The sequence below is a fragment of the Homalodisca vitripennis genome, chromosome 5, assembly GCF_021130785.1.
Source record: "Homalodisca vitripennis isolate AUS2020 chromosome 5, UT_GWSS_2.1, whole genome shotgun sequence".
NCBI classification, from domain to species: domain Eukaryota; kingdom Metazoa; phylum Arthropoda; class Insecta; order Hemiptera; family Cicadellidae; genus Homalodisca; species Homalodisca vitripennis.
In genome coordinates, this window is record NC_060211.1 from 106,266,597 (window position 1) to 106,383,872 (window position 117,276).

At 33.3% G+C, this 117,276-nt stretch overlaps 2 protein-coding genes across 4 annotated transcripts; both read left to right on the top strand.

The window, feature by feature from the left end:
* Positions 1-4,548: 4,548 nt before the first annotated feature.
* Positions 4,549-21,271, top strand: LOC124362656. The gene is made up of 6 exons (XM_046817349.1): positions 4,549-4,682; positions 7,042-7,213; positions 12,830-13,071; positions 16,312-16,419; positions 19,044-19,171; positions 21,132-21,271. Exons 2-5 carry the CDS (start codon positions 7,082-7,084, stop codon positions 19,120-19,122), a joined length of 561 nt encoding a protein of 186 aa, XP_046673305.1. The 5' UTR covers positions 4,549-4,682; positions 7,042-7,081; the 3' UTR covers positions 19,123-19,171; positions 21,132-21,271.
* On the top strand, positions 21,140-108,491 carry LOC124362654 (kinetochore-associated protein 1). 3 transcript variants are annotated; one of them, XM_046817348.1, is made up of 34 exons: positions 21,140-21,285; positions 23,465-23,661; positions 30,185-30,338; positions 31,690-31,882; positions 35,947-36,057; positions 36,642-36,800; positions 36,879-37,096; positions 37,253-37,508; positions 39,673-39,813; positions 39,911-40,006; positions 41,942-42,136; positions 43,660-43,790; positions 50,176-50,383; positions 53,518-53,611; positions 56,710-56,860; positions 57,091-57,263; positions 58,920-59,087; positions 69,300-69,370; positions 71,271-71,387; positions 77,201-77,358; positions 77,525-77,682; positions 79,302-79,508; positions 81,393-81,541; positions 85,365-85,501; positions 86,892-87,022; positions 89,196-89,296; positions 90,777-91,037; positions 92,107-92,275; positions 98,137-98,332; positions 99,925-100,104; positions 103,450-103,675; positions 106,622-106,733; positions 107,817-107,947; positions 108,091-108,491. In XM_046817348.1, exons 2-34 carry the CDS (start codon positions 23,511-23,513, stop codon positions 108,187-108,189), a joined length of 5,202 nt encoding a protein of 1,733 aa, XP_046673304.1. In that variant the 5' UTR covers positions 21,140-21,285; positions 23,465-23,510; the 3' UTR covers positions 108,190-108,491. The 3 variants fall into 3 exon arrangements, with proteins under 3 accessions (XP_046673304.1, XP_046673303.1, XP_046673302.1); XM_046817347.1 differs by adding an exon at positions 98,479-98,578 and having other exon boundaries at positions 21,141-21,285; positions 98,137-98,232; positions 107,817-108,491; XM_046817346.1 differs by having other exon boundaries at positions 21,141-21,285; positions 107,817-108,491.
* Positions 108,492-117,276: the final 8,785 nt, after the last annotated feature.

A 117,276-nucleotide genomic window follows, 5' to 3' on the forward strand; every position in this document is an offset into this window, starting at 1 on the left:
AGAGGTGCAGCACGGATTTTTGAGTACACCAGAATGTCAATTGGATTTATAACAAAGCTTAATAAAGATACCTTTTGGAGAAGAAAGTGGGTTAGTTACAACAGGTAAGGGGGCGTTTGCGTCCTGTTGACAAGAAATGACAGACTGAGCTGAGGGTTGAGCGGCAAGAGAAACATATAATGTTTAGAATTGGCGGCGGGTAACCGCCATCGTGTGGTATTGCCCTGATGCTCACGTCTGCCATGGCTAGTGTCGAGTGTTTACCATACGTACATTGAACTGTCCCCGCCCAATCTAGCGCTAACCGCTCTTATCGCGGCCGAGGCCTCGGCTAGTCTATTAACCATTGCTCCTCACTCACGTCCCGGAACGACTTCTACGCACACTTGACGATCGTTCTCTAACTGACTGAGTCTGTACTGCCTATTCGTGGACAAAAACGATCGGCAGTACTAAAATTACCGATTGGTAAAACATGTTTTTGGGGTTATTTGTGTATAAAACTATTTAGAAATATATAACAACAGAATAACGTAATTTATAAATAATATTTTAATTAAAGTTCGTTCTTTCTGTGTCTATTTTTCAACACTAACGTATCTGCTGTTTCTTTGCGCGGACTTTTGCTCCTCGATAGTAAACAGCTCCTAGCTAATTTGTATTTTATCTGTACGTCATACTTTGGTAGTTGTAAATAAATATATTCTCTATAAATATACATACATACATTTTTACTTAAATGTAATATACTGTGGAAGCTCATTTTATAACTTACCATTTCTATGACTTAAAAAGGAAAAATGACAACATTTTAAATATATTCATTTCCTTGCATCTCTGCAAATTCCTTTGAAGTAACGTGGTATTCTTAGGCTTCCCCGTCCCTAACTAAAGATAAATTAATTAAGTAAAGTTCAGATGAAAGTATTTGTTGATTATACTGAACCGACATTGTGTACCGGCGAAATCATTGTCTAGTACCGAAAGTTCGTCCACCGCTATATCTCTGACCCACAATCAGTATTGTGGGTCCCACAATAGACTGCAGCTCTGGGTCTGCCCCACGGTAGCGCTGTGTTGATATTTATTTGTCATCTTTGTATTTCTGTATTGGATACATGTATTTTCTAAACACCACAGAAAGGAAGGTTATTAGGTATACTCTATGTTATGTCGACACATCGAAAGACACAGAGATAAAAACTAAGGAATTTAAAATGGTTTATAGCGATAAATCGTCACCGAATTTCTCGCATATCGCTAGCGTCGAAATGCTAGAGCACCGCAGCTTGGTGGCATTTCTTGCAAATACTGCTAATGACGATAAAACGTCATCGTTGCACTTTTCGTAAGGATTAAATACAATACTACAGTTGCCTATTTGGTTTGAAAATAGACTAGATAATCGGACATTTTCGACTGGGAATTTAAAAAAGAGGTTTTGAGTGGCCACCCTGTCTTGCTTATTTTGGCATAGTTCATTCAATGCCTTTTGAACCAAGCTCAAGAAAAACAGATATTTAAAACACCACTTATTTTGAGTGCATGAAATAAAAACTGTGCATACATTGTTTATAAGGAATTAAACAAAGATAGTTTTAAAATTACTCAATAGCCAAGTGAGCGCAGTCCCAAGGCTATTTAACTATTTGATTTCCATATAACTAAAATGGACGTCTTTTGAATCATATGTTCCTAAGACGGATTCATACCTTCTACCAAGTACAATTTATACATAATTCTTTCCTGAGATATATTTAGCCTATGTCTTTTTGAGAATAAGAAACAGTCTTTAAGTAACTCATGGTATAAAGTCAAAAGTCTTGGGGTAGAAAGACAATGCCTTATAGTCCGTTCATATCCCTCTGTAAGTATGGAATTAAACAAATGTATTGCTTATTGTAATAAAAATGTCAACCTATATGAATTAAATAAGATTTAAATATAATAAAAATCATATTACCCATGACATACCAAAAGGAAAGGGAAAGGCAGTAACTCTACTATCTCAAACAGTGAATTCCCATATCCCTCAAACCAGAAGAGAAAGCGGCTGAACCTGAACCTGAATATTAACCCACATACAGTAAAAAAAGCCCCAGTCCTCACTATACCGTGACTTGAAGATGACAATATTCTATCAACAGTCAAAACATCAGTGTTCATCGAAAGTAAGATAATAGTCACCCTTTCGGTACAGGATTAGATATAAATGATTTAATATATGTTAAAACCAAAATGATGACAAAAAGCCCCATAGTTAGGTGTGTACAATTCCTAATCGCAAATACACTAAAGGCTATATCAAATTTAGTTTTACGTTTATAGAGTAGGAGGTGAACAGGATCCTCGATAAAGCAGCACCATACGTTACCCCCACAGACCCTCAAGCAGCAAGCTCCTGACCCCGCCATGAAGTGTGCACGGTCCTCAATGCACCGGAGAGAGCGTTCCAAAGGCAACAAGCCTGAACCGTTAAGGACCTATTAAGAATTGTTGAATGATGAATTGAAGTTGGTAGTAATGTGCTCACCTTGTTAGTAGGTCGATCATTAATATCAGAGATAAAGGTGAAATGATCGGAGAGATAAACAGGATATTTGGTTTTGATAGTTAAATGTAGAATATATATATATATATATATATATATATATTATATATATATATATATATATATATATATATATATAGAATAAATAACAAAAAATTTACAATAATTTTCTTCTATTATTTAATAAATCCTAAGCATGCAAATAAGTGTAAAAGAAGTTTCAGTTAATACTGCACTCTTTGTTAGCAACGAATGTGGTGCTAGTTTTACTAAGAGAATCTGATAACAATAAACCCAATGATACTAGTTTGCCAATGTCACACATAGCGGTGGTCTGGCGCGGGCGCCACAGTATGCGTGCATTTGTACGACGTGAGTCACAGGGGTGTCTACTTGCTGTAAAAACGAACGTTACGGGAGTTTAATTTCCTAATAAAAATCAGAATTATCTTCTAGGGCATCTCTAAAAAGCTGCCAAAGCATGGCATCAATATTTAATGAAATACAATTTCTTTAACTTCAAGAATCTACTAATAGTTTATTAGTAATATTTTTATGTTGAGGCAACTTAAGGTTTCATCATTTTTAGGTTTTTGAGGCCCACGTGGGCCTTGACGGACAAATGCAGAGATGGTGTTTTCATCCAATATCTGTCACTTACCTCAGGTATCCTAAGGATTATTTAGAATTATATTGTATATATAGCTTGGCGGCTTCCTTTTAGAGGTTAATTGTATTAACGTCGCTGAAGCAGCGAGATACGACATGTTTAGAAATGAGCGTTTCTTCCAATGTTCATCACACTCCTTAGAGCCGCCAAGGAACTTTTCGCTCCTTATGTTCTGGTTGCATGTAACTATTCGGAGGACAACTTTTGTACATGTCGGATATGGGAGATAGGATGGATACCAAATATGGGGCTTGTTGTCGGTTTTTTTTAACTATCAAGAATATTAGGAAAAGATTCATTTTTATGTTTTGGTTCTGGATTACTTCAGGTTGTATTTCAATATCTGGGACAGTTTGAGGGCCTAGAAAGAAGAGATAGTGCTTTATTTTAATTTCTGTCACTTAACTCAGGTTTTCTTAGTAAAATTTCAATTTTAACACAGTCTTATTTGTTCAGAAAAGGGTTTGTTATGTGCTGAATCAGGAGAATAACATGGTTGTTAAAAAACCTTTCAGCCGGCTTTTGAGCTTTGACACAATGATAATACAGAAATTATGATTATAAAATTAACCATGAATAACCTTAGTGATGCTATGCGACATTCTAAGTAACAAATTAGGCATGAAGTGAAGAAATTACATAAGAAAACGTTTGGTGATTTTCTAACTTTGATATAGTTCTATATGAATGTGCGGGGAATAAGCTTTATTTATATTTACCTTTGTTAGTTGTAGATTTTATATGATTAATAGACATTTGACTATGAAATCCTAGTAATATGTTTTTGTGCATTAAAGAAACATACCTCCATTATATTATTAAATTGAAGTCAAAAGAAATGAAATTCTTACACATTGAACATGAATATAATTTTTAATAAATATTGAATACACGCTTACGAGGTAAATTGTAAATCTTGCACACCTGTATCATTGACAAGATTCATATAGCTATAATTAACCTATGCATCACTTGCATTATCTGCTTAAAAACAAATACAGTGTATTACTAGATTTGAAACTTTATTGGTGTTATGTGTTCACTTATCGTAGTATGGGAAGAATCAATGGACTCTAGTTATTTTTTATTATTAGTTAAATGTCCTAAAAAGTTTACTTTGAAGATGGTCATATAGAATTTTATTTAAAACTATTCTGAACAAACTATACATTTTACCTCAAGTAAAGTGAGATACCGGTGACACCGGTGTAGGGTTCCGAGATACGTGTTTTAAACTTTGTTGTGTGAGAGATGCCAAAATAAACAGCTGTGTAAAGCCATCTGTTGAAGGCGCGGCGTTTTGGCGGGAAACGTATAAGAAATTGCAGATGAATTGACTTAGCTTAGAACTAGGAACTAGTGGAAGTCTACTCTCATATCAGTACTTTTGATCAGTGTTCTGCTTACTGCTTTAAATTCATAATAGTTTCTGCTTCAGAGTGATGGTTTCAGATAGACAAGGTAAAAACTACTACTTTTATAATTATTAAATTTTTCTCAAATCAAATAATTGATTTGGCAATTAAGTATAATATGCATAGGCTAGTCACTAAGTGTTACATGTTCATGTTCAGATAAAAACATGCTCATGTAGATTTCAAATTAAAGTTTTATATTCAGTAAACCATAACTGATGTAGATTTGAATTCATTTAGGACAGGCTCACTGGAAATAATAATAATAAATTTCAATTAGAATTAACATAACTGTGAGTAGCCTAAGGCAATGTCATGTAGTAGAAAATGGCTTACATACTTATGTCTGCTTATAATTAATTTACAACTTATGAAGAGAATATCGTAAGAGCTGTAAATGGCTAAACTAGTCTAAGCAAGTAAATAAAAATAAAAAGTTCTAACATAATAGCTGAAATCCTTAAGAAAGTGCCATAGGTCCTGTCTTTCTAGGGTCAAAATTGGTAAATTAATGAATGACCCTTCACATGAAAATACCTCAGAGAGTGGCCAGCATGTAATCTAATGTAATTGAACTCAAAAAGTGCTATATCAATTTTATTTTAATTTTGTTAAACCTGATCACACTACTGGACGTGTGATTAGGCTATTCCTAAGATTACATTTTGTAACGTGTTTGTATTTATTGGAAGGAATAAATCATTATTCATTTTTCTCAAATAAAAACTTGAAAATGGCTGAATGTTTTGTGATTTGGTCTATCCTTCACTTTTTTAAGGTTTAGGTCTGGAGATTTTTTTTTCTGTTGCTCTTTTATTATTTGTATTAATTAAAATCAAATTTATATTTTTAACTTGTTTAATCAAATTGTAAATTTGCTATTATAAAACATGAACTATCCTAAAAAATGGGGAGACTTTAATAAGCGGCCTACACTCGTTATTCGATTGCTATTATCAAACAATTTGATATGTTATCCAACTTTGACGTATGTAAAAATCGTACATAATAAATGACTGTAACAAGAAGAATCTCGTACATTACAATTTTATATACACAAATTTTACAATAACATTACAAAACAACAGAACCAACTATGGTCTAGACTTAGACATCAAAGAAACATTACAATATTTATAACTTGCCCAGCTTGATATCGATAAGTAATCCCTTCAGTGAAATGGAGGAAAGAATTCTCCCCATGTGTTACCAGGAGTTAAATTCACATGTTGAAGCCACATAAACAAATCTCGTCACTTGTGAGAAATATTTTGCATATCTTTCTCATATTCATTGCCATTTTCAAAGTCTCAAAATATTAGTTACTTCTTCTTGTTTATTGTTTTACGTTAAAATAGCTAATAAGCTGAAATCATGTGATAAATTAAATAATTTGAAATATTGAATTATCGTTTGGATAAAAACAATCAAACCATTCGATAATAGCAATGGAATAACGAGTGTAGGCGCTTATTAAATTCTACTCAAAAAGATAATTAGCGTCTCGTTCTCATACATTTTCTAGTTTGTCATAGTATTAAAGCACAGGCTATATACTTTGATTGGGATTTTGTGACATTCCTTGAAGGTACATTTTTAGATTTACTGAGTCCTGGAAAATGGCTTTTATTTCTCTCATAATATTCTAGATGTTTGCACATGTGCTGAAGATGATCGTATAAAATCAACAAAAGCTTGCATTATGGTCATAGTCACTAAAAACAAGTTCTAAACTCACAACATTCATCTATAAAAAGTAAAATAACTTTTTGTATATATCAGAAATTAATTGGACTTTTCATCCTAGGAAAATTCTTCCTAGAAAAGCAAGAAACAAAAAATGTAATGAAAGAGAGTTTGAATTAGCCTATAAAAAGCATCATTTACTAAACCCCTTTCAGTTGCGATGAAATGGATAAGTTATCATTTTGAATAGGCTTAATGTGAAGTGTTATATAATTGTGATCACCAGGCACATTCAAAGCTAATTCACAGAAAGTTTCATATAAATTTGTAACTTTGCAGTTGAGAAAGGATAAATCATATAAATGTCATAAAATCTCGAATAAAATGAAAACTTATTGTATGGTGGACCTGATTGTCTTGGAGTGAATTCCAACATCCAAGTCATAATGTTATGTGAGGCAAGTAGCTTGCTTTTGGCTGTTTACCATACGTGGAACTGATGGCAAGGCACCCTGATTTAGGCACTTTTAGCACTTTGGTTTTTATTGTATGAATAATTTATGAGTATTAGTCATCACAAGTAATGTGTAAAGTTCTTGGGAGGACCAACTTTAGAGTAAGGGTGTTTTGCTTGACTAAAATATATATATATATATATATATATATATATATATATATATATAAAATAAGTTTTATTAACTACTTTAAATCTGTTTCAGTATTCAATTGAGTTGAAGCTTTACTTGTTCCTCGATCATAATGTGGAATAAAGTTAATGTTGGATTTAATGTTGAAGAAGAGACAGCTAACTTTGGTACAAGAGCTTGTGCTGTCAATGATGTAGCTGTATATGAAACAAACACATTAGCAGCAATCCATGCTGGCGATGAGGTACGTATATTTACATTGTCCATGAATTCATTGCAACTTGGATCTGTAGCTATTTTTTACATACAAATATTTTTTTTGTTTTAATTCTACAATTTTGTATTTGACTTTGTTTTGTCAATTTCCATAAGTTGTTAGTTATTCCAAGAAAGGAAAAGTCAAAAATGGTCATTAAGAATCTAAAAGGAAAAGTTTTATTACTTCTTTTTATTTGAAGCTTACTGTAGCTTCAAGAGGGGCATTATTTATTGAGCAACCTTACCTGGATGCCGAGATATCCCAAAAGATCTCTATGTCCTTAATTGGTATTAAGAGAATCCTTATTTCTTCTTTTTATCCTGTCTCGCTGCACCAGACGTAGAGGAAAATTTCCCTCTAGAAATTAATTACAGGGAAACAAGAAACAAAAATGTAATGAAAAAAAATTGCCACTGAACCCCCTTAAGTTAGCATTTTGAGTTGTATGCTTAATGTGGAGTGTTGTGTACATTTCACCTCTAGACACAAAAAGCTAATTCACAGATGCATAATAAGTTGCATACAAAGTCATTAGTTAACCCTAGAAGTGGCAGTTACAAAACCTTAATTACAGGCACTTTTTGATAATTTTGCACATCATAATTTAAAAATCTCTAGAATAGTAATCATCGAGTACTAGGTAAAGTATATAATATTATATATTTTATTGATCAGTAAATTACAAACAAAATTTCATGTTAATAGTTATTTAAAAACAAATTTAATTAGTATTTCTATTCCATTCAAAATGAAAATAGGTAAAAGCCCAAAATATTTTCAAAATAAAGCTTGTTATTTTTCAATTTATGCAAAATTTTCAAATAATAGGGTTTATTATCCAAAACAATATAAAGATCCTAATTTTTGCAAAAAACTAATTTAATATTTTCAAATTCAAATTCTTTCAAATTCAAATTTGTTTATTAAGAATAATGCTTATATTACAGGTTTCCGCAATTACAATACAGCATTAAATTATATAATTAATTAAATACAGAGAGAATACTATATGCACATAAGTATATAAATATGCATAATAACGTAGTATAAGTTAAAAAAATAATAGTAATAATAACAAGAACAATATAATAGACAAATAGTAAACAACAAACAACAGCTAAAGTTAAAATACTAAATAACATGACCGTTTTTATTGAAGAAGATGACAAAATACAAACTATCAAAATGGAAATATTTTATAGAACTTGATAATCAATTTATAAATGCAAAACTAAAAATACGGAGATTACCAATAAATACTAATCAATGCAATTTGAAACATTTTAGATAAATATTCTTAGAGAATTACCAAAAATATCAACATCTAGCGGCAAAGCATTGTGAAGACCAAAACAATGCCCCAATGCAATTGATTGGCGAGTTGGCAGCCCGGCTGGTACGAGAGTAGCGAGGAGAGAACAACAAACGGTTTTTGTGAATTGTGTCTAGGAACGTAGAACTGTAATTTTGATAACAGAGCTGAGTCGTCGATCGCGCCACCCACCAGCCTATACAGGCAGACCAACATAGCCACCCGCCGCCTTTTACCCAGGGAGTCAAGATTAAAATATTGACAGCAGTTCGAGATATAGAACTACTGTTGTGTAATGGCCAAATTCCTTGAAATATAAAAACCTTAGAAATTTCTTCTGGACGCTTTCTATTAAATCGGAGAGGTAAACAAACTGTGGATTCCAGATGACTGAGCCGAACTCTAACCTAGACCTTACTAAGGAGCAGTAAAGAAGTTTGATTACATTTGTATTTTTTTTAGGAAATTGCTAGATCTGCGGATGAAACCCAGTACTGAGATGAAGATTTACAGATAGAAATAACATGGTCTGAAAATGAGAATTTTTCGTTTAAACAAGATGCCAGGTCAACGCCTCCTATCGAGTAATTAAAAATAACATTGTTATTCTGAGATCTTTTTGAAAAACGCATAATAGAACATATTTTTTTATGTTGAATTTTAAATTAGTCCTACTCCATTCAAACAGATTCTCAAGATCATTTTTGCAGAATCTGACAATCAGAAATATCGCTTATACTTTTGAATATTTTCAAATCGTCTGCATAAAGTAAAAATTCACAATGTTTAGTTGAAGAAGTGATGTTGTTGATAAATATAATAAACAGAAGTGGACCTAAGTTGGAGCCTTGAGGAACTCCAGATCCCGGATGAAATTCAGAAGACAATGTACCTTCATAAGTAACATATTGAACTCTTTTGGACAGATAGGATGAAAACAACTTTATGTTTTAATGAAGAAGCACGCCGGGCTTGACCAGGGATGGCACCACACCTTGTCCCTAGCTGAAATCTGTTCAACTACATCGACTGACCTCCAGATCTAAAGTGTTCATGAACTGAACAAACTGAGCAAACTTGACTGTTTATCTGTGCGGCCCCCCTCTACCCTCCTCCCCGTCTAAACTCATAACAGCCGGTCTGCCATGTACTTGACTCAAATTATTTATTTCTCGCCTTTTTGAAAAAGAGTTTAGGATGTAACCTTAAATTGCTTTTCAACAATACTAATATTTTGAAGTAAACACTTGCTAATTCGGAACAACTTGTATAGGGAGGTACTCATCCGTAATTCCTTGTACTCTTCATAAATGCCAGGGATCTTACATTTTAAGCACGCCCGGCATTTACGTCTTGGCGCCACAATTTCTTATGCCTAATCAAACTGAACCAAAATACTGAAAACTTGTCTGTTATCTGTGCGGTCAAAACCAAGGAGGGTACTTAGAATTTCTTGCCAAAGAATTTATGAATGATTTTTAAACAGGTACACTTGTATTGACAAATGCCAGGGATCTTCTATATAAAACTGCCTATTCAACTATTGAATAAAAATAATTAACGGACAAATAAATCTATATCATAACACTACACATTTCCAATAAATTAGACCAATCAACATCTCTTAGATAATTATACAATATTTAAAAATCTGCTCTTTTCATAAGGTAGTACAATTTACCCAGGTAAGCAGAGTGGCAAACTGAAATTTGTTTCGCATCCTTATATATTTTCAGCGTTTGTATTATGTATTATTAATAATGCGTTGTATTATTCAATAAACTATTACATCTAATGAAGCGGCGAAACATCCTGAATAGTTTTATACATAATATAACCTATTTGAATTTAATGGCAAAAGTTTAATTAAGAAGGTTACTGCAAAAAGTAATAGTACTATTGTTACTGAAGAAATCTTTTAAAACGACTAGTATTAGTCTTTTGTAACTTCCAATGCTTTAACAACTTCCAGTTGAAAAAAGATCCAGCATCAAACTGGAACATGTAGGATATCATCACTTGTATTAAAAAAAAAAAAAACATTTCCAATGATTGCTGTCAGTGATGTTTCATTAACAGAAATCCCATCTCTGCCCTCTACCCGTTTCACCATATCGGACAGAACATGTGAGCTCCAATGCAGACTTCATTGGAAACCTTTATTCCTTGTACAGATTTTTAAACAATTAGAGTATCAAGGAGTGCACTTATGCATGAGAAACAGAGGTGCAGACCAGCAAAATTCTGTGCTGTCCGTGTGAAAATTACTAATAGAAATTTAATGACTAGGCATGGTGTAGTCTGAAGATGGTGGGCAAAAAAGTATTTCTTAATGAGCACTTCTGATATGTAAATAGCTTGTGTGGAGAAATATTTAGCATTTAGTTTACTTAATTTCTAAAATTATAGTTAATTTGTAATGTTAGATCTCAAAGGGAAAGAGCCTCAAAATTGTTTTTTTAGTCAGAGCCCAAGAATGTATATATAAAATTTGAAAGGTGTCCAAATCTTGCATTTTCTGTTTACATAATTTTATAACAATTCATTAACAGTTACAAGAGATAAGAAATTTATAATCTCAGAAGCTGTGTAAATTTGAGTGATCATTCACGAATTTGAGGGCTTTATGTTTGAAGATGTAATCTTCCTGCAAAAAGTACTAGAAGGGGTTGAATTATAATTAAATGTAAGTAATATAACAATTTGGAATTTACTACTTGAAGAACCATTTAAACCTTATCACGTTCAGTGTGTTTTTAAACAAGTTGCTTATGATTTTCTGTAACATGCTCATTTACGTAGTTGGTTTATTTGGAAATGTGCAACTCAAATTTCTTTAGTAATATTTTGTTGGCTGTGCATTAGCGAAACCTATCACTTGTGAGACTGAAAAAATTTCATTTTCGTCCCCACAATATCTCAACAACCAACTGACCTATAGACTTTAAATTTTTATAAAGCTCCATTTCTATGTAGAAACACCAAGTTCGATGATGATGCATGTTGCTCCATGGGATTTGGCTGAACATTAGCGAATATTTTCACATTAGGCAACAAGAAAATAGAATAAATAAATTTTGTAAACAGACTAACTACAGTTAGTCATGTGAAATTTTAACATAAGGTATTTTTATCCGTAAATTAAAGGAAAAAATAGGTAGTACAAAAGTCAATGTTAAAAGCGCATGACAGGATTTGATTTCAATGTACTCTTTTATTGTAGTCCCTTCCTAGCAGAGTTTATTATTTGAACACTGCTATGAAACCTAACTTAATGAACAAAATTGTTAATGTATTATGTGGCAAGATATCTCGAGAAAGATTTTACCCATAGACTTTAAATTTTGAACAAAATTTCATATATATATATATATATATATATATATATATATATATATATATAGACAAGAATAAGTCTACGATGGTGCTTGTCCAGCCATAAAATTTGGCTGAGCGTCATTTTTGTGTCAATTTATTTTCTGTATGATTGTCTGTCTATCTATTTGCATGACATCTTGAGAATGAAATGAGTTATAGATTTGAATTTCTGTATGCAAACTCATGAAAACTGTTGTGCAACATATGACGTAGTGTACTCCTACCTTGTTTTTTAATAAAACTAGATTCTCAAAATGGCCCTCTGATTTTCACAATATAGATAATTGATCTGCTATACCAATATCGTTTCTTTTGAAACGTATGGGTGGGTATTTGATATATTATATTTGAGATATATATTTATATTTGCTTTTTACCTCAATCTCTTGCACTTATCAACTGTTGTTCCAAATTTGTTTAAATATACCAGTGAACCGGCACAATGTTATAGGTAGCATTTATATTCTTTTACCACTATGTTTAAAATGAGTTGTAATTGATGGTGGTTTCCTTAAGAAATACTGGGGACCTAATTTTAAAAAAGGGGCAACGTTGTAGAAGTCACCAAAAAGTACCTTTTCACATCCTATTAAAAGATATTTGGCTTGGTGTTAATGATTAAAATTATATATTAGCGTTTTCACACTTTTGCCAAACCTGTATATTCAATACATTTATTATATTTTTATAAATAGCAATAACATAATTTAAGATGAAGATTGTGCAATAAAGTGCTTAGTTTGCTGTGAATATCATGAATATACTTTTTACGAATTGATCTTTATTGAAAATGTGTGCATATTATATTTTACAAACATATTCTACAATGTATTTAGTTCATACAGATAATATCAAGTACTCAACATTCCCTCATACGTAATAACAATAATGTTTTTTACTAATTTCTGCAGAAACCGACTCAGTTGCCTCAAGTGCAAGGTCAGTTCTTGCATCAAGTAGGACTTTGTGTGGCTGTCGATAGTTCGCTCACAATATTCACTGAAGCCTGCGATGCTGTTAAGTGTATCGTGACCCTCCAGTCACACGTGGAAGTGTTCGCTGTCACTCCTTGTGGTCACTTCGTCCTCGCCGGTGGCTCTGGTCAACTCAGCTGCTTTCACGTCCCCACTCAGGGCAGTGAGGTATTCACACGGTACGTAGCATTGAGATGTTGATAGACTAATACTACATGGTTTAGCTTTGAGTTTGTTAATCATTACTACTAACATGGACTTAATGTCTAAAGGCTTGTGTTTTGCAAATTTTCTTTTTCTTTTATCAATAGCATAGGACAATTTGTCAAATAAAACGAACTACACTTATTTTACTAATTATTTAAGTTTACTATTGATTTCAGAAATAACATAGTAATATTTTTTAAAGTAATAAGGAAGAAACTGTTTATTGTTGGTATAGTTACTCCCTCACAAATGGTCAGAAAAGGACAGCTAGCCATACTCCACCTTCTTTATTTAAATGAACCAAAACAGACCACGATGATGAACTATGCACTTGGAACTAGTTTGACTTACCGTTAAACATAGAACATTGTCCGATTTAAGTTAAAAACAATACATAAATTTAAAAATACTCTCTACAAACCTGTCTCTGAAAAATTTTAAAATCAGAAAAACAATATAATTTTAGGTACAAAAATAAAACCGTAAAGGGTTTATACACATAGGAGGTTGTTGACAAAAACAGAGCGATATTAATCTGCTGTAAAAATACAAACTGAGCTTTTTAACCATTTAGTACACCAAGCTATTGAACTATTAAGATATAACTTTAGTTTAATCTCACTTCTTTATTGTATCACACTTTGATTTAAAATAATTGTGTGACTTATAAGTATTTCACAATGTAAATATAATTAAAACAAGTGTATTTTACTTGACAGCTGTATTTAAGAATCAAAAATATATCTTATTATGCTGTTATGTTAACCCTGGAGTCGGGGCGCTCTAGTTTGTAACGTGAGTAGGGGCGCCGGGTCTGACAGACCCATTATTATATTATTGATTATTTAACACTAATAATGTAATAAAAAATTTTTGATTAATTTTTATATATTTAGTAGTTCCTATTAAAGATTTATAAGATAATAAATATATAAAATAAAACATTTTGTGATAATTATATACATTTAATAAACATGACTGAAATTTATGTAGTGGTATGAAAAATGTCCTCTAAAAATAAAAATGGTCATCTAGTATTAATAATTGAGAATGAAAAATGTACCTAATAGTATATTAAACAAATTCAAAATGTATTTTCTAAAGGACATTAAGTAATAAAATGGAATTTTGGGAAGAAAGTTTACTGTTGCACTGTAGCTTGACATCCAGAGCACGAATGTTCAGCGTGGCGAAGGCAAATAAACTTTCGGCAGTACATGCAACTATACTTAGTTTTGCTGTCGCTTTTACACAAATAACACCTTTTTCTAGTTCCTGGTGGGAAATCGTCTACTTTTTCGACTTGAGCTGAAGTCCCAGCAACCTCTTGCCATCTTTGACGAATCTCAGTAGGGAGATTTTTCTGCAGGGATCTTCGTTGAAGATGTTCAGATGATAGAGCCAGTGCAAGTTCCTTTAAATAAAATTTTTCGAATAGTTTTGTCTTGATTGTTATTAGCAATGTATATTATTTGAGAATTCACTCCAGCTACATTCAACAGAGAAAAGAGTATTACCATTGGCCATCTTCTTATATTTCGAGTAACATCATAGGTTGCACACAACTCATCTAGAGTATCTACTCCACCTTTGGTTGAGTTATAAAAAGTAACTATATCTGTAACTATTAGCGTCACCTGTTGTCACATCAATTGCATTATCATGATGCATACTCGTAGCTAAGAGTACATTTTTTTCTTTTTTTTTAGGTACAAAGGAAACAATCCCCAACACTACAGGTGTTTTTGCATTCTTAACGTAGGGTTTTACACCTGGTAGATGAATAACTATATTTGATTGCCTGGTCCTTACCGATCGTGCTGGAGGGCAGTGAATCCTCCACCGTGTTGTTCTGTCTTTTACGATGTAGCAGGGAAACCTTGGTTGTATCTGTTCATGTTGATGATCTTCTTCCATGTCCTCTTCTTGCTCAGTGTCTTTTTGTTCCATGAACTCCTCAACAATGTCCTCCTCATCATTTTCTGAGTTGTCAATAACTACATCTTCAACAGAGCTAGCGAAGCTTTCGTTCAGAATTTGTCTAATACGTTCTTGTTCATCTGCCATTTTAAAATTAAATCTCAAATAAAACTAATATAATATTAACAAAATAGTTTTTTTTTATTTAGACAAAAAAAATCAATGCTTTTGTCTTTATGAAACAAAAAATAAACAGTTTTTATAAAAATTCAACCAATTACAAATTGTGTTACACGAGTAGGGGCACCAAGTCTGACAGACCCGAACTGCAATTTTCTAAAAATAGGTAAGTGACTTCAATCCAACCACATGCGGGCGTTGACTAGTGACTAGGGTTAGACAGCTACACAGGACTTGGGCTTTGAAGGTCTTTTCTACCAACCTCAAAACAAAAAATATATCTTAGTCGGGTCTGTGAGACTAGGCGCCCGACTCCCGGGTTAAACAAACATTTGTTATAAAATTATAAAATATGTAAAGTATCTTTTAATCTTTTCAAAGCATAAAAATAAGTAAAATATACCACTAATAAATAAATGTAATGTGATAATATATAACAAATGTTATGTAACAAGAAATAATGTTGAATGAATAACAAAGATATATGGGAAGGGTAATTTATTAATAAGATGTCTAATGACCGGAAGGTTCTCAATAAAAGAAAGTTTACACTGTCTTAGAGTTGCATAAACTGAGACACACCATCTCACTAAGAAACTGTTGGGCACTTTTGTATTGTATTGCAGTGGACCAACGAGCTTGCTACCATTGTTTGATAGTGCAAAGAAGCTCAAATACTATTGACACCTTGACAGACTATCAAACAAATGTAATATTCTAATATTTAATAAATATTTTCTATGACATGGTATCAGCCTGTAGTTTCACACATTAGAAATTAAAAAAATTGAATGAAATAAAATCCTACAAAATTTTTATCTGATATTCCTTTCACATATTTATTGAACACGGTTTACAGATATAAACTCCTAGCTTTATATTGGCCTTTTATTTAATAAAATGTCAAATCATAAGCTATGTTAAATCTGTACTTTTGGTTATACAGCAGATTAAGTATATGGCACATCAGCAAATCTTTTGAAATATTTCAACAATTCTGCTATGTCTTTTATAATCTCTGTGTATATAAAATCTCTAGAGGTAAAGTTTGTCTATACCCAAATGTACCTGTGCTTGATGAACTATGTTGGTTATGTATGGTCTTGTTCCAGAACCATCAACTCAAATGATGTAATACCAAAATTTATTACTTTAGATGTTCTTGAAGAAAATAATCAACTCTACATAGTTTTGCTGTTGAGTAATGGTAAAATTTTCAGGTAAGTAATTAGTAGTTGAGAAATGATACAATGTATAGATTATAGGCTACTTAAATAAATAATACAGAGCAATGAATTTATACTTAGCTTTACTTTTAAGTCCTTGGTTTAAAAATCCTGTTACATTTGAAATAAATAGAAACAATAATGTAAGACACCTGCAGTTTGAATTATGCTCTCTAAAACTATTATTAAAAAATGAAACTGATATAGAAATAAAATAATAAAATATTGTAAAATGTACTCTAAAATCATGGGGAAATAATCATTAAGCATAATTTTGAAATCAGAAAAAGTAGTTAGTTGTTGATAAGATTCAGATTGAATTTTGCCACACAATGCTACTGCAGGTGAAACGACTCCTATTTTACTAGCTTGGGTTTATATTTACTGGTCTCTAGTGGTGGTTTACTTAATAATATTGTGTAGTTTTCTATCAAAAGTATATTGTTCTGTTATGTGACTGGTTATTATGAATTTATTTAATTATAGTTTTAACTAAAAACATGGTCATATACAATCGTTATATAATTAAAGTTATTTATATATATGTATATATTTCGGTTTTTAGCACCAAGAAGGAATGGACAGAAAACTTAAACACAGACTATCAGGCAGAGGTGCAAGCCTCTGAAAGATATGAACAGTTTAATGTCTGAAACTGCAGAAAACGAAACATAGCCATTTTATCCGATAGTCAAGCAGCAGTCAGATCACTGAACTCTCTTGTCATTAGCTCTGGTATAGTGTGGAAGTGTAAACAAACACTCAATATTATGGGATGGAGCAATACATTTTCCCTCCTCTGTGTGCTGTAACATGCAGGAGTTTTCTGGCAATGCAGAAGCTAACCAACTAGCCAGGAAAGGGGCTTCTATATAATTAATACGTTCATGAAGACATGTACCACATTGGATACACACAATCCTTAATAACTGTCGTTGTGTACCCAATCAGTACATTTGGCCATACCGGCCAAAAAAATCTGTACACAGTGGTGTACATTTCTTCATTGAGTTTTTATTGCTTACCTGTCTTGGTGGTTTGTTAAATGTGATCCTGCGCTTAAATAAGTACCTTAGACTATCGTGTACTCCGTCAGGCGCACAATTGCTCAATTTTTAAGGTAAATTAATTTTTTTGGTACCTCTTAGAGTACACGGAGAAATATTAAAAAACCATATTGAAATAAATTTTTTTGTGAAGAATTCTGAAGCCAACATTCATTTGTTGCAATGTTTAGACTTTTAATGTAAAAAAGCAATCGGGGTTTTTTTTTCCATTATTATTTAAAAATTTGACAGCAAATAGAAAAGTTTCAAAATAAGCCGTCATCGTGTGAACGTGTCAATAGGACTTGAATCAGGGTGAGGGTTGAGTACCACATTCTTTAAAAAGAAAGTTAGGGAAAAAAGATAAACAAAGAAGATGTCTCCGGCATCCGGTTTGCCAGGTTTCTCGGTTTCCTCCTGTGCCTGTTCTTCTTTAAAGTGGAGTTTTCAGCTTCATCTTCCAGGACGGCCTCCACTGGGGTGAGGTCCTGGTCGGATCTCTTTATCGGCTGGGCAGTGGATCGCTTTTCCGGATTGTCGGGGTTGGGCCTCTGGCCCATCCTGGTCACTGTTGTCTTTGCAACCTCTGTAGCTGGGGTTGTTGTCACCGCCTCAGTTAAAGCATTGACCCTTATCCCTTTCAGGCAGTTCATCCGCAGGTGGTTTTTGCCACAACGGATGCACTTTCACTCTGTCCTTTCACAGTTGCCAGAGCCGTGGTTAAAACCTTTGCACCTGCATCAGTGTGGGAGGTCGGCGAGCTTCTTGTAAGGTGCAATGGTGACCCTGACTTGGAGCAGACTTCCGACATTGTAAATGGCACTTGCTTAGCTCGTGTTCCCGGTCCCTCACGCTCACAGTCCCTGGTGAGCGTGACTAGCCAGCTCCTAGTTGGTCCCCTGGCAGCCCTCAGTCTTACGACTCGGTCGACGGCGAAGCCTTTGGGTGTAAGGACATCAGAAGCTCCAGTTCGTCAGTGTCCGGCAGGCCACTAATTACAATCTTGAGTGGCTTCTCTAGACCCAAGTTATAAGTGTGGAAGGGTAGCTTTTGCATACATATGTAGTGCTGAACTGCCCAGAAGTTGGTCCCAATGGTTACTCAACCGATAAACTGCGAAAAATTGTGAATATTCCATCCAATACCAACTCCTCCATCTTCTTGGCGTGGGTAGGACTGTCCAAAAACAGTGCTGGAATTCGGGGAGTGGATTTCAGATCAGGAGCCACAGGAGTAGATGTCGCTTGGTGACTTTCATAAAGGCCTTTTGTAGGGGCAGCAACCTTCTTCGGTACCGATCCAACAGTTGGAGAAATGGACCTCTTGTCTGTCTTCTCAGCACCTCCAAAAGCTCGCTGTCCCATTTTCTTGAAGATGTCGCTCATCTTGAGGTTCTTGCTGGTGAGATGTTTACTGCTTAAGAGCTGGAGGTCAAATCATTAATCAACATCTGTCCAACCATATGAACCATAAAGTTTAATAATTTTTACTATTTAGATAACATGGTTAATTTTCAATATTATTTTTCAATTATTGGCTGGAAAATAGTATAAATGTGAGTAATTTTTTCAGATCAACTCCAGTAGATTTCTCAAAACTAGAGGAATGTTTTTTCTCCAAGAAAAGTCTCTTCTGTGAAAGAATTAATTGAGCATATAAACTTTGAAGAAATACATCACATTAAAGGTTTGAAATCACAGGTAGGTAGATTCCTGGTATGGTAGATAAACAGCTTCCATGTGTCATTAATTAAATACAGCAAAAATGTTCAGGAGTAGCTGAACTTAATGTGACAGTTACCACTGGTATATGCTGGTTTCGTAAAATATAGCTTTAAAAATGTTTTTTTTGTATAATTAAACAGAAAATCTATATAGCTGCACAAAACCTTTGCATAACAAAATAGAATGTTGTTTACAAATGAGCAATATATCTCACTATATCTTTATTTAAAGTAGTGCTCTTACCTAAAATGTAGAAGAATTGATGAACATATATTTTATAAGAATTAATAAGTATTTTTATATATAGCAAATTTTAAAACATTTTAATCCTATTATTTATAAAAAATGTAAAAATTGTACGCCCATATTCTTGTGAATATGTAAATTTTATTCATTCAGACAATTAAAAATATCTAGATTTAAAGCAGTGTATAAGAAAAATATGAAATAAATGTATAGCAAATTATAATACTCACAAACATAGATAAAAAATTTATAAATACTTGGCTACTTGGTAGACATTTTTTTAAGTAGACATTATTTTAAACACACCTTGCTTTTCATTAGAAATTCTGTGTTATCCATTAGAAAACGAGTTAAGTTTAATGAGTAAACCATAAAGGTAAAGTTATATTAGATTGTTTTAAAGCTTAAAAAAGGAAAGATTTTTCTGGTGTTGACCTTTTCAGAATCTACGATATGGAAGTCATTGGCCTATATATGCTATTACTTGTTTTACAAAAAAATTTTACTTCGCCATAGGTTTTTTGTGTTAACCCTTTTAACCCTAGTAATCTGGGATGATAAATTCGGGAGCGCCCTATGTGCCACCTGCAATAATTCTGACAGCTGTGCGGGAAGCACCATGGTGCTAAACGGTTTTCACAGTAATGTTTCGTGATGAATAATCTCTCGCCTGAATACGAATGCGATCTAGCGGAATAAATAAGAAACACTTTCAAGTAGTTTTTGTTGTTCCCACTAAATCACAGTTGCTCTTTTATTTTAATTCTTTCAGACCCAATTGACGGTATTCAGATCATATGACGGTATTCAATCATTTGTTCCAAGTAATCAGATTCTATTTCTGTTTTTGTAGTGAATACAGGTTGTAACCTCAACGTTACCAGTTGCCCTGATTGTAAACGTTTTGTAGTGTTTGCCGTGAGTAAAGATGTTCCCCTGAGACTCACTGCTCGGTATTTTCCCGCCACCATCCCTGCTACAGATAAGAATGAGAAGCCAAGGAGAGTATACAACATTTGGAGATAGACCAATGGCACTGGTACACGACATGGATGTGCTGTGATCGTGACGTTCCACTTTGTTTTTTTCGCGCTTTTCATACCATCAAAGATTTCTGAGGAGACTTGTGTACTGTTACTAACTTATACCTAACCTTTACCTTAGTATGTTTATGAAAAAATACTTGGATATTTTATCTTATTCTTATATTTTGTAAATATAATCACTTTTGTGTATAATTATATTAATTTCTGTAAAATAAAAAACTTTAAAAAACGTTTAATTGAGTGTTTTTCATAACTCGTCGACTGCAGTAAACCCAAATAACCTAAAATATACAAAATTGAAAATAAAAAAAAAAAAACACTTTTTAGGGCACTCTTATTGAGAAAAAAACCCACCAGTCAAAGTTAAACGTATTTGAAAATAATTGGTTTTCCACTATTTCTATGTAAATAGTGCAGATTTCCAATATTATTTGAAAAGTGGAAAAATGTTAATAAATAACGGTGAAAACTAAGTTTTACTAAAACAAAACACAATATCTATTAATTAAAGGTGGATGAGGTGAGCAAAATAAAATTTCCATTTTTCCTGTCACTAATACTTTGTAGTTTAACACAAAACACTTTTTAATACTAACTTATGTTCACCCTGTATACAAAATTAGTTCAAGCATAATACTTTTTAGGTGAAAACAGGACAAAGTTTCTTGAAAGAAAAGAAATCCATTGTTTTGGCAACATCACTCAATATCAGTATGGTAGATGACAAAGACCTAGCTCTCTGTGACCTTTTGGAGGACTGCAAAATTAAGAAAAATTTTGTGGAGTTGCGAATAACAGGTTTGTTTTTTAAATTTATTATTTGAATTAAATTTAGCTTTATGGATTACTTTTACTTCAAATTTATTAGACGTTTGTAGCTAATTAATGCAGTTAAAAGTAGTAAAACATATAATTAAATTGTTTATTTGTGAATGTCAATTTTACTTCATGCTTCATAATAGTTATTAGAGTTTGTGTTTTTGTGAACACTGTTGAGGTCACCATTATAAAGTTAAGTTATAAAGTCTGTATACAACCTTGAGTAACATAGGATGCTTATATGTATGTACAAAATGTTTCAGAGACTGGTTAACTATGAAATGAATTATTAATTAACTAGACCCATTACACCACAGACTGTACTCTTCTCTTGGTGTTCGATGTAACCTTAGCTGTTTTTAAGATCTTCAACCCATCACAATGAGAATATTTTCGTAATGTTTTGTCTTATCGTCTTCCTTATTTTATCGATGGTTAACCAATCGACAATATTATCTTCCATCATCTGATAATGTTGCTCATCATTAAACCACTATTTGATGCCTTCATTGGTTATTTAAGCGGCTGTCAGAGGTTGATTTGTAAGCTCGACCAGTTTAATAGCATCTGAGTCATTGTGATTTGATTCATTTAAAAAAATATTTGCTATGCCAAAGAGCTTTCTTCAAGACTTTCGAAACTGAATCTTTAAGAAATGTAAGAATCTCCTCTTATAATTTACTTTAAATGTTTCCAAAATTCCTTCATCAAATGGCTGAATCAGTGATGTCACATTTGATAGAAGGAATGATGCCTTTATTTCGCCGCTTATTAGTTCATGTCTGGATGTGATGAAGCATTGTTCAGTAATGAAAGGCTTTTCATAGTAAGATTCTTTTTCTTCAAAGTTGCTTCTACTACAAAAGCGAGACTTTTTTAAAATTACTGAGTAAACATATTTTGTCTGTACAGATGTTTTTCCGATTTGTGTATAGTAAAGTTGCTAATCCATTCACATTAACATTTAAAGGACCTTGGTCTTTTGTTATGCCGATAGTAGAGGTTTTAATTTGAATAATTCTGCAGTGTTGTAGAATGCCAGGATTGTAATTCTCTCCTTCCTTTCTCTTTAGCCTGGCGATGGTTGCTCCTCTCTTGATGTCATTGTTCTAGAAGGCAGCATTCTGGGGTTTAATCCAATTTTGCCACAATTTTAATACGCTAAGGTATTAAATCATTACAAAAACTCATCCAGTTTTGATTGATAGTTATTAATTTCACTGGAGTCTGAAAACAGTTATCCACCTGTTTTTTTACATTGTCTGATACCATATTTTGCTTTCAATCTATATATCCAGCCATCTGTTGCTGTAAAAGGTTCCTCAACATCTTTAAACTTTATGTGAAAATCAAAAGCCTTTGAAGCATTATTCCAGTAATTAACTGTGCAACCAAGATAACCTATACACAAATATTCCTCAAGTAAGTATCTGAAAACACAAAAAGGTGTTATTATTTTGTGATTGAATTTTACAGTTGGTACTAATGTATGTAGTTATACTGTTAATGCACTTTGTGCTGGTTTAAATGTGGAGTTGATGTTTTTTTACCAAAGCTAGTTTTGGCAAAAATCAAAGAAATAGTGCTTTTTATGTCAGTTCATATTCACCTTCAATGTTTTTCTTGCAAAGCTGCTACCACAATTACTCTCACTTTGAAGTACTCACTTCTCAATATCTCTTCTCTCTCTCTCTCTCTCCAGTTCCAGACCAGTCACTTCCTCCACACACAATTTAGCCACAATTGTCTTTATACTCTTTCCCTTTTTATACCCATAAATTAGATGTAATATTTGTCTATTTACTTTTTCAAATATATACTTAAGAGATGAATTTGCTAATCTCCTGTTTATTGTCAAATTATTATAAACGTATTATTATTTTAACTCTTAAACCTTTTCACCATCTATTATGTTCAACAGACTACTTTAACCACTGATACCAGTGAATTTATTTGATATAATGGTATTATTTGTTAAAGATATATGAGCAACATAAAATGAATTTTTGAAAATGAATGAAAAACAAGCACATTAAACACAAACAGTTAATAATCTGTAGATACTGTAATTTGTTAATTATTATAAAGTAGCTTTTAATATCATCTGATAAAATTTTGATGCATAACAATATTCTAATTATACATAAATCTGAAATAGTGTTCTATTTGCTGTCACTGAGGATGGACACATACTACACATCAGCATGCACACCATGGTTCCCCGTTATCTGTGGAAAAAGACACCAGTCAAAGACTTGGTGGTGCTGGAGGGCAGTTCTGTGCACGAATGTAACCTCCTGGCTTTGGTGGACAGTGAACACGAAGGTGTGGCTCTCATCTCGATGTCCAGGCCAGGTAACATCAGGCAATTTATTTAATATATATAGTTCAACAGAGGAGAGAACATATCCAGATGATTGTAGAGCAAGGTTCAGTAACATTTTGCAGGAAGAAATCATGAGAAACTTTAGTTCTTTCTGCATTAAGTTTTCATCTTTGTCTATTCATCTGGATCTTTGTACTAATGATGTTTCTTTCAAGTCACGCTGCTCTGTGTCACACTGTACTGTGTTAGCATTGTAACTCATTTTGTGTGTGTGTGTGTGTGTGTGTGTGTGTGTGTGTGTGTGTGTGTGTTTACTTGCCTTCCACATCTATTATTACAGTGTCTTCCACAATCAGAATTGGTTGATTTTGGAACATCTGTGTTTTGACTGATCTAATATTAGTAGATTTATTCAATGTGCACATTCATACTTAAAAAAATATTAAAAAATGTTTCCAAATGATTCAAATAAATATGGGAATAATAGCTTAAAGATTGAAAGGACTTTATCCTCTTAAGCCTCAGGCAGTGATCGTGTATGACAGGAGAACCGAATTTACTGTATTGTAAAGCCATCACCCAATTTGCCATACTCATCATCATCATCATCATCATCGTCAGACGTTTCCGTTCTCACGGGTCGTCGTACACAGCCTCCTCCACTTTAGTCTAAAATTTGCCATACTATTTAATTTAATCACTGTTATATTAGTATTGTAATAGACTTAAACATTGTTAACCATATTTTATTAAACTTATAATCATAAAGCTGTTCGGTTGTTGGAACATCTCTATCAGTTTAATTAATTAATTGCATTTATTGTTGAATATTTTCAAATGTACAAGTATAAAATGTTAATAAATTTAGATTTTGGGAAAGATTTTAACATTTTGTTGTGACAGATTAGTAACAGTGAGAAACAATGTTTAATAAGAATTATAGAATTATTAGCAGAGAGTAAAAATTATCAATATACTAATAAATAATATTTTATGATTATTAAAAAAAATATTAAAATTAATATGATATTTATACATTGATAAATTTAGCAATACACTTTGTTGAATATGTTTTACTAAATAATTTACTGCTACTAAATAAAGTATTGGTGTGAATTATAAAATAAGCTACATTAATTTTCAGATAATCAGGGTACATTTAAAACAAACACAATGAACATACTGATATATTTAACCAGTGTAATGTATTAGTTTGCAATCAACTTAAACACATGTATTAGAAAAGTAAATACAATATTTTCAAAGAAAATTTAAATCCACTGTTGAAATGTATTGTAAAATCCAAGATAGAACCCAACAGAATATATTCTTTGTGATATAGGATGACTCCCTTTCTTGTCAAGTGGTTTGAATGAAGATTATGATAGGAACTAGTAATGTTACAAACTGATTAGATGCATTATTAGCTAGTAAACTCTGGAGAGTATTACAGGTTTTCTCTATAACAGAGTATAAATATCAGATGTATCCTGTAAGCATTGTTGACTGGCTGTATAATATTACACAATATGTTCGAGTTTTTTAAACTTCATTGCGTTTAGAATTTGGTACAAAATATTTGTACCTTTGTATTTTGATTGATACAATACTATTAGGAATTATCTTGAAAATGATATAACAGAAATATTAATGTTTTACAGAGTTAACTATAGAAACATATGCACAATCCAATAGGTTTCTGCTCCACACAACGGAATAAGAAGACTCTGATACAGGTTATACACAGTACACACCGATGTCAACATGACTTTGCTGCTCTCACTATTTCTCGTGCTATGCATAAATGGTGGTTACTTTCTGCAAAAGTCTTGTATAATATAAATATTGTTCAGTAATAAAATTTTAAAAACTTTCTTATGATCTCAGGAACACTAAGTACCAAGTTTAAGTTACAGGATTCAGAATTTCAATCTCAACTTGATAAGTGTTATAATTTTAAGGTAACATCAGTTGATCGGTCTTTGTTCTTTAAAATTTCTAACCATGTAGGATGTATTCTCAATATACTACTAACAGTCTAGTGTTGTGTACTTATTATTATCCAATGTTATAGCCTCTGAACCTTTAGAATCATATCAGATTAGATTGCTTATTTTCTAGTTATGGCTGCTACTCTCAATACAGTACTGATAGTCTTTTGTGCATTCTCTCGTGTCTCTCAAAATGTTTCTTAAGAGTAGTCCACCAACAGTTTTCTTCTTATCTTATTGAAGATTACTGATGATATCCGATTGGCAATGGACAGGAGACTAGTGCCAATTTTGATGTTATTTGATTTCTCCAAGACCTTCGACTGCGTATACCACTCCCTCCTCCTTATCAAATTACAGTAGAACTCCGATTATCCGAACCCCTATTATCCGAATCCTCAATTATCCGAATCACGATTCGGTGAAATTATGTAAAATTTGAAAGTCGTCAAATAACAGTGACGGCGCCCGCCCGACGAAAAGTGCCATGACGTAGACAGGGGCAGGAGCCCGGCGCGCCAGGCGTACGTGCCGTTACCGTGGGTAACGTGACTCCCGCATGCTATATTTAGAACACCCCGCCCTTCCACCTGCACATCGACTGCAGTCTCGCCGCCGCCGGTCAGTGCGCTTGAGCCGTATGCCAGTTCCGTTCGCGTGTGTATTTAGCAGTCGAGTTGCGTTGTACCTTGAGAGTTGCGTTGATGGTGTGTAGTGTTGCATAGCCTGATATTATAAAATCATTAACGATGAGTGCAAAACGTAAACGAGTTGTACTTTCTCTCAGCGATAAAGTGGAAATTATTAATCAGTTAAATAAAGGCGTCGCAGGAAAGCAACTAGCAGAGCGGTTTGGCGTAGGGGCTGCGACTATATGTGACATTAAAACTAACAAAGCAAAAAATTTTAAGCTTCGTGAGTGCATTGGAAAGTGAAGATGGATGTTCATCTAGAAAAGTGATGAAGCACGCTAAAAGTGAACCTATTGAGAACGCTGTTTTTTACGTGGTTTCTTCAACAACGGTCAAGTGGGCAACCTATTTCCGGACAAATTTTATGTGAAAAAGCTCGAATGTTTAGCGAAAAAAATGGGTGTGACTGATTTTAAAAGGCAAGCCAGGGGGTGGCTTCGGAATTTTTAAATCTAGGCATGGCATTCGAGAATTAGACGTAGCGCGGGAGAAAAAACTTTCTGCCGACCGTGAAGCTGCCATTAAGTTTGTGGAAACATTTAAACAAGAGACTAAACACTATGATCCCGAAACTTGTTTACAATGCCGACGAATCCGGGTTAAACTGGAAGGCCCTACCGAGGAAGACTTTGGTATCCAAAAGAGAACAAAGTGCTCCAGGGCATAAAGTAAGCAAGGAACGAGTAACAATCCTTGTTTGTGCTAACTCTACAGGTACTCATCGGCTGCCTTTACTAATGATAGGTTTAAACCAAAAAAAGCCAAGAGCTTTTTAAAAATGTAAACCATTTACCAGTGGCTTACCAACCAAAAAAAGTGCATGGATGGCGAGTGATATATTTTTGGAATGGTACAGTAAATCTTTCATCCCTGAAGTAAAAAAATTTAAAAAAGAAACTGGAAAAACGGGGAAAGTGTTGCTCATCATTGACAATGCTCCAACTCATCCACCCATTGAATGTTATGATCGGGACGAGGGCCAATTTAAATGCCTCTTTTTGCCGCCTAATGTCACAAGTCTATTACAACCCATGGATCAGGGGGTTATTGAGTGTACAAAACGACACTACAGACGTCAACTGCTCCGTAAACTGCTCCTGGCTGAAGGAAAACAATGAAGAGAGAGTTTTGGATTCATACAAAAAAATTAACTTGAAAGACTGCTGTTACTTGATTGCGGATTCCCTGGAATATGGTTAAAAGCGTTACACTAAAACGAGCTTGGAACAGAATAAACGGTACATCAAACAAAAGAATTGCTGGAACTAGAAAAACAGAGGTTACAACAAAATAACAGATGAGCTAGCTGATGATGAAGAACTTGAACTGACTGTGGCAGAATTTGAAAACTTGCCAATAACATCGCAGGTTGTTCAGAAGTCGATGTTGAAGATATGGAAGAGTGGTTGCAATCTGATAACGCTGATCCTGGGTTTCAGATAATGACAGACAATGAAATAGCAGAAAGTGTAATGGACGAACAGCAAAGTGATATCATTGACAGTGATGAGAGCGGTGATGAAACTGAAGAGGAAAATGTGGCAACACACGGAGAGAAGCCTTCATTTGTTTTGAAAACGCCTTAAAGTGGATGGGAGCGGCAACCAGAATGTGAAGCTGTACAACTTCTTGCCGTCAAGCGCCTGCGGGACCTTGCTGCACGGAAACGAGCTACAACCTCAAGGCAACGTACTTTATTGGAAATGTTCAAGTGAAAAACTACACAGGACAAATATGTACTGTATGTAGCCTATTGCACATTTCATCACTTAATTTTTCATTTGTCATTTAGTTTATGTACTAGTACTTTTCGTTAATCTGTATTGCTGTACTGCATTTTTATTGCTCATGTTTATTACTGTACTCTATAGTATTAAAATAACAACGTTTTCAATGCACTTTTGTTTATTTAATGTAAAATACTCCTTTTTTGCATAATTTCCATGCTAAATCCAACTATCCGAATTTTTGCATATCCGAATCGGCCTGATCCCCAATTAATTCGGATAATCGGAGTTCTACTGTAAAGAAGTATGATTTTTTTGATGGTTATGTTAGTTGGGGTCGAGTCTTACCTTACTGGATGTCAGCAATATGTGAAGGAGGAGAATAAATTGTCTGACTGAAAACCTGTTACATGGTAGGTCCCACAAGGCTCTGTACTTGGGCCTACCTTATTCTCACTTTATATAAACAACATTACTTCAATTATAAAACATTCAAATTTTCATCTTTATGCCGACAATTTGCAAATATACGTTCATTGTTTATCAAACAAACTAGCTCCTTTTGTGTCACTACTCAACTTGGATATTGAGGCCATTAACTTTTGAGCAATACAACAAGGACTGAAACTAAATGAAAACAAAACACAAGCAATGATAGTTGGTAACTCTAGAATGAAAAACTGAATTAATCTTGATACTACACCGAAACTTAAACCTAACAGTTGTAAACAAAATTACCAAAACAAACTGACAAATCTTGGACTCATCATGAACAGAAATCTCAAATGGACTGACCAAGTTATGATAACTTGCAGAAGAGTCTTTGCTGGCATCCACGGTTTGAAACGGTTTGCCTTGTACATTAAGGTGATGCTCATTAAGACTCTTATACTACCACACTTTGACTACTGTGATGTCGTGATGAGTGACATGACCGTTCAGCAATCGGACAGACTTCAGCGTGCTCAGAACTACTGTATTAGATTTATTTTTAATCTCAGACGTCATGAGCACGTTACGCAATATTTTCAGCAATTGTCACTCATGAAACTTCATCAACTATGTAAATTCCACATTCTTTCTATTCTACATTTAATTATCAAAACCAAATATCCTGTCTATCTGTCCGATCATTTCAACTTTATCTCTGATATTAGTGAACGACCTACAAGAAGGAGAGCCACATTACTATCAATTCCAATTCATCATTCAACAATTGTTAATAAGTCCTTTACTGTTCAGGCTTGTAGCCTTTGGAACGCTCTCCCCGATGATATCAGATGTATTGAGGACCATGCTCGCTTCGGGGCAGGGGTTAGGGGTTTGCTGCTGGGGGGCCTGTGGGGGGGGACAGGTGGTGCTACTTGTTGCGGTCATGTGGTCAATCGGTGTGTTAATGTGATTGTGTGTGAATGTTTCTTGCATTTTGCTCTTCATTTTAAATTATCTTGTATTTATCATGAAATGTATAAAGTTTTTCTTTTGTATTTTAAGTATTCATTTAAATGTATAGATTTTTACTTTAAGATAATTTAATTTTGTATAGGTTAAGCATTTTTGTTTTTTCTATTTAAATAATAAGTTAATAATTTACCACAATTGTATTAAACTATTGTAAATTTTCTGTATTCAATATGAGGTTGAGTGGTAGAGAGGGCTTAATAGCCCTAACTCCACCTCTTTAGTAAAGGCATTTTTAATTTAATTTCATAGTGTAGGGTCTGGTTTAAAATGTTGTTTGGCATTAAGGCTAGGTGCCTAGGTACAATTCAATGTGACTAATGTAAATAAATTTGGTATACCATTCATGCCTTTGTGGTTTAAACATATTATGTTCTTTTGATTGATCTATCAATCTCCATTTAGGTCAGTACAATCAGTGAAAATAAGTATCCAAACAAGTTTTAAAAGTATTTAATATTATTACATGAAATTTTTATAGTGTTTTACAGATTTATTTATCTATAGTTGTTTATTCTAATCTTCAGTAGGTTCTATTATAGTTTAAAGAAGAAACTTGAATTTTTATGTTTTGTGTGGTTAGTGAGTTTTTTGTCAATATTATAATATTTTTAAGAATTTTAATGTGAGATCGAAACATTGATTGTATAAATTTATATTTATGTTGTGTTTGCATTTCAGATTTCAAAGTTAATTACACCCTTCCAGTTGGAGACATAAGTTTTTTAGTAAACCAGAAGGGATCAGAAGAAATTTTATTTTTGGAAGGTTTTGGAACTGATATAATTAACACCATAAGAGTTAAAGCTATTGTTGAAAGTCAACCGGATTTGAGGTATAATACAAAAACTATAAAATATATTTCAGGTGGCATGATTATATAGTTTTATTTTAACACAACTGTTACAAGCACAATTTAAACCTGCACTAGATCAACAAGACATAACCAGTTCTCACATAATATGTGAGAACTGGTTATGTTATATATTATATGGAGCAGTATCTTAGGACACAAAGGTCCGAGTCCGCTTGATTATTGGCAACTCACATTGCTTATTTGAATTCATTTACAACAAAAGTTCACTTAGTGTCTTTCTGCTAATAGGTCGTATTAGTTTATAACTACATCTAAGTATATAACAATTTGTGTTTTATTTCATGCTATTCATTCTTTACTTATCTAAAGCAGTGAACAAAAATCACACATATACAAATTGCAAATATAAATAAAATAACTAAATCTCACATTACGTCTTCTGTCCTCTATTGAATGCAAACCAAAGTTACCTGATCTGTGCAAAATCACTTTGGAAATGAAATCAATCAAGAGATCAAATAACCAGATTACTTACACAAGTACGAACCACCATACTTAGTGGTGACCAACATACTTTTTCTTAAATGATGTTTCTAGACTACAGATAATTTTCATATTTCAGATAACAAATGAATATTGTTAGCTGGGATTGTCATTGCCTATGTGACTCACTCTTTACACCAGTTATTTTTTTGTTAATAACAAAAGTAGTTTTGAATTTCCTTTATTTCTCATTTTTAGTTTTTTAAACTGTACAGGTCAAAGATTACCAATATAAACCTATTGAAGTAATTGTTTGACTTTGCCAGATTTTTAGGGATTTTCAGTGGGCACAAACAGCACATTTTTGTTCCTGTGCTTTTCTGAAAAGTAAATGTGCTAGTTGTTTATATTTTTAATTTTTAATAAAATTTACTTTATTTAGCATATTTTAAATTTTTACTTGAGTGAGTTTAATGAAATGCTATAACTGTCTTAAATGTGAAAAACGTGAACAAATTGTTATCATTCACTAAACGCTGGTTATAACTTTTCAATATGCAGTGGTAAGTAATTGTAATTATTATTGTATTATTCTTTTGATTTTGCTGAAAAAAGGTGTATATGTTATTACACTATGTTAATTTTGTACTGATTATTTACTTTCGACCTATGCTTGCAAAACTAAAAATACTTAGCACATGTGAATATAGTCAGCATTTGGAGGGTTAAACAAAAATAAAAGTGTTTTCTTTGTTTAAGTTATTACTCTTAATTGTACAGAACTGTGTACAAGCAAACGTGTAGTCCTAAAACTTCTGGTGCGTTAGACATCCAGTCAAAGTTTTTTACAAGTAATAAATTGTTCTAACTGAATTTTCTTTTACAGGCTTCAAAGAATTTTGAGAAGAGGTAAATTTGAAGAAGCTGAAAAATTTGCAAGAGCTTTCAGTTTAGATCTGGAAATAGTATACAAAGCACATGTTCAAAGACTTAGTCAAGATTTGAGTCCATGGAGTTCAACAATAGATAGCCAGAAGAATATATTTAGCAAAATTTTGGAAATTATAGAAAAAATTAAGGTAGCTTTCAAATTGTTTGGATCTCATGATATTATGTAATATAACTTTAACATTTGTGACTTGCAATGTTATACTATGATTATGATTGGTGTTAGAAGGGCAGGGAACCAGCTGATAAAGCTCACATAAATGTAACACTTTATGTGGCAATAATTTCATGTTAATGAACCTTGCTTGTGTTATGAACTAATTATCTTATTCTCTCACATTGAGGAAGCTATTAGTAATAGTAAAATATCAAAAATATCAGTGTCTACTGTCAGTTATTGTGTGTAATTTTACCAGTAGGTACTGCTTATACATGGTTCTTACTGTCCACTATCAGTTGTCAATTAATCATCTTAACACTTTTAGTCATGTATTTTTAATTCCTGACGTAAAATTTTTAATTAAAAAAAGATTATATTATTGTATGAATTTTAATATAAAAAGTATGTTCAAAAAGTAACGTGAATTTTCATTTTTTTTAAAAATATTTATTTATGTGTCTACATTAAATCTTCAAAATATTCCCAATTATACAAGGAAACACCAGAGAGTGCAGTTGAGGGAGGAGCCTATTTGGCCTGTGATCTTGGAGTAGCGTAGGAGGACTGTGCGACGTTACAAAACTTGTTGCTCGCTATAACCGTTAGCCATGCGAGTGCAGCATACTTAAATTTCTTAATCGTTATGCCCAAAAGAAATGTTTTATGTATTACAAAATTTCATTTTACAGTCATTTAAGAAATAGTACTATCTATAGCTTGTTTCCATGTTGAGATAAATGGGTTGAAAGGAATTATTGCATTATATTAGCCTTTTACGAAAGTCATGGAAGTAAAAACTGTAGCATAAATATAAATTTAGAAGAAACAAAAACATATAAACATTAATCTCCCGTTTTTAATACTTATAAAATACAAGAATCTTCAATATAATAAGCCATTACTTGTTTATATAGTAGAATCATGAATTCAATGAATATTCTACTTGATAAGAAAGCTATCAAATACATCTGAGATCTACGTTCTTTAAAAAAAAATGTAATTCAGTATCTAACGGCGGAATTTGTTGTCGTAACGATTTTGTTTGGTTTTCATTTATAAGCACTTGATAGCATCATTCATACCTGGCTGTGAACGGTCTTAACTTTGTTTTATGTAAAATTATTTTCACACCTGAGTGATTTAAATATTTAAACTGGCAACTGTTGAGAATATCATACAGCACAGTGTTTCTATAATATGAATGCACTTTCTTCAACAATTCAAAAGTAACTGTTTTATATAACATCCAATGAAGTTAAACACAGTTCAAAACAGGAGATGTCAGATGAGTGAAAATATGAAGGTAACGGTAGGAATACCTATAAACAGAAATTGTACCAGCCAGCAGTAGTGGTAGCACCAGACGGATGAGTCACACTGTTTCCAAGAAACAGCCCCCTTCCTCCCTCTCTCTGCCCGTCAGTGCCTACTGTCGCTGACTCAGAGGCGGTTTAAATGTCATGTTAATGAGTGTTTTTGCATATATTAAATGTACTGATTATTTTGTTTTAATATATTGTAATGCACTTGTAGACAAAATGGAGTCTAATAATGTTTGTTCAATTGCATAGCCATCCGGAAGTAAGAGCGGTAGTGGAAAAACGCTACATCATCAAAAAAGACGTATTATCTACAATGTTTATAACTTTGTTTAAAAATCTGTCTTTGGGCTTTGGGAAGTTTCCTTAGAAACTCTAATCAAATTGGTAAACTGTCCCCGGATACCAGGGGTGTAAGTGAATGAACTATTATAAGTAAAGAAGCTAAGGAGCCCAAAGAAGATACAACCTTCATCTTCTTTAACTGAAAGAATATGTAGAAACATTTTGATATTCAATTATTTAAAATGTAAATAAAAACTGAAGATGCCCTCTCTAGAGGACCATGACCGTCCTAAATAAAATAAATATTTTTTCTTGCTCAGCCAGAAGAAGTAGGTTTTGTGACAACTGAAATATTAATAACTTTTTCTCATGGAATGTACATGTAATCAATCAATATCTCAAAAACTAAATATTGTTAACTTGTTCTGTATTTTAATTTAATCAATCAATCTTTATTTGCCTTTTTACATATGACATGCATTGACAAAGTCAGTAATATTGTCTAGATGACATGGTCAGAAACAAGTAATAAAACCAAACTATTCAATTTTTAAGATATCATTACAATTTAAAATTACTCTTTGAATATTAATATCATAATGTAAGACAATAGGTTAACAAAGAGAGATTCTAAAATAATTTAACAACAAAAGATTTTATAAAAGTTTAACAGATATTAAATTACAAAATATTTTAACTGATTGTGCGTGAATTACTACAATACTAGCACAACAAATTCAAATCTTAGGATAACAGGTTACAATATAAGATTCTACAGATGAAATTTACAGTACTGAATAAAAATAAGACAGTTTCTAGATTAAAATTGAACAATTTACTGAAATCTCATTGTTGTTTACAAATATATGTTTTCCATTGTAGTATAACAGATTTAGCGAGCTGTGCAATGGATCCTTTATACATTATTAACAAACTAAAATTTAATATCCTTGTAATTAAAAAACTCTGATAGGGTATAGAAAGGATTGTTCAAAAGCCAATGGTACAGTTTGTTTTGAAATATTTCTGTGGGATACTTATCTGCCAAATGTTTTACTTTATTGAAGATTTTTTGAGAAATTATAATGTGACTATTTCGAGATTTGGCTAATCTAACATGATCTATGGCAATATTAGTTCTGTTTCTAGTATAGTAGTTGTGTATATTACTTCTTAGAGTGAGAGTTTGAAAATTTTTGAGTAAATAGGTAATTTTTGAGTAAATTACCTGTGTTGTTATTATTTACAATATACATTATTAATCGGTGTCATGGCTAAAGCTGCAATTATTGGGGCATTTGTGATTATGATAACTTTTGATAGACTTAACCCTTGCCGAGCGGCATATTAAGATAGAAAAACACTTTACCACGCATATTTTTTAAATTAAATTTTCTTTTTTGTTTTAACATTATAATTACATAACTGCATGGAAAAAGTATATAAAATGTTTTTTAATTAAATATTTACAAAAATTAATAATTAAAACTTGATATTTTTCAATCAATAATATGAATAAGTTACAATGCCTATGTTTTGTTAGTGAGTAAAATACTTGTATATTACCCATATTTATATGTTTAGAAATATTATTTGTCAGTATAACTCAAATATATTATCTTGAAATGGCTGTGGTGAACGTGTAGTGTAGAGTCCTTGGACTGGCGGGGGTCACGACACCAAGACGAAGCGAGGCATGGGAACGGCGCGGCACGACACATGTCCGATATTACTGTCACTAATTTCCTACATTAGAGTCTCTACCTTATTTATATATAGCTAAAAACACAACACATAAAACACAGCTGAAATAAACATAATGTAAATGTAAGGTTACTTCAGAATCACTGATCACGAATTATTTGTTTTGTTTACTTTACAATGATCGCATTGGAAAAGGCGGGAAAACAAATAACACACAGGTTTATTGATACGTGCTGCTACCTACTAAACAGAAAGGCGTACTAAGTGTACAGGGCTACATTGACAAGTGCTGCTACGTAGTAGGTAACGTTGAAAGTAACGTGTGGCGACAGTGTGGCAGCCAGATGGAAGGCGGCTGGCGCATATATACGGATGCCGCTCGGCAAGGGTTAAGGTATTTTATTATTGTCATCACTTCTAGTTTATATTTACATTATTTAATTATTTTTTATGACGCTATTCAATGTATAAAAGATGTATACTTAATGAATAAAGAGATTTTAATTCAGTTCAATTCAATTTGTTAATTACAAAGTGTTTTGGAAATGCTATAAGCATTCACGAACACTTTTCTTTTCTTTCTTTTTTTAGTTTATAAATAAAGGAGTTGTAAACTGTTTCATAGTTTGATTGGCTGCCATAATGAAAAAAATGTGATCCAAACTAATCAACAAACTTAGTTGAGATGTTAAAACTGTACATTTTGCAAATATTTGATTATGTCTAGGACCATCACTTTGTTGCTGAGATCTGTGTCACTGCCATACCTCCAAACTTCGACATGTTACATACTATGTTAATGTATGGAATGGAACGATTCTCTAAAGTTGAGGATAAGGTAAGTTTTATGTCTTTTTGTGTGATAGTTATTGTTTTGTCAATATGTTTAATAATAGTAAATTATTATTAATTTATCATATATCAAAATGGTAACAACATAAAATGTGAGGCATGGAAATAATTGTGAAGTATTCTCTATGTCAATTTGAGGAGGATTACGGTTGGAAATATGTGTGTAATGTTATTAACTCACATTCAAAAGATACAACTCTGTAGAAGGGAACTGACATCCACAGTCTGTTTCTTGTTGTTCATTATTTTAAAGAGAAGGTTACAACAGTCACGTGACTAGGAAAACTACAGAACCTTAATCGCTCTGAACATACTACAGTAGTTTGAGAAAGAATAGTAAAATGCTGAATCTCAATTTCTATTGACCACTTTACTTAAACATCATCAATGTCCCAAACCTCCAAAATACTATCTATTCTCTAAATTAATGAATTACACTATGCCATAAGCGAGTGCGAGTAATATGGCACTCCGAGTTACTGTTACTTTTAATTGAGAGTTACAATAAATATACTGACATAATATTCCTAATTAATTATATAACTTTCTCTAATTGTATGTGTGGTACAGTGTAAGGAAAACCTGAGTGAACTGCTGGCCAAAGTGAGCACCATCGCTCGCAGAATGGACACATGTATGTTAATTCATGGTTCAGCCACCACAGTCGACCATTGGATAGAATTCCCCAAACATGATCTCGTTATCAGCTGTCTTAATCATATCAATAGGGTGAGTAAAAAGTTTGAAATCTAAACATAAACTGAGTGATGGAGTGATTCAGTTGTTTATGATGATGGTATTTTTCAGGATGAGATCAAAGAATCGATTTTGATCTGGAGTCGACATTTAAGTGACATGAAACCTTTGTTTACAATGAAGAAAGCCGAAATGTTGATGAGTAGTATACCAAAATCAACTAAGCTACAAGACCTTCTTTTGTGGCTGCATCATTTTGTTCCTCCGATTTTGTCATTGTTTCCTAACATTCTCATCAACGTGGTAGATTGGGCAGCACAGAGAGTCAAGTGAGATTCAATTTTCTTTCTTGATTAAAATTCATAAAAAGTTTTGCATAATAATTTTAATTTTAATCTTTAGACTAATTAAGTATTTGTAGATATACACCTATTATGTATATAAGAAGAAGTTCATGTTTCATTCACATATATAATTTTTTTCAGAGACCTTGAAGCTTATGACTCTGAAGCTTGGCCGGATTCGGGTCTTAAGTTGGCGAAATGTTTGCTGAAAATCATTAATACACCATACACAGAGAAAAGTATTTTATTGCAATCTCAAAGAGTTGCCTTAAGGAACGAGAACTTGTCTCACCAGTCTCCCCAGAACCGTTTACTTCTTCTGATTGACACTTTGGAAGATATCAACATTCTCAAGAAAAGTTATGGAGTCAATCTTCTATACAATGAGTTTGTCCAAGTATGTTATCCAAATTTTCTCTGAAGTTTATTCAAAAAATGAATAAACAAACACCTAGTTTATTTAATCAAATTTAAATATAGTAATTTATATACAAAATATTTATTCTAAAATTTTGTAGATAATAAAAATATAGTCAAATAAGTCTTTGCAGTATGTATACATTTATAATTTATACTTAATTTTCATGTTTTACTATAATATTTTATTTATGCAGGGTGTTTAAAAAAGGGTGTCACAAACTTCTGTAGTTGATAGTACTTATCCATAAAGTAAAAATAATTTTCAGTCTGACGAAAAAGAGTTTTAAAATTCTTGTACAGTAACTATTTTTTCAATCATATACTTGTTTTCTTATGTAATACTAACATTGAAATGTGATCTTACAAGATGTGTTTAAAAATTGGTTGGAATGTTTCTAAAACTATTTTTCATAAGTTTTGGTCAAGACAGGATACTAAAACTTAAAGGTATATGAAATTATGGGACAGTGACCATATGGTTATCTAGTCACAGATGAGATGTACACTTAAAAATGCTGCATTCATAGTATCTTCACAATAAACAGTTCTAAACTGCAAATTGATTGATATATACAGGGTGTCCCAAAATTACAGGACCAAACTTCACCAAATTGTTCAGGAGGTCAAACTGAACGAAAAAATGTTATATAATGTATAGTCCTATCTTGCTTCGTTTACCTTAGATTGGCCATTTTGTTTTTTAACATACAATTAATTTTATTTTTAATACGGGTTTACCGATTTTGTTGAAACTTGGCATAAATATTATAAACATGAACATAAGTTGTAAAAAAAAATATTTTTTTAAAAATCTTATGTGTATTTTCAAAATGGCGGCCATTAAAAAGCAGTTGGTTTTCAAGTTATTTAAGTTTTAATATTTTAAATAATCGGTAAACCCGTATTAAAAATAAAATTAATTGTATGTAAAAAACAAAATGGCCAATCTAAGGTAAACAAAGCAAGATAGGACTATACATTATATAACATTTTTCGTTCAGTTTGACCTCCTGAACAATTTGGTGAAGTTTGGTCCTGTAATTTTGGGGCACCCTGTAAATATATTAAAAGTATCTGCATAGGATATTGAATTGAATCTTTATTTATACAGTTGAAAAATAAGTTTTTGTGTATGTCAATACAGATTAGTCGATAAATAAATTGATATAATAATAGTATATTATAATAATGTCAATGAGTAGCTTTGATGTATTCAGGACTTTATGCTGTTACTGGTTTATTTCTCTTTGTTGGATTTTTTATAATTTAATTGAGTATTTTATAACTTTCGGATCAATAGAGCTTGTGATAAATTTATTCCGTATGACATGAATAAATACGTCACATGATTTTCAAATATACTTTATAAAATAATGTACATTGTACTGAATATACAAGTGATTGATTTGCTAGTATAAAAACAGAAGCTAATTTGTATTGAAGATGTTTCACAACTGCTGTCATGTAACCGATCAGATATACACAGAGCTTTTGTAAAGTGTTTCGTACGCCCGATGGGGTACACGTTGCTTTGCATTTCCTTATTGCATATTTTATTGTTTGCCTGTTTTGGTTTGTTAAATGTGATCCCCTGCTTAAAGAAATACCTTAGACTATCATGTACCTTGATGGGTGCACGATTGCTTAAATTTTAAGATAAATTTATTTTTTAGGTACCCCTTAGCGTACACAGAAAACATTGAAAAAACATAGTGAAATAAATTTTTTGCTAAATTGTGAGCCCTACATACGTTTCTTGTCATATTTACAAGTTCAACTTAAAAAAAGATTATGGTTTTTTGCCATTATTATTGAAAAATTCCACAGCAAAAATGTTTGAAAATGAGCTGTCGTTGTGAACGTGTTACCTAGAAAACAGTTTTAAATTATAAATTTTGTAGTCTTTTTAATATCATGGCATTATTTCAATTCAGTGTATGTATACATATATATTTATTGAAGTCTGTTATAGTTCTGTATATAATTTATTTATCATATTGAATTTTATTTTATTTTAAGCTAGTGTTATTTAGTTGTGTCTATTTATTTGTGAATGTACATTGTGCAATAAAGATTACTTATGATTTATTAATTGAAATATTTTAGGATTATGTCACATAAACATTTTACCTTTTTTTCAGGAAGATCATAGCAGTTTTGTTGCTGTACTGTTTGAACGTTTACCTCTGGAGAACATTTCTTTGTTCATGGTTGAGTTTTTCCCTAGACTGATGATGGATCGTGAACTTGACCCTGACACACAGATACTGCAGTTCATTCAGGTTGTAATCTAGTCTAAATGAGTGCTAAGTACTTAAATAAGTTGTAAGTAATAATCAATAACCTGTTTAATTGTTGTGTGTTGTGTTTGCGCTCTAGGATATAGTAACACACTGTGAAGACTGGTGGTACTGGGAGGAAGCTCCGTGGGAGGCCATAGTTACAGCTTTGGTACCTCATATTAACAGTATCCAGGTACTATATATTTTACATTGTTTTGCAGTAGTAGAGATAAACACAATTATTTTATGTAGTGTTCAAATTTTCAAAATTTGAGTAACAATGATAAGGCTAACATAAAACTATCGGTTAGGTATTTGCAGATTTAAAATTGTAATATTGTAAACCAAAAGTACTGTTGAGAAGGTTTTGTTTGTTAGCATTAGCTTATTAACAGTTTATATTAGGAAATGACTACTTGATAAAGCAATTGTTCTCCTACCAAATAATTTCTCAGCCCAAAACATAAAAGCATAAAAATTTTGTAATGTTATCGGATTTTCCAAATATCTAATTGACATCTATATTTGGCATCGTCCACACTGTATACTGGTGATAACCAGCAGTAGGATTACTGATGAGTAAAAGTGATCCTTCTGATCAGTAACATTATTACAGAAAAGAACGAAACATAATAAAATCTACTAAATTTTGTTAACTAACTTCAATAAAAGGGTTATACTGTATAATTCAGCTTGTTTCTATACCTCTTTTATTTTGGTCTAGCAATTTTTCAGACATTACTGTGGAGAGTTTTTCACAAATATTTTTTAAATGAAAGAGGGCCAGCCACTTCCTGGTGGTCTTACTTTTGTAATGATTGGAATGTTATATGACCAGTATATCATTTTTTAAGTCACACATATAAATCCTTGTGGAAAATCTGGACTAAGTAAATTGAATAGATGCATTTTTTTTAAATTACTAGAGCAGCCGAGTCTTCTACACATAACGCAGCTGTGGTGGGAAGGTTGATTCAATGTGAATATTGAATTTAGCTCCAGTTCACCTTCCTCTTACGTGCAGCATCTGAAATCTGATGAAGTTTTTTTATTGACATTGTGGTTCAAGAACGACTCTAGAAAGCCTGTCTAACATGGAGTAACAATATATAATAAATCAAGGTTCACTGGTCTGACATACATACTCACATAAAATTGACATATTCTCAGACACAATTTTAATAGTAATATAGTAATTGGGGAACTATAAACGCCAAGTATGAACGTCTTCATTTGTATTCCTAACTACAGGATAACATTAGGCACTAAAAATTAAAAATAATACAAATTTTATCATAAAATTAAATGGATCAGGAACCTGTAAAAATTATACTAACAAAAGTCACAGAAGTATAAAATTATTTTTATTCTAACACAACCTAAGTTATTTAAAGATAATACCACACAGTTTTTGGGGACGGCATACAATTTTAACTATACTAAAACGTAATGACGTTAAAACAAAAAATATTATGTAGTTTAAGATATAACTCCATATTATACCTGTATAGAAGTTAAAAAATACAATTCACTGAGAACACAGATTTTGTATTTAACTCTGCCACTTCACTGGCAAGGCAGATTAAATACCTGTATATAATTAATACTTTCATAGGAGTATAGTCATAATGAAGAGTTAGTCACTTGTAGTTCAGACACACAAACACATTACAAATAAACATGTAATATAAATATTGTAATTTCTAATTAATGGTGAATACTGCAATCATAATATGGTGTAACTATTGATATTCAACTATTGCAATTCTTATTGTTCTGATGTTCTACTGGTGATAATAAACACTACTTCATGTGGGTGTTTAATTTGTTGCTTACTCAATTTTAAGTATTATAATAAGTGTAAGGTGTGTATAACAGATAACTTTAGGTTTAACTTTGTACACTATATTTTCTTATTATTTGCTATTATCGTAAAAAATTGTGTGGTTGGTTTTAAGTAACTTAGGGTTTACCAGAATAAAAATTGTTTCCTTTTAAAATCTTTGTTTTTGTTGCTGTTACTTTACAGGTTTTTGTACCCGGGTTGTTTCTATTTTAAAATATGTGTGTATTATTTTAAGTCACATTCCACAATAACAATATGTGTCAAGCAGTCATTGTTGTCTAGACAAAGCTAGATGCAATCTTACACGTGCTGAACTCTGCGCCGGTACCATGGACAGCGACAGTGGCCCAACTTGCAGAACAAGGAGTGCGACTGCCTCACTACAGGGCCAGTGAAGTATACAATGAGTGCAACAATGTGCCTAAGAAACTGATTATGAAGAAGTATGGAGTCCAGTTTGATAGAAAAAATGGGAGGGTAGGTGGAATTTGTTTTCTAACTTTTTAATCAGTTTACTCATTTTATTATTGACGCAATTGTCTGAAATATCGCATAGTCTGGATCTATCCCTGCTTCTGCAGACTTTTCTTGATAATGGAATTTTGCAGGTTAGGTTACTTAAGCTACAAATTTAAAAGCTGTCAAAATTTATAACATCAATTCATACTTTACTATTATAAGCTACGTTGACTTTAACACACTAAAAAACATCCAACACCAAACAATTGTTGCAAAAAGACTAAAATATATGGTAAAATGCTGCTTTAAATATAAACGATAATAATGAAAATGTATACATATTTATTACTTTAATATTTAGAAGACAGTGATCATTATAATATATGAAATGCAAAAAATATTACAAAAATTATATGTAAAAAAAATCAATAGAAAATATAATACTTTTTTATGTTAGAGAATTGAGTCTCTCGTATTATTTTAAAATATAAAAAATAACCATTTAAAAATTGGCAATCATATATTTTTTCAAGATATATATTCACAGCCCGTTATAAGAAGTAGTCACTTCTGTTGGTCAGTTCCGCGACTACCTTTCCAGTTTTTTAACTTGAAAGATTATATCTTAAACTGTTTTTTATTATATTTTCCACCATTGGTCAGGCACTAGTAACAGATGACAACGTAGCAGGAGCACAATTTGTGCTGAACTGAGAGGTTGGTTATCATGATAATTAATTAATTACCAGATTCAGTTCGTCCAAAATCTCCAGGGAAGCAACTCGAGCCTACGCACAGGCTTTTCCGCCCATGTAGGCTCATTTCCTAGGCCACTTTAAATTTGATGTGTATAATATTTTTATGTATAATGTTGTTATGTAAACATTCAACTAGTATAGTAACAAGACAATATAAATTTAATAGTAAATTTGCACACATGTAAATATTTTTTGGAAATAAAACTATGATTCAATTCAATTGTCATCTAAAACAGTTCTCAAAACTTGTGAAAATTAATTTTAAAGCAATTTAATTGTGAATAATTTGTTCCGTTTTGGTTTTTCACCCACTCTTTTTACCGAATCCATAATAGAAAACCTCCCATTTTGTGTTTTGTTGTGCTCATTTTTTCATCCTTCAGTGAAATGCCTAACTCTATCTTGCACCATTCTATCACCATTCACTTTCATTGTACATTTCTGTAATTTGACAATGGATCTTTGCTGCCTTAACATTCCTTGTGTAGTTTTGCATCTTGTTTTACAATCAAGTTATAGCAGCCACACCACGTGTCATAACAGGCTTCGCTGAGGTTGCATGCAAAATTTCTAATATAGCTCATTTTTATTTTCGAGATGCCCTACAGACAGATAGATATACAGACAATCTGCTGTAATCTAAGAACCTGGTTACTTTGTAAACTTATATTTTTGTTATTATTCATTTTCCATTGTTATCAATAGTATTTATTTAGTTGTTTCTTGTTCTTACTTTGTGTCAAATTATTTTTGATTTTAACAAGTAAACATGTCTTGTTTTAGCAATTGGTTCATCTCATATTAAAGAGAAACGAAAAACACATGCTGGAGGATATAAATGAAGTGGCTAAATGTGTGAAAGGAAATGTCACTGAAATCTATCTCATTGTCCTGATTCACTTAATTGAACATGGGTATGTTGTGAAAAGATAATTCTTTATTAGGGTAGGTTTGGTTACGGTTTTCATAGTTTCTTGATTCTGATTCTTAAAAATGTATTTACAATTAGTCTGTATTCCAGTTAATTGATTCTAATAAAATATAGGTTATATATGTTTATATATAGAATAATCATTTTAAATTACTTTAATTTAAATTGTTTTAAGTATATTTGAAAAATATATAAAGAACTTGCAGACTTGTACAAAAAACTTTTCAATGTATTCTAGAGGTAAAAATGAAGAGCTTCTGATAGCAGACCAGAGGATTGATAGCAAAATAGTAGAACTGAGTTTAGAACACAGCTTGTCAATTTGAAGTTTTCCAAGAGAGACGTTCATCCAATATTACACCAAGATGCTTGGTTGCTACAACCCTTTATATATCTGGAGGCTCGGTAATTTCATCTGTAAATGTAATCTGTAATCTGTCGGTAATGTAACCGACAAGCACAAGTCAGAAGGTTACATACACGTGCCTACTCACTCGCTAGTCTCGAGCGACACAAGTATTAGTACCTACGACCTACGATCAAGTTGAGCGTAGCTCAGTGGCAGCGTCGTGGACTGAAGTTCCGCCGGGCCGCTGATCGATTCACACTCCCGGCGTTATCTTTTTGTGTCCAAGAATATTATTTATTTCATTATAATAACAGTAGTTTCATTCATTTCTCACAGATAGTGCTGCTATTGCTAATCGTGATATTCAAGACTGGTCTTTCAATCTTGCCTGTATTTTAATTCTGCAATTCTTTTTCTATGTGACTTTTTTTAACTGTTTTATGTGACTTTTAAACTAGTTTTAGCATTTTAACTTATTCTATTTTATCCTTAGTTTTAATTATTTATTTATTTATTCATTTATTCACCAGTGCAAATTAATTATTAAGAGAATTTAACCAAACATTATTATTGTTGTAAAACAAAATGACTCTATCGATTGAACAGACGAAGAATGGCAAACCTCTACTCCTCTACAACAATTATAAATATAAAGAGAGTCATGTTTTGAAGAACGGGGACAGAGCTTGGCGATGTTTGGGGGGGAAGTGTGGAGCTAAGGTGAGGACCAACTCTGATGCTACGCAAGTGGTGACGTCCAGCGGCAAGCACCTAGGGTCCCACCCTGTCACCATGAGAACGCTCTCCTTCTCGCCTACTCCTACCCGGCCTGCCGCATCTCCCGCGACACTCGCTTGCGCATCGACCCCTGCTGCTTCGTTGGCACAGTCTGCCGTGACGCCCGCGTCGTTGAGCAAAACCGAACCTTCCACGCGTGCAGCCTGCGTGCCGACTCGGGTTGTCGCGATGACGCCTCCTGCCGTGTCACCCGCGACGTCTGTAGGCACCTCGACTCCACTCGGATCACTTGACGCTGCACAGTCCGTGCCAGCAACGGAGGCTGCCGACTTGGTTGCTGAAAACCAAATGCTTAAAGACCATCTACTGCAGCTCAATGATAAATATAAACGTGTATTGGACCACTCTATCGAGTCGGATACACGTCTAATGCAATACACAGATCAGGTTTTCGTGGCAAATACGTCGAGAGTGGATTCATACGTGCGCGCTTCCGCGGCGGACTGCGGCGTGCAGTGTGACCTGCCGGCCAACTGCAGGGACCAGTGGTGCACCGAAACCAAGGACCTCGTGGCTAGCCTCAAGATCACAATTGAGGTTCTTGAGGCGGAAATTCGATGTTTGAGGGGGAAGAAGATGGAGAAATGCGGGTGTGACAGAGGGCAGCCGCCCGAGTGGACAGTGGTAAACCACAGCCGAAAACACCTTCCAGTCAAAACGGAGAATTGGTATCAGGCTTTGGCTGGCTCACAACAGTCGAAACGTCAACTAAAACCCTCTGTCATACCCAACACTCCCAGTGGCGAGCAGAAGAAGGAAAAAACGACCAGAAGAAGAAAACCTAGAACTCCACTGCCTTTTTCTTCAATTCTCATCGAGGGCGACAGCCATACCCGTGACTTAGCTGATCTTGTGAGGCGAAAAATCACTCGGTTGACCAAAGTAAAGGGCGTGTGTAAGTCAGGGGGTAAACTGCTGGAGGCGGTAACCGACGACTCGCCTGCGCCCGGGAGCTGCTGCGTCATCATAGCAGGGACAAACGACGTCGCCTCTGGCCAGCAATACAACATCTACAAGCATCTCGAGCAGCGTATCACGAGAAAGCTGAGAACCGCCAGCGTTGTCGTCTCCACCCTGCCCCATAGACACGATCTGCCAGCCACTCACCTAATCCATCAAGAGACCGCTCTCATCAACAACTATATTGAAGAGCTGTGCGAGAGGCATCATGGGGCAGTGGTGATGGACTTCAATCGCGTCGGCAGAGGTGCTTTCACACAATACGGCATGCACCTGCGGTCTGGTAGTAAGCACCTGCTGGCGGAGCTGGTGGTGGATAGTCTGCGGAGGATGAACCCCTCTGTCCTCAGAGCGCCATCATCCCAACCGCCTGCAGCCAGCGCTGCTGGGACGCCGTCAACCGGACCTCAGAAGACTGCATCTGCGCCACCACTCTCCACCCACCCTGCCACCTTGACAGCCGCAGCCCAGCCCCACGTCTTGCCCTTCGACTCATTCGCGGAGGCGGTTAAAAGCGGCCTGCCAAACTCGTCTCCGGTGAAAAGTCCACAAAAAACTGTCCATCCTCAAGTCTTGTGCAAATAACATAAATTATTTATCAGAACTAGGGAATCACAAATCAATCAATCACAAAAATCAAATTCACAAAATTCAAAATTCAACCCTTGTTTTTTTCAGTTGTGCACCAGAATGCGCAGTCTGCCACAAATAAAATAGACGAGCTGACACTCATGGCAGAAGAGCTGCACCCCGACATATTCGTTGTTTCTGAGCATGGCTTCACGGCTGACACTGTCGCTATGTTCAGAATCAACAATTACGAATTGGCTAACTCTTTTCACCGAACAAATTTCAAAGGAGGTGGTGTGGCAATATTTGTCAATCCTCAATTGAATTTCCAGCCCTTCAGGGTGGATTATAGCTGTGATCTTAACTTTGAGGTGGCTGGAATAAAAATTGATCAAAATTCCGTTGGAAAAATTGTAGTAATTGGCTTATACAGATCCCCAAATGGGTGCAGCACAACCTTTTTTGAAAACCTTGAAATCCTCCTAAATTTGTTCAGTTCAAAATCATTGAAGTTCATTATCGTTGGTGACTTCAATATCGACGCGATGGATCGCACCAACCCCCTGACCCAGCGGTTTCGCGATATTCTTGCTTCTTTCGGTTTAAACTGGTCCGTGAACTCACCAACAAGAGTGACCGCCACATCGAGCACAGCCATCGACAACGTCATCACAAATGTTCCTGATGTTTCGGTCTCTGTGATGAACGCGGCCATCTCTGACCACTTCGCGCAGGAAGCCATTTTCACAAAATCCAAACAAAAATCTGAACCTCCCGCCATGAAAACAAAACGAGATTAAAAAGCTGCAAATGTAAATCTTTTCAAAAAATATCTCGAGAAAGAATCATGGTCTTTCTTGGATTCTTTTGACCGAGTAGAGGACGCCTTCAACGCGTTTCTTGGCAAAGTAATTTTCATTTTAAACATCACTTGCCCGTTCAAAAATTTCAAAGAGCGTATCAAAGAGGGCAAGAATACCTGGATTACCCAGGATATTCTTGAACTAAGAGAAAGGCTCATGTTTTACCATTCGATATATGTCAAGACTGAAAATGAAGAGTTCAAAAACTTTTTTCGCAATTACAAACAAAATTATCGAAAAGAAATAAAGAAAGCCAAGGCACGAGACGTCGAAGACCAATTACAACAATCAGAAAACTTTTCAAAAAGCGCGTGGAACATCATTAATAGCAGCAAAAATCAACCACAATTTTCCAAATTCTCGGTTCCGACACTAAAAACAATAAATGACACAATTGACGATCCCTTTAAAGTGGCAAGTGAATTTAACACATTTTTCTCGACCGTAGCTGAACCAGATAACTCGTTTATCTTGGACAGCTCTCGCGAAGAGCCATTGATGGGACCGGTCTCATCTATGGTTCTTTTTCCTGTAGGTGAGGCTGAGGTGGCCCGTATCGTGCAAGATCTGAGACCAAAAAAGTCTTGCGACATCAATGGAATGTCTGTATGGTTAATCAAAAGGTGCTTCAAGCACTTTTTGACACCAATCACAAAATTGATTAATCTCTCTTTTGCACAAGGCGTTTTCACCTCTGCATTGAAAACAGCCAAAGTCATTCCAATTTTCAAGAAAGACGATCTTGCATCTCAAGCAATTATCGTCCGATTTCCATCCTCCCTGTTTTCAGCAAAATTTTTGAAAAAGCATTTCTCAAACAATTCGAAAAATTTTTGAACCGTTACGAAATTCTTTGTCCCGAACAATTCGGGTTCAGGAAAAACAAATCGACAATCGATGCTGTAACGGATCTCATTCACAATGTTGTCGATGGCCTGGAAAGGAGAGAACATGTGCTAAGCATATTCCTCGACCTTTCCAAAGCTTTTGACTGTGTGCATCATGCAAAACTGATGCACCAGTTGTGGACAAGTGGTATTCGAGGTCTGCCGCACGACTGGCTCTCGTCTTATCTTCAGGATAGAGAGCAGTGCGTACAGATCGCGAATGCCATGTCAAGCAAAGTGAAAATGCCCTATGGTGTCCCTCAGGGATCAATATTAGGGCCAGTCCTTTTCATAATTTACGTCAATAGGTTGACGTCATCAATCCAGAATGGAAAGGTGATTCAATACGCTGACGACACGACTCTCTGCATCAGATCAAAATCAAAACACGATCTCGAAGTGAAGGCATTTATTGAGTTGAATTCATGCATCGAGCATTTCTCAAAACTCAATCTGAAAACAAACAGCTCGAAATCAAACGTCATGAATTTTTGCCTCCGGCAGCAACAAGACCAAGAACTACGGCCTGCAGTGATGGTGGACGATGTTCTTCTTGATGAAGCTGAATCCATTAAGTTCCTTGGAATGCACCTTGACCGAGGACTGACATGGGACGATCACATTGAAAAGGTTTGCTCCAAGGTTGCCTCGGGCATTTTTGTCCTGCGCAGTCTTGCAAAATTTTGTTCTTTGGATGTATTGAAAACGGCATATTTTGGCCTGATACATCCACATTTGACTTACGGCTTGAGACTGTGGGGCAGCTGTTCTAAGTACAAATTCGAAAGAGTATTTAGAACTCAAAAGAAAGCTGTCAGAATTCTTTCAAAATTGAACCCCAGAGAGTCGTGTAAAGATTCCTTTAGGGAGCTTGGATTGCTGACTTTACCCTGCCTCTATATTCTCTAAAATTTTGAAAATTAAGAGCAACGAGAAAAATCCCTGGTTCTGATTATTGCCTTTCATTAAATAATAATTTTAGTTGACAAATCATCAAATAACTGATGTATTTTTTGTACCATTACTGACGCTTGCAATGCAATTGTTGTAAATTGTTTTTATGCAATAAAGGAATATTATTATTATTATCTTTTAGCCTTCCTAATGCTAAAAGTTTTGTCTTCGAGGAGTTAAAAACAGATCATTGCCACAATACTGCTGTACCAGTCTAATACTAAAATGGCTACTCTGATTACAAAAAATTAAATATAATTAAAAACGTGCCCAAATAATACTGAAAAAGTTATCTAAGTTAATTTAATTTGATAATTTTAAACTTTTAAAAATTAGTTTTGAATACTTTGATTTAGAGAAGTAATTTTAATATTGGACAGAAATATTTTCTTTGTGTTTAAAACATTGAACATGTTAGATGTCGCAGCTTTTGATATCTTTTATTGCCATAAAAAATCCCTCCTGGGGATTTTAAGAGTTAACCCTTGCATTTTTACATTGAAGGTGGTTGAGAACTGAGCATTTAACAAAAACATTTTAGTTTTACACTTATTTTTGTTAATTTATCCACAATGTTATTCCTTACAAACATAGGTTTGTGCCAAAACCTTTGTCTTTACATTCCCTTTCTAAAAATGTGTCATAAAAGGGTAGTTAAAATTTAAATTTTTGAGTTTGAGGCATCCCTATTTTAGAGAACAATGTCCAAAATATTTTGATCTAAAACCTTCTACAGTTTCATCTTTATATCTGCAACCATTATACAATTTGCAGGGATAGATTTTATAATCACCTTGTGGTGACACACACACACACACACACACAAATTTGTATTTACAACCATTGTTTATAATTAATCAAGAATCATAGATTTCTAAGTTTGTATAAACACAAATCAAAGAGCTTCTAAAATAAGATATTTTGGACATGTACCCATAGTCATATTGTATTAGTAATGTTAAATGTGGAGTTTAAATTTTGTTTCAGGGAGGACAACAAGGTGTGGCAATTGTTAAAATCTGTCGATAAAGAATGCAAAGAACAATGTATATCTCGACTAATATTCCATATTAAGTATCTGATGGAACGTGGTGCATGGGACAAAATATCTCCTTACCTTGAATTTATGCCTGTGTTGGAAGATCCTAAGGAAAAACAGTTCTTTGCTGAGTTAAGGAATATGTACACACTGAAGGTTTGTCACCTTGTATTATTTACAGTTTTATCTAAGATAAATTCTCTGTCATTCTGTTATTTTATTAAATTATGAATGGAAAAATCATAATGCCTGCTTTCAAGTTGAGTTTCTTTTAAAATATTTGAGACTTTGGATGTGATACTACATCCTTATAAAATAAATCTACAAGTATCATTAAATGAGTGGTTCCACAATTTTATCTTACACATGAAATTTGTTATTTTATCTCTGTGCATAAGATTGTAAATGTTTATAAGTGCAGCGATTTGAGCCAATGTATGTTGAGTTCTATCAGTGGTCAGTATGTGAGAATTTTTACATTAGTGTCACAGTATTGAATCGTGTGTAATAGAGATTAGAGGACTGTAATAATTGTTTGTTTGTTATTATTTAGAAATAAACTTAACAATTATTCTGATTTTACTTCAGAATAATTAAACTTTGTGTCCCAACACAAAATAGGAAAGCTAATAAACGTTGACTTTTAAGTGAGAAAGAAGTATTGTAACATCTTAGAATCACTAAATAATATATAAAAAATACAATGTCAATGAAATAAAAAGAGGAAAACTGATTTTTATTAGCATTCTTATATTCACCTATGAGCTGTTACATGGTTAAGGTGGAATGGAGGTTTCGATTTTAGAATTTCCACAAGTGTGAGGATGAGTTAACGAAAGGATTAGGTGATCAGTTATAAAAGGCGGAATTATATGGGTGTTTCAAAAAGGACTTTACAACTTTGAAAATTCATATAAATTTTATTAAACAAGGTACAGAGCTGGTTTTGGTGTTATTTTAAAGGAGAAAAAGTTTTTTTACCTTAAACTAAAGATGTTCTATGTGGCTTCCGTTGGTTATTCTGCAGACATCCCATCGGTAGTCGATTTCTTCCCAGACTCGCTCTAGCATTTCAGGTGTAACTTGCTCAGCAGCAGCGTAAATTCTTGCTCTAACTTCAGGTAAAGTGGCCGGCAAAGGAGGTACGTACACCATATCTTTTATGAAACCCCAGAAGAAAAAAATCTAGCGGTGTCAGGTCTGGGAAACGGGGGGGGGGGGGGGCCATGCAATTGGCGCATCACGGCCAATCCATTGACCTGGGAAGCGGTCATTGAGAAAATCCCAGACGTCAGTCAGATAGTGTGATGGTGCGCCATCTTGCATAAAGAAAACATTTCGTTTTCGGTCATCCTCATCGATCTGTGGTACACTATCCCATTGATGATTCTCTCTTGGAAAAAAAAGGAGCCATACACTTTCCTCTTGCTCAACGCACAAAACAACGTTCACTTTATGGCTATCACAAACATGTTGTAATGTTTCATGTGGATTTTCGCTGCCCCAAATCCTACAGTTATGTGTGTTTACCTTGCCACTTAAGTGAAAAGTGGACTCATCAGAAAAGATTATGTTGTCCAAGAAATGTTCATCATCATCCACTCGATTTAACATATCCACACAGAAGTTCCTACGGGCAATCTTATCAGTGTCTTTAATTGCTTGTAAAAGCGAATATTGGTATGGTTTCAAGTACAAACGTTTTCTTAACATACGCCAAACCGTCGTATGTAGTACTTGCAGCTCATGAGATGCACGCCGGGTCGATTTCGTAGGGCTATTTACAAAACATTGTCTCACTTGCTCAACGACTTCGTCAGATGTGCTTGGATGACCTGAGGATTTTTTTATGTTTCACTGAGCACCCTGTTTCTACAAAACAACTATGCCACTCATAAATTGTAGGCCTACTAGGAGGATCTTTAGCGTACTTGGTACGGAAATTACACTGAACTGTTGTCGTAGACTTCGATTCTTCAAACCAAAAACACAACTATCACGCTCCGGTCCAGTGAAGGCAGCCATGTTTAACGTAACTGTCACTAGCGCTTGTGCGGCGCAATTAGGCACTAGCGGACTACGCGAGTCAAAACTTGAACTGTTTTTCTTTAAAACAACACCAAAACCAGCTCTGTACCTTGATTAATAAATTTTATATGAATTTTCAAAGTTGTAAAGTCCTTTTTGAAACACCCTGTACTGCTACTGCTAACTCAGACTAACCATGCTCATGTATTTTTAATATGGTAATCATTTCCATAAGCACTCACATTAGATAATAGTTCAAAATTTGGAATTTGAAATCAATCAGTTGACTTTATTTGTATAATATAAATATGGAGATAGATGTAAGGTACACTAAAACTAAATGGAATGTCAGGATATGGAGGATATTATAAATAAATTAAATATAAAGTTAGTTTTTAAATTATTCATTGTATAGGGTCATTGTTCTCCAGTTCATGAATTTTAAGTGCCAACAAGTTTTTTGGGTAGAGCCTCTGGTATAAGTACGTGTTCCTCCCCAATAAGTATGTGTTCCAGATAAATATAGCAGCCTTATTCCTATTGTATCATTGTATTCATAAATGGTTTGTTTACAGTTGGACCAGCAGAACAAGAATAACAATTCATTTGACATTAATTATTCACTGTTTGTGTTTCATAATATTAGTACTGGGCTGAATAGTAAAGTTAAATTTTCTGTAGCTTCTTTGCTTTCACTTGTAATTAATTTTGTACTTGTTAGGAAAAGTAGCTAGTACAGCAAATATTCTCAGAAAGAATATTGTTGCTATTCAAGAGCGCATTATAGTCTTGTTTACAATCATTGACTTATTGGCAACAATAGTTTGTTTCATTGGTTTGTTATTTAAACCTTTTTTTACAAATTTTTAATTAATTATATGTCCACTAAAAGGTGCTAAATCTAGAAATACATTTGGGTAAGTACCCAAAAAATAAAAAATAATTATAAATTAAAAAATAAAACTTCATTTTTTTAGGAGAAAAATTTAAAATATTACGATTTTTTTTAACAACTAACTTTTTGCAAAATAATACAGTATATTGTTTTGTACACACTTCTTAGTAACAACAAAAAAGAAATGTTTAAATTTGTACAACAATTGTTACCAAATTAAAATGAAACACTGTTATTTCTGATGAACAGAGAGCTTTTCTCTGAAACCATTTAAAATAAAGATGTACCATAGTTGAATAACCAATACTTAAAGGGTTTAAATAAGTATTTTTAAAAGTATATTTTTAAATGTATGTTTTTTTCTTAGACGGAGTTCGACATAACAACATCTTTAGGAAAAGTATTTGTATCTGGAGAGAGAGAAAAAATTTTAGAAAATCAAGCTGAGAAAATGGTCCAAGGTAAGTTTAGGATTATAACAGGTAATAGTCTATAAGCAGGGGCGTAGCCAGCAAGGAAGTTCAAGGGGTCCGGACCCCCCAAATTTTCAGTTTTTTCAATTACTTTTTTAGCAAACAATTATTATTATTTAAAAAAATCAGTATTACTGACGTATTGCTGAAAGATCGTGCTCAAAATTGAAACAGATAAAGAACTTATCCAAAAACAAAATGGTAAATGAGCGGTTTACTGCACTTGCCTTACTTTCTGCCCACTACTGGGAAATATCAGTTTTCTTGACCCCCAAAATTTTTTGCTGACTATGTGTTTGTCTGTAAGTAATTAATTATGTGTGAATTATATTTCTTTTAGTCTGTAAATTATGATTTGAAAATTGAACTTGTTCCTAAAGAGACAGTTTAGACCATATATTTTATAATTACTGGATGATCTCTACAATTCTATATTAATATTGTTAAATAAATCGTAGCAAATCATAGATAAACATTGGTTCATTCCTATAAAATGTGGAAAAATAATCAGAATTTATATTGGCGGAAATTTGTATTGGCAGAGTTGAATGACCTATGTGATTAAGACGTAAAAATTTGGTTTGTTTGATGGGAATGTTAACACATGGTGATCCGCCAGATAAGGCAATTCTTGCTGAGCCAGCCTTGGATTGGCCAACAGGATCGTGTGAGAGATGCGTTATGCAACAAGAGCTAGAGTAGTTAGTTAGGAAGGAACGATAGACTCCATGACCCAGCTCGCTCCATCGCCACATGTGGACTAAGTCAACCTGGGATGTTAACGGTCGTGAGTTAAGAAACTATCCTTTTATTACCCACTTCATTATTTAATGAAAATTTCAATAATGCGAGTCATTCTTTTTTTAAATATGGAATTATATCTGAATTTATATTTGAACTCAAATCTAAATTTGTATTTGAATTAATGTTAGAACTTAAATATATTAATTAAATTTCCAATTGAAGAAGTGATCAATTCATTTGTCCAGTGTTTAAACTTGAGTATAAAATCAGAACATTGATTATAAACATAATCTCAACAACTGTTCACTACAAATGGCACATCAACTAGTGGGCTAACCTGATCTATGACAATTGGCACATAAAACGTGGAGCTACAATAATTACCACACAACACGTGGAGCTACAATAGTTGGCACACAACACGTGGAGCTACAATAGTTGGCACACAACACGTGGAGCTACAATAGTTGGCACATAACACGTGGAGCTACAATAATTGCTGCACAACACGTGGAGCTACAATAGTTGGCACACAACACGTGGAGCTACAATAGTTGGCACACAACACGTGGAGCTACAATAGTTGGCACATAACACGTGGAGCTACAATAGTTGGCACACAACACGTGGAGCTACAATAGTTGGCACACAACACGTGGAGCTACAATAGTTGGCACATAACACGTGGAGCTACAATAATTGCTGCACAACACGTGGAGCTACAATAGTTGGCACATAACACGTGGAGTTACAATAATTGCCGCACAACACGTGGAGCTACAATAGTTGGCACATAACAAGTTGGGCTGCAATAATTGGCACACAACATGTGGGTTGCAATAGTTTACACACAAAAAGTGGGGCTGCAATAATTGGCGCACAACACGTGGGTTGCAATATTTGCCGCAAAACACGTGGAGCTACAATAATTGCCGCACAACACGTGGAGCTACAATAGTTGGCACACAACAAGTGGGGCTACAATATTTGGCACACAACAAACGGGGCTGCAATAATTGGTGTGGAAATTGCTCTACGACATCTATTATTTTTAGCTTCAACTTTTCCTTTCACCTTGCTAAATATTTGATTGATGAGAATTCACGATTCTTAGTAGACTTTAGTTTGATAGGATTAACTACCATCTTTACTTCTAAATACTAAGGAAGTATTATGTAAAAGAATTTAAGTAGTCTTTTGGAACATAACATCAGTGTTGAACAAAAGAAAAATTATTTTTCTGATTTGTGTGAAGGTTGTCCAAAAAGTAACAGGCATTTAGAATTAGCTCAGTGCACACCGGTAATTCATTTTGAGGTAAAAATAGATGCTGAGTGGTGGTCTATATCTTTCCTACTTTTCTGACTGTGTACTGACTACGTACAAAATACACTACAATTTTGAAAATCTCACTAATTGTGAAGAGTGTTCAGTGATTAAGTTTTTATTGACAAAACCTTCAAATCTATTGAATTCTATCACCAACTTTGTGAGGTTTGTGGGAATGGTATGAATGAAATCAAAATGAGGCATTGATGGGTTGATTTTAAAAATTACCTTAACAATGTTCATGATGATCACAGTGATCAGCCTAGCCTGTTACTGAAGACTTGTTGAAGAAAATTTATAAAACAAATTTGAAAATCACTGTTCCATGATCACTGAACTTTTAGAATATTTCATACAAATTTCATGAATTTTAGTTTATTAAATTGTAAAATAGCTTAGCTACCACAAATTTTGTACCAAATGGGTTAAAAAAATCCTTACAGAAGACCACAGAAAATCAAAGGCTTCCCCCCTCAATCGTCCTCCATACGGCCCAGGTCAAGTGCCAAGCGCCTACCACACTTTACCGCGATGAACCTGGCTCACAACACAGTGCTTCGGTACTGATGCAAAACTTCACACTAATGTTAAACAGTGAATAAGATCTCACATAGCAGCAAATTTAAATCGAAAAGCTTGTGTCTTGATATCCTAAGTGCCTCAATTTGAATAGGGGATTACTTTAAAAATTGCTTAAGAATGAAGCTTTCAAATTTATTTAATCAAAGTGTTTTCTTTTACTTTGTTAATTTTAGGTAGGTTTCGTAGGAATTTACCTTTTGCAATCACTCTCACGATGGAATATTTGGAAGACTTCTTTTTTTCTAATTATAGTCCTCAGAACGAAAAACCATCTTAATCCAAAAAATATACAGGGTATCTTTGACACAAGGGTGTCAAATACCATAGTTATATTTTTATATTTTTTTAAATTTTGCTTCACTGAAAATGTTAAAATATTATCATTTAAGTCTTGATTCTGTTTGTATTGATTTCATACTATTATTTTTCAGAGATCAAATCAGGTTCTCTTTCGGAACCTTTGGCTCGAAATAAAATCTGTAGACTGGCTTTCCTACTTCATATGACTGTTGAAGAAGGCATTATTGCACTATCGAGCCATTGTGTGAAACACAACTTACAACTTGCTTTGTCCTTTTTAAGGTGAGTTTATATACTACCTTGTGTTTACTAGTGTAAGTCTTGTGTTGAGCAAGATTAAACTGTTAAATGCTGAACTAAAGATTAGTCCAGTCAACTCGATAAAAAATGTTATAAAGACAAAAAGTTAAGTTCAATGAATTAAAATACATCATAATTATTATTGCAATAGGAAATTAAATATTTTATTTGCAATAACATTGTCTAGTTCATATCTGTTTGTTTGTCCCCAGTATCATTGAAGACCTGAAGATGAAACCACCACAGGTGTACACTAAAATATCTGCGTTAATAGGACAACTGATATCAGTGTACAAGCCTACAGAGAGTCCAAGCATGTTGATTGAATGTTTCTCCTACGTCACAAGCAAAGTTACCAGACAATATCGTACTTACTCTGAAAGTTGTGAGTAGTTTTAGAAATATATACTGCAATCAAAAATATTGTTTAGTAAAAATTCACAATTATTATTGAATAATTAACTATAAATCTGTAATAATTTATATAATTAACAGGATAGCTGTGGAATATTTCTCATCAAATTAAAATCTGCAGAACTAAACTCATTTAGTTACAATAAATAATTATAAAACTTACTTGAGGCATTTGTTGTAATCTTGTGATCTCCTAATAATCACTTAATCATTATTTTTACCTTTTATAGTTAACTATGCTTGAAAACTAGCCTTCAGCTCACATTTTGCTTCGCTCCTTGACTCAATGGCATGTTACCTAAGTTAAAGTTTTTCTAAATTCGAGATATATGTTTTCAAGAGAAGTAAGTTGATCAAAGAGTGAAGTTGGTCTGTAGAGCTTCATTAAGTTGCAAAGAAAATTTGCTGATGGTTGAAAGTACTTAAGCAGGTAACCTCTGTTCAAGAAATCTTGTATTTTGTACCTGGTGAATTAAACCTGAGACTGTGTATGTTCCTACCAAAACCAACTCAAAGATATTTCTTTAACAATAAGGTTTTGAAGAGCAGCTTAGTGAAATCACATAGTTTTAAAGTTATGTCTAATTTCAGAAATTTGATTTTGGATTAAATTCTTTAAAACTAAAAGAATGGCAACTTATTTTATTAAAATTTAGCTTTATAAAGTAAAAACGCTTAGCTTTAAAATAAAAATTTTTAAAATAGCCCATTTACTGAATGGAATCTGGAGCTTTACGTGCAGTGGTTATTTGGAAATGGTCCTTTGTATAATGATTCACGAGTGTGACAAATCCAAATACCACATTTTAATGAAATTAGACAATAAATAATAAACATTTTGAGAATTTTTAATAAATGGTTACAAACATCCAAGCATATTTAACCACTTAGGCTCGTTTTATAATTTCTGTTATAAGCAATGTGCATGCCAAACTGTTTGTATTTATGTTCACTTTTTTTGCATTTATTGCAGTTTGATCAATTAAAGTTTTGAAAGTTTTGAACATCTCAAAATATGCCAAAAATGCATTTGAGACGGTTCTTTTTGTATTACAATTGCTTACACCAACATATGTGCTAAATGTTTTATTGTTCTATACAAAGACCCTTGAACTGCTAATGTGGTTTATTGTCAATAGTTTGAGCTATTCTTAGTTGGCACATGAATGTCTTGTTCTTTAATAATCATTTGGTGAAGGGAGGAGTGAAAGACGCACTTCAGGAAATTTTGTATATGCCAGCACCTCCACCATCACTCCATTTTCCTCTTACTATGAATAGTTATACTTTTTCTCCCATTAATGACAATATATTCCTTAGCATGAGTCTGTAAAACCGTAACACTGGCTGTAACAAGTCAAGAGATTTGATATTATGTGCCAATTTAACAAAGTCTGCTGCTGGATGTGTCTATCGACTTGCATCATTGGTGGTAACAAGTCAACAGATTTGATGTTGCAGGTCAATTTGACAACATCTGCTGCTGGATGAGTCTGTTGAACCGTAACACTGGCTGTAACAAGTCAAGAGATTTGATATTATGTGCCAATTTAACAAAGTCTGCTGCTGGATGTGTCTATCGACTTGCATCATTGGTGGTAACAAGTCAACAGATTTGATGTTGCAGGTCAATTTGACAACATCTGCTGCTGGATGAGTCTGTTGAACCGTAGCATCGGCTGTAGCAAGGCTGCTATTAAGCCAGCATATGGCGACCCAGCTCCCACACCCACATCTGTTATTTTGGTCCATTCTTGTATCCAAAATATGATTTACTGCTTTTTCAAACCATTTGGTAAGATTTATCAACATTTTTCTTTAAAATGATCATTTAAATTGTCAAAGAATTTATGGTAGACATAACATTAAAGAAAGAAATAAAATGTAGGCATCTTAGTTGAATAGTTATAGCTTTTATACATTGAACAATAAAATCTTAGTAGTGGATGGATAATCTCGTATTTTCCATCATTCTACTCAAAGAGCAACTCCTCCCTGGACTCTGACTATTGGTACATCACAGATATACTCCACTGGTGCATTGCAGATATGTCTGTAATGGTAAGTCCAAAGATATAACTGAATTTATGCATAATAGGAATACAAATTCAAGTGGTATTTCACAAAGAAGTCATTGTACTGGTGCGTTACTTAAACTAAGGGAACCAAATTTGGTGCATAAGTTTTAATAAGCAAGAGAAAAGTTAAACAAAATAATTGTGTTATTTTCTTTAAAATTAAAAAAATAGTGTCAGTTGCAAGTTTTTATAGTTAACTTAAAAAACCAGAATAGTTATAAAAAATTTACTAGACACTAACTATTTGAGCAATTTTATTAAAATTCCAATGGTACTTGTTTCAACAAAATCCGTCAGTGCATAAGTGAACAAGATCACTTTAACTCTACAACTGGCAGTCGCCTGATTATCAGTTGATATTAATGTTTCTGTAGTGGCAGTCGCCTGAAAATCAGTCGATTTGACACGTGCCCGTTTGACATCTGTTATAATCAATACACGAACTAAACTGCAATGATTCATATACCACTGGAATCAGAAATAGTTGCTGATTTGATCAATGTATTTTGTTTTGTTTTGTATGCCATGATTTAAGTATGACATATTGAAAACGAGAGTTGTTTGTAAACAGTCGGCCATTGTTGTTGTATTGTTACCTGGTCGCGTTATTCTTGCCCATCTAAAACGTAAGTTTATTACATGAAATAAGTGTTTTTATGTAATAAGTGTGTTTATTTATGCGTATAAATTCTCGTAGATTGTGTTTTATCAGTTTATTTTGTGATGTTATGAAGAAATATATGTGAAAAAATATATTAGTGAGATTTTGTGTTCTAGGCTATGTGCAGTGTTATCATAGTTTTAGTTAGCTTTAGGATCATTTTCATATGCGATGATCATGATATAAAGCTTCTTTATTTATTTTTATAGGCTTACTTTTAATGTATTTTATGAATTTTTCGAGTAATAATTAAGGTTTTGATGAATTTTTGTAACACAGTCGTATCCATAGCAACGAATTTAGCCGTATTGTACTATCTTCAGATTAGAGTATTTCATAATTGTTTTAATTAAAAAAAGTGTAGTAAACTATACATTTTCTAAAACTATAAAAAATTTTCAACATTTTGGGTATTTTGGAAATATTTTTTTTCACACAATATGTCTTTTATAGGTGCACCCCCACCACTTTTACATACCTTTTTTATTTTTTGAAAACAAACTTAGTAAAAAAAAGTTATAAATTTCTTATATTTTTGGGTTTTTATTTCCATAAATAAAAAGTAAATTTTCTTGTGAAAACAGTGATATATAATACATATAGGTTTATAATCAAATTATATATAAAAAAAAAAAAATAAAAACCAATACTACTGCAAAACACCTCAAAATGGCCTGCCACTTGAGGAAATTTCAACTGCCAGCTCGAGGGTTAAAGGTGCGCTTGCACAAGCCTGCCTTTAGAGTGGTCATGCTTGCTTATGCATTGATGGATTTCGTTGAAACAAGTACCGTTGAAATTGCTATGAAATTGTTAAAGTTGGTGTCTAGTTAATTTTGTATGACTATACTGGTTTTTTGTTATTTAACTTTAAATATTTGCAACAGACACAGTTTTGTTAATTTTAAAGAAAATAGCGCAATTATTTTTCTTGACTTTCCTCTTTTCTATTTAAAACTATGTGCCAAATTTGGTTTCTTTATCCTAACTAGTTTTAGAGATAATAATTTGTTTATAAAAAAGTTCAAAATTGCGGCTAGCGGCTAAACGAGACATTTCTCGACTTATGTTTATATGACATTTTTTCTTTTAAATGATGAGTACTATTAGCCACAGAAGTTTGTGAACACACTTCAATATGACAGTATTGAACACACTTCAATGAATATATATATATATATATATATATATATATATATATATATGTATGTATAGTATTCATTATTTCAAGTAAAAAAATTCCTATAAATATAGGTTGAGATATGTATCATTTTGCCGCTAGTCACCATTTTGTATTTGTTATAAAAAAATTAATATCACTAGAACTATTTAAGGTAAGGAAACCAAATTTGGCACATACAGTAGGTTTGAATAAAAGAGAAAAAAAAACAAAAATAATTGTGTTATTTTCTTTAATATTAATAAAATGGCGTGTGTTGAAAATATTTTAAGTCAAATAACAAAAAAACCCTTATAGTTTTATGTACAAAAACACCAACTGTTTGACAAATTTCATTACAATTCTAACGATACTTGTTTCAACGAAACCCATTAGTGAATAAGCGAGCACGACCACTTTAAAGATATTAAAGATTTAAAGATACGTTTGCACAAGCTAGAAGAAACAAACAACTGATACCTATCAATAGTGGTGACATGTTTGGCGCTCCCAAACTATACATATATATATATATATATATATATATATATATATATATATATATATATAGGAAAAATAGACAGGATAATACCTGTACTTTCTCAAATTACTTTAACTATTGTTTGTTAATAAACTTTTTAATTAATAAAGTTTAAATCGGTTTTCGAGAAAATAACTTTATATCATTAAAATAATTTGATTTAATACCCAAATGCTTATAAAAAAACTTGTCTTGTAAAACTTTTCTCAAGAAAAGGTTTTCTTCTCTCAAATAAAATAAATTAAAAAACATTGACTTCTTGATTCACAATTAAAATCGAACTAAAAATTTAATGTTCTTATAAAATTATAATAAAATCATCATTTTAAATGTAATTCACAATAAAATGTATTTTTCTTATTATAAGTGAAGCTAAATAAAACTGAACTAAAAATTTGTTGGAAAATTCTTTGTACCACGTTTGTTACTTCCTGTTGTTATTTTTGGTACAGATCCAAAGTAAAAACTGTAATTTAAATATATTTCACCCTAGATATTTACTAAAATCTTGATATCGTGGTGAGTGAAAATTTTCTGACTCTTGCGTACTAAATTTCTATTGCAAGTAACCATTAACTAATATTAAAATTGAAAGCTTTGTATAGAAATAATACATTAATCCACAAAATCCCGTTCAGACAATAGAAAATATGCTTTATTAACAATATCATCAAGACATGTTACAGAGTCAAACAGGTTTTATAAGTGAATTCTATTATTAAATGAGAGGTCTAATTCAGATTCATCATTCCATGAGAAGAACCCATCGAATGTGTAGTATGCGTGGTCTTGCAGCCAATACAGTAGATTTCTCTTTATAGATCTTTGGTTGTCTTTCAGATGATCTGGTAGCTTATTAAGAGTTTCATTCCAGCATATGATGGTTTTTTTTCTCGAACAAGGCTGTTCTATGGTCTCGTAGAGTGTAATCCCCTGCTTTTCTAGTGTAATGGTAGTGTAGGTCTCTTTTGTTTTGAAGGATCCATAGGCGTAATTTGGGGGTGGCAAGGGGTGGCAGTTGCCACCCCAGAATTGTGGAGCCCGGTATTTTGCCACCCCAGAATTTTGAAGTAAATGTCTAAATAATTTACATATAACTTACTTAAAACTGGAAAAATACAAGTCTACCAATAGGGAACCTTTTAACTTTATCAATTCTCCATTAATTTTGCTTAGTTAGTTTTAGCACAGAAAGATAGCACGTCTTTTAAAAACTTGTAAATCATAAACTTAAAATGAAATATTGGTGTAGTAGAATTTACGAAATGAATAAGGAACATTAAATGCGTGAAGAGCGAGAATGAGCAATGTAGGCTGCTTCTCGTCTGCCGTCTGGAAACGGCAACTCTGTAATACACAGTTGGCCGAGGGAGATTTGGCAACAGGGCACCTGTTGTAGTATATTGTCTTTACAGCTAGAAGCAGACAACGTCTGTCGTGTCGCCTGCCTACTTTAACCTTACTCCTCAGTAGATGTATTCGATTAGTGCAGTTGCAGTACGATGTGAATTACATTTCAAGTGAACCGTCGTATGATTGCATGGACTAAGAGATGGTAAGTTTAGTTCAGTTATTTCTTATTTCGTAGGTTAAACTTAGGTGTTGGTCAGTTTCTGGAGTTTCCCCATCTTTGTTTACATCCAACTAGGCCTAATGCTGAAAAATAGAAAAAATCTTTTTACTGACTAGATTTCAATAAATGGCCCCCAAAAAACATAACCTCAACTTCTAACTTTATTAGTTCTGCCAGTTAGTTCTGCATTGTTACGGTTATGGTTTTAGTTGTTTAAACATTTTATAGGTGTAATTGGTTGGTATAGGAGAAGTTTTTGCATATATAAGGGAAAGTAGCTTGTTTTATAGTACGGTATGGAATACTAGGTTTATTTTTGTTTGTTTGGCCACCCTAAATGCTTTTAAACCGATGTCATATAACCTCACATTTAACGCAACACTACTTTAACCTATATATGTAAAAATAACAACGATACCATCCAATCACCTGAAATTAAGTAATTTCAGCTTATACCTCTAATTAGGTTATGTTACTGTCATTTTAATAACTCCCGCCTTCCTGTGTTTGACAGCTGTTTTTGCAATGCCGTGGCTGTCAGGCTTGCAGACGTTTGTGTCGAAGAGCCAATGACTAAAAAGGTCATACAAAATAATTAGTAAACATCCAGATCTTTTTATGGTCTTGCAATTATTTAAAATACATGTTTTACAATCAACTCGTAGAGTAAGGCACTAAATGAACTTTATATCTTTAGGCAAAAAAAGATTATGTGTAATAAAAATACCAGATTAATAGCAAATTTTAAACTAATTTCGAAACCTGGTAATGTAGGCAGACTTGGGTTTTCGTGTACGCCTACAGCTTCTTAAGTACAGTTTACAGTATGCAAATAAAAAGTATGACTGTTTTACTCATTGGCTGTTAGGGCTGTGTTTATTCCGATACAAATTTTACACAAAATTTCCCAAAATTACAAAACAAAACTTTGGTAGATAAATCAAAATAAAGTAAAAATGAAGAATAATGGGTTTTCTTAAAAACCACCGTTTTTGAGATATCTACCATTTTTGTTTTATTAAATTTTTATTTATATCTCGAGAATGTTTTGACCGATTTAACTCAAACTTGGCATGGTTTTTATCTAATACAATATCCATATTCAGAAGAATTACCAATTTAATTCAATCATTAGTTTTCAAAATGATTGCCATTTAAAATTTCTTAACCTAAATTGTATGAAAACCATAAACTTGAAGTCAAATGTCAGGGCATCTTTTTTGTTGCCCTTTCAATCCCCTATCAAATGGTACAATGTCAAAACAAAGAGATGAGAAATAGTGTCCACACACAATAGCGCCCCAAAATCAAAAAATTGTGCAAAGCCTATGCATGTTATATTAGACTTGTATTAATTTTAGGTTTAGGACTCTGTGTTCTAGTAGCATTTTGCCATTATTTAAATGTTCTTTTGCTATTCTTAATGGGGTTTTTTTCAGGCTCAGAAGAAACAAAAAAAGGGCAGAGTTCGTTGCTGTCCTACTTTAGCTCAGGCCCAGCAAACAAAAAGAAACGGTTAGAAGATGAACTACCAGAAGGAGTTGTTTTGGAACATGAACCAGAACCGGCTGTAGTAGACGTTTTAGATTCGTCATCGGCTCAGTTTAACAACCACAACTACAAATGAAGATACCACAACTACTCCTACAGATGAAGTGCAGAGTCCTAGCTGTTCCTCTAGTTTCATCTGACCAATTGACAATCACTGTAATTAATAAACGTGATCCTGCTCATGGCCCAGGTTTGGCTAAGGCGTTTTTTAGGGAAGGCTCATTCCAACCACGAGAATTAAATTTCCCTAAAACGGATGGTAGGAAAATTTAGGCCAGAGTGGTATAAACTGTATCCTTGGCTGGAATACAGTCCTCTAACTGACAAAGCGTTCTGTTTTGCCTGCCGTTCGTTTTACAGCCCAGAAGAAAAAAATGCAGAAAATGTATTTACACTCAGTGGGTTTTCCAAATGGAAGAAAAGAAAGCTGTAAAAGTATTTGAGAAATCATGAAAAGAGTAACTCGCATCGAAGTAGTAACACTAAACTCAGTTCTTTAAGAGAAGCCGACAAAAGTGGCACTGTTATTGAAAAAGTAAATCAAAAAGTATTCAGAAGAAGTACAAGAAAACAGATTGTACTTAGAGGCTTTGTGTGAATCCCTGATATTTTGTGGGAGACAATCTATTGCTCTAAGAGGTCATGACGAATCTACAGATTCAAAAAACAGAGGAAACTTTTTGGAGCTGATGAGGCTTCGTTCCAAAGATAATAGTTTAGTAAACAAATTCTTTGTAGAGCATCGCAAAAATTTTCAATATACTTCAGCGACTTTCCAGAATGAGCTTCTGTCCATAATTGGGGAACAAATTAAGTTGCACATTGCCAAAGAAGTTAAAGATGCAAATGTTTTTGCCATTATAGCTGATGAGACCCAAGACATAGCAAAGCACGAGCAAGTAGCTATTGTCTTGAGGACATGTTAATGATAAACTAGAAGTTCATGAGTCGTTTTGTGGGGTTTTACCGTGCTAGAAGAACTGATGGCGATACACTGGCAAATGTACTTAAGGACGTTTTTGATTTCACTGGACTTGAATATTAAACATCTGCCGTGCTCAGTGCTATGATGGGGCTTCGAACATGAGGGGTCCCTACAAAGGAGTGGCAGCTAGAATTATACAAGAAGCCCCCATGGCAATGTACATTCACTGCAATGCACATATATTGAACTTGTGCATTGTAAGCTGTTGCACAAGCGTGAATTCAATAAGAAACACCTTCTTTGTGCTTCAAAGTCTTTACAACTTCATTGAGAAATCAACTAAAAGACATGCTGTTTTGAAAACATTCAAAAAAGTGCAAAAAGCTTTAGTGGTGGAACAGCAACATTGAAGTCTTTGAGTGATACCAGATGGGCTTGCCGTGTCGAAGCAGTGCGTTCTTTGTTAGATAATTTTGATGCCACTCTTACACACTACGAGAGATTTCTGAAACAGACCCTGACAGTGGTGGACAAGCCAATGCTTTGTTTGAAAAATATGGAGGACTTCAACTTTGTATTTGACCTTCTATTACTCAGGAGAGTTCTAACACAATGTGACATACTGTCAAAGACCCTTCAGTCAAGCAGTGTGACCTATGAAGTTGTGAAATCTGTAAAAAACAGCACACTTGAAGTTTTGCAATCCTTCAGAACAGATGAGTTTTTCACCAAGTTGTTCAATCACTGCACAGAAATTGCTGACACGTGCGGGTTTAGAGCTGCCGAGTTGCCAAGAAAGGGCAAAATTCCCCTCAAAAATCGGGGGGTGGGAGTAAAGCTCCATTTGAATCTGTACAACAGTACTACAAAGTTTTCAATCCTCTGGCCAGTTATTGATATCCTAAGCGAGGAGATAGAGGCCAGGCTTCAAGAAAACAACCTAGATGTACTTAACCACTTAAGCAAAGTTCTAGGTGGAAGTGATATAGACACAGCCAGTGTACAGTATGTGTGTAAATACTATAGTTTTAGACTATGACATTCTTCTGTCTGAAACTAAACTGTTTTAACAGAACGGAGGAATCAAGAAGCAAAAGTATCCAAGAAAGAGCTGACGTTTTTGTACAAACATCTTTGAAAAGTGTGTTCCCTATGCTTTTTGAACTTTTTCGTTTGTACTATACAAATTCCAATGAACTCGGCATCGTGTGAGAGATCCTTTTCATGCTTACGGCGGTTAAAGACATATACTAGAAACTCTATTGGCCAGGAGAGGTTGTCTTCGTTAGCCCTTTTGGCTATTGAAAGGAGTGTAGAAAATAGACATTTCAAAAGTAATTGATGACTTCAATTCAAGCCAGAAGAGAAGGCTTCATTTTGTTTAAAACTAACTTGTGGATGCAGTCTGGTTACATAGAATAAAGTGAAATTTGTTTGATCATGTTTACTTGATTTTTCCTTTTATAAAAAACAAACGGGCTGGGCACACATAAATTAAAATTGGGCACACTTTTGAGTTGTGTGTGAACAATAATTACCTCACTTGTGGACCTTGTGGTTTAGTTAATAACTCAATTCATTAAAAATTATTGTTTTAGGCTAAGTTGTTAGCAGTAAAATTTTTGTAAAAAATAGCTTGAAAAAGCTTAAAATACTAACAAATTTAAAGCCAGTTTCTTACAATTTTCCGGGGGAGGGCCCCGGACCCCCCCCTCCACCTGGGGGGTATTCCATACCCCCCAGTAGATCTTGCCACCCCAGTTAAAAAGCTGAAATGACGCCCATGGGAGGATCCTTACTTATGCAGTAAAGTAAGGATGTTTCTAGGATGTAAATGGATGTTATTGTCAATATTTTCCAGTTTTTGAAAATGTGTCTGCAGCTCTCTCTAGGTCCTATTCCAGCCATTAACCTTATTGCTTTTTTCTGCATTACCAGAACTCTGTGATTGCCACCTGAAGAAGCACCCCAGACTGCTATTCCATAAAGGAGGTAGCTTTCGAATAATGCGTGATAGGCTATTCTTGTGGCTTCATGAGTACTAGTTGTCTTGGTTTTCTTTAATACAAACAATGCTGAGTTAAGCTTCAGGCAGAGACTATCTGAATGGTTTTTCCAGTACAAGTTCTTGTCAAGTGTTATGCCAAGATGTTTAATTTCATCAGCTGCTTGTATATTTGGTAGTTCGGTTACAAGCGACTTTTTACTGCCTAGAGTCATTTGTTCTGTTTTTTCTCGTTGAGAACGAGGTTGTTTTTCATTGTATATTCTTGAGCCATGTTAAAAGCTATGTATGTGTTAATTTCCAGTTGTTCAGTATGTCTATTTGCTGCAAGCAGAACTGTGTCATCTGCGTACATGATCATTTGACAATATTCCCTCAAGTGTTCTGGAAAGTCATTTATAAATAAAATAAACAAAACTGGTCCAAGGACCGAGCCTTGTGGAACTCCTCTTCTCGCTGGTAGGGGGTGAATTTGTACTGATTGTGTGAGTCTATTGGTTGTTTCCCTCAATTCCACTATTTGCTTTCGTCCTTTGAGATAGCTTTCAAACCAACTGAATGCTGTTAGTCAGATACCAACGTTTTGAATTTTAGTCAATATGAGTTTATGTTTAAGGCTATCGGGTGTTTTGAGGAATTCTTCTTTAAGGATAGACATATCTCTTGGATAGACATTTCTCCAGTATAAGTAATGATTTTTTCCTTTTTTGCTTAGCACAAGATCTTACTTTGGGGCATGTCCAGTCAAGTGCAAACTGGAGAGATGCGCTAAAGTGGAAATATGCTTGTCTACCTCATTTCAATTAATGACGGAGTCCCAAGTTTCCATAGCCAGTCTGTTCTTTAAGTTAAGGAGATCGTTATGTGTAAGCCTTCTTTGTGATATATGTGTTCGATATATGTTTCCTATGGTCTCTTTTGGCATGTCAAGTGTACAGCATTGTCCAGTGTGGTCTGATAGCCCAGTATTAGTCACTTCTACACTTATCATGTCTTGATCCAGATCTGAGCATGTCTGTTGAGGATATAGAGATTTTTCATTTTATTATTCAGACTTTAAGAAGAAATTAAGATGAAAATCACCAACTATTAATCCGCAAAAACACTCAAAAGACGCCGAGATACACACAGAGGAGGTTTTTATACCAACCCCTTCCCCTAACCAACTAACTCATCACCGATGCCTTTGATTGACCTTCGACTATCCAATCACAAGACCAGATAAATTAATTGTCAACTGAACAATCCCTGTTGTAATCACATTATCAAAGTCGACTTCAAGAAAAACCACTGTCTTACTCTACCATTCCTACATTCATTGATCCTTTCTTGTGAAATTAGATTATTTGTTTTACCTATATTTTGACAAAACTACTTAAATTCAAAAATATTTGTGTATATATTTTCTTCCATAAATATTTAGTAATTAAATTTTAATCAGGCTATGTAGCGAATGCTACATCCAGTTTATGTCAACTCACTTTTTCTGATGTTCTATTTTGGTATTTTCACAGAAAATGCAGTGTTACCAGTTGACAAATCTGCTAGTTCATTCCTTTCAAATACAAATGAAGTAGCTAATGAGGTAAATTGATTTCTTATTTTATATTATGATTCTGTGTGATACTACTTTTTTAAGTTGAATGTTGAATATATCTCCAGTTCACAACTGTGCATCTGATGAGCCAATGAGGCTGCCACTTCACCTATTTATTGGTGTCTTAGATGTCGAAACGATGTTAAGATTCGTTTTGAGCTTCTTCCTCTCCGACTTTCTTTGGGTCTCTTCAGACAAACATGACTCCAGATTCCAGGAGTAAAGTCTGAGACAGCGTCAGATACCATACGCTGCAACAAAAGGAAGGTGAACTGGAGCTAAATACAACATTCAAATTAAATCAACCCTTCCTACAATAAGTATGTTATGTGTAGAAAACTCGGTTTCTCCACTATCTTCTAGTTCATTATTGTACTAAAGGTCCACATAATTGTTTTTTTTTTGTTTTTTAGAAGTGGCTGCTCTAGCATTTGAGTTACCAGAATTTTATTCAGAAATAGAATCCTGGTTTTCAAAAGGTATATAATAGTCAGTTATATTCAGTAATATCTGTCTCGTCCCACAGCTCTTCCACAGTATTACCCTCACTTCAAAAGATTCTTACCAGTGGTTTGTGGTTGTTTTCTAAATCACTGTTTTATGTTTTTTCAGGCCCGAGACAGGACATACTCTAAAGAACAGTTAAGGTATCACTGGGAGTTTCTTCTTTGATTCAAATTAATTTGTGACAGTGGAAGTATTGTGAAAGTTATAGGATTTTTTAGATACTTGCCATTATTTAATGATACGTACAGGTTCTTAAAATCCATGATAACCAGTTACTGAAGATAATCCACCACTATAAATCACCTATCATGTTGCAATTATCTAATTACAATATTATAAGATGGATCCTGTCTAGATTTTTATTATTTATCATCTAAGAGAATTATAATGAAATTTCATATCAGAAAGTTAGGCTGTTGGAGATAGTAACCACCTTTCAGGATTTAACTACTTTCTATTATATCTCTTGTGCAATAAAGTTTGGTCTTTGGTTTCAGTTTATAATATTTTCAGTTAGAGGAAATAATGTGTCCTGAGAAAGATAAGCTAGTTAATCAATTTAATAAAGTTTATTTACTGGCTTAAATATATTTAAATACCTTTATAAATTTTAATAATAGCTTTTGTTTATTCAAGTACATTTTCATTATGTTCAATTTACTAATGCCCTGTTTAAAAAATTAATTTCTGCTGAAATTTAAATTAACTTTTTATTAAAATGACATAAATTATACTTTGCAATTACTCAGTTACAGAGTTTTATTACATTGTTTCACTGTACTACCATGTATTATATCATGTAGACGCCAGTACTAGTCTTGAAGACTATGTAAATAAAGAGATTTTGACTTTGACTTTATTAATTGCACTGGTAAACTAAAAGTCTACCAATATTTGGTTACTTAATTCAATATTACTCATGAAAATAACAGTTGCAATGTTATAATTTAATCAAATAGGATACACACAAATTATCAAATATACTTTATAATAAATACATTTATAGTGTTTTAGTTAGGAGATGTGAGTGAGACAAGATTGTAATGTTTATATAACAGACAGTTGTACTAGGACATTATCTAAGTATAACAGGTCTTTAGATATGAACCACATTTGGTTTGAGCCCTCATTACTGCTTTTACACCTATATTAAAATCCCCAAAACCTGTATTTGATTTATTGGGGCAAATTATTTCAATTTTTGTTTGTAACTAGCTTTGGTAATTACTTTTTTAGTTAAAAAAATGACTAAATAAATCTCTTTAATACAGCAGTGTATTGTTGTTATGCAATTGAATTGTAATAGTTATTTATTATTACATTCATTTTGTGTGTTATCTTTCTTTAATGTATATTGATTGGTGTTACCATAATGTTTCAGAACAGAGAGATAATGCTGGTATGGCAGAGATTGAGGGAAGAACAACAGGATCTCACTTGTATAAGGTTGATGATTGATCATTGCTGGTCCCAAAAAATAATTAACCCCGCTTTTATAGTAAGTGTGGGTTTCAAAATATTCTTTTAAAGTACTTATTATTATTATTTTAGGTTTTATACCTAACACACATTTTAGATACATAAATTAGAAATAGTGAAATATTAACATAGACAATAAAAAAATGTATACAATAGTTAGCCCATAGAGTGATGTTAAAAGTTTTTAGATATTAACACTTTTTACCGTATCATGAAATTACAATCACTTACAGTATCATCCGGTCTCACAGACCTGAGGGAGGTATTTTGCTGTTTTTGGGCTATTCTTGTTTTTTAGTTCAGATTTAAACACAAAATATATTTACAATAATTATTCCCTGTTGATAACAAAACTACAATTGATATTTTTAAAATTTTTATAATTGCAAAAAAATTATAAAATTTAATAATTTGGGGAATTTAGAATGGAAAATAATATTCTAGAATATTGGTATAGTATAAAGCTGTATTTACAAGTATCAGAAATACACATACATTTTTACCAAAGCAATTAAAACTTAAAAAAGGCATACAAAATACTTTGATTTAGTTCGTTATCAGACACTACGTAGTTTGGATCTTCATCCGAATCGTCAACAGGTTCATCGTCACTATCACCCCCTTCAACGTTATGTAGGAGTTGTAAAAGTCGTTCGTTAAATCTTCCATCGTTCACTCTTAAAATTTCCGAGTCACTTATCATTATAACAAGGTATAATAAAACATAAAAACTAATATATACAAACACGTAATAACTATATACACTTTAACCGTATCACCCGGTATGACAGACCGGTAGAATAGTTACAGTAACCGTATCGTCCAGTACAGTAGACCGTAGCGCTTACAAAATAACTCGACTGATTCAAGGTCAAACGCCCTAGACAAACTAAAACCAATCAAATACGGCTCAGGGGAGACCGGTTGACAGCTACTGAGCGTGGAGGGGGCAACCAAACACCAGTAGTGCCAATTTCAGAAACATGAAATTCCCCTCCGATCTCACAGACCGGTAATACGGTAAAAGTGTTAAAGTATAATCTAAGGGTTAAGTAGTTTGTAATTAAAAAAGTCAAGTCAGTTAAAAAGAAAAAGAAAGTAATATTAAATATATTATATTAACTAACTAGTAAAACATCTATTATTTAATATTGATAAAACAAGAGTCTGACACTAAGCTCTCATATTACCAGGGTTCATTAAGGTGTGATTGCATTTGTCACATTTTGCTAAACAACCAGAGAAAATGCGATGCATTTCTCGAAAAACTCCCAGAAAAGCTCTCGCCAAATTGTGACAAAAGTGTGAAAGAACAACTAACCGCAAGAAGTATATTGCATTTGGAAAATAAGTTTACAGTGTTAAAAATACTGTTTTTCAATGATACTATAAGATAAAATATTAGACACCACACCGTGCTGCCGACGCTGCAGTATTTGATTGATCTACACGGACATAAGTCTAAATAACAAAGTTAAAATAAAACCCTTTACATTGACTACCTGAGGCAGGGGACACTCAAATGAACAATAGGACACTGTCCCCACTCTTCTACCGTTGCGCGTTACTAAAAAAAAAACCAGTCAGAACTTGAAATTGAACCATACGTATGTGTCTGTTCTCAGTGATTTATAGAAGCATTAACTTTGTGAGTGAAAAGAAGAGTTCATTGTTTACCTGGTGTTAAACAGCAATAGATTCGAAGACTACATGTATGTGACATTTCAAATATAATATATTTCAACAAATATGTATTTTAAAATATGCAATATATGATCTGCAAATTAAGTCCAACACAAGAACAAAATTTCAAAGAAATTTATGTTTGGAAAGATATTTGTTTTGGTATTGGTGTAGATCCAGCAACTGTTTAAATTTATATGAAAACTTTTAAGACTTACTTAACAAGTTCTAAGTAAATCAGCTACGGAATATTGTGGGTGCACAAACTCACAGCACATCAAACTTCATACAAAAAAAATTTAAATTTGTGAAAAAGTACTTATGTATATATAACAATGTTTACTTGTACAGGTACTGTGGCAGGGTGTCCAGCAGCCTTGAAAATCGGGAAGAGCGGGAATTATGCTTGAATTTTACCTGCCTTGAATAGGGCGAGAATTATGCTTGTATTTTGTAGAAAATCGGGAATTTTGATTTTTTTTAATGCCGCTGCCGTTACTAATACAAGGCGCCCACTGCGACCATCCCGGCCTTTTTGTTGAAATACACGCAATCAAATGGACACCCGCCCACTGCGGGCGGCCCGGCCCGGCCTTTTTGTGAAGTCGAAATACGCGCAATCAAATGAACACCCGCCCACTGCGGCCGGCCTGGCCCGGCCTTTTTGTGTACCGAGGCTGGATAGGCCGGGCCGGGCCGGCCGCAGTGTAAGTAAAACTTCTTTAACTTTTTGAACACAAGGAAGTTCAATTATAAGTTATAGGTTATGAAAAAAACCTCATTTACTGTAGATTTTTCAACAACGAATTATAAAATGTTGTTAATAATGTATAAGGACATTAGTAATTTAAACAGAGGGCCTACTATCTTTGAGCATCTTCTAAAATAAAGGTATTTATTCTTTTAAGCAATTATTTTAAAATATCACAATGCTGTTATTAGGCCTTAAATATTTGAGAAATCTTTATTGTTACATGGAAAGTGAACACTATTTCGTGACTTGATTTTGGCTTGTAAAATTGTTAGTTACCGATAAAGAGCCAAAAGTAAACCGCGACTATAGCCTTGAATTTTATAATTTTGAGCCTTGAAAACCTTGAAATGTGCTTGAATTTTAGATTTGTTCATTACTGGACACCCTGTGTGGGTACCTCAGGAGTAAGGATAGTTGCTTGTAAATACCTGTTCAACATTATGAAAAAGAAAAAAGTAACTTAGAAGAAATACTATGTATTGTAAAAGATTATCTTTGCTCTTCGGATGACCTTACTGGAGAACAGTCTAATAAATACAAAAATAGTTTTGCACATTTATTAAAATTTAAAATGAAGCAAAGACAGATTAAAGTATACAAAATAGAAGGGGTATTAAAAAAAAAACAATATTGTTTGGCTGTATTGTACATTTGAAATTGTAATCACATCAGTTTATGGAATTCAATGGAAGGAGTAAAAGAAATAACAGAAAGGTCTGCTATAACTTAGAAGAGGTTGTCATGCTTCATGCAGCACAAGTTGAATTAAGTAAAATGGGAGAACGAAATGCTTCAAACGTACTCAGAAATATAACAAGCTCTATGACCTGTGCAACGAAGTACGAAAAAAGCTTATGGTACTTCTAAATGTGCAAATCTTTCGTGTCTAGCCCCCATAGAAACATTAAAAATGTTTATAGTTGCTGACTTAACTTGGGGCAGTATGAAATAATAAGAAAAATTAACAAGAACTTTTTTAGATGTTAGTTTATTTCAAGAAGCAAATAAAGTGTTATCTTCCCCCAGAAACAAGCACAATAACCAGCACTTGCGCCGAAATCCAACTGCAACAATCAGTTGATATTAACTTTATTATTGGTATTTTTGGAAGAGGTCTTATCACAAAAAAAGAGCAGGAGCGAAACATTTTAAACAAGTTTATATGTTAATGGGGTTGTGACGGATCACAGTAAGCACAATACAAGCAAAACCTTGATTTTTCCAAAGCTGCTTTGCACCTGTACGACTAGTTTGTGGCAAGGACACTGAAAAGGTGTTATGGAAAAATTCAACACTTTCATCCCTCTGATTCCGTTGCGTAATCCGATTTCAGTCCTTAAAGAGGCAAACGATATTACCAATGAAGAGGTCAATCTCGTAAATAATTCCTTTGATTCTCTAATCTCGACTGAGGTTGACATTGGTGGAAGTTTCTTTTTGTCAACTACACCAGTTCATTATGACAATGGTAGACGGAAAAGTCTTTCAACGCAGCTACTGGAACAACATCTACAAGTCATTGCATTTGTGGGGAAACTTGCAAAGAATTTAAAGAATTTCAAAATAAGCTACTGAGTTCGGCCTGTCTATTATACATACGAGAATAACATTTTTGAAAAGCATTCTGCATTTAGCGAATAAATTGACAATAAACAGTATTGGAAAAGAAAATCCTAAGAGGAAAAAGAAATTGAGAAGCAGAAAAATAGAAATATAGACAATGTTTTGCAATGAAACTGGCTTCTAAGTTGATAGTTTGTTTATATGCCTAAAACAATCTTTGGAATTACTAATGACAGTAATACAAACAGGAGATTCCTTGAAGATCCGAAATTAGCCTCAGACATTACAGGTGTAGACTACCAGTTAATATACAGACTTAAAGTAATTGTAGAAACAATATCAAGTGAATACATGATAAATATAGAAAAATACACTGAATAAAGTTATACATAAAACTATGCCCTTGGCACCCATGCACAAGGTACTCATCCACAAGTTGGACATAATAAAAAATTCTTTATTATTGATTGGTCAATTATCTGAAGAAACAGCAGTGGCACACAACAAACGTTTTAGGACGTACAGACAGGATTACACAAGAAAATTCTCCAGAGAATCGTGTAATAGGGATACTATGAACAGACTTCTCAGGGCTCAGATCCCTTACTTAGTGCCTTAAGAAAGGGAAAAAAATAAAAAATAATAAAAAGTTGTCTTCATTTCTGCCTGAAACGATATACACGCTTCTGTCAGCTGAACCAAACCCAGCAGTGGAAAGTAGGGATGAAATAAATTGAGTTAAAAAATTCCTTTGTTAAAATCATGTGTTGTAAACTGATTTTCTTTTTTATACGAAATTACTAGCTGTTTCCTGTGGCTTTGCATGCTTTTCGTAATCTTTGTCCGTGTATGAGCATTTCTGGTTCAAGTAAATTATATTGCCAACGCCGATTTAGAGATTGCCTTGATGTTACGATTAAGAAATCTGTCAAAAGTGTATTGTACACGTACATGTACTTTATTATAAAGTGGTCTAACATTCAAGCTTTAAGTTCGACCATACATTTATTTTAAAGACAAATATACATCATAACTTATCGCCTTCCAATAGTGTTTGGCTGTTTAATATACGTAACTGTCGCGTAATTGCAGCCAATAATGTGCAGGCGTTTTGAAAACTTTTATTTTTTGCAGTGTCACCTGGTGGTGAGTTATGTCAATGGGCATATCATATAAACCTTCTTCGTGGGAAAATACATATACGTTCAAATTTTCATAACGATTGGTCACATTGTTTACAATTCTATAAAGGACATATACACAAACATTCATTTATATATATATAGATAACAAACTGTCTGGTGGAAAGGGCTTGCCTACTCTTGGATCAAAAAGTATAGGTATCTGAGTTTAACAAGTAACAACGTTGCACATCAGATTTTTATGCAATGATATTAAAATTTAAAAAGATTTGTAAGGATTGCTGAGGAAATATTTCCAACTCTAAAGAATGAGTGCCGATTTGTCCTGTAACCATTCTCACCATAACCCTTATCAGGCATATTTGAGCTGCAAAAACTACTTTTACAATCCGGATCTGGTTTGTTGCTAATTAAATCTGGATAGCAGGAATTATACTGTACCTGTACTTGTCTGAAGCAAAAATCGTTTTCAGATGCCTGTGCAGTTTTGTATGCTTTGCCAACAAACAGCACTGGTCTGTGATCTTTAAACTACACCATTGATCTGATTAAAACAGAAAACAGCTATTGCTTTCTGCTCTAAAACTGTCTCTCTAGACACTCAGCACTAATCAAACATACTGTAAATATGTCTCGGTTAACACTATAGCTATAGTATCAGTAGTTACTAAGCTTTCTGTCTTGTTGCAGAAAAGTACACCAGTGGATAAATTTTTAACTCAGAGTATTAAGGAACTTCTAAAAAAGTTGTTCAGAATGCGCAATTTTGATCTTGAACTTGCTCTATCTCTTCTTCATTACTTCAGCAAGGATGAAGCCTTGGATTTTCTTGTTGAGGAATCACAGAGGTATGCTTTTAATAGATTAAATAGCAATGTAAATGTAGTATTATTCTTTAAGTAATTTTTATGTTATCGAGATGTAATAACTTTTAAAGTAGAATTTATTATTAGAACTTATTTTATGTAGAATTTTAAATTAAAAGTATGTTGAACTTGTACTCAATTGTTACAGTGTCGGCTACAACTACCAACGGCTCAGTGCTATTTCTCAACTTGCACTCACCTATTGCGAAGTAAATAAGATTGATAAACTCACAAAAAAATTCAAAAAACATCACATGTCTTGTAAATGGGCAAAAAAACTAAATGAACTTGGGCTGCCTTACAAAGGTAAGACTTGATTATTTTTAAGGCATTATACTGATAATGGGTGATCAATAAATACTGATGATGGATAAATTACCCATTTTCAATAATTTAGTAAAATGTTTTAAATTGAGTAAATTGAAAATGTCCTAAACTGAGTGTTGTAATTGAGGCTTGAACCCTTCAACTTCTGCTTGCTGGTCTTGACAAATTTTTAATTAAAATATTATTGAAAAACTAGAAGAAATTTTATGCAGATTTCACGTAACAACGTTTCAATATAGGTACTAATAAGGGACCTGTGACAGTTTGAAATTTTTAACTAAAATCAGTTTTTGAGTGCAGCGAGTGAACGAGGCAAAAAATTATCATACTTGAAACACACTGTACATTCTTTGTTTAAAGGTTATTTTTGACGCTGGAAGGATTGTGAAGGGAAACAGGATTTTTCCGGACATTTGCCATCGTTCAGTGAAAAAACAAGAAAACAGTAACACTATGTTTCGAGATCTGCAATCTGATCTCTTCTTCAGGTAAAGAAACTAACCTAATACATAATTACAAACTAAGTTAAAATAAACAAATCTTACTAAAGCGTTGTGGCACGCCTAAGTCAGGAATCACAACCTACATGTTGTTGTCAACTTCACTAACACTAAAGACATGTCACTTAATACATAATTATAAAATATCGCATAATCATTAAGCTCTACAAAATAATATTTTAATTTATTATTTCATTCTATTAAAGCTTCTTGAAACTTGCCAACCATAAAGAACAAAAACAACTGGTATCAACTGGAGTTGATTGTGGTTAGTTCTGTATTGTACTTGGATTCCTGTGATTACTATTCTGGTAGAATCCCAAAATATTTTAAGTATTCCATGATTTATCATTTTATTTTATATTACCACTCCCTAATTCTAACAAAACCATTTCCCTTAAACCCCGAACAAAAGAGAGTTTTGTAAAGAGACAGGCACTTTCAGTTTATCGGATTTTGAATTAAGTTAAACCGTTGGTTTTTTTATAGTAATACCTGACTAGCTAAAGTACAGGTATACAATGTTAAGAAGTGTGGAAGAGTTGTCTTTTTTAGTAGTAAGCGTTTTAAATTTGTTCTTTTTTACTTGTTAAAGTGGATTGAAATTTATGCAATAATAATTAACTATTTTTTTAGTAGTGTCTGTACTAACAAAAATAATAAGTTTTAAGAGTATTAGCATCAATAAATAGTTTAATAACAATCAACAAGTTCAAAAACTCCTTTTATTCAATAAATTCAATTCAACACCTCTTCATTGGTCACAAGTATAAAACATGAAATACGTCATACTTCTACTTAACTACAAATGTAAGTTATACAAGTGTAAGATTTTAATTAAAAATTTGTGTACAATAAAACGTTTATTAATTAATAATTATCAATACTTGTCATGTTTACACTCTTTTATCTCACATTCCCAATAGATCTGGCCATTCTGTCATATAAAGGAAAATATCAGTGTTTAGTCAATTAAAGGACTAAACTGGTAACCTCTTATTTTAATCCAGATACTTTTACACTTTTAAAATAGTGAGAAGGAATATATATGGACACATTGGTGACGACTTGCATTATATTCTTTTTCTTTTCTGACAGATGCATTTAAAGATACGGACAATGAACATAAGCAGTTGATTTCAAAACTAATATCATTACCTTCTATAACCATCCCTCTGCTGAAAGAGTTTTGTCTGGACATGTTCTTTGATCTACAAGAGTGCCTCATGATGTACTTGGAGTACCTGCTGTTGAACTGGCAGCCAGACATGCGTGTTACGGAGGTCCCTTCTTCAGGGGACAAAGGTAATCATGCATTGATTATACAAGGTTTGTACAAATGCTCGTTTTCAGTTTATTGAATCATTGTTTTTGTAGGAATTTAGATTTTTAAGGAATGATGGATAAAAAGTGTCTTAAATCCAAATATATTGATGCCTGCTTGCTAGGAACATTCTTATCAAACATTGTGGTTATTGGTCGTAATGTTGGACAGTAATCATGTGGCAAACAGTACAGACCGTTTAAAAATACATTAATTAAACCAGCAACAATTGCTTTCCATACCAAACATTGTGGTAATAGATACTTAATTTAGAAGTAATAATGTTATAAACAATATAAATAGAATTTTGTACTTATGGCATAACGTATTGTATTTAGTCCTTTCACAACATTTAGCTAGATACAATACCATAATGCTATAACCATTTTAAAATTTGGTGGCTCAACAAAGAGAAATTTTAACTTATTTTGTGTGAAGCTATTGTATATATAGGTGTAAATTATTTTTTATTTAAATAAGTGTATGTTTATCAGTGTCGTAAACAAGCAAATAGAACTTAAATGTTATTATGTTTATTGCTGGAAGCAGTAAGTACAAAAAAAGAGTAATATGAGCACCCAGATATAAATGTTGAAGATAGGCGATTTATAAAATAGACTTTAACTAAACAATTAATTTTATAAGTCATTTCCATGCAAAAGATTGTGGCAGATTATCATAATGGTCTGCACTAATTGTGACAAACAAAACAGATTATTTTCAAATAGATTTATCAATCCATCTACAAAGTCTGTCAGTACCAACAATTGCAATAGGGGATTGGCTCTTGTGTTCATGAAGAGCACCAATCATAGTAGCACTTATACTCTATATGGTTCATACAACAGTAATGTACTCTAGAAATAATAACACTACATTAAGATATTACAAATTAAGTAACATACTAAACTTGTGTGGCGACTTATTTTGCAATACAAATTTTGTATCCTACCTGCAAATACAATGAAATTGTATTTAGTGCAATGTTAAGAGTTATTTAAATCTGGGGGTTAATGGTGCACCTAGTGGTTTAGTTTCATACTTTCACAAAGACATATGTTGTTTTTAGTTTTATTCAATTTAAGAGAGGAAGTTACTAAAATATGTTTAATATCACTTAGTAACATTCTTTATAAAGAAATAAGAAAACTAGACATAATTGAAAAACCATTTGAACTTTTATTACAAGAACTTAAAAAAAGAAAGAAATAATATTTGAGATGGTCAATTTTGAACTTTTCCATACCATTCTGGTTGGAACTACAAGATATGAAGTGTGGCTATTAAATAATGAGACTGATACTGCTTTAGATCAAGGAGGCATGCGCCAACCACCATTAATCAACAGCTGTTTAGTGTGAACCTTTCTCTTTAGTATGCAGCTAGTCTCGCTTCTGTAAACACTTTGTTTAGTCATAGGTTATGTTCCCATTATTGTTGTTTTTGTTTTGCCGGATAAATGGTTAGTAAAATAGTAGAGCAACGAGATATTGTGAAATTTCGCTTAAACTTGTAAAAACTTCTACTGAAGGTTATAATTTACTTACAAAAGTGTATGGCAACGAATGTATATCGCAGGCACGTGTTTTTGAATGACTTAAGTGTTTCAAAGATGGCAGAGAATACGTTAAAGATGATTCGTGGCAAGGTCATATGTAAAAACAAATTTTTTACTATGTCAGTCTCGTTATTTAATAGCCACACCTCGTAGTTAGTTATTCTTAGTTATTAGTAGTACTGATAATCCAAATATTTCTAAAATACACATCAGTTATGCCTTTACCTAATACCTGTTAAAAATTGAGATATATGTTTTAAGACACAAATGTGTTATGTGAAACATTGTGATGTATTAATGGTTTCAGTTATGGTGGTTAAGAACTCAAAACAGGAGCTGTTACAACAGTGCAGGGCTGTCCTGCACCAGCTAGGGACCAAGGCTGTCAAGTCTGAACTAGGAGTGATGACGTGGAATGAATCAATACAGAATGGTCTCTGCAATTTTTGGAACAAGGTCAGTACTGTATTAGTTAATTATAGGTGTATTTTATACAAGTTAACAATGTTTTAATTCTTTTAGTTCAACTAAAGAGGGAATCACTTGAACAATGCAGTTCTAAGGAGAAATACAAGTAGAAAAACTGTTCACCTGAAATCAAATTAATAAATAATAGACAATAAATTGTGAATGTGGTAATAGGAATCTTGCTTATATACACAATTCTCAAACATTGCTAATTGAAAATGGTATAAAAATTGTGTAGTGATGAAAGAGATGTGTAAAAAAAAAACAGTCCAGAAGACTTGCTGTCTACGGATCTCTACAATCCACTTTTAAACACAACTACTTCTCCATGAGTATATGACCAGTTTATTCATCTTTATACTGCCAAAGAATCTTTCCAAGTTTATGAAATAAATAAATAAACTCTAAACGAACAACAATTTTTTATCAAAATATTCAAAACCTACCATGAAAAAAATCTTGTCATAATTTTTGTAATCAGAACACAACCAAACTAGAACACTTTAATCTTGGAATTATTTAAACATGATCCATTATGTTCATAGTACAATTACTGGAAGAGGAGTGGCAGGATTGTCTAAAGAGGGTGTGAAGGTGAAGGAAAGATCTGGATAAAGGACATTTTTCTAATTATTGTGTCAGAATAAATTATCTGAATGCTATGTAGTCAAGTTTGAAACTTGATCTGATAAATGTAAGTACATTACGTGTTACAGGTTGACTATTATTACAAGATATACTTTGTGCTGGCAGATGTCCACTAGAAAAATTTTTCACAGCAGGATGATTTATGATTAGATTTTGTTTATGAGATATCTAGATTAGATTTAAAGGTGAAAGAGATAAAAAATGCCTTATTTTACCAGTAGTGCAGTCATTGAAGCATTGTTGGTCTGAATTTTTTTACTGTGAACCGAATTGCATAAAATTTTGGAATTAGGTTCATCTTACCCTTAACTTCAAAAGTGAAAATGATTTGAACTCCGCAACCACCCTGGGGGTGGTTGCCACCCTTTCTCGGGAGTGAATTTATTTTTTTCAAAATAACCTAGGATATCGATAGAAGGCCTAATTTTAAGCAAAAAATCATCTATAACGTTTTTCGAAAAATCCAATACTTTTCAAGTTATTGGCAATTGAAAATTCGCAATTGTTACACGTTTTTCATCGGTTTTTTGCAAATATCTCCAAAAATATACGTTTTATCGAAAATTTTATAAGGAACACAATTGTAGCAGGTAAAACAATGAACAATTTTGTTTTTTATAAAGTATTCTAAGTGCAATATTAAGCTAGATATTAAAAATCAAAGCCGTTTTTTTATTTTGTCTCAAATTTAATCGATGTGGTCAATGCCATCTAGCGGCGAGCAGATGCATTTTAGGCATTCTAATAAAAAAGAGTTTTATAGTGCTTGAAATAAGCTTTAAAATGAGCACTATTAAAAGTCTTTTGCACGTAAAATAAGTGAGCTGTATTGCAAATAAGAGGAGCATCTAATGTTTTTTCTTTTAAATCAATGGGTTTCATAAGTGCCATTTCCACCAAAATTAAAATTAATCGTATTCCACCTAGAATCAACTGTATTATGAAGAGTTTAATAGATTGTATCAGTTTGGCTGCTTCAGGACACATATTTTTCAAAAAAGTCACGATGAAAAAAAATTCCAAATTTTTTAAAAAACCACCTTTTTTCATAATATCTCAAAAATGACGACACATACGAATAAAAGTGTAGGTATGAAAAATGTAGGTATATTTCTGACAAACAATTTGGATTTTTTGATTTTTCTGTAAAACAAAAATTGACGGAAATATGATTGTTTTAAAAGCGCGTGGCAGCGCAATCACAGCCTCTCTTAAGCCCTTTAACCCTTCACCGTTTGAGAAAAAGGTTTTTTACTATATATTGCAATGAAGGATGTTGTAGCTCTCTTAATTAACTTTACAATGGTTTTTTATAAATTGTGATAGCATGAAAATTGAAGGAGTTATGGTCAAAAAACTTATCATATTTTTTTCTACTTAGTAACTGAAAATTTTGGACTGTGAATATTTGGAGCAATGTGAAAGTACGCAGTATAATAGAGACCCAAAACTATTGTAATGTGTATATATATACATAATATGGCTCATATATTTTGGAAACGTAGGCATGAATACATACCAACTTTCTTATATGTATATATAACACATTTGAGTAAATTTTGTATAATTTGTAAATATTTTATCCAATAAATGGCAATTTTTTACTCTAAATTAAATTATTTTTAAATAATATGTAATCATATATATTTACTGTTTTAATTTAGGGGTAGTTTTAAGGGTAGAAAAGCTTAAGAATATGTTAATCATTTTCGAGAGTGTGGAATAATATTTAAATCCTTTTCATTTTATAAAAAAAAATTTTTAACAATTTTTTTATCAAGGGGTAGTTTTCAAGGGTTGAAAGGGGGTTAAAAATTTGATAATTATAGAAAATATAAAATATTACTAACTCTATACTTACATCTTTTTATATCATACCAAAGTATTTTTTTGTGATTTTTTTCAATTAAGGGGTTGTTTGCAAGGGTTGTAAGATGTTCAAGGGGTTGAAAATGATTTTAATATGAGGTAATTGTGTTATAAAACACTTTAAAATTTCACCACTTACTATTAAACATGTTTTCTAGCGATAAAATGGCTCAATGTCGATTTTTCCATTAAGGGGTTGTTTACACCACTTAAAAATAATAGGCGGAGTTCAGATCATTTTCACTTTTTAAGTTAAGGGTAAGATGAGCCTAATTCCAAAATTTCATGCAAATCGGTTCACAGTAAAAAAAATTCGGAGGTAAGACCGTATTTTTCGCTTCAATGACTGCACTACAGGCAAAGTTAGGTAAAATGATATATTCTTTATCTCTTTTTGTTCAACACTACATATTTATGCAAATGTTGTTTCCAAGAAAATTGAGAATTTGTGAAACGCTTTGTAGGCAACACGTAGTTTTCCCTTTCAGATTCAACCAAAAAACTCAAAAGATACTGAAACTAAATTACGTGTTTTCTTCTTAATTACTAATAAAAGAACCACTTCATGCAAACATGAACATAAAACATATTGATTTAAAAAAATATTAATAAGCAGCAGAAATGGGAGAAAAAACCCCAATTCTTTAAAAATTTAAGATAGTCGATGTTACAAAGAGATGAGCTTTATATTGACACATACAGGATAAATTTTGAATACTTGCTACAATAATAATTTTTGTATGTACTTGTTCACATTATGTGGTTCATTTATGTATTATTATGAAGGAAATACTGTTTTGTTTCAGCAGCTTTGTGTTTTTTTGTCCAAATCTCAAAGGTAACAACACTGTCTTGCCTACAAGGAAGCTTTTCAAAAAGTCTCAATTTTCTTGGAAAAAAACATTTGCGACCCAATGTGTATTGGACAACAAAAATTTTGTATTCATTCTCTAACAACCCTGAAAAAAGCGCACTTTTATCGGAATCACCCTGTATACTTTGTTTTAGTTGTTACAAATTTTTAATTTTTAATTTAAAGCACTAGTTTATTCATTAAAACACCACTTTAAATATGATATGAGGATATATATAAAACATTACTAATTGGTTACTAATAATTAATGATAAATGTAAGTATATGATTCATTGCGGGTCAATTATTATTATTATTACGAGGTATACTTTGTGCTGGAAGACATTTACCAGAAAGTCTTGTCCCAGCAAGAAGTTTTACAATATATAATAACTAATTAGTTACATAATCTTATGAATGTAAGTATATGATGTGTTACAGGTCAACTACTATTATTATGAGGTATACTTTGTGCTGGCAGAACTCTACCAGAATGTCTTGTCCCAGCAAGTAGCCATCCAACAGATTCTTAGTTACCAGGGTATGCTGGAATTCCTCCAGTCCTACACAAGAATAAGGTAGTTGTGATTGCATTTTTAGCTCTTCCAAGGTACATGAATGATCTTAACTCTGCAATCAAGATATAACCTGGTGGTCCTTGACTGGGGAAACTGGAAATCCTGTTGTAAAATTGAGGAAATCTCAAAAATACATTTTTATCAATAACCTGTAGAAAGCAATTAATAATGTAAACTACTTTTTAAAATTGGGAGCAGGGCAATCTCATTCATTATATTGTATGACCTTTGGCCCTTGTAACTATGATTGAAGATATGGGACTATTGATGTACTGAGTACGTCAATAGACCCTGATTGTGACAATGTGTGTGGTGATCAACATGTGTGTGACCCGACCCTGATGTTAGTTAGTCCAAGATTGATTTCATTATGTAGGAAATTTGACCATGGTTGTGTCATGACATGACATTTCATAGATCGTGATTACAATCTCACCAACAATCCGTGACTTGAACCACAGTTGCCAAACCTAATTATACCAAAATTTCAATCAAAATAAGGGCCAAAAATGCATTGTTAAATGGTTATTTTTGAACTGGAAATATTGCAAGTTAACTAATGCAGCTCACGTTGTCTCATGATATTTTAGGCAGTGTTGCCGACCAACAGCTGTTCCTGTTATTTGGTGGCTATGGTTGCTACTGTTTGTTTGATTTATATATTGTCTAAAAAAACAGATAAATGAAATCAAACGTACATATGCGTTTGTTTGCGATGATATATAATAATATTTATTTATTGCAACAGATGTTGAAACGGATCAGTAATCTCGAGAATTAATTGAACTCTACACTTGAAATTTTGCATGAAACTGCATTGCATTATGAAGATCAGGTTTGATGATGGGGAATACCCTTCCATAGAATGTCTCTTATCCTTAGGCTGTTAAGTGATACATGGTCTAGCTTCCTTCTACCTAATATAACTAATCTTTGAAAGGGGTTTTGTGGCACAATAGACAATTGGTTAATTTGTAATGTTTATAATATATTGGTAGTGTGTGTCTTAATAGTGTGCAGCCAATTTAAAATTGTGATTTCTGAACAAAGGTAAAAGTAAAATTTCTTTAATTGTTGTCCTGAACTAATAACATTTTTCTATTGTAAGTACCGAACCGTAATTTTTGGTACATTGCAAACCGCAAACCCTGTACATGTCCACAGTTGATGGCAGTACTGTGTTATTAGTTGGTTGTTTTTATACATTTTTCTGATTTTATTATTTTTAAACACTATATACTGTAGTTTTATACACTATGTTTGATTATATATTAAAATAGACAAAGGAATCAGAAATATTTCATCCTAAAAACCAGGAATAAACATAAAAAGAAAATTTTTTGAGGTGACACCCTGTATTAGAATAATATTATCATTGCTTGCTTTGCAGCGCACCCAGTGAAACAGAACAAGAACAGTGGTTTCAGCTCTTCCCTAATACGAACCACCTGCCACCAATATCACAATATCGTCTGCCATTCATTCCTTTCTGTGTGAAAGAACCTCCTTGGAGTACCATTAGTAAGTGTAATTTATAATGTATGTACAGTTTTCTTAAAATACTAACAGATCTTCACTTGTAAGTTCATGTAGAGAAGTATTGAGGAAAAGATATAACACATAGAAGGGTTCTTAAATTAATAAGAAGTTCCTTGCTGAGTGCAAAAACATGTTTTACGATTTTTTATATATACCTACACTTTGTAAAAAAGTATTGTGATTGTAAAACATGGAATTTTGGCTTTCAGATAAAATATTTGTTGCAAGACTCTCCTGAGTTAATCTTTAAAGCACGGCATACGGATGGATATGTTGCATCCATGGCATGCATGGATATCTGGCATATGGATATGTTGTACAATCGAAATTGCGATAAACACATCATACACGAATATCCGTTTTGTTGTATTTTAGTTTATTGTGTATATTATAGTTTACAAAACTATTATGAATGTGAAGGAATGTGTTAATATATTGATTTATTTCCGTCGGGAACAAATTGGATTGCGTGTCATGTGACAAATCAATAAAAAACTAGTGTTATTCTTTTAACAATGTTTGCCCTGCTATGGAAGCTATGGCTTGCGGATGTATGAGGTGTGTCTACATGTAAAACCAGTTTAAGTTATTAGTTGGTTGTTTTTATACATTTTGTACCTTTGTCCAAGAAATAAAAAATAAATTTAACTTTACCAAAACTTCCTCAGGGTCTTGAAAGTTAAAATAGCAAAGGAAAAAGGAATTATCCGAACATTTGCCATCATTCAGTGATTTAGAAGATCAATATATCAATAAAATCAATGAATATGATTTTTTGTATCACTGAACAATGGCAAATGTTCGGAAAAATCCTGTTTCCTTCACAATCCTTTCATTGTCAAAAACAAACTTCAAAGAGTTGAAATAGTATATTTGGATTGGTGTTAACCAAACTTATGAATCAATTCAGAGTAAATTTGGCTCACAGGAATAAATACAAATTTATTCAAATATTCCATAACTATTGAATTAAATGTCACATATATTTTTATACAAAAAAGTATATGTAATAACAAAATTCCCACAAGATGTTTTAATGAATTAATGTACATTTTTGTTATTTACATAGCTAATTCAACTCTTTGTATTTCTAAGGCCATTAATATTTCGCTCAGATCTAGTGATATATCAGGTAGTTGTGTTTTCAGCTCGCCTGAATTTGCAGTCTCCACTTTGCAATCGCATAACCATGTACATCCCTTTGACTTACATTTAAATGGCAGTACTTGACCTTTAAATAATATAAAAGTATTTTATTTGCATACAAATAAAATTAGTTTCAAGTAAGTCTCTGATATCAACAGAATATAAACTAATTTCTATATTTTGATGTTTGGCTCCACCAAATGCACTAATATTTCAACAAATTGACAGGATTCACAATGGCAGCTACAGTGGCCCTGACACTTGGATAAAAACCAATTGTGAACAATGTTTGCTATGGTATATACTGCAAATGGTGAACGGTTATTTTATTTTATTAATTGACAAAGAGATTGCAGCACTTTCCAGCACATCTGGATAAGGATTGTATTTCAAAATTGCGCCATAATTCAGTAGGTCACACGTAGTAACCTGAAGAGCAGGAAAGTAGAGAGTACCATTAAGAGCACAGCAAGCTAGATTTCCTTCGAGCTGACACAGAGAGCCATGGGCACCAATAATAGCTTCACATACTGAAGGACAATCACATAATTTGACAAACGAGCTAAAAGGGCTAATGGCAACAAATGACAATCGTTGCATTCTTTTAAGAAATCTGTTCCAGTTATAAAAGATTGAGTTGTAATTTTTGGTAATCTGTGATATAGTTGTCATAACATGACAGTTGCTTACATTACTGTAGGATGAGATGAGAAATCGAAACACTTGAATACAAATTAGAGTTTATTAAAATCTGAAAGCAACGTGAATAAGAGTGAACTGTACGATTTAATTTATAAAGAGAAAAAAATATTTGAAAATTTGGTAATTCAGGTGGTATATTTGTGTAAAAAAAACTATTATCATGTATAGTTATACACTTACAAAAGTGATTGTATTTAAATACTGAATGTTTGAGTGTGGTAGTCACAGCAAATATTATTATATTGATTAATTTCTTCATGTTTGGAAAATCTGTAGTAAACTAAATTTTTTTTTCATTTTGTTTTAGAGCCAGAGTTGAGCTTAAAGACATATAAAATATGGTACGACATCATTCCTAATCTTGGCCTGGACCGAGACATGTTGTGTACACTTACAATTCAAAGACTGGTAAGTTTGCAATGTAAAAGGTACTCATGTAAATGTTCAAGGATAATCATGAGCATATGATGGATCTTCATTAAAACTAGACCCATCAAATATTATCTAATAAAATTGAGGAAAGACAGGATATCTAAAAACCAGCGTTGTAATTTTATTAATCTTATTGCTTTAAATTTATTTTATTTGTGCCGAACTTCTCAGGTGAAATTAATGTAAGTCCTTGAGCAAAGATTAGTGTTGATATGGTAGAGATGTGTTAAATGAATACTTCTGAGAACTTATTTTAACTTTTACAGATTTTAACTGTCTCCAAAAATAGTTGTAAATGCCTGTTACAAAATACTTAGGTGTTCTACTAGAGTAAGATAACCAGATTACCTATATGAATACTTGATACTTGAGTACACATTCAAAAATGTTAACTGTCTCCAAAAATAGTTGTAAATGCCTGTTACAAAATACTTAGGTGTTCTACTAGAGTAAGATAACCAGATTACCTATATGAATACTTGATACTTGAGTACACATTCAAAAATGAGTTTGGTTTACATTCTGTTATTGCTGCTCAATTATTAACTCAGTTAAACATATTTTATGAAGAAGAAACATAATTTATGTATAACATAATATTTCTTTGTATTTGTTTTTGTATCAATTGCATTGTATAAATTGTTCACGATCATTCAAATTATTACTACAATTTAACATGCTTTTTAATTCAAATGAATTTGTTCAGATTTGTCTTTAAATCTTAGTATAATTGATTTGTAAAACCTTATTTAGAAAGAACCTGCTGAAAAATTAATATTTTTATTAATTTAGAAGGAATTAAATATATAATTGGAGTAATAGGACAAATCAAAAAGTATGTAAATGTCTTTTTATCAATGTATGGATCTAAATCATATTTAATTGCATAAAGCATTAATTATTGTAAAATTAAAGCATCTTGCCTTTATTTGGATCTTTCTATTTTGTAGATTATACAAACACAGAGATTAAAAAAATATAGAAAACAGTTTTATTTCTCAAAATAAGTTCTGTTAAGGTGAAGTCCATGATGTCAAATGTACGTCTCAACTTTCTTTAAAAAATCCTGCATTGTGTAAGTCAGCATCTTTGCTAGTATGGAATTTCTTGAGTAATTGCATTTTTCAATTTTTTCTTAATTTGGTGTTCTGTTGACATAAGCAAGGTACTCCTGTGGTACTCCACAAAAATTTGGTAGGCCACTGATTTGGGAGGCCAAGTAACATTTCTAGAATTTGAGATAAGTTGTTCAGGAAACTTACTCCAAAAAACTGTTATTGAAGTGTGAACGGTATACCATAAAAAAAGGCAAGTAGTGTGCTTTAATTTCATGTTAATAAACATACATTAATTAAACAAATTATTCTTTGGTAAATAATGTGTATGCCCTGTGTGTTACCTCATAATTATCTCTTAATAGGGAATATGTTAATGAAGCAGATGCTATTGTGTACAGACCAGTGACCAACTGGCCGGAGGATCCAAGGATAAGAGTGGGTGGCGGCTACAGACTTGTAACAACAGTGTGCTGCAGGATATACAGGAGTGTGTACGTCACATCCGCAACCAGGAGATGGCCAGTGCTGCCCTCTATTATGTGGTCAACCACATGCCACCAGGAGCAGACCAGATGGCAGCAGCCAAGCTCTGCTACCTGCAGGCCGAGACTTGGCTCTCACAAGATTTCAGTGAGAAGGCCAAGGCCGGCTTTGCCAAGGTTTGTTTTGTCTCATACTTCTTGTTTGATTAATTCAGAAGGTTTTTAGGGACAGTTTTGAAGGTCATCAAAGACTCATCACTAAAATATTTACTCTTACCGTACATTATATTCCCCAATCAGGTAACTGCTAGTTACATATAAAACACAAGGGGCAATGTCTTTCCTTAAATACTTATGGTAATGCTAATTGATTTCGTAGGTTTTTCACCTCTATGAGCACTTCTGGTTCAAATGAATTATTTTTCCAACGCCAATGTTGTGTTTGCCTTCTTGCGGTCACGTGGCAAGAAGGCAAATACGTATATGTGTTTGTTTTCTTAATAGAAAATATGTTCAAAAGTGTATATGTATGGCCATTTTAATTTACACCGGTCTCAGTATTTTTGTTCCATAGTCAATTTTGCCTTTATTCCGATCAAGAAAATACATATACATAAACAGCACTGAGATCCTACTTCTGTTAAAATACAACTAAGGTAGGTTTCACAACAGTCTTTAAATGTATAGAAAAAAATAAACTATCTTGTCTTTTATGACTGCACTGCTAGCATTTACCTGCTGTTTTGTACGCAATTTAGTAGGCATTGCATAGTGCTGTCATAAAACAATGTTAACACAAAATAGTTCATTTCATTTGTCAGGCTCTCTCAATCCAATATGGGATTTTTCTCTACTTTAAAGGCCAGAAGGGCGCAGCCCGGACGGTTTAAAAAAAATAAGAATAGGCATATATTCATACCAGAGAACGTAAGAATATTTCTGTAAATTTCAGTACAATCGACTGAACAGTTTACGCGTGAAAGCAAAACAAACAAGCAAAGGCACTTTCAAATTTATAATATTACTAGGATTATTTATTTATTTTTAAGTTTGTTTATATAATGATACATCTATTTGCTGTTACTTGGTATGAGTTGAACCAGTGCCATGTACAAATTAAGTAAACTGTATTGAAAATTATTAATTCATTAAAATTTCTCTTATATAGTATATGTTCCATTATCTGTTATCATCTATGTCAAGTTACTTCCTTTCATATGTAGTACAACACTGTTCAAATATGTAGGTCCAGAAGAAGTACCTGACAGTGTGTACAAGTCACATTCTCCATTCTTCTGGACTTGGCAAACCAGAGTACCTGGAGTTAGTTCTCCATCCTCAAGAACTCATCTGTGCATTGTACGATGATAGCAGCATCTTGCAACGCAAAACTGGTACTCTTAGCCATTGTCCAGGTGAGAGTAATGTGGACACCAACTCTGTCAACTTCAAGTGGTTTATGTAGTGAATATCAATGAGCTTGTTTTTCAGGTCAAGCCCAGTTAGTTGTATTTAGGCTGGAAATATACTGTATTGATAATATAAAAAACAGCTTTATAATTTTTTAAGAGCTACCTCTTAAGTAAAGGCGGGCTTACACGATGCCAATTAAAGAGACAATTGTTGCGACCAGTTGTTTTGGGCCAGTTGCGGGAATGTCAGTGGCCATTCCAGCTGAACAAAAACCTGTTCACACGCAGAAACTACCGGCACAGCAGTTGATGATGAAAAATAGCAGTGCTCATCATTTGTTCTGTCTCGTGAAGAGTTCAAAGTAATATGTGATAATCTTTTTTGGCAGTTTATCGCTGAATCTTTCCAAGGTTGGAGGAAGAGTTAAAAAATGAGTGGACCAGGAAATGGTTTTTATAAAGAAACCATGTCGCGTCATCTCAGTTCATAAGGAAGCTACATATGAAGGATCCATTAGATAAAGCATGTTTAAGGATGAGTCCAGAGTTTAAGCTGTTACAGCCTGTTAAAGGTAAAACATTAAAACAAGACAGAATGATGAGAAAAGCAATGCCTCCCAAGACAAAAGTGACACTATCATTTCTTGCTACAGGAAATAATTACAGAAAATATTTTTTCCAAGTGTGAAATTGTACATCATCCTAATGTATTGCTAAAAGTGTGTGAAACCTTTAATACTCTTCAGGAATATGCCAAGGTAATAACAATTAAGTAATGTATTTTATAGTAAATCTATTACAAATATATTAAATGAAACGTAACAATAAAATTAGTTATTGTATTGAGTCACAATATTGAAAATGAAAAGCAAAGTATCACTATCTATATCATTACTTTGAGTTAATTTAACATTACTTCGGTTTTGGTTATTTAATATTTTAAACATGAATTCCTTCAAACTCAAATTTCATCCAGACTAACTGCACATGCTTTTAAGTTTTACTTGTTTATTTCACAAGCTGTTGAATAGAACCCATTTTCTTTTTATGGTCTGTGTAGCTGAAGACATACTTCAATTAATATACATAGACAATTGTAATGTAAATTAGTGTTAGTTGCCATGGAAACACAATTTTAGTATCGACTTTAAGGGGCATAACACAACATAATGTTGACTTTTTTGGTTGTTTAGTTTATTTTTTTTTACTTTTTACAACTAAAACAGCTCATTATCAGTTAGATACTAATTTATTATTATTCAGCATCTAATATTGAAGGAATTGATATATGATAACATATAGTTATGCAAATAACATTATTTTTAAACAAATACCTCTAGCTGTGTTCAAATGTAGCTTTTTCTACACAATGCAATTTTTTAAATACTTTATATATAGTCCACCATACTTATTACATGGCATTTACTTACTTTTTAGTTGGTTTTGTTTATTTCTTGACTTACGTTTTCTGTGACTGTAAATTTGCTAATTACTACCTATTATGCCTTTTTCCACTCTCATCTGAGATATGGAATTACACTATGTTGAAAAGCTGTGGTTATCAAAAAGTTTTTTTACATGGAAATAGAGATCTAAGGCCAGTAAAAAAAATATTCAGAAAGAATCAAGTAAGCCTTTTTTAGAAAATTACAAATAATGACTCTATTGAGTTTATATATTTATTGTTGTTTAGTTGATATTAAAGAAAATATATCAAGATTAGGCTAGAGATGCACAGCTATCGTATTAGAATGAACCACATGGTAGAAATGTTACCAGTAAAACTGGAAAAAAACTAGAAAAAGTAATTTCATTATGAAAGTAAAGATACTTAAAAAAACTACCACAAGAAGCATGGCATGTACCATTAAGAATGTCTAAAGAAATAACGAGGATAAAGCTTTTTACTATACAAAAATTATTTGGCCTGTGTATTTAAGAAAGATGTAACGGTTAATTTGAAGAAATATATGGAATGCATTTTTTAATATTGACAGTTATTTCCTGTATTGATTTAACACTCTAGGAAAACGTGTATTTCAATAGGTTCTTTACTGTAAAAGAAGACTTTGTCAATTGCATGGTTCATGTTTAAAGACAATAAACTTTCTGATTCTGATTTGGCAAATTCCAATAAACTTATGCCCACGGAAAAAAATTACTTTACAAACATCTGTCGAACTCACATTCACCCAGCAAGTGAGAGAACCGGGTTCGAGTCCCGGCGGAGCAGGTACTTTTTGTGATTCAATGTTTATTGAAATTAAATAAGGCTGTTACCGTTTATACAATTTAATGTAAGTAAAAGTCGTTTGACAGGTATTTGTTCTTCCGATCATATGTTAGTTTGCTTATTTAAACGCATATGTGACAGATACGGCCAAATACAAAATAATTGAATCGGAAAAAATAATGGTAGCCCATTCACCCGGCAAGTGAGAGATCCGGGTTCGAGTTCCGGTGGACCAAGTACTTTTTGTGATTCAATGTTTATTGAAATTATATATATATATATATATATTTCTATCACATATTGTGTGCAAACTGGGCGGTATTTGTAGGGTTTAGTGCATTCTGGTTGTAGCCTGTAGCAGTAAAAACTTGTGGAAAAGTGTTTTGTGCAAGTTCTTCAGCTGTGGTGGTCGTGATTATTATGTTGTTTCATAACTCTTCCTCTCCTTCAATTTCTGGAGATATCATGTAAACAAAACTGGAATCACTTGAATTTGTAAACATAATGGTTGACACTAATAAAAGGTTGTTCGGTTCTACAGATTTGCCGTACTAATCGTTAAAACAACACTTGGTCAATGCATTATTAACCTCCATTTGGGCAGTCATTGCTTGAGCATGAGATAATAATTTTAATTGGGCCGCTACATCCCGCCCATAAATGTCCCATTGTTCTTGATCAGGTTTGCATGAAATCAATTTGTTTAAACCTTTTTAATTTTCTAGCAGTAAAGGCAATCTACTGTATTTTTGATCACTGTCTGAATTTGATCATCTTTGGCTGATTGTCTGCAGAGGTTTTACTGCAGAGAATTGCCAGGTGACATACTCCTATTCTGCACTTGTTTCTGCAGAGGTGTCACTATTTCTGTTTGTTCATCCTCCTGTTCATCTAATTTTGGATTATTATCTGCAGGAGTCGGCTCTGTAGAATTGTTACCATAAGCGGTGTTTTCCGATATAGTCTTTTCCACACTCTGCACCTGAAAGCACATAATATAGCTAATAACAGTTATGTATTGTTTTTATAATTTTGAAATAGCATCAAATTGTATGTAATTTTTTATAGGTTCCTCGGAGTGGATATGAGTGGAAAAGAATTGAGCAGGAATTTTGAGATCAATGGAACTTAGTAGTTGGCTGCTACGGTCAGTATATTTCTTAACTATAAAACGAAGAACAGCATTGTTCTTTTTGCATTAGATGGCCACGACTATTGTTTTACTATTATTGACGTTGGATGCAACGGTTCCATGTCAAACAGTACAGTTTTCCAAAGATCTCCTCTATTCAAGTCACTAATATCGAATGTTACCTACAGGTGGAGTCATCATGGGAGACAATGCGTTTTCGCTCAAAGAATACCTTATGAAACCGTACACAGGGCAATTGTTGGATTTCGAAAATGAAATATTTAATTACAGGTCGTCAAGGGCGAAGTTCATAGTGGAGAATGCGCTTGGAATTTTAATCAATTGATTTAGTGTATTTAAGAAACTCATTCCTCTTCTGCCTGAAACAATCGACAAAGTGCTATTTGTGTCCTTCATAATTTTCTGCGGAACTGAAGGATTTTGACCTAGGCTGCATCATTGAATGCAGTTGGTGGAAGAAAGCAACGAGTTACAAAGTGTAACATAGTTGGTCACATCAACAAAACAAAACAAAAACCAAAGAAAAGAGGGATGCTTTCAAAAGTTATTTCACCAACAAAGGAGCAGTTGAATGGCAAAATAAAATGACACATTAGTTTAAGAAACAATAGACAATATCTTAATTAACATAATTTTGGAGATTAGTGTTAGTGTCAAGTTAAAAATTTTTAAATTTTAGGTTATTTATTTAAAATAAGTCTTTAGTATTGGTGTTTATTTTACTGTTTTGAAGTTTCATCTGGGTCCAGTGGTATTTTCTTCAGGTATTATTCCACTGAGTAGAAGAAGGGATTCTTCAGCAGCCAGTTGGTTAAGTGTCTCTTAAGCTTCTGGGGTGAGGTGTTCTTCAGGTCCTATGGTAGCAGGTTGAAAAGTTTTTCTCCAATGTATGATGGTTTTATGCTGTACATGCTGAGGTAATGAGGAGACAGGGCAAAGCCTGGGGTATGTCTAGTGTAGTATTGATGGATTCTCAGTTGTTGTGTGGATGATGACCTCTTGTATGTAGAGTGCCACTATGTGAGGATCTTTTACTCGACAAATGCTTTTTGGCAGCTTTCTCTTTGCTCAAGCCCTGCAAGGCACCTTATAACTCTCTTTTGTTGAGTAAGGACTTTTTCAAGGTTTGTCGCGGTGGTTCCTCCCCATGTAGCTATGTCGTATCTTAGGTAGGATTCATAAAAGGCAAAGTATGCAGTTCTTGTTGCCTCAGTCACTTATTGTATATTTTCTATAATTTTAAATTTTAAATTGAATTTACTCCTGGATTTTTAACATATATACTATTAGATTACTCACATAAAAAGCTACAATGGTGACTTCTTTGAAATATAATTTTGGTTAAAAGAAAATGATGTAGAAACTTTTTTATTAATAATGCATTGTAATATATTAAATGTATAACAAAATATTACTTAAATTTAAATAGTGTTTCTACTTACCAAAGTGATTTGTTGCACCTTGTCAACATTCCTTTTATCATCACTTCTTTCATAATGTTAAACCACTTTAGAGTCGGCACATATACATCAGCGGAACCACATCCAGTCTTGCCACTTTTATTCTGTTTGGTGAACTCGATGTTAAATGTACAGTGAAAAGCTTTTATGTCTTTGGTAATTACAGCGAGTGCCGTTTATACAGATCATCTCGCTGGTCCCACAGTCACCTTCGTTTTTTTTACAACTCAATGAATTTTAAATTCTAGTCATCATTCCACTTAGGAGCCGTAGTATTCAAGTTAAAAATGGAAATAACTATTAAACAACAGTCACAAATGACCACGGATCCACATGTGCAATGGTCTCTACCGACACAAACAAGACAGTGATCTACTGCTACCACGTTCACATGCTGCCAATTGTGCTTCTAGAATGGTGGGGCTATCACTGGGCTCAGTTCATTGTCCTCAGTCTACTCCTAGAGACATCTGAATTTTAGGACAACTGTCGGGACAGTTGGCTTGGTAATTGGCCAGGTGTTCACACATAGCCAATAATGTTATGCCAGTAAGTTGGCTTATGACAATTGTCTCTTCAGTTGGTATCGTGTAAAGAAGCTTTAACCTCTGGTAAGAGTAGGCCTTGAGCTGTAGTGATATAGAGATTGCACCACTTGTCATTTGTTTATCTAGTCATTATGAATAATTTAATGTTGTAACATGTTTACATGAAAACAACCTTATAGTTGACTGACAGGGAAATTAGTGTTGTGAACAGATCAATTGTAACAAATAACAATGTTGTGATTCAATGGTGTCAGTGTAATTCAACAAAAATGAACTGTCAAAATAGCTATAATAACAGGAGTGACTGCCAGGCTTTGGCAACAGTTTACTGGTCCATAAAAATTAATATTTTTATAAAAACTGGCATCCAACACAACACAAAATCTCTGTGTTTAGTTTTTACACAATCATAGAATGTGTAAGGAAAAATATCTTTTCTCTATTACTAATGTGCCTGTATTCCCACACAGATATTAACAGTGTGGTGTTGGCTATCGGTCAGCTACACCGCGTGAATGTGGTAGGGATACAACAGGAACTGCTTAGTGAGTGGCTCTATCCAGCAGATAGTCCACCACTAGACTCTAGCTGCGATGACATCACACAGAACATTGCAGCCATCCACAGTGGCTCCACCGTACTCTCTGACAATGATAGCATAATCAGGTATGTAATATATGTGCTGCAACAACAGTCTACCACTAGACTCTAGCTGCGAAGATATCACACAGAACATTGCAGCCATCCACAGTGGCTCCACCGTACTCTCCGACAATGATAGCTTAATTAGGTATGTAATACATGTGCTGCAGATAGTCCACCACTAGACTCTAGCTGCGATGACATCACACAGAACATTGCAGCCATCCACAGTGGCTCCACCGTACTCTCTGACAATGATAGCATAATCAGGTATGTAATATATGTGCTGCAACAACAGTCTCCAACACTAGATTCTAGCTGCGATGACATCACACAGAACATTGCAGCCATCCACAGTGGCTCCACCGTACTCTCCGACAATGATAGCATAATCAGGTATGTAATACATGTGCTGCAGACATTCCGACACTAGATTCTAGCTGCGATGACATCACACAGAACATTGCAGCCATCCACAGTGGCTCCACCGTACTCTCTGACAATGATAGCATAATCAGGTATGTAATATATGTGCTGCAGACAGTCTACCGACTAGACTCTAGCTGCGAAGATATCACACAGAACATTTCAGCCATCCACAGTGGCTCCACCGTACTCTCTGACAATGATAGCATAATCAGGTATGTAATATATGTGCTGCAGACATTCCGACACTAGACTCTAGCTGCGATGACATCACACAGAACATTGCAGCCATCCACAGTGGCTCCACCGTACTCTATGACAATGATAGCATAATCAGGTATGTAATACATGTGCTGCAGACATTCCGACACAAGATTCTAGCTGCGATGACATCACACAGAACATTGCAGCCATCCACAGTTGCTCCCACCGTACTGTCCGACAATGATAGCATAATCAGGTATATAATATATGTGCTGCAGACAGTCTTGTCACTAGATTTCAGCAGTGACGATATTACACAAAACATTGCAGTTATCCAGAGTAGCCTCATCATAGACAACAATAATATATCATAAGGTATATAATACATTTCTTGCAGACAGTCCCTCACTAGACTCTGGCTGTATCAGCATCACACAAGTCGATGCATGACACAAAACTAGATTACTAATCATAATGATAGTGTATATGATACATTCAAAGTAATTAATCTAGCTATATTATGTGTAATAACTAGTGATTTTGGTAAAAGTGATTAATAATGCCCTGTTTATCACTTTATCCAGCTATTATACATATTATTTGACTGAATTCGATCAAAGTGGTTAATCAAAGCAAGACTGTGGTATCTTAATTTGTAATACATTATACTCGTCTTGGCAATTTTACTGGGTACATTAATTTAATGAATAAAAACGAAAATTGAATACAGCGTTCTTCTGTGGGTGTATATTTGGGTCACACTTTCATTAGAAGCATGGTAAGTAGTTTAATATGAAAAGTTAATAATATCCTTATAGGTAATGACACTTTTCTGTATTTTTGTACCGGGAGTGTTACATACATGAATTAATATTAAGATTATCAGAAGTGTAAAATGTTATACATAAAATAGAATAAAGCAATATATTCATAATATTAAAATTATGCTAGGTATTTAATTTTTATGATTGTTGTTTGGCTGGTAGAGCTTGCTATGTACTGGAGAGCATGGAACTGGAGACAGCTGCCAAGTATCTGGTGAGTTATGCTGGAGAGCTGGAGTGTCGACCCACTGCCGTGAGGCTCCGTGCACTTCAGTGTTTGTGTACCATCGCTACCGCAGACATCGTCGTTACCACTACTGGCCGCACTCTTGACAGCATCAAGTAAGTGCCATACCTTACCTTACCATAAATACTTCCTCAAGTAATATTCCACATAATACTCCATTAACATTCTATCATGAATAGAACACACCATACCCCATAACATGGCCAGACGAGTAAGGCTGCTTAATCTTTCCAAGCCAGACGATTAAGTATGATGCAGAACCTTATTTGTTATACTGTGTAATTGTCATCTGGAGTCCAGAGGATTAAAATTGTGGATTATTAGGCCATTACTCAGTTAATTTTATTGCTTATGACATGATAGGCTTCCCATCTAATAGTTTTTTGTCGTGCTGTTTTGTAACATTGAACCTGATAGGTGAAATAAAATCATAATAATTTTGGAAATTACTGGCTAATTGAATTGGGTGTGCCATTTGATGAAGGTATTGTTAAATTCTTATTTGTTTCCCCCAGGTTGGTGGTGTCATTCCATAATGTTCAACTATGTTTTATAATTGTATATATTTGTCGAATCTAATTCATAAAGTAAATTATTGATGCCAAACGTTATGGTTTACTTTTAACTGAAAAAAATTAATAACAATATGTGGCAGCTTAATTCACCTTAACACTGTTATTAGAAGTTATGATCATTTTTAACAGTTGTTTCACTTAAAATTTCATATATCACTTCAATGTATATTTGTTCTAGAAATTCCAAAGCAAGGTATTTAAGGGGTGAAAAACTAGTTTAGATAAATAAAATTCATGTTGGTATATCTTTTAATTGTCTCTTTTCTAAAATTCCTGTGGACGAAAAAGTTGAGTATCGAGTATTGAAAAATTAATTCTGTATACTGGGTGTCCTAAAAGCATTACCATCTCCACTATTAACTACTGAACAGACATTCTACTGGTCAGCCAAAAACAAGTGATGACAAAATTTAAAAAACCAGAAGCCCGAAAAAATGTATTGTCCAACGAAGCTTCTTGGACTACAGTTAAACATATCAAAACCGACAGTCGATAATGTCTGCCAGATGAATGTCCTTTCAATACACATCCTGTGTCATGAAACTGGTTACACCAGCGAAGAATTGCTTTATTATCTGGTGAATTTAAATCTCGAAACTGACACTGCACCCTAACAATCAATTTCAGTTCTGTTTACACAAAAAAAAGGCTGTGTCTTCTGTTGCCCCATAAACATTGTACTTGCAACTGGCACCAGGCGTGTTAGTGGCAATAGCAGACTGCCACAGCGTAGCTGTTCTGCGCATGACAAGGTCAACGTTTCCTCCCATGCTATACGGAACACTAAACTTTGTTATTCAACTTCAATTTGACGTTTGAATCATAGTTATCTTAAATAGTGTTTAAGTAACAGTTGTTAAAAATCCTGGCATTCTTTTTCAAAGACACTGTATATCAACCAAAATCCACAGAGGATGGTTATAAAACTAAAAATTGTGGTTTTCAGTATATATGATAACTTCAGCCCCTAATCCTAAATAATAAATTGGGAGGTTAACATTTTATGTAAACCACCACTCATTTTAAAGGTCCTTATTAAAGAAAAACAATGCTGCAAACCAAAGGTCTTTAGCTCAATCCAATACAAAATGGATGACTGACAAAGTTTGGATTTGAAAAATGTGCTAAAAGCCAATATTTATAATCAACTATCAATTTAATAATCAAATTACACAAATTTAATTAATATATAAGAATTGCCAATAGAAGAGTGAGTTTGTAACTAGGGAATCAGCTTAGTGAGACTACATCTGCTGATGTACAAACACTTCTTCAACAATTTCAGAAGAAATTATAAATTAAGAAATTAGAAGAGTACCTAGGAAAGTTAATAGAAGCAAAGATAGCAAAGAAATAGTTGCCAATATAGTGCATTTACAGATAGTGATATCAGACCTATTATTATTGATATTACTGAGGATTGTTTCATAGATAAGTTTCATAATGATTACACATTATTAAACATAAAAATGTAATAATTATAAGTAGCGTTTAAATTTCGATGTATTTAAAGAGTCTACATGTAAAAGGCATTTACTAGGCTGGATATAAGAGCATACCCTACAGCTCACTTGTACTGGAGATGGAGAGGCTGTTACAGAGCTGGTCTCCCCTTCTTCCAAGGTGACATGATAGATATAGTGCCCGTAATCCTTCCTCATAAACCTCAAGGGTAGGCGGCACGTACCTCCAATCTTACAAAAATAATAATGAAAAATGGATGGAAAATATCAATACAAAAATGTAACATCAAATATGTTTTCTAATTACTTAGGATTTTGCCAATTTGCTGTTGTATAAACTTAGATATAACCATTTGTTTCCCAAATTTTGAACTGTTGTCACCTTGAAACCTTAAGGAATGCAAAAACTTTTTCTTAAATTTGCTTATAGTTTAAAAAAAGTGTCATATTTGGTCTTGTTTGTAAAGAATTTTAGACAAAATTGTGCATGAATTTGGTTAGTTGCTGTCTTGAAAGTGTCCATCGGTTGAGACTAACAAACTATCTCTGTACCAAGCTTAGTTTAAAACAGTTAAAAATAACGGCAGTTATCATGATAGCAAGCCTGCATTATATTGCATAAGCCCATGTATTTTTTTTTCTCTTTTTTTTCTTTTTGTTCTCTTAGGACAAGAAGCTTATAAATTGCGCTTAGTCCTGTAAGAACCTTTATGCTGCTTCCGGAGTAACAGGATATTCAGGATGGGTAAGGCTAGAGGGTAGGGACCGCCCCCTATCGAGATCCATGAGGAAGAATTAGGACACTAATCCCAAAGTCCCGTCCCCCCGAAAGAAGTGGAGGCCAGCTCTGAACCAACCTCTCCAGTCAAAGCAGATAGAGGGTGGCACACTCTTGTTGAGACTAGCAAGAACCTCTGATACTTAAGGAACGAACCCCACCAACTCCAACAGTCATCCCCCACAGTAGACTAGATCTATCGAATTACCCTTGCACCCCAGAATCTCAACATTTGCAGTTAGTGATGTGCCGCTCCTGGACATCCATAAGGTTGCTCAGATTTAAGTGACATATCGGTTTTTGCTGTGCCCAGTGGTTGGTTCAACTGGAAGGTTCAAGTGGGCTATATCCCTGCTGGGTATATAGCCCACGCATATACAAGTATATATGTAAGTAGATATTTGGATCGTAATGGTTTTGTTGTATAAGGGCCAAACAAATTCCATCTCTAGGAAATTCTTTCATGACACTAATAGCAATAGACTAATAGGCAGGTTTCTATTAAATTTACCTTCTAAAATTATAATTTTAATTATTTACCTTCCAAAAAATAGTTATGAAGTATAAAGACCTAAAACTTTTATTGAGTATAAAATGTAAACATGGGAATTTCTATTTTTTCAGGGGAAATATGCAAAACCTGATGTTCATCAGCGAACTGGAGAAGCTGGGACTGGTCTGGTCAGTAAAAGGTTTTGAGAGTTGTGACAAGGAAGATGTAATGAGAATCTTGCTGATGAAAGCTAGTCCTCATGCAGTGCAGCTGGCAGCGGCGTTGGGCTATGTCTTCAAACTCATCAACATACGCTATTGGGACCAGACGTTGCAGCTAATGACATCTTATGCCATGGTAGTGTTGAGTCTAATTTATTTATTGGCCCTAACCTTGAACCTTCAGCCTAAAAACTCACATATAATAACATGATTATGATACCACACAATTGTTTTCAATCCATACAAATACAAAACTTAGATAATATGATTTTTCTTTAATGCAAAATTGATTTTTTTATTTAAAATACAGATTATATATCAACACTACTCTGGTTATAGTACACAGTGTAATCAATTCAGGTATTAGTACAAGACGTATTTCTAAACAGTTCAGGGTTGTGCAAAGTAAAGTATGAAGAACGCTCAATAATCAACAAGGTCTATCCCAACCATAAACAAAAAGTACAGCATTTACATCCAGGAGATGCCATTGCTTGGAGTACTGTGTTTGGTTAAACACTCAATGTCGACTCTGTAAGTATATTTTATTTACTGAAGAGTCACAGTTCACTTGTGATGGTACAATAAGTTGTGAAACCAACAATCATGGGCAGAAGTGAACCCTCATGCAACAATTGAACGTAACTTTCAACAGCGTTTTATCATTAACGTAAGATGTGATATTATTCATGATCAGCTGATTGGACCGTTTATTTTTCAAGAGCACTTGAAACTGGTCAGACATACTTACAGTTTCCTCAAGAAGAATTACCGACATTGCTTGAAGATGCTCCTCTTACAATGGGACGCCAGCTGTACTTCACCTTGATGGCAAATCAACATATTTTTCAAATATTGTTTCCACCTACTTGAATCAACCCACTTGTTTCCGGATAAATGGATCACTCGTGGACGCTCTATACACTGGCCACCCAGGAAACCAGATCATACACTGTTGGATTTTTACGTATGGGTATGGATGAAGGAGAAAGTTTAAGGGTCAAAGTTAATTCTGGTGAGACACTACTTAGATGTATTAATGAAGCTTTTACACAGTTAAATAAAAGCTCTGTTGAACTACGTAAAACATCATGAGCCATCCTTAAATGAGCTGAAAAATGCATTAAAGTCGGCGAAGACATTTTTGACAATTTTCTGTAATTTGGTTGAATAGGTTTAGATTATTTTCCGGTTAATTTTACTTTCCGGAAATCTTTCGCTAGCCTTATCTCGCTAATGAGGCATTAAAGGACGTATGTTTATATAAATATTTTTCATTATTTTTATTTGTAGAATGAGCTGCCACAGTTTCTGCATATCTTTGTGAATCACCCTGTAGTATACAATGTTACCAATTCGACTCGCAAGTGGCACAACGTCCAGTCTTAAACTGAGCAACATAGTCAGCTTGTGTAAGCTCTGGGAGTAAATGTGTTAATGTTTTTTTGTGTGCAATAAACAGTAATAGTTATTGTGAATCACCCTGTAGTATACAATGTTACCAATTCGGCTCGCAAGTGGCACAATGTCCAGTCTTAAACTGAGCAACATAGTCAGCTTGTGTAAGGTCTGGGAGCGAATATGTTAATGTTTTTTTGTGTGCAATAAACAGTAATAGTTATTGTGAATCACCCTGTAGTATACAATGTTACCAATTCGGCTCGCAAGTGGCACAATGTCCAGTCTTAAACTGAGCAACATAGCTTGTGTAAGCTCTGGGAGCGAATGTGTTAATGTTTCTTTTGTGTGCAATAAACAGTAATAGTTATTGTGAATCACCCTGTAGTATACAATGTTACTAATTCGGCTCCCAAGTGGCACAGTGTCCAGTCTTAAACTGAGCAACATAGTCAGCTTGTGTAAGCTCTGGGAGCGAATGTGTTAATGTTTCTTTTGTGTGCAATAAACAGTAATAGTTATCTGTATATAGTGTGATCAACAAGTTATTATTGTGTTGCCTGCAGTTATCTCAACTGATGCCATATAAGTTATTTTTGCACTTAATCTCTAGTGCCATTTTATCTTTTAAGAGAAAACTCCTTAAATGTCAAACTGATTAAGAAATATTATTGATTGTATCTTATGTTATCTTTATGTTTACTCTTGAACATAAGTAGATCTTATTGAAGTACATTTGTAGAATAAGGGAAGAACATTGAGTATTGAACTAAAAGTAAATTTCCTTAGTATTAACCCTTCACGCGCTGTTGACAAATATAACCGCCAATATTTACTTTGCTAAAAACGCTGTTGACAAATATATTCGCTTTTAAACATTGAGGTTATTATTGGGAGTAAGTAGTTCCCAGTTTTGCCGGTGGAGTGCAGCAACTGCTGGAGCATATATCCCTCAATAGAAAAGCACAGTAATAGTTGTCCCCGCCTTCCGTTTTTCTCCAAGCTGCAAAATGGCGGCGCACTACCCATGCCACTGCCTGTTTTGCCAGACACTAGCGCTACTGACGAACTAACTCGCCGGTTTAGTTTGTTCGCGAACTGTGATTGGAACTGTTGTGTTTACGTTGTAAAATTGGTTTTTGACATATTGGAAAGATGTGTTGTGTGTACACGCAATGGTTTACGCAAGGAGACCATTTACGTGGGCGCAACATGCACCGCCCGGCCGAACCTGCACCCGGATACGTGTTTCAAGACGTACCACACGTTGACGTTATCTTGAACACCGTGATGGCTAATTTTAGATCTTTTTATACCCATTAATGACTTATTTTAATTGTATAATATACATACTATACATATAATATACTATAATATAATATTTTACACGATAGTAAAATTTTGTTCAACATTTCGTTAAATTTGGTGTATTTATATTGTTTTATAATTTAAATAAACATATTAAAAAACTATACTTTTTTCGTTCCCAAAAGTCTTTTTATATGGTAACAAACTCAAATACATTAGCGTTGACTTTATGGGAAAAAAAAATTTGAGGTATATGTAGCGTTGGGTACGGTGCGTCCCAAATTGCCGTAGCGCGGGAAGGGTTAAATCCTTTTGGGAAAACTTTAAACACAAAAATTATATTTAAATTTAAGATAACTAATGTTAGTTTTTTCAGGTTGAGGAACTTGTTATTGTTCTACCAGAATTGACTCACCTCTGTCATCTTCTAGACAGTAACATTTTTACTGGAGCATGGAATTGTGCTTTGATTACTCCCCTGCAAAAAGGTAATATGTTGGCCAGTGAGTGTAGACCTATCGTAACCTGTATTCGGGTATAGTTCAGTTTTAATAATTAGTATTTTGATTGTATTAAGTATATGTTTTAGAGTTAGTGTGCATGGAGTTTTTGTGTTTCCTGCGTGCCACAACGCTCTGGTATGATTTGTTTATTTTAATCTAAATTGTAGTTATCTGTTAGGTTAGTTATTCACCCGAGGAAGAAATCAGATTGAAGATCTCGAACATTTTTTTTGTATTTTGATGTAAACAAATTCCAGAGTACTAATATACAGTATTTTAAAATAGTAACCATAAATTCATTAACTCGTAAATGGTTTGGACACTTACAGAATATCCGATACTTTCCTTTTTTGTTCTTTTAGGACAAGAATCTTAGAAAACTGCACCCAGTCCTATAAGGACCTTTGTGCTACTTCCGGAGCCACAGAATATTTTAGGAAAAGTTTAGGGCACTAATCTCAAGCCATGTCCCCTCCTAGAAAGAAAGAGAAGCCAGCTCTAAACCACCCTCTCCAGTCAAAGCAGGCAGGGGTGGGAATCCTTTTTGTCTACGTTGGCAAGGACCTTTGACTCTTAGGGAACTATCCCCACCAACTCCAACAGTCATCTCCCGCAGTAGACTAGACCTATCGAATTACCCTGCTCCACAGAATCTCGTCATTTGTGGTTAGTGATGTGCCGCTCCTAGACATCCATAAAGTTGTCTACATTTAAGTGACACATCAGTTTTTGCTGTACCTACTGTGAGTCCAACTAGAAGGTGTAAACCAGCCAGAAGTGAGCCCTCCTGGGAAGATGTTGGATTTCAAGTAGATATAGAAATCTGCATATAGCAATCACACCAGTCTTTATCACAGTTCACCGGGAGGAATATACAGTGATAAAGAGTGGTGTCTTATCCATCAGTTTACGCTTAGAATTGTGTTTCTATTTTGTTTATGTAGTTACTGAAGTAGCGTAAATAAATGTAAAAATATTTTAAAATTTCAAAATGTTTTAGAGGTAATGTGATTTTAAGAAAATGTATGCAGTGCACCACAAAGTAACGTAGTGTTAATCTGTGTGCAGCCGAGTATCCCCTGAGTAAGGAGAGCGGCCGCCGTGTACAGCGCTCTCTGGAGATGTTGTACTGCTGTCCTATTCCACGCCAAGTGAATCTTCTCCTAATGTTGGAACATTGCCAGCGTCTGCACAGCCAGGAACTTATCTCCAGACTTGAGCCCTTCCTGTCTCTCACTCAGTCCAACACCATTAACACTTCACCTGTGCACATCAAGCAAGAAATACCCACGGAGTAGCCCCTGCTATTACTACTATAGACTGCCAGCGTCTGTACAGCCAGGAACTTATCTCCAGACTTGAGCCCTTCCTGTCTCTCACTCAGTCCAACACTATTAACACTTCACCTGTGCACATCAAGCAAGAAATACTCACGGAGTAGCTCTTGCTATTACTACTATACAATGCCAGCGTCTGTACAGCCAGGAACTTATCTCCAGACTTGAGCCCTTCCTGTCTCTCATTCATTCCAACACCTGGGCACTACAAGCAAGAACTACTTACATAGTAGCTGTATCATTGTTTAAATCTCCTTTATGGTATGAAATGTTTACATTACTTTATACTTGTTTCTATTTATTTTTACACTATATTTTTTTGTAAAATCTACAGTAGTTTTTGTTATGAATTAATAATTAGATGTACCATTATTAAAACTCGAATAAAATATTCTTTGTTGTGTTACTATGCCTCAACTTTCCTGCTGAACAATGCAAATGCAATATTCGTTTTTGTCATTAAAATATAACTAGAGAGGCTGTTTTATATCTTGATATAACAAGATAAATAAATATCTTAGGGTCTAAGATATACACTTGGCCTGCCAGTCCTCATTTTTATAGAAAGTGTAAATCAATTAGGCTACTTCCTTATTGAATAATTAATAACAAAGTCAGCCTGGACAACTTGCCAATACCTCTTCTGCTTGCCGTAATCGTAAATCTAGTTGTTTTAGACATTTATCAGCTTGCCCAATAGAACCCTAATTTGAAATCTACTCAGACGTTAAGCCAGGCTGGTTCTGTTAACTTGGTAACTACACTAGTAATGCATCAACGTACATGCTCATTACTACAACCTACAACCCTACTCCTGATGTTGACCACAAGACCATGAAAAGTTAAAGTGATAAAGCCAACTAGTAATAAACTATAGCCTGTCAGACAAGCTGTGTATGAGAGAAGATTACAATTAGGTAAATTTCATTATGTACCCTGGGTACTGGTTATGTAACCCAATTTTGCCCCAATGTGTGCATTCTTCAATTTATTAAACCTTATTTCTTTCTTATTGTGTAACACTTTTAAGTTTAGATTCCATTGTTTGATACAATCAATTTTTTCGTTGTAATGTGCAGAACACTTTGACTTGATACAAAATGGGTATTTTGAATGATTTGTTGTAATACAAAGGATGAATTTTGAGACTTTATAATCTCAATAAAAATTCATCCCAATCACAGTCTAGAGCATTCCAGTAGCCCAACTTATTTGAATCAATTTCTCTCTTCAACATTTCAATGTAAATTATGACATGCGGACAAACTAAAGAGGAACAATTCAGTTGCAAGAAAACATGTTCTTGCCTTGATTCCAGATTTTATGTATCAAAATGAACTGATATGTGATGGAGATCAAGACATGGTCAGATGATACTCGTGTTCTAGATGGAACAACTGTGTTAGAGCCAGTACTAGACATGAAAAAAATGTTACATTGAGGAGCACAAACACTCTGATACAACAAAGTTAAAGCTGTCTGTTTACTTTTATTTAGAACATTTTCCAATTATTTTCTATACATCAAAATTTGTAATAACGCTCCTGAATGCATTAAGGTACAACTTTCTGGATTATTGATTTTCATTGTATTCAACTATAGTTATGTAAAAGAATTGTAACTGCTAAAGTGTTTTTAGTTTGGTTATCGAAAAATATGACACATGTAATGAAAAACGGTTTTCTCTGTGGTGTCAGTATTAACACCTTCACAGAGACTGTACTGAGTAAGATAAACTAGTGCCAAATTGATTGTGCACCTTAAGGCATCTGCCTCAGTCGACATCAACTACTTTACAATACTGTCTAGTACATGTAGTTAAAATCTTCACAGTCACTCATGATCAGTGTCAATCTGATTATTTGCCGCCAAGCGGTCTGCTGCTGTCAATGTGTTAAACTTAATGATAAATCATCTTTTCTTTCTTCACTGCGATTTAGTCTATAGTCATGTTCTTCACATGGATGTGCAGAACCATTTTGGTTGTTCCTGCCTAGGAACTGATTTTTTACCTGAAGGTATCAATGGTTCTATTGTTATTATTTGTAAATATTAGTCTAGAACTAGTTTCTGCTCGTCTATTATATTTCCCCTCAAATCATTAGACTGAAAATGTGTTTTGTAACAAATGTTCATATGCTTCTTTTTACAATGATTCTTATTAATGGTAGTTCTACATTCAGAATTCTATATTTTACTTATATCAAAAACCAAATTTAAAGTAAATGCATATATGAACAATAATATTGAGAACTTTTTATTTTCCTCATATATGTTCATGTATTACCATATTCTATCTTAACCATGCTTGAACCCTTTGGACGCCATTATCCGATTGATTGGACCACCGAGGCTAAAACCGCCAATGCCCAATTAATTAGTCGTGTAGGAAAAGATTATTTTAAACTTAATTTACATGCTTTTAAAGTTTGTTTCGACTGGTTTTGCTTTGTTTTGAAGTAATTAAGGACTACTTTTATCAAGTTTAAAGTTGTTACCACTATTGATCTTAACACAGCTGTTTGTTGTTAGTTATTTTACTCTCCTTTTTATAAATTTTTTTTAAGTTCTATAATTTCGTAATGAATATGAGATGTAATCGCTTTATCAAATTAAAATATTTCCGATTACAGTTTTTTTTACAGGTTTTTAGCCTAAAGTGATTATTTTATGTAATTTTTTTTGTAATAAATACAAAATATGTTATACATAATGCACTTTTCATTTACACTAACCGATAGTCATACTAAACAGCTACAAAACAAAAAAGAAATAGTAGAAATACAGAGCAAAATGTAAAGCATTGTAAAAGTGTACAAATAAGCCATGGCGGTTTTTGTTAGTATTGCCTTGGGCACTGGTGGGCAGCAGCCTCAGGCGCTGGGTTAAATAAGTTTTAGGACAGTTGTAAAAAATTACAGACATCTGTCCAAAATTCTCCCTACAGGATTTTTTAGATATTTTAATACAAATAAGATTAAATTTGTATTGGTTCTATCATGACAACAGCTAGGAAACTAATGATTTTATTAACATTTTTATGAACTAAAATTAGTTCATAAAAATGTATACCAATTAATATACTAATAACACTTTCTTATAATAGTTATATGTATAATTAGATTTTAAAGCATCATCTTTCTCTCCTAAATTTTAAATAGTTGTAGATGAGAAAATTGAGGGACGTTTGTAGTCAATATTGACTTTTTTGTCATATTAAAATTTTTCATAGGTCAATACATATATTTACTCAAATATTTTTAATTTATGTGTTTTGCCATTCTTACTTAATGTTTTAGTTTTCATTGGTCTAAACATAGCTGTTTGTTTTGAGTTATTTTACTCTCCTTTTATACATCACGCTTATTATAGGAATTTCTTGTAAATTTTTTCTTAAAAAAGGTTGTATAATTCTGTAATTAGTACGAGATGTAACCACTGTAGTAATTGAAGTTTTCAGTCTGCAATCAAGTGCCCGAATATTCACTTAATTTGTGTAATGACTTCATGAGGGATTGTAGTAATTTCAGAGTTTCAGAAAGAGTCTTTGAACACTAGAATATTTTACCAATTTCTGTTGTTGGTGTCATAAGAAAAATCTTCACTTCCAAAAAGACATTGCCTACCTGCCTAAACACCTTGTTTTTAGTTAACTTCAACATTTTGTTTTTCTTATTTTTTGGATTACATTCTTAGAATCTTGTTACAAATTCGGAAATGATGCCTCAGGGGTCCAATGTAGAATAGCTTTGTCACTGTCTTCAGCATTATGTTACATTTATTTAAATTTCAATAAACACAAGAACTACTTCACCTCATTTTTTACCTGCAACTGTTAAGAAATTGGCAGGATAGAAATCCTTTTCGATCACACTGTATGAGTAATTGTTTGTAAAGTTCTATGAATATTGGCAGCCTTGCCAAACAGAAGGCTGTGGCGCCAACTGCTCTATCTGTATATCAGTGCATTAAGACCTGTTTGGTTAAAGTACAGGTATGCATGGTACTTGCGTAATTACCACAGTGATAAATTATAAACAGTTTTGTTGTTGCTTCCATTATTTATGACTGTTATTATGCAAGGTGATATATTACTCTATTCTGTTATCACTTGTGTAGGATGCCACAAGTGACGCTTTATTTTCTGTCTTTACGAGTAATAGGAACTTCCAAATGTTGTAGAGTAAATTATAATAGTGGTGTGGATGGCTAGTTAACATACAATACACAGTGATGATTATCACAGAGTTGAGTAATACAGTACTAAACGGTTAAATTGGCTCAATAATATAACATTGTAAAAGTAATCAATGAATCATCGTTGCTACTCGTGTACTAAATTGAATGATACTGAATTCAGTCAGTATTTATCTAGTCTACATAATGTTCAATAAATTTACAACATTGTTAATATATGATAGTACAAGAAAAAGTTATAAGTTTTTTTTTTCGATTTAATTTTTTGTTTGTTTAAAATTTGGATTACACAGGGATCTGTACTTAGCCCATTGTTTCTAATCTGTATAAACAATTTGCCTTCCTCAGTGTGTAGACGATACAACTGTTCTTCTGAATATTAACAAAGAGTTCATACACAACACTCCATTTCTGAAGCGGATTGATTTTGTTTTAAAACTAATCGAAAATTTAGAACGTTCTATTTACCTTATTTCTTCTTTCACAGATCAGGCTCCCAGATAAGCATTCGGTCTCAATTGATTAATAACAGACACCCGAAGACAACAATAATCTGTAGGTCAACCTTATCGACAGTGTGAAGTTCCTGGGAGTATTTATTGACAGAAACGTCAGTTTGGATTCTCGTGTGAATTATAATTTTTTCTAAATTATCAAGGGTGATTTATTTCCTCAGTCATCTTACATCATGCATTTCGACGGATTTTGTTCAAATTGCCTACTACAATTCATACATACCTGTAGATACGGATTGGTCGTGTGGGACTATGCGAATAAGATTAGTAACATACTGATTCTCCAAAAGAAGAATAATTTCCAAATCATGTAGTTATGAATACTGAATATTTTATTCAGAATGTAAAATATTCAAACTGTTATAAATATATATTGGTTTGATGTAATTGAATATGTTTTTCAAATTCCATACTTAATAAGTCAATGAGTCATGTCCATTCATATAATGCCAGAAAACATTAACAGACTAAGCAAAACTCTACAGAGTCATTCTGTAGTTTCACTTAGGTTTTTAGAATTATTTGTTACATTTCATCCAAAAATTTTACCAAAAAATGTTTGGACATAAATATTATTTATGGCTTCTGGATAATTCTTTAATATATTGTGTGGAGACATTTGGTTCATAAAACTTCTTTATAATAACATTAAATTAATCACTACATGTCTACAATTGCATTTATTTTGTAATTTTTGAGTTTCTTACAGTACAATAAATCATACAGATATGTTTATTGTACGCTTCAAAACATGTTCTTTAAAAATTGTACCAGTCCATAGTAATCAATCATATTGTTATAATATAATTATGTTACTTTAATATTGGGTATTGTTCATTTTAGCTATAGCTGTAATGACTTTTTCAATTATCTTGTGATTCTATATTACAATAATTAAATTTTTATAAACACTTTAACTTTGAGCATTGTAAAGTTACATTACTTTTACTTGGCTAGAGTATATAATTTTGTTACACTCGTACATTTAACAATGTAAGTTGTTTGATTTTTAAAGAACGTTAATGACTTGGCTTTGGAAGACATGGTGGAACACCTTTTTTTACCACAACAATGTATACAACATATTTTATTTTTATAATTGATATTCAGTCCTAACATCAATGTTTTTTTACTATGCTCTTCAGTATGCATTAAATAATCTGAATATTTGAATTTTTTTGGTAACAATTGATTGTGGCATTTTTTTTGTATGTAATGTTAGTCCTAAAATGTTTCTTAGAACGTCTCGGTAGTTTAGAAATGATGGCATGAGAAATGAAACCACTATGATGGTTGTTTTTTGGTAGGTTGGCCTTTCATGTAAAGTAATATAACAAAAAATGGACCAGCAATTAAAATTTTGTTGACTTGGGTATTTGTTTTTAGTGTAAATGTATTTGTATGTACGTTTATTGAAAACAAAGTTCAATTTGACCATTGAAAATAAAACATTTGATTAGTAATTATTTATATTTTTTAGGTTTTTGTACGATTAAATATTAATTACATAGCCATTACCTCCACACACAAATGAGATAAAGTCTGTTAACCTGAAATGTTTAATTATCCTTACATTCTTTATGAAAATATCTTGTAATAAATACACAGAATAATCGTTACAGAAACAACATATCTCAGGCCTACTTGCTGAAATAATACAATTAGAAATTTGTCTTGACAATAGAAACAAAAGTGATATGGGGCAAACAAATTGCCTGATTGGAACACCATTGTTGTTCAACAGCTACTAACAAAGGCAATATGATTGGTAGTTGCTTGAATAGCCTAGAGAAGATTAGAGAAAGAGTCCTCTCTCACAATCGTGCTCTTGGTAGATCAATAGAATAATGCATTTGTTCAAGTAAAACCATTAGATATGTGTAAAAAATACTGGAGAAAGTTGTAGAACATTGCAGCATGAACCAACAAATAGACAAAATTCTAAATGGTCAAGTTATAACTTAATAGAATTTTGCTTTGTTCGATCTTAAAATCTTGAATTGTTATTGAATTTCAAAGAGAATTGTAACATCAAGCTTGAAAAGATAAGTGAAATGTACAACTATCAAAGAATCTAGAACAGCAGATCAATTTCTCAAACACCATACATGCCACTTTTTGCAACAAATTTTTCTTAAAATTTCCTCACACCTTTCTTCATAAATTTGTACTGAAGTTGCATTGAATAAGGAATAGGTACAGATTTACATATTTTAAAGCAACATTACTATATTAGTGAAAATAACATTAGTGATGTTATTTTCACATTAATTTTGGCAGACGTATCTAACTATTACTCTGGATGGCCTCAAGTCGATACGGTACACATTCCCTACCATGGTGAAATTGTTAATCAATAAACCAATAAAACAAAGTATTAAAGGACTTGACAGAATGTAATAAAAGAGGTACCGCACATATGGACATAGTGCCCTTTTTAAGAGCTGTTCTTTGGACCAAAAGGAACATATGTAGCAAGTTTCAAGTCTCTAAGACCCTTTGATCCCAAAATCAATAGTGTTCTTCCTTAGACTAATTTTCCAGGACATTTCTACCAAGAGTTGTCTCAAAGACAGTCAAGAAACAAAACTTCAACACAATTTCAAGAAGGCCCTTAATAGTTATTCAATATTATTTTGAAAAAAGGATTTGGTACTTAAGGCTAGAAAGCATTGTATTTAAAGTTGCTACCTCAAAAGTATTTATTATTACAAAGGGCAGTATTCCACACCTCTTTTAAAAATTGAACTTCAGTAGTGACTTGACACTCAAATCTGTTTGTACAGGGTCCTGCAAAAAACCCGATGGTATATTATACCCTCTTATGTTTAGAGTTTAGACAAACCTTCATTACTGTTTTTATTATTCTAATCTACAATCTTTTATTGTTTGATTAATTTTTAGTGAAAATTGTTTTATAGTTGTTTGGAATAGTAGAACATTAATAGTTACTCTTGTTGGAATTTACCTTTGGTTTTTTTACTCATGTAAAAATATATACAAGCTTATGACAATAACATGTATCTTCGCCAAGCAGTTCAAAATGTAGTCATAGTTCAACGCTACTGTAGTTGAATTTTGAGATTAGCTCCAGTTCACCTTCCTTTTATTGTAGCATCTGGTATCTAACACTGTCTCAGACTTGACTCCTGAAATCTGGAGTCATGTTCAGCTGAAGAGATCAAAAGAAAGTCGACTACTAAGAAGCTCAGACGAAGCATTTACATCGTCTCGACATCAGAGACACCTATAAATAAGTGAAGTGATTGTCTCATTGTTTCATCAGGTAAACAATTGAGTGCACTACGATGTGATAGACATAATCTCTAACCATGGAGGAGCAACCAAGTTATCTACACATAATGTGGCTTTAGTAGGAAGGGTTGATACAATTGAATTTTGAGATTCGCTCCAGTTCATCTTCCTTTTATTGGTTTTGCAACTATAGTTTCGACTTCTAGTAATTCATCTTCTGGTGTCAATAAGTATTAAAAGCGAGTATTATCCATCTGGAGTTGTCATAGTTTAAAATGAATGAATACAGCAAAAATCACAACATTTGATAGGTGTATTACTCATGAATATTAACATAACGCTACATTGCGGCCAGCAGAAGACATGACAACTGACACTAGGTGATTATAATTCTCGCTTTTAATACTTATTGAAGCAAGAAGATGTCTTACTAAAAGTTGAAACTATAGTTATATTATGACTACATTTTGATAAGTTTGACGAAGGTATGTTGTTATTATTAGTCAATCCGCAGTTTAGGGCTATATGTTATTGAAAAATGAAAACTTGTCTTCAGGCTAAAGCCTTTTTGTATTCTACAACTACTTGTTATTGAATTACCACAACATTGTGAAACAAAGATAAAAGAAGCTTCAATATGTTTTATATGATGAACATGAACAGATATACATTAATAATCTAATTGTAACAACAGATGGAAGTGGAGAAAATTCAGTTTGAAGCTCTGGGAAGTTTTGAGGCACAAAGTAAATTCATTTTCCCCTTAAGTACCATCACAATGCCTTCTTTGGATCAGGAGAGAGAGTTTCAAACACTCTTTTCTAACCTTCTTCAAAGAAGTCATTAGTGATTTGCAAAAAATGTTCCTTTTCCATTACAGTTTTTAACACAAGTAGAACACAATCCTGAATTGTGAATGAACAGATTTTGATGTGAATATTTCTCAATGGTAAGTTTTATTATAAAATTGCCCAAATATAGATAATAATATATGTGGCATAGATCAGACACGAGTAGACAAAATCAGGCAAGAAAAATAGTCAAAGTTTAATGTTTAAATTTGATTGAGTATAATATGCCATAAGGTATAGTCTTCACTATAGGGAGCTGCCAACGTGGACAGAAGAATAGCATAAGATCACTACTTCAACACCTAACTATATCAGATCTGCATATACTGTATATATATATGACACTTTAGATTAGAAAAATGAGTTCCTTGTC

Excerpts from the sequence above, each read along its gene's own strand:
- LOC124362656 (XM_046817349.1), top strand. The coding sequence starts at position 7,082 with ATGTGGAATAAAGTTAATGTTGGATTTAATGTTGAAGAAGAGACAGCT. Across the intron at positions 13,072-16,311 it reads GGCAGTGAGGTATTCACACG|AACCATCAACTCAAATGATG; the intron begins GTACGTAGCATT and ends GTCTTGTTCCAG. Across the intron at positions 16,420-19,043 it reads AGTAATGGTAAAATTTTCAG|ATCAACTCCAGTAGATTTCT; the intron begins GTAAGTAATTAG and ends TAATTTTTTCAG.
- LOC124362654 (XM_046817348.1), top strand. The coding sequence starts at position 23,511 with ATGCACACCATGGTTCCCCGTTATCTGTGGAAAAAGACACCAGTCAAA. Across the intron at positions 77,359-77,524 it reads CTTGTTGAGGAATCACAGAG|TGTCGGCTACAACTACCAAC; the intron begins GTATGCTTTTAA and ends CAATTGTTACAG. Across the intron at positions 106,734-107,816 it reads GATTACTCCCCTGCAAAAAG|CCGAGTATCCCCTGAGTAAG; the intron begins GTAATATGTTGG and ends ATCTGTGTGCAG.